The sequence below is a fragment of the Aquarana catesbeiana genome, linkage group LG08, assembly GCF_042186555.1.
Source record: "Aquarana catesbeiana isolate 2022-GZ linkage group LG08, ASM4218655v1, whole genome shotgun sequence".
NCBI classification, from domain to species: Eukaryota; Metazoa; Chordata; class Amphibia; order Anura; family Ranidae; genus Aquarana; species Aquarana catesbeiana.
This window is the reverse complement of record NC_133331.1, coordinates 16719733-16863911: the sequence shown is the minus strand read 5'-3', so window position 1 is coordinate 16863911 and position 144179 is coordinate 16719733. Positions and strand designations below refer to the sequence as shown.

The following is a 144179-nucleotide window of genomic DNA, read 5'->3' as shown; positions in this document are numbered from 1 at the left end:
GGTAGTGTCATGGCGTGGGAATGTATGGCTGCCAATGGAACTGGTTCTCTTGTATTTATTGATGATGTGACTGCTGACAAAAGCAGCAGGATGAATTCTGAAGTGTTTCGGACAATATTATCTGCTCATATTCAGCAAAATGCTTCAGAACTCATTGGAAGGCGCTTCACAGTGCAGATGGACAATGACCCGAAGCATACTGCGAAAGTAACCAAAGAGTTTTTTAAGGGAAAGTAGTGGAATGTTATGCAATGGCCAAGTCAATCACCTGACCTGAATCTGATTGAGCATGCATTTCACTTGCTGAAGACAAAACTGGGAAAATGCCCCAAGAACAAGCAGGAACTGAAGACAGTTGCAGTAGAGGCCTGGCAGAGCATCACCAGGGATGAAACCCAGCGTCTGGTGATGTCTATGCGTTCCAGACTTCAGGCTGTGATTGACTACAAAGGATTTGCAACCAAGTATTAAAAAGTGAAAGTTTGATGGATAATTATTAATCTGTCCCATTACTTTTGGTCTCTTAAAAAGTGGGAGGCACATATATAAACTGTTGTAATTCCTAAACCGTTCACCTGATTTGGATGTAAATACCCTCAAATTAAAGCTGAAAGTCTGCAGTTAAAGAACATCTTCTTTGTTTCATCTCAAATCCATTGTGGTGGTGTATAGAGCCAAAAGGATTAGAATTGTGTCCATGTCCCAATATTTATGGACCTGACTGTATATACAGACCTCCAAGAGCTCAGGATATAGTATACAGACCTTTGAGGCTCAGGATATAGTATACAGAGCACAGGTGATGGGGACATTTCTATTCAGGTACAGCATTCAGCGTCTCTCATTATTATCGGTCATTTCATGTTGTGATGATCTGTTGGTGGATCCCATGAATTCTCTGTGACCCATCTCTAGACATGGTGAAGACAGACGCAATGTTAATGCACCTATTAGACGTCCCCGGAGGATTCTACAAACCTGCCGAGTGATATGTGAAAGTTCCTGATGTCCAACTTTCTTTTAAGTGAATTTCCTTTATTATGATGAACTTTGTTAATTTTTAGTATCAGGAAATTAGTACTTAAAATTGATTTACAATTTCCAGTGTATTCCTCCAATGGTACCACTAATAAAAATAATAATAATTAATAATAATAGGAATAAGAATGATGATAATATTAATAACAATAATATTCGTAGTTGTGCACCCCAAAGCTCAAACACACATGCAAGTATGTATGTACTGTATGTCGATATACAGTGTGTACATACAGTGCCTTGAAAAAGTATTCATACCCCTTGACATTTTTCACATTTTGTCATGTTACAACCAAAAACGTAAATGTATTTTATTGGGATTTTATCTGATAGACCAACACAAAGTGACACATAATTGTGAGGTGGAAAGAAAATGATAAATGGTTTTAAAATTTTTTACAAATAAATATGTGAAAAGTGTGGGGGAGTACATTTGTATGGCGCCCCCCGGAGTCAATACTTTGTAGAACCGCCTTTCTCTGCAATTACAGCTGCAAGTCTTTTTGGGGATGTCTCTACCAGCTTTGCACATCTAGAGAGGGACATTTTTGCCCATTCTTCTTTGCAAAATATCTCAAGTTCTATCAGATTGGATGGAGAGCGTCTGTGAACAGCAATTTTCAAGTCTTGCCACAGATTCTCAATGTGATTTAGGTCTGGGCTGTGACTGGGCCATTCTAACACATGAATATGCTTTGATCTAAACCATTCCATTGTAGCTCTGGCTGTATGTTTCGGGTCGTTGTCCTGCTGGAAGGTGAACCTCCGCCCCAGTCTCAAGTCTTTTACGGGTTTTCTTCTAAGATTGTCCTGTATTTGGCTCCATCCATCTTCCCATCAACTCTGACCAGCTTTCCTGTCCCTGCTAAAGAAATCCATCCTCACAACATGATGCTGCCACCACCATGTTTCACGGTGGGGATGGTGTGTTCAGGGTGATGTGCAGTGTTAGTTTTCCACCACAAATAGTGTTTTGCTTTTAGGCCAAAAAGTTAAATTTTGGTTTCATTTGAGCAGAGCACCGTCTTCCACATGTTTGCTGTGTCCCCCACATGGCTTCTTACAAACTGCAAATGGAACAACAATGTCTTTCTTCTTGTCACTCTTCCATAAAGGGCAGATTTGTGGAGAACACGACTAATAGTTGTCCTGTGGACAGATTCTCCCACCTGAGCTGTGGATCTCTGCAGCTCCTCCAGAGTTACCATGGACCTCTTGGCTCTTCTCTGATGAATGTTCTCCTTGTCCGGCCGGTCAGTTTAGGTGGACGGCCATGTCTTGGTAGGTTTGTAGTTGTGCCATACTCTTTCCATTTTCGGATGATGGATTGAACAGAGCTCTGTGAGATGTTCAAAGCTTGGGATATTTTTTTTATAACCTAACCCTGCTTTAAACTTCTCCACAACTTTATCCCTGACCTGTCTGGTGCATTCCTTGGCCTTCATGATGCTGTTTGTTCACTAAGGTTCTCTAACAAACCTCTAAGGGCTTCACAGAACAGCTGTATTTCTACTGAGATTAAATTACACACAGATGTGTGTGATGTCATATTGCAATTAGAGGCGTCATGTACCGATGAGCTGCATCCCCCTTCTGTTCAATTCTCATTCAGGGCAGTGAAATGGACCATTAAGCGGTTGTTTTACTGATGCATTGTTAAGCACTTAAGCCTCGTACACACGATCGGATTGTTGGCCAACAAAACTGTGGACTTTTGTCAGAAGAGCGTTGGCCCAAACTTGTTTTGCATACACACGGCACACAACTGTTGGCCAACAATCACGAACGTAGTAACGTACTACATGGTTTTTCAGCTCTTTAGCGCCACCCTTTGGGCTCCTTCTGCTACTTTCGTGTTAGAAGAAGTTTGGTGAGTGTTGATTCGCGCTTTTCTTTTTGCGCTTTTCATTTAGCGCTTTTCAGTTCGTTTCTGAACGGTCATTTGCCAACCAGACATGTTGCAGAGTCGGAGGAGATAACGTCTTATTTATTATTGGCCTTGGAGTTATTGCTTTGACATTATTTTTTGGTTGAATAATAATGATTTGATTTGTTATATTTTCTATATTTTTGGATGCATAGAATGCACTTTTTCTATTGGCAGATAGCATGTCTAATTTTATTTGTTTTCTTTTTTTAATGCACAATAAAAATAATTGTGGAGAATAATACTTGGCTATGTGTTTTACTTCAAATGACAGTTTGGGAGTCGGCAGTTACATTTAAAAAAATACAATGTAACATTAACAAGGGAAACCAACATAGTTGTATCTTTGATCTTAAAAACTACGGGATAATGGTGATGTGGTAACTTGCCCAAAAAAAAAGAAAAAAAAAAACATAATAATATTATTCTTGATATCACTAGAAAAAAAAAAGCCTTTGAAAATGTGTTTGCCATAACTCCATCAGTATCACCAGCAAAGCAGCTTCATTATTATCCCATTAAAGAAGAAGAGAATTGTGCGCTGCATTTGGAGATTTCATGATTTTCCGCGTCACGAATGTTAATTCTCCATTACGAACGCGAGTTTACAAGACCGACCGCTTCCAGCTCGTCCTTGCTTCCGAGCATGCGTGTTTGTACTTTGGACTTTTGTCCGACGGACTTGTGTACACACGCTCGGAAAATCCGACAACAGACATTTGTCCACAGAAAATTTTAAAACCTGCCATCCAACATTTGTCCGCGGAAAATCCGACAACAACTGTCCAATGGAGCATACACACGGTCGGATTTACCGCCAACAGCCTGTCATCGCACATTTCCCGTCGGAAAATCCGATCGTGTGTACGGGGCTTAACTCTGTTCTTTGTATGTGTTTGTGATCAAAAATTGTAATAAAAAGATTAAAAAAAAAAAAAAAAATGTGTACTGTTTCCAAAAAAACTGCGTTTGAAAAACCGCTGCACAAATACCGTGTGATATAAAAAATTGTAACGATCGCCATTTTATTCCCTATGGTCCCTGCTGGAGAATATATATTGGTTTGGGGTTATAAGTAATTTTCTAGCAAAAAATACTGACAAAACAAAGGTACCAGAAAAGACCCGATCTTCAAGTGGATAAAATGATACTAAAGTCTTTTTTATAGCTGAAATAAAAAAAGGATGTTCTACTTACCTTCTCTGGGGAATGATATTACACAAAGCGGCCCCTTCCCCCTCTTCTGGATCAACGATCGCCATTTTATTCCCTAGTGTCGCTGTTAAAAAAAAAATGTATAATGTTTGGCAGTTATAAGTCTTTTTCTGCTAAAATACTGATTTAACCATTTAATTTTTTGCGCTACGGCTAATTTAACTGACATTAGCGCGGTCGTGCGACGCTGTACCCAAATAAAATTGACTTTAAAAAGTCCTTTTTTTTCCCCCCACAAAAAGAGCTTTTTTTTGGTGGTATTTGATCACCTCTGTGGTTTTTATTTTTTGCGCTATAAACAAAAAACGAGCAACAATTTTGAAAAAAAAAAAAACAATATTTTTTACTTTATGCTATAAAACATACCTGCATTTTTCTTAAAAAAATCTAATTTATTCATTAATTTAGGCAAGTATGTATTCTGATACATGTTTTTGGTAAAAAAAAAAAAATCTCAATAAGTGTATATTGATTGGGATATATTTATGGAATTTTAATTTTTTTTTTGTTTTGTTTACTAGTGGTGGTGGCAATCAGTGATTTTTAGCGGATATATCGGACACTTTTTGGGGATCAGTGACACTAATACAGTGATCATTGCTAAAAAATATGCACTGTCACTGTACTAATGACACTGTCTGGGAAGGGGTTAACCTCAGGGGCGATCAAAGGGTTAAGTGTGTCCCTAGGAGATGCTTTCTAACTGTGTGGGTGTGTGTGTGCGTGGGTGGGGGGGTGCTTTGACTAGGGGGAAACCAGAGATCTGTGTTTCTGCTTAACAGAAACACATGATCTCCATCTTCCCCTCTGGCGGAACGTTGGTCTGCCTTGTTTACATAGGCAGACCGCTGTTCTGCTTCTTCTCAGAACTATCGGTGGGTCCTGGTGGACAGCATGTCTGTCGGACCCGCTGATTGGCTCCCGCTGTATCCAATCACGGCGTCCCAGACCCCGTGCATGAAATCACGTATATATCTGCGTGGGGCGGTCCTTAAAGCGGAGTTCCACCCACATTTTTCACTCCTCACCATGCAGCACTAATGTGCATCCTTAACATGAATTGGCAATTTATTTATTTTTTCTATTCACTTACCTGATTTATGCCTATATCTAATTTCACTTCCTCCTTTAGGGGCCGCGGCGCCGTACCTCATTTCCAGTTTTGCATTGGCTCCTGGGAGATCTCGTTTAGCTTGGCATTGCACTGCTCCCAGAACGTTTAACATTGGTGTCTGTGGAAATTCTTGGTCAGCTAGGTATTTCACGGCTTCAGTAACATTTAACATTGGCGTCTATGGAAAATCTTGGTCAGCTTGGCATGGCACTGCTCCCGTAACGTTTAACGTTGGCGTCTATGGAAAATCTTAGTCAGCTTGGCATGGCACGGCTTCAGTAACATTTAACATTGGTGTCTATGGAAATTCTTGGTCAACTTGGCATGGCACGGCTCCAGTAACATTTAACATTGGCGTCTATGGAAATTCTTGGTCAGCTTGGCATAGCACTGCTCCCGTAACATTTAACATTGGCCTCTATGGAAAATCTTGGTCAGCTTGGCATGGCTGTGCCATGTCAAGCTGACCAAGATCGCACCGCACTGCACATGCTCGAGATCGGTAGGTGCATGTTGGGTAGCCAGCATGCACGGAATCCACGAAGAAGGACACTGAGGCTTCAGATGCCCACACTGAAGATGGGCGAGCTGTGCAGGAACGTCACAAATAGGGATGAGCCGAACACCCCCCGGTTCGGTTCGCACCAGAACCTGCGAACGGACCGAAAGTTCGCACGAACGTTAGAACCCCATTGACGTCTATGGGACTCGAACGTTCGAAATCAAAAGTGCTCATTTTAAAGGCTAATTTGCATGGTATTGTCCTAAAAAGGGTTTGGGGACCCGGGTCCTACCCCAGGGGACATGTATCAATGCAAAAAAAACTTTTAAAAACGGCAGTTTTTTCGGGTGCAGTGATTTTAATGATGCTTAAAGTAAAAAAAAAAAAAAAGTGAAATATTCCTTTAAATATCGTACCTGGGGGGTGTCTATAGTATGCCTGTAAAGTGACGCGTGTTTCCCATGTTTAGAACAGTCCCTGCACCAAATGTCATTTTTAAAGGAAAAAATCTCATTTAAAACTGCTTGCGGGTTTAATGTAATGTCGGGTCCTGGCAATATGGATGAAAATCAGTGAGACAAACGGTACCCCCCAGTCCATTACCAGGCCCTTTGGGTCTTGTATGGATATTAAGGGGAACCCCGCACCCAAATTAAAATAAGGAAAGGTGTGGGGCCACCAGGCCCTATATACTCTGAACAGCAGTATACAGGCGGTGCAAACAAGACAGGGACTGTAGGTTTGTTGTTAAGTAGAATCTGTTTGTCATTTTGAACGGGTACATTTTTAACGTGTTTAGCTCCAGCCAAAATATCTTTTTTAAGCTTTTTGGAAAACATAGGGAAGGGTTATCACCCCTGTGACATTTGTTTTGCTGTCTTTCCTCCTCTTCAGAAGATTTCACCTCACTTTTTGTCCCAATGACAAATGTTTTTTGAGAATTTGGGGTTTTTTGTGGAACAAGGATTGGAAAGCATCAGTGGAAAGGAGAAATGTTTTTCCCATATTAACTCTTACAGGAGAGAATTTCCCTTCCTAGGGGTAGATTTCATCTCACCTCCTGTTGTCTCCTTCCGTTTGCAAGTAGGAGTCATTTGTAAGATGTTTGAAAGTAGGGGCCTGCCCTATATACTCAGCAGAAATTTGGGCCTTAGGTGTTGTTGTGGTCACAACAACGTAAGCCCTCACAGGGCCCTGCTGTGAAATATTAGATCAAGAATTGTAATTACATGCCCCTGTTGAACAGGGGCAGAAAAATTGGGCCTGTGGTGGTGGTGGTGCTGGTGCCACAACACTGCAACCCCTCACAGACACTTTAGTTGGAACGCAGGAACGAGCCCTGCTGCAAAGTATTGCATCAAAAATTGTAATTACACGCCCCTGTTAAACAGGGGCAGAAAAATTGGGCCTTAGGCACTGGTGCTGGTGCCACAACACTGCAACCCCTCACAGACACTCTAGTTGGAACGCAGGAACGAGCCCTGCTGCAAAGTATTGCATCAAAAATTGTAATTACACGCCCCTGTCAAACAGGGGCAGAAAAATTGTGCCTTAGGCACTGGTGGTGGCGCCCAGAACCAAAAATGTTCTTACAAGCTATCAGCGTGATGATTGAGGAGGAAGAGGATAATTACTCAGGGATAGTCACTCAGCATCAGCATAGGCAGTCTTTGAAGGGATCTGAGATTTCAAAAAAAATTATTCGGTTACATCAGCATCAGGTGCTTGGTAGCTGGTGGTGATCCAAGACTGATTCATTTTTATGAAGGTCAGTCGATCGACCGAGTCGGTGGACAGACGCACCCTGTGATCGGTTACCACGCCTCCAGCAGCACTGAATGTGCGTTCCGAAAGAACGCTGGATGCAGGACAGGCCAGTAGCTCAATTGCATACTGTGCAAGCTCTGGCCAGTGATCCATCCTCAAGACCCAGTAACCCAGAGGATTTTCGGTGGGAAAGGTGTCCAAGTCTGATCTTGCCCCTAGGTATTCCTGCACCATGTAAAACAGACGCTGGCGATGGTTGCTGGAACCGATCATACCTTGGGGCTGCGGACCAAAAAATTGTCTGAACGCATCGGTCAGACGGCCACCTTCTCCACCGCTCCTTCTTTGACTGACCGAAGCCTCAGCAACACGTTGTCCAGAAACAGGAGTTTGTAACCTCCCAGTCTCTGGGAACGCGTTGCACAGACCTTTCTGCAAGGCCTCCCGAAGATGTTTCATCCTCTGCTCCCTCTGCGATGGCAAGATAAGGTCCGCAACCTTACCCTTGTAACGTGGATCAAGGAGGGTTGCCAGCCAGTATTGGTCCTTCTCCTTGATACCACGAATACGAGGATCCTTACGCAGGCTTTGCAGGATCAGGGAGGCCATGCAGCGTAGGTTTGCTGAGGCATTCGGTCCGGAGTCCTCTGGGTCACTAAGGACGACATGGTCCGCAGCCACCTCCTCCCAGCAACGTACAAGTCCATGTGTTTCTTGGGACTGATCCCTTAAAGACTGCTGCTGATGCTGAGTGCCAGGCTCCACCTCCATACTGACACAATCTTCCTCCTCCTCCTCCTCCTCCTCCTCGTCCTCTTCCTGTGTGATCGGCGGGCACGCAGGAACACTGTCTGGATAAAGGGGGCCTTGAGAGCTAAGGAAGTCCTCCTCTTCCTGCCTCTGTTCTGCCTCAAGTGCCCTGTCCATTATTCCACGCAGCCTGTGCTCCAACAGGTGGACAAGGGGGACAGTGTCACTGATGCATGCACTGTCACTGCTCACCATCCTCGTGGCCTCCTCAAATGGTGACAGGACAGTGCATGCATCCCTGATCATGGCCCACTGGCGTGGGGAAAAAAAACCAAGCTCCCCTGACCCTGTCCTGGTGCCATAGTCGCACAGGTACTCATTGATGGCCCTCTGCTGCGTGTGCAGCCGCTGCAGCATGGCTAACGTTGAGTTCCACCTGGTGGGCATGTCACAGATTAGGCGGTTCTTGGGCAGGTTAAACTCCTTTTGGAGGTCCGTCAGCCGAGCACTGGCATTGTATGACCGGCGGAAATGCACACAGACTTTCCTGGCCTGCCTCAGGACATCCTGTAAGCCCGGGTACCTGCCCAAGAACCGCTGCACCACCAAGTTAAGGACGTGAGCCAAACAGGGCACATGGGTCATTTGTCCCTGTCGGAGGGCAGAGAGGAGGTTGGTGCCATTGTCGCAAACCACCATTCCTGCCTTAAGTTGGCGTGGCGTCAACCACCTCTGAACCTGCCCCTGCAGAGCTGACAGAACCTCTGCCCCAGTGTGGCTCCTGTCCCCCAAGCACACCAGCTCAAGCACCGCATGGCATCTTTTGGCCTGCGTACTTGTGTAGCCCCTTGAACGGCTACGGAGAACCGCTGGTTCCAAGGACAAAGCACAGGAAGAGGCCATGGAGGAAGAAGAAGAGGAGGGGGTGGAGGAGAGAGGTGTGTCACAATCATTAGCATTTTGGAGGCGTGGTGGCGAAACAACCTCCAACACTACTGCACCTTGTCCTGCATCCTTCCCAGCTGCCAGCAGAGTCACCCAATGCGCCGTAAAACTTAGGTAACGTCCCTGTCCATGCCTGCTGGACCATGAGTCAGCGGTAATATGCACCTTACTGCTGACCGCCCTGTCCAGCAAGGCATGGACATTGCCTTCCACATGCCGGTAGAGAGCCGGAATCGCCTTCCGTGAGAAAAAGTGGCGTTTGGGTACCTGCCACTGAGGAACCGCACATTCCACAAACTCACGGAAGGGGGCAGAGTCTACCAACTGAAAAGGCAGCAGTTGAAGTGCTAGCAATTTTTCCAAGCTAGCATTCAACCGCTGGGCATGTGGATGGCTGGGAGCAAACTTCTTTCGGCGGTGCAGCAGCTGGGGCAGGGAAATTTGCCTGGTACAATCTGACGTCGGTGTACCAAAAGCAGATTGCCCACAAGTACTTGGCTGTGACACACCTAATTCTACACCTTCATTCCTCTCAGTGCAGGTCTCAGAGAGGACTGAAGGTATAGTGGGTTGGAAATCTCAGCTGATGAGGAGCAAGGAGAGGTCCTCTTTGTTCTTTGGTGTGGGTCTTTTAGATACGCTTGCCAACGAACTGCATGGCAGGTCAACATATGTCTGGTCAAGCATGTGGTACCCAAGCGGGAGATGTTTTGGCCACGCGAGATACGCTTGAGACATATGTTGCAAATAGCAGCGGTGCGATCTGATGCACTCGTCTCAAAAAAGGCCCACACCAAAGAACTTTTTGAATAACGCGCAGAGACTGCAGCGCCCTGCACATGTGGAGCTTTGGGGTGTGATGCAGTCAATGTGCTGCCCTTATGATGTGCCACCTCCTCCTCCTCCTCCTCTCTCCTATCAGGCACCCACGTTGAGTCAGTGACCTCATCATCCCCTCCCTCCTCATCACTGGAGCAAACCTGGCAGTATGCTGCAGCAGCGGGAGCATGACTGCCAGATTGCTGTCCTTCTTGGGCACCCCCTCTGTCCGTGCTCATGTTACTGCCTTCATCGAGCTCAGTATCATCATCAGAGCCTTCCAAACGCTGGGCATCCTCCTGGAGCATGTACCCAACACTGTGGTCAAACAGTTCGAGGGACTCCTCAGGAGGACATGGTGGGGCTAGGGAAGGAGTCACTGATGACATTGAGCCGAGGGAAGAGGCCGCTGCTTTGCCAGACAAAGTACCCTGGGCATGGGTGAGAGAGGATGAGGAGGATGAGGACGGCTTGGTCATCCACTCGACCAAGTCTTCCACATGTTGCGGCTCAACACAGCCAGCTGCTGAAAAAAAGCCCAAGCGTGTCCCACGGCCACGTGCTGATGAGGATGCACCGTCTCCACGACCAGCACTAGACACAGAGCCTGCTTGCCCTCTCTTATTGGCTTGTGACTGTCTGCCTCTCCTTCTTGGCCTTCCAGACATACTAATGGCCTGTAGCTGCACTAAGCTGGGATATGTATATATATATATATATATATATATATATATATATATATATATGTACTGATACTGCAGCTAGCAAAATCAACTGCCTGCCTGTAGTATGAGAACACCACCAACCTTCTACAGGTAGCTTTAGCTGAACACTGTGAGGTGGACGCACCGCACTAACTTGTAGGTTTAGCTGAACACTGTGAGGTGGACGCACCCCACTAACTTATAGGTTTAGCTGAACACTGTGAGCAGGATGCACCCCACTAACTTGTAGGTTTAGCTGAACACTGTGAGGTGAACGCACCACACTAACTTGTAGGTTTAGCTGAACACTGTGAGCAGGATGCACCCCACTAACTTGTAGGTTTAGCTGAACACTGTGAGGTGGACGCACCCCACTAACTTGTAGGTTTAGCTTAACACTGTGAGCAGGATGCACCCCACTAACTTGTAGGTTTAGCTGAACACTGTGAGGTGAACGCACCACACTAACTTGCCTGCCTGTCAGTAAGAAGATAACAGGAACGGATCTAGCTGAACACTGTGAGCAGGACGCACTGCACTAACTTGTAGGTTTAGCTGAACACTGTGAGCAGGACGCACCCCACTAACTTGTAGGTTTAGCTGAACACTGTGAGCAGGACGCACCCCACTAACTTGTAGGTTTAGCTGAACACTGTGAGCAGGACGCACTGCACTAACTGTAAATAGTCTAGCTGCCTGACTGTGGTACTAATAGGATCAAAAGAACACCAGTAATTTTCTTCAGGTAGCTGTATATACTGTAACAAGACAAGCCTGCCTGTCAGTAAGAAGATAACAGGAACGGATCTAGCTGAACACTGTGAGCAGGACGCACTGTACTAACTGTAAATAGTCTAGCTGCCTGACTGTGGTACTAATAGGATCAAAAGAACACCAGTAATTTTCTTCAGGTAGCTGTATATACTGTAACAAGACAAGCCTGCCTGTCAGTAAGAAGATAACAGGAACGGATCTAGCTGAACACTGTGAGCAGGACGCACTGCACTAACTGTAAATAGTCTAGCTGCCTGACTGTGGTACTAATAGGATCAAAGGAACACCAGTAATTTTCTTCAGGTAGCTGTAAATACTGTAACAAGACAAGCCTGCCTGTCAGTAGGAAGATAACAGGAACGGATCTAGCTAAATTGAATACAGTGTATATATATATATGCAACACCTGGGATGCATATATATACACAATACACTGTAAGTGCAGCTAACTGACTGACTGTTCTGCCTAATCTATCTAACTCAAATCAAATGTCACTGTCTGTCTCTCTCTCTCCCTCTCAATGAACGCTGGAACACACACTACACAGGGCCGCCGTGCAGGCGGCCTTATATAGTGTGAGGTGTGTACTAAATCCCCTGAGCCATAATTGGCCAAAGCCTCCTTGGCTTTGGCCAATTACGGCTCTCTCTACTGACGACGCTGTGATTGGTCAAGCATGCGGGTCATAGTGCATGCTTGGCCAATCATCAGCCAGCAATGCACTGCGATGCCGCAGTGAATTATGGGCCGTGACGCGCCACACGAATTTGGCGCGAACGGCCCATAACGTTCGCAATTCGACGAACGATCGAACAGCCGATGTTCGAGTCGAACATGGGTTCGACTCGAACACGAAGCTCATCCCTAGTCACAAAGTAAAAAAACAATTCTGCACAAATAGAAAACGGGGCGTCGTTTATAGTAGACCTCTGTTACATTGCACGAGGCATGAGTATTCTAGGGGTATTTTTATCTTAAAAGTCATATTTCGGCCAGAACTCCGCTTTAAGAGGTTAAACTTAAATAAAGTAAAGTGAAAGTAAATTAAAAGTGTAACAAAAGGCTTAGTACAGTGGAACCTTTTCCATTCTAAACCTCGCAAATTATGAATTTACGGATTTACGAATGACGAATTTCTGATTTTCGAATTTTCAAATTCCAAATTTTCAAAGATTCGTAAATCGAAAATTCAAAATCCGTAATTTAAGAATTTTCAGATTTTCTTAATTCACGAATTTCTGGATTTTGGATTTACGGATTTCGGATTTACGAATTTACGATTTACTGACTTTCAATTTTCAAATTTAAGAAATTACAAATTTACGAATATCGATAATAACGAATGACCCGAAAAACGAAAGAAAAAAAATATTTGTCAGAAAATTCGGAAATTCGTATATTCCAAAATCCGAAATCCGGAAATTCGTAGATTCAAAAATCTGGAAATTCGAAATCCGGAAATTCTGAGATTCAAAAAAATAACTAACTAACTATTAAATTATAGGTATTGGAATTTCCTTTCAAATTTGGCTGTTAGTGAAAGTAGCGAATACGAATTGATCTGAAGTTACGAATTATCTGAAATAATGAATGTTCTTATCTAAACAAATGGAACGGAACTTATTAATTATTAATACCAATAAAAAGTTTTTATGGCTCTTCTATGCAGCAGCTGAAAGCTGTGGGAAGGAGAGGAGAAGAAGATTGGTTTTCAGCACCTGCATGTAGAGCCATACAGGGGATTAGTTCTTATAACTGCACCCCCCCCCCCCCCAAAACCTAATGTGACAGGGACGCCACACGGGTTCCCTGGACCATAGGCGGAGTTGCCATTGTGACCAATGCAACCCCGAAGCTCCGAAGCTCCGCCAGTGCTAATGCACACAGGATGATTAGGAGGGTCCAGGCACACCCCATGCACATGATATGATAACAATAATAATGATAATAATAATTAGTTAGTAATAGTAATATAGTAATATGCAATGCAGAGTCTTCAAGTCTCTCGGGGCCTCATTCACCACCTCAATGGGATATGATGAATCCAGAGGTCAGACCTTCATTGCTCGTTGAGAAGAACCGGAGTCGTGGAGCGTAGTGGAGGACGGCAGATGGAGCGGAGGACTCCACAGGCAAGGAAGACACTGGGGGGGGGGGGGGAGTTGGGTTTGGGGGGTGTACAGTTGGGTTGATGAGCTTGTCTGTCAGTTCCTGTATTCTCCCGCAGGTCATGTGGTCAGCGATCTTCTCTCCTGAAAACTGTAAAGTAAAATCCAAGAAGTTTAATTTTCTACACACACAACATATACAGTATATATATACTCACCGGCCACTTTATTAGGTCCCCCTTGCTAGTCCCGGGTTGGACCTCCTTTTGCCTTCATTCTTCGTGCCACAAATTCAACAAGGTGTTGGAAACGTTCCTCAGAGATTTTGCTCCATAGTGACAAGATAACATCACGCAGATGAGATGTGGTGAGTGTGGAGGCCATTGGAGGACAGGGACCTCATTGTCCAGTGGTGAGATGATTGGAGCTTTGTGACATGGAGCATTATCCTGCTGGAAGGAGCCATCAGAAGATGGGGACACTGTAGTCATAAAGGGATGGACATGGTCAGCAACAATACTCAGGTAGGCCGTGGTGTTTAAACCATGATCAATTGGTACTAAGGGGCCCAAAGTGTGCCAAGAAAATCTCCCCCCCACCATTACACCCCCACCACCAGCCTGAACCGGTGATACAAGGCAGGATGGATCCATGCGCCAAATTCTGACCCCACCATCTGAATGTGGCAGCTGAAATCCAGACTCATCAGACCAGGCAACGTTTTTCTAATCTTTTATTGTCCAATTTTGGTGATGCTGTGCGAATTGTAGCCTCAGTTTCCTATTCTTAGCTGACAGGAGTGGCACCCGGTGTGGTCTTCTGCTGTAGCCCATCTGCTTCAAGGTTGGGTGTGTTGTGCGTTCAGAGATGGTATTCTGCATACCTTGGATGTAACGAGAGGTTATTTGAGTCACTGTTGTCTTTCTACCATCTAGGACCATTCTAACCATTTTCTTCTGACATCAACAAGGCATTTTCTTCCACACGACTGCCGCTCACTGGATATTTTTTCTCTTTTCCCACCATTCTCTGTAAACTCAAGAGATGGTTGTGTGTGAAAATCCCAGTAGATCAGCAGAAATAATACTCAGACCAGTCCGTCTGGCACCAACAACCACACCACGTTCAAAGTCACTTAAATCCCCTTTCTTCCCCATTCTGATGTTCGGTTTGAACCTCAGAAAGTCGTCTTCACCACGTCTAGATGCCTAAATGCATTGAGCTGCTGCCATGTGATTGGCTGATTAGCAACTTGTGTTACCAAGCAATTGAACAGGTGTACCTAGAAAAAGTGGCTGGTGAGTGTATATCATTTTACACTTGAAAAAAAGGAGAATAGCTATATTTGGGGTACCTCATCCATAAATATCATAAACAAAATAGAAAAAAACTAGTGGACTTTACTAGTACCAGAAAGAGATGATCAGATTTGTTATAAAAAGGTAAGTATTTATTACAAAACATAGTTAAAACACATTATATATAGAGGGAGGAAAATGGGATTTTTAAGGTGCAAATTAATTCGAAAACTAGTAACAACTAAATTATATAAGAAAATTTTTTTATTTTAGAAAATAATAAAGAATTATTAAAAACACAGTAATTGGCAAGTACAAATCAACACGATTTTATGGATAAAGCATAGAAGAATAGAATTCCCTACATGTATCACCCATATATCGGGCTTCTTCAGGGATCTATCAAGGGATGTGGTGCTATTATTAAGGGCTCTTTCACATGGGGCGGATCAGTGATGATCCGACCCATGAACACCCGCTTGCTCAGCGGTGATCGCTGAGCAGGAAAATGACAGGTCCGTCCCTGCACAGTGTGCAGGGACGGACCTGTCAGAGCGCCGCTCTCCCCTATGGGGGATCGGGTAATGACGGACTGTAGTGTCCGTCGTCACCTGATCCGATCGGAAAACGGATGGAAAAGTAGGGTTTTCCTCCGTTACACTTTTCGGATCGGAGCGGGTCGGATGTCAGCGGACATGTCACCGCTGACATCCGACGCTCCATAGGGATACAAGTATGTCCGCTTTTCATCCGAAAACGGAAGGATGAAAAACGGACATACGGATCCCCCATGTGAAAGAGCCCTAAGTTAATTTGTCCGTGATCAAATAACTTCTTTCTATAGTTAAAACACAGTTTATAAGAAACATGAAAAAGGGTGCTCCTTGGATGATCCAAGCCATACAAATCAGACTACATTAGTAGGTCTTTGCTATGTGCTCCAGGAGGTCGACGCGTTTCGCATCTAACTGCTTCCTCAGGACCTCATTGTCTTGATAGCAAAGGATTTTGGCCTATCCAAAAGCAAAGAGAGCACAATGATCAATATTTAATACATGGCAAGAAGTTATCACTCATGCAAAAACATACTGTGTATATAATATTTTACACTGTCCAATTAGGATTGGGATAGGATAGGATATGATTTACTCAGCGATGCAGCAAACTGTAAGAAATGTTGAAGGACTTTGCACAAATATTCCATAGCAGAATACAAAAAAAAAAAAAAAAAAAACTAAACTCAGGTCAGTTGAAAACAAACAGATAACCTCTTGCCTTGAAAGTGGTATTCAGATAATAAAAGGGCTCTCCAACTCTTGTTCCAGTCCTGACTCACACAGAAATGCCGCGCTTTGCTGCCCTCATAAGACTGGACAACAGAGGGCGCACCAGCCTAGTGCATTATCCTTGGACAAGCTTTATTGATAAAATCAGAAACCAACATGTGTACAAGCTCGTCAGAACAATTCCAGGTACAGACCAGTGAAGTTCCATTGTATCCTTACAACACATCACATTACACAGAGGACTGGTGCCGGTCTGGAAGGTGAATGCGTTTCGAAGGACTTGCCCTCTTCCTCAGAGCCAAGAGACCAGTGGCTTAAAGCTGCACTAAAATAACCAAAATCACATAAACAGGTACACAACTGAAGCCCCTCCCACTCAAAATGTGGGCAGGGACCATTGTGATCATTGGCATGTTGAGCTCAAAAACATTGGACCATACACAACTTCGACAATATAGATATAAATGAATCAAATAAAATCATAATTGTGTCAGGAGAGGCTGTGCCCAGTATTCTTCAAAAACTCCCATATCATATATATCACCAAACAACGTTTATAACAAATATACTCTATTTGAACAAGTGCGATCGTGTATTATATGCCCATATTGTATCCATATACATACAAGGGATGACAAGGGATGGAGCTGAACCCACCATGCTGGAAGAGAGGCACCTTAACAAGGGGACCCCCTATGTCTTCCCCAAACAGGCAACAATTCTACCGTCTTAGTGTTCTGTCAGCACTCAGCCCTTTCTCCCAGCAGGAGAGAGAGAGGAAGAGAAAGGAGAGGAAGAAGAGAGGAGGGAGAAGGAAGGGTAGAGAGACAGAGAGAGGAAGGAGAGAAGAGAGAGTGAGAGGGAGAGGAGAGGAGAGGGAAGAGAGAGAGGATAGAGAGAGAGAGAGAGAGAGAGAGAGAAGAGGGGGAAGAAGAGGAAAAAGAAGAGAGAGAGTTGGGGGAGAGAGAGAGAGGAAGGAGAGAGAGAAGAGGGGGAAGAAGAGGAAAAAGAAGAGAGAGAGTTGGGGGAGAGAGAGAGAGGAAGGAGAGAGAGAAGAGGGGGAAGAAGAGGAAATAGAAGAGAGAGAGTGGGGGAGAGAGAGAGAGAGGAAGGAGAGAAGAGAGAGAGAGAGAGGAAGGAGAGACAAGAGAGGGAGAGAGAGGGAGAGGAGAGGGAAGAGAGAGAGGATAGAGAGAGAGAGAGAGAGAGAGAGAGAGAAGAGGGGGAAGAAGAGGAAAAAGAAGAGAGAGAGTTGGGGGAGAGAGAGAGAGGAAGGAGAGAGAGAAGAGGGGGAAGAAGAGGAAAGAGAAGAGAGAGAGTGGGGGAGAGAGAGAGGAAGGAGAGAAGAGAGAGAGAGAGAGGAAGGAGAGACAAGAGAGGGAGAGAGAGGGAGAGGAGAGGGAAGAGAGAGAGGATAGAGAGAGAGAGAGAGAGAGAGAGAGAGAGAGAGAGAAGAGGGGGAAGAAGAGGAAAAAGAAGAGAGAGAGTTGGGGGAGAGAGAGAGAGGAAGGAGAGAGAGAAGAGGGGGAAGAAGAGGAAATAGAAGAGAGAGAGTGGGGGAGAGAGAGAGAGAGGAAGGAGAGAAAGAAGAGGGGAAAGAGAGAGAGGAAGAAGAGAGGAGAGAGAGGGAAGGGGGAAAGAGGAGAGAGAGGGAAAAGAGGAAAGAGAAGAGAGGAGGGAGAAGGAAGGATAGAGAGACAGAGAGAGGAAGGAGAGAAGAGAGAGAGAGAGGAAGGAGAGACAAGAGAGAGATAGAGGAAGGAGAGACAAGAGAGAGAGAGAGGAAGGAGAGAAGAGAGAGAGAGGAGAGGAAAGAGAGAGAGGAGAGAGAGAGAGAAGGAAAGAGAGAAGAGGGGAAGAAGAGGAAAGAGAAGAGGGAGCGGGGGAGAGAGAGAGAAAGAGGAAGGAGAGAAAGAAGAGGGGAAGAGAGAGAGGAAGAAGAGAGGAGAGAGAGGGAAGGGGGAGAGAGGAGAGAGAGGGAAAAGAGGAAAGAGAAGAGAGACAGAGAAGGGGGGGGGAGTGAGAGAGGAGAAGAAGAAGAGAGAGAGGAAGGAGAAGAAAAAGAGAGGAGAGAGAGATGGAGGGGGGGGGGAGAGAGAGAGAGAGAAGGGGGGAAAAAAAGAGGAGAGAGAGAGGGAAAAGAGGAAAGAGAAGAGAGAGAGGGAAGGGGGAGAGAGAGAGGAAGAAAAGAGGAGAGGGGGGGAGGGGAGAGAGAGCTCTGCTCAGCAATTGGCTCACATACATACCAGACCTGGACTGGAGACTTTATCCCTCCTAAAACTCTACAGAGTCTCTGGACTCCAGGACCCAGGACTGAGCTTATTAATCTGCTTTTAAAGTCCAAGTGTTTTTACTTGAATACATTCTCTGCATTAAGGTAAAAAAATAACACCCCACCACCTACCTACCCCCACTCCACACAAAACAAAATCCACAATATATACCTCCATTTTTTGTAAGATATAAAAGATGATGTTACACCAAGTAAACAGATACCTAACATGTCACGATTTACAATTGCACACGCTCGGCAGATAAAAATCTCCATAGGCAACTCTTTACATTTTTTTTACAAGTTACCTGTTTAGAGTTACAGAGGAGATCTAGCACTAGAATTATTGCTCTCGCTCCAACGTTCATGACGATACCTCACATGTGTGGTGAACACTGTTTAGATTTGCATATGCAACTTACGTATGTATTTGTTTCTGTGCGCGAGCACAGAGAGATGGGGGTGCTTGAATATTTTTTTTCTTATTTATTTTATTGTTTATTTTTACATGGTCCCTTTAATTTTTTATTTATTTTTTTGATCACTTTTATTCCTATTACAAGGAAAGTAAACATCTCTTGTAATAGAAATAAGGATGACAGGTCCTCTTTATGGAGAGATCTGGAATCAAAAAGACCCCAAATCTCTCCTTTAGCTTTAAAAGCAAAAGATAAAAATATATATATATATCTTTTGCTTTAAAAAAAAAAAACAAGTTTACTTCCGCCCTAGACAGGAAGTGACATCATGACTTTGCTCCGGTCCTCCAAGGCCGTAGAGGCGATCAGAGATGATGTGGTCTCTGTTCAGCTCTGTGACTAGCCGGCCGCACCGCCGATACTTGGACACACCAGGAAGAACAGTAAACCTGAGAAAGACCGGCGAGCGGTGAGAGAGGGTGGGGACGCCCCCTCCCACTGCTTCTGACAGCAATCCAGGGGCTAATTAGCTGCTCTGATCGCTTTCATGAGAAAGTCAGCTGCCGGCTGAGAAAAACGATAATGGCTGGTAGCTTCACCCATAACCGGTGCATAACCCCGGTACACCACTCACGTATTGCGGCCAGAAAGTGGTTATGAACCTCAAAAAACAAAGTTTATTTTCTCCACATCAGACAGACTGACTCCAGAGACCCTCACCATGTCTATGGGAGAAACCTCAGTGACAGGTATGCCCCGCCCACCATCCCCCCAGCAAATGCTTCACTCTATACACACTCTGTATGCAGGGTGAATGTGGAATGGATGTGGGGTTAATGTCTGATGAATGTGGGCTGAATGTGGGCTGAATGTGGGCTGAATGTGGGATGAATGTGGGATGAATGTGGGGAGAATGTGGGATAATTGTGGAATGAATGTGGAATGAATGTGGGATGAATGTTGGGGGAAAGTGGGATGAATCCGGGGTAAATGTGGGATGAACATGGGGTGAATGTGGAATGAATGTGGGGTGAATGTGGAATAAATGTGGGGTGAATGTGGGGCGAATGGATGAACGTGGAGGGAATGTGGGGTGAATGTGCGGCTAATATGGGATGAATCTGGGATGAATGTGGAATAAATGTGGGATGAATGTGGGGTGAATCTGGGATAAATGTAGGATGAACGTAGAATGAATGTGGGGTGAATGTGGGGGGAATGCGGATGAACGTGGAGGGAATGTGGGATGAACGCGAGGTGAAAGTGGGATGAATGTAGGGTGAATGCGGGATGAATGTGGGATAAACGCAGGGTGAATGTGGGATAAATGTGGGGTGAATGTTGAATGAACGTGGAGGGAATGTGGGATGAATGTGAGGCTAATGTGGGATGAATCTGGGGCGAATGTGGGATGAATCTGGGGTGAACGTGGAATAAATGTGGGATGAATGTGGAATGAATGTAGGGGGAATGCGGGGTGAGCATGGAATTAATGTAGGATGCATGTGGAATAAATGCGGGGTTAACGTGGAATGAATGTAGGGTGAATGCGGGGTGAACATGTTATGAATCTGGGGCTATGTGGGATGAATGTAGGGTGAATCTGGGGAAAATGTGGGATGAACGTGGCGTGAATGTGGAATAAATGTGGGTTGAATGTGGGATAAATGTAGGATGCACGTGGAATGAATGTAGGGTGAATGTGGGATGAATGCAGGCTGAATGTGGGGGGGAATGTGGGATGAATGTGGGATGAACGTGGAATGATAGTGGGGGAATGTGGGGTGAATGTGTGATGAATGTGGGGCAAATGAGGCGGGAATGCGGGATGAATGTGGGATTAATGCGGGGTGAATGTGGGATGAATGTTGGGGGTATGTGGGATGAATGTGGAATAAATGTAGGATGAATGTGGGATAAATGTGGGATGAATGTGGGGTTAATGTGGGATGAATCTGGGGCGAATGTGAAATAAATGTGGGATGAATGTGAAATGAATCTGGGGGAATGCGGGGTGAACATGGAATTAATGTAGGGTGTGGGATGAATATGGGGGTAATGTGGGATGAATGTGGGGTGAATGCGGGGCAAATGTGGGATGAAGGTGTGAATGTGGAATAAATGTGGGGTGAATGCAGGATGCACGTGGTATGAATGCGGGGTGAACGTGGAATGAATGTAGGGTGAATGTGGGGTGAACGTGAGATGAATCTGGGGCTATGTGGGATGAATGTAGGGTGAATCTGGGGCAAATGTGGGATGAACGTGGCGTAAATGTGGGTTGAATGTGGGATGAATGTAGGATGCATGTGGAATGAATGTAGGGTGAATGTGGGATGAATGCGGGCTGAATGTGGGGGGAATGTGGGATGAATGTGGAGCTAATGTGGGATGAATCTGGGGCGAATGTGAAATAAATGTGGGATGAATGTGAAATGAATGTGGTTGAATGTGGGGTGAACATGGAATTAATGTAGGGTGAATGTGGGATGAATAAGGGGGTAATGTGGGATGAATGTGGTGTGAATGTGGAATAAATGTGGGGTGAATGCAGGATGCACGTGGAATGAATGCGGGGTGAATGTGGAATGAATGTAGGGTGAATGTGGGGTGAACGTGGGATGAATCTGGGGCTATGTGGGATGAATGTAGGGTGAATCTGGGGCAAATGTGGGATGAACGTGGCGTGAATGTGGAATAAATGTGGGTTGAATGTGGGATGAATGTAGGATGCATGTGGAATGAATGTAGGGTGAATGTGGGATGAATGCGGGCTGAATGTGGGGGGAATGCGGGCTGAATGTGGAATAAATGTAGGGTGAATGTGGGATAAATGTGGAATAAATGTAGGGTGAATGTGGGATGAATGTGGGGGAATGTTGGATGAATGTGGTGGGAATGTGAGATGAATGTAGGATGAACATGGAATTATAGTGGGGGAATGCAGGGTGAATGTGTGATGAATGTGGGGCAAATGAAGGGGGAATGTGGGATGAATGTGGGATTAATGCGGGGTGAATGTGGGATGAATGTTGGGGGTATGTGGGATGAATGTGGGATAAACGTAGGGTGAATGTGGGATAGATGTGGGATGAATGTGGGGTGAATGTGGGATGAACATGGAGGGAATAGTGGGTGAATGTGCGGCTAATGTGGGATGAATCTGGGGCGAATGTAGGATGCATGTGGGATGAATCTGGGGCGAATGTGAGATGAATGTGGGGTGAATGTGAAATAAATGTGGGATGAATGTGGGATAAATGTAGGATGAACGTAGAATGAATGTGAGGGGAATGCGGGATGAATACAGGGGAATGTGGGATGAATGCAGGGTGAATGTGGGATGAATGCGGGGTGAACGTGGGATGAATGTGCGGCTAATGTGGGATGAATGTAGGGTGAATCTGGGGCAAATGTGGGATGAGCGTGGCGTGAATGTGGGATGAATGCCAGCTGAATGTGGGATGAACATGGAATAAATGTAGGGTGAATGTGGGATGAACGTGGGGGGAATGTTGGATGAATACGGGGTGAATGTGAGATGAATGTGGAATGAATGTGCAATGAATGTTGGGGGGTATGTGGGATGAATGTTGGATAAATGTGCGGCTAATGTGCGATGCATCTGGGGCGAATGTGGGATGAACGTGGGGTGAATGTGGAAAAAATGTGGAATGAATGTGTGGTGAATGTGGGTTAAATGTAGGATGAACGTGGAATGAATGTCGGGGGAATGCGGGGTGAACGTGGAATAAATGTAAGGTGAATGTGGGATGAATACGGGGGGGAATGTAGGATGAATGCAGGGTGAATGCAGGGTAAATGTAGGATGAATGTGGGAGGAACATGGAATAAATGTGGGATGAATGTGGGATAAATGTAGGATGAACGTGGAATGAATGTGGGGGGAATGCGGGGTCAATGTGGGATGAATGTAGGGTGAATGTGGGATGAATGCAGGGTGAATGTGGGGGTAATGTGGGATGAATGTGGGGTGAATGCGGGGCAAATGTGGGATGAAGGTGTGAATGTGGAATAAATGTGGGGTGAATGCAGGATGCACGTGGTATGAATGCGGGGTGAACGTGGAATGAATGTAGGGTGAATGTGGGGTGAACGTGAGATGAATCTGGGGCTATGTGGGATGAATGTAGGGTGAATCTGGGGCAAATGTGGGATGAACGTGGCGTAAATGTGGGTTGAATGTGGGATGAATGTAGGATGCATGTGGAATGAATGTAGGGTGAATGTGGGATGAATGCGGGCTGAATGTGGGGGGAATGTGGGATGAATGTGGAGCTAATGTGGGATGAATCTGGGGCGAATGTGAAATAAATGTGGGATGAATGTGAAATGAATGTGGTTGAATGTGGGGTGAACATGGAATTAATGTAGGGTGAATGTGGGATGAATAAGGGGGTAATGTGGGATGAATGTGGTGTGAATGTGGAATAAATGTGGGGTGAATGCAGGATGCACGTGGAATGAATGCGGGGTGAATGTGGAATGAATGTAGGGTGAATGTGGGGTGAACGTGGGATGAATCTGGGGCTATGTGGGATGAATGTAGGGTGAATCTGGGGCAAATGTGGGATGAACGTGGCGTGAATGTGGAATAAATGTGGGTTGAATGTGGGATGAATGTAGGATGCATGTGGAATGAATGTAGGGTGAATGTGGGATGAATGCGGGCTGAATGTGGGGGAATGTGGGATGAATGCGGGCTGAATGTGGAATAAATGTAGGGTGAATGTGGGATAAATGTGGAATAAATGTAGGGTGAATGTGGGATGAATGTGGGGGAATGTTGGATGAATGTGGTGGGAATGTGAGATGAATGTAGGATGAACATGGAATTATAGTGGGGGAATGCAGGGTGAATGTGTGATGAATGTGGGGCAAATGAAGGGGGAATGTGGGATGAATGTGGGATTAATGCGGGGTGAATGTGGGATGAATGTTGGGGGTATGTGGGATGAATGTGGGATAAACGTAGGGTGAATGTGGGATAGATGTGGGATGAATGTGGGGTGAATGTGGGATGAACATGGAGGGAATAGTGGGTGAATGTGCGGCTAATGTGGGATGAATCTGGGGCGAATGTAGGATGCATGTGGGATGAATCTGGGGCGAATGTGAGATGAATGTGGGGTGAATGTGAAATAAATGTGGGATGAATGTGGGATAAATGTAGGATGAACGTAGAATGAATGTGAGGGGAATGCGGGATGAATACAGGGGAATGTGGGATGAATGCAGGGTGAATGTGGGATGAATGCGGGGTGAACGTGGGATGAATGTGCGGCTAATGTGGGATGAATGTAGGGTGAATCTGGGGCAAATGTGGGATGAGCGTGGCGTGAATGTGGGATGAATGCCAGCTGAATGTGGGATGAACATGGAATAAATGTAGGGTGAATGTGGGATGAACGTGGGGGGAATGTTGGATGAATACGGGGTGAATGTGAGATGAATGTGGAATGAATGTGCAATGAATGTTGGGGGGTATGTGGGATGAATGTTGGATAAATGTGCGGCTAATGTGCGATGCATCTGGGGCGAATGTGGGATGAACGTGGGGTGAATGTGGAAAAAATGTGGAATGAATGTGTGGTGAATGTGGGTTAAATGTAGGATGAACGTGGAATGAATGTCGGGGGAATGCGGGGTGAACGTGGAATAAATGTAAGGTGAATGTGGGATGAATACGGGGGGGAATGTAGGATGAATGCAGGGTGAATGCAGGGTAAATGTAGGATGAATGTGGGAGGAACATGGAATAAATGTGGGATGAATGTGGGATAAATGTAGGATGAACGTGGAATGAATGTGGGGGGAATGCGGGGTCAATGTGGGATGAATGTAGGGTGAATGTGGGATGAATGCAGGGTGAATGTGGGGGGAATGTGGGATGAATGCAGGGTAAATGTGTGTCTAATGTGGGATGAATCTGGAGTGAATGTGGGATGCATGTGGGGTGAATGTGGGATGAACATGGCGTGAATGTAGGATGAACGTAGAATGAATGTGGGGGTGAGCGTGGAATGAATGTGGGATGAATATGGGCTGAATGTGGGGGGAATGTGGGGTGAATGCAGGGTGAATGCAGGGGGAATGTGGGATGAATGTGGGGGGAATGTGGGACAAATGCTGGCTGAATGTGGGGGGAATGTGGGGTGAATGCGGAATAAATATAGGATGAATGTGGGGCAAATGTGGGATGAACGTGGGGTGAATGTGAAATAAATGTGGGATGAATGTGGGATAAATGTAGGATGAACGTGGAATGAATGTGGGGGGAATGCGGGGTGAACGTGGGATGAATGTAGGGTGAATGTGGGATGAATGCAGGGTGAATGTGGGGGGAATGTGGGATGAATGCAGGGTGAATGTGTGTCTAATGTGGGATAAATCTGGAGTGAATGTGGGATGCATGTGGGGTGAATGTGGGATGAACATGGCGTGAATGTGGGATGAATACGGGCTGAATGTGGGGGGGAATGTGGGGAGAATGCTGGCTGAATGTGGGGGGAATGTGGGGTGAATGCGGAATAAATATAGGATGAATGTGAGGCGAATGTGGGATGAACATGGGGTGAATGTGGAATAAATGTGGGATGAATGTGGAGTTAATGTAGAATAAACGTGGAATGAATGTGGGGGGAATGTGGTATGAATGCGGGGGGAATGTGGGATGAATGTGGAATACATGTAGGGTGAATGTGGAATGAACGTGGGGGGAATGTGGTATGAATGTGGGGTAAATGTGGGGGAAATGTGGGGCGAGTGTGGGATGAATGTGGAATAAAGTGTGGGGATTGCGGGGTGAATGTGGGATGAATGCAAGGGAATGCTGGTGGAATGTGGGATGAACGTGGGGTGAATGTGGAATAAATGTGGGATGAATGTGGGGTGAATGTAGAATGAACGTGGAATGAATGTGGGGGGAATGTGGTATGAATGTGGGGGGAATGTGGGATGAATGTGGAATACATGTAGGGTGAATGTGGGATGAACGTGGGGGGAATGTGGGATGAATGCGGGGTAAATGTGGGGGAAATGTGGGGCGAGTGTGGGATGAATGTGGAATAAATGTGTGGGGAATGCGGGGTGAATGTGGGATGAATGCAGGGGAATGCTGGCGGAATGTGGGATGAACGTGGGATAAATGTGGGGGCAATGTGGAATAAATGCGGGGTGAATGTGGGGAGAATGTGGGATGAATGTGGGGGGAATGTGGGATGAATGTGGAATAAATGTAGGGTGAATGTAGGATGAACATGGGATGAATGTGGGGGGAATGTGGGATGAATGTGGGGTGAAACCATTTTCAGTCATTACTCCTATGACTAGTTCTGGTCCTCCATGTGCTGGTGGAGTGAAGTCAGAATCTGGGGGACGCTCTCCATAAATGGAGGACCCCGGAGGGACCATGGAGGGATCTATAGACCATAAGAAGGAAGAGCAATCCAAAAAGTCTGAGCCAATCCGGTGAGAGTTTTATTTCAGGACACAAAATTGAAAAATTGACATGTTTCGGTGGCTCAGGACCCTTCATCAGAGACCCCAAAATAATCCAACCCATCGATAGGCTGCATTGTGTAGAACCGGCTATTTCCTGACTTTAGCGCCACCTCAGGCCGAGAGCCGTCCATACAGACTGAAGGTGACAGCACGAGACAGACTAATGGAAAAACCTGACAGGGGGACTGACCTTTCATCCGCCATCCAAGGCTAAAACATTCCATCTGGCTGAAGGTAAAACTTCCCTGATGAGTCAATCCCGGAGCTCAGAATACATCCTGATGAATGGCACAATGACAGCTGGGTGAATGCCACATGGCAGTCCTGGTGCTTGTGAAGTTCCTTGTGGTGTTCACAAATGTCTGACACAGATCAGGCTCATCGTGGTATTCAGTGTATTCTTTCCCATCATCCCCCTGGTCTGGGATCTCTCCACAGGCCTCATCACATTTATTTTTTGGGATTCGGGATCTCTGTTTTTCTTACCAGGTTCAGATGTGGACATTTATATAACAAACCCCCCCCCCCTCCCCCATCACCAAGACACAAACTTCCCGGAATGTATCAGATGTTGTCTCTCACACGCAGGCCGCATTCATCGCACTCAGCGCAGAAAGAGTTAGAAAGTCGATTTTCTTGTTCTCAGTTATGAGCAAAGCGTTCGATTTCTGTGCAGAACATTACACTCGCTCTACGCCTCATTGAGACCATGTTACTGCTAAACCATCTGTGTCATTGTTTACCAGGAATGCCAAGAATCTCCGAACTTCACTGAATTCTACTGCAGAATCATCCGCATTCTATATACAGAGAATAAAATACTACAATGTATATAATGAGAGCACCGAACAGGAGAAGAGCGACCCCCGGTGGTGGAGAGCAGTCACAACATTCACATTCTATATACAGAGAATAAAATACTACAATGTATATAATAAGAGGACCGAACAGGAGAAGAGCGACCCCCGGTGGTGGAGAGCAGTCACAACATTCACATTCTATATACAGAGAATAAAAAATTACAATGTATATAATGTGAGCACCGAACAGGAGAAGAGCGACCCCCGGTGGTGGAGAGCAGTCACAACATCCACATTCTATATACAGAGAATAAAATACTACAATGTATATAATAAGAGAACCGAACAGGAGAAGAGCGACCTCCGGTGGTGGAGAGCAGTCACAACATCTACATTCTATATACAGATAATAAAATACTACAATGTATATAATGAGAGCACCGAACAGGAGAAGAGTGACCCCCGGTGGTGGAGATTCTATATACAAATCATATACATGGAGAATAAAATGCTACAATGAAAAGAATGTGGGAACGCCAAACAGGACCAGAGCAGCCCCTGGTGGTGGGGAGTGGTCATAACATCCACATTCTATATATACAACAGGGCTCAACATTTCAAGTCCTGAGCTACTAGCCAGGCCTCAAGGGTTATTTGCCACCAGTTGCCCCACCCAACTCCTACTCTACCCCACCCCTAATTCTGCCCCTAAACACGCCATCCTAAATTATCTCATGAAACAACACTTTTTGCAGAATTAAGTTATAAAAATAAATATTAACAACAACTTTATCAGTGCCTATCAGTGCAGCCTACCTGTATCTATCAATGCCACTTCACCTGTGTCCATCACTGCCACCTACCTCTGCCCAACAATGCCGCTGACCTGTGCCCAACAATGCCACCTACCTGTGCCCAACAATGCTGCCTACCTGTGCCCAACAATGCCACCTACCTGTGCCCAACAATGCCGCCTCACCTGTGTCCATCAATGCAGCCTACCTGTGCCCAACAATGCCGCCTCACCTGTGTCCAACAATGCCGCCTCACCTGTGTCCAACAATGCCGCCTCACCTGTGTCCATCAATGCAGCCTACCTGTGCCCAACAATGCCGCCTCACCTGTGTCCAACAATGCCGCCTCACCTGTGTCCATCAATGCAGCCTAGCTGTGCCCAACAATGCAGCCTCATCTGTGCCCAACAATGCCGCCTCATCTGTGCCCAACAACGCCGCCTACCTGTGCCCAACAATTCAGCCTACCTGTGCCCAGCAATGCCGTCTCACCTGTGCCCATTAATGCAGCCTCACCTGTGTCCATCATTCAGCCTCATCTTATTTGCATTTTTATTTTATATTTTATTATTATTTTTATTTGTTTCATTTATTTTATTTTTGTTTATTTTTATTTTTGCATTTTTTCATTTTTGACTTTTATCTTTATTTTCATTTTTATTATTTTTATTTTTTTTTTATTTTTGTTTCTGACATTATTTTTATTTCTATTTCCATTTTTATTTTTATTTTCATTTTAATTTTTATTCATTTTTCCATATATTTTTCATTTTTTCTCATATATTTTTTAAGTATTGATGTTCAGCTATATGTGCATAAAAACTGTGAAAAGTAAAATTCATTCTCGGTGAAGTTTTCATATATATATATATATTTTTTAAATTGATTGTTGTTTTAAAGTATTGAATCAAAATGTTTTGGGAATCCAAAGTGCGTAAAGAATGAATTTAAATAGATAGTAAGGGGAACGACAATTTATGGCTCCTAAAATATACATATAATGGCGTGGGTCGGGATTGCCAGTAAGCAAAATGGTGGATACTATGTTTCCAGTTAGTCAACAATGAGAGTAATGGGATGAGGCGGATCCGTTTCTATTACATGATTGGGTCGGCCAAATAATTAACACTAAGGGCATAAATACCATTTTAAAGATGACGCACCCAGCTTCCCGATGACGCATGTGTGTATGCGAAACGCGTAGAGGCTACTGGGTGATTACGGACATCACTTCCTGTCACTAACCCAAACCAAAATGAGGCTTGGAGCGCACTCCGGGAACGAGGAACGAAGCGGCGCAATAGAACCCCATAACAGAACGCTGGATAGACTTAGTGCTGGTCTAAGGCACTATAAAATGTGAGTGAGCCTTCTTTATATGTTTTTACTGGCTACAAATAAATCTCTTTTATAAACATACTGTGCAATGACAAATATTTAATTCTTATGAGATACCAATATTGAAGAATTAAGGAACATCTGGCTAACTAACTGGAGGAACGCCAAGATGGTGGAGTGGTTATCCCTATATGAACCAAAGGCAAAACTTTTTCTAGGCTCTGGTGAGTGACCATTTTAGAAGGTGGTGGTGGCACAAGAAGTGGTGAAAAGTCCTGGTTATTCGGCACAGATGAGAATTGAAGCACATGAGCACTTTGAACATATTATATGCTAAATGGCAATGGACATTGGGGATTAATACTATATGTCTATGGTTTAAAGTTGTTATTCTTTTTTGACTGCACTTTATAATAACTGGCACTTTCACTGTCACGTTGCACTTTAAAGAGTTAGGTTGGCACATAAAATATAAACGTATAAACACCGTATTAGTGGTAATAGTATATAAGCATTTGTTAGGATTAGTGCAGTTACATCATTTGAATACACCCCTCCTTATACAAGGTATAGGATATTTTGACTGCAGCAGATCAACTTTGTAAATATATTTTTTTCATCTTTTTATTTATATCATATTGTTTGCGCCGGTGACACTATTTCACATCATGTGACCCTCAGTTGACATTATGTGGCCTTCAGTAGACATTATGTGGCCCTCAGTAGACATTATACGGCCCTTATTTGCATTATGTGACCCTCAGTAGACATTATGTGGCCTTCAGTAGACATTATGTGGCCCTCAGTAGATATTACGTGGCCCTCAGTAGACATTATGTGGCCCTCAGTAGACATTATATGGCCCTTAGTTGCATTATGTGACCCTCAGTTGACATTATGTGGCCTTCAGTAGACATTATGTGGCCCTCAATAGATATTATGTGGCCCTCAGTAGACATTATGTGGCCCTCGGTAGACATTATGTGGGCCTCAGTAGACATTATGTGGCCCTCAGGAGACATTATGTGGCCCTCAGGAGACATTATGTGGCCTCAGGAGACATTATGTGGCCCTCAGTAAACATTATGTGGCCCTCAGTAGACATTATGTGGCCCTCAGTAGACATTATGTGGCCCTCAGGAGACATTATGTGGCCCTCGGTAGACATTATGTGGCCCTCGGTAGACATTATGTGGCCTTCGGTAGACATTATGTGGCCCTCGGTAGACATTATGTGGCCCTCAGGAGACATTATGTGGCCCTCAGTAGACATTATGTGGCCCTCGGTAGACATTATGTGGCCCTCGGTAGATAATATGTGGCCCTCGATAGACATTATGTGGTCCTCAGTAGACATTATGTGGCCCTCAGGAGACATTATGTGACCCTCAGGAGACATTATATGGCCCTCAGTAGACATTATGTGGCCCTCAGTAGATATTAAGGGGCCCCCAGTAGACATTATGGGGCCCTCAGTAGACATCTTATGGCACTTAGTAGACATTATGGGACCCCATTCAGTTTTGCACAACTCCTGTATTGGGGGGGGGTCACCTCACTTCTATAGTACGCCCCCCGATGGAGGATTGTGGGTTATGTAGAAATCTATATAAAAAAGACACAACACACAGATACAAAGAGACGGTTTTTATTAAAGAAGGAAAACTATTCCATTTCCAGATACAGTCGACTCCCGACGTTAATGGAGATCCTTCAGATCCTTCATCGCCACTAAAGCTGCGTTCCGTCCTGACGCCCCCATGACTCCGCCCCCTAAAGAAAAAAAAAAACATAGTTCAATGTCTTTATAAAGAAGCACTCCGCAGTCAGGGAGATCGGATGGAGAAATGTTTGATTGGTTATTCTGTATTTTATTTTCTCCTTTTCTTAAGCTTGTTGATCTGTAGAGGGGGTGGATCTCTAGATATGGATGGTGATCATGTGATGGCGCATCCTGCGTTACAAACGTCGGGGTCCGGGTCCCTCTAACCATCAAAGTTCCTTCCTCTTAATTGTTTTTTATTTAATGTTAAACTTGATTTCATTGTGTATGGGATAGGGGAGGGTTAGCAGCTCTGTCATGTTTTTATTGATGTCTGATTTGGGGGATTTCCCGCACTTCTGTCACTATGATGTCTATGTGTTCCTACCCCAGTGATAAATGCCCCTCCCCCTTTCAGAGATTGTACGGTCAGATTGCAATGTGTATGGTGACCCTATAGGGGGCGTTATTACCCCTGATGGAAAGCAACATGATCTAACTGCTTCAATACCGGACACTTTCACTCCCTTCCTGCCCAGGTCAATTCTCCGCTTTCAGAGCTGTCACACTTTGAATGACAATTGCGCGGTCATGCAACACTGTACCCAAATTACATTTTTATCATTATTTTCACACAGATAGAGCTTTATTTTGATGGTATTTAATCACTACTGAGTTTTTTATTTTTTGCTAAATAAATAAAAAAGGGACCAAAAAGTTGAGGGAAAAATACGTTTTTCTTAATTTCCGTTACAAAATTTTGCAAATAAATCGTCTTTCTTCATAAATTTAGGCCAAATTGTATTCTGCTCCATTTCGTTGGTGAAAATAACCCAAATCAGTGATTATTATTCAGTCTGTAGGAACTTTATAGAGTTCATAAACTATGGGATATATACAGTATCTCACAAAAGTGAGTACACCCCTCACATTTTGTAAATCTTTTCTTCTATCTTTTCATGTGACAACACTGAAGAAATGACACTTGTCTACAATGTAAAGTAGTGAGTGTACAGCTTGTATAACAGTGTAAATTTGCTGTCCCCTCAAAATAACTCAACACACAGCCATTAATGTCTAAACCGCTGGCAACAAATGTGAGTACACCCCTAAGTGAAAATGTCCAAATTGGGCCCAATTAGCCATTTTCCCTCCCCGGTGTCATGTGACTCGTTACGTTTGGTGTTATCACTCTCACTCTCTCATACTGGTCACTGGAAGTTCAACATGGCACCTCATGGCAAATAACACTCTGAGGATCTGAAAAAAAGAATTGTTGCTCTACATAAAGATGGACTAGGCTATAAGAAGATTGCCAACACCCTAAAACTGAGCTGCAGCACGGTGGCCAAGACCATACAGCGGTTTAACAGGACAGGTTCCACAGTGATCACATGGTACTGGCAGCAGGCCGGTACAGTGATCTGTCATCGACCGTGTCTGGTGGAAATAACAGGTGACAGATCGCGCTGGAGCATGACCCATGGGGCGTGTCTGAGGCGCGATCCTGGAAGGACGTGATATGATGTCCTCCCAGAACAACAGTGCTCCCACCCAGCCGTCATTTTACAATCCCCCCTGGGTGGGAAGGTGTTAATATCAGACATTTATGGAATTTTACTGCCTGGTTATGGAAGAGCCATCTACCCTGCTGGAGATTATCTTGAAATGCCAAGGAAATCAGATTACACAGCAGGGTGCGGGTAACAATAGAATGCATACCAAAATCCTGCCCCAGGAAGAGAAGTCACCAGGGCTTTTTTTTCAGCAGGAAAACTGGGGAACACAGGAATGTGGCAAGGGTTGCTGTAGGGTCTCTTGATGCTGGCTGCCAGGGGATCTATAGTTGCTGGAGGGGGGTAAGTATTGCTGGGGGTGGGTCTTATGTTGCTGGAGGGTCAATCTTTGCTGGGAGGGATCTACTGTTGAGGGAAGGGTATATGGCTGCTGGAGGGTCTGTTGATGCTGGCTGTAGGGAGTCCATTATTGCTGGGGAGGATCTATTGTTGCCATCTACAATATAGTTTACTGGTTTTCTTGTTAAAATTAACAAATTCTATACACATTACTTAGCACCACAAAGTGGTACTTGGTTCTGTATTCTCTAAAGGGGACGGTACTGGGAGGTGGGTTTGGGGTGGAACCAAGGGATGGATGCTTGGAGGTGGGTAGGGGGGCGGAGACAAGGGATGACTTGGAAGGGGGGGAGTTCCTGCACCTATTCTCTTAGAAATAAAGCCCTGGAAGTCACGCATACTCCCTGGCAGTGGGGCAGATAAGAAAGTCTCACCGAAGACCTCCTGGCCTGCAATGAGATCAAAGGAGCCAGATGTGGCCTAGAATAAGGGGCGGACTGACAACTCATGGGGCCCCCGGGCAATAGGAGATTATGGGGCCCCCGGGCAATAGGAAATTATGGGGCCCCCGGGCAATAGGAGAAGATTATGGGGCCCCTGGGCAATAGGGGAAGATTATGGGGCCCCCAGGCAATAGGAGATTATGGGGCCGCAGGCAATAGATTATGGGGCCACACAGTATACACACACAGACAAACAATATACACACACACAGTATACACACACAGAATACACATACACACACTGAAAAGGTACTGGAGAGGCGGGGCAGCTATAATCTTGGGACTTTTAAAAAAACACAGATTTTTACATACTGTCCCTGGTTTTATTGAGGCTGGCAACCCTGATGGGGCACCTTAGTGGCATGGGGACCACGGGCAGTGCCCGAGTGCCCGAATGATCAGTCCGCCCCTGCCTAGAATGCTGACCTGGGTCAAGGCATTCGCTCGCAGTGTACCACTGCCACCTAGTGGAGGACAGCAACCTACTTCCTATAGCAGTGATGGCGAACCTTGGCACCCCAGATGTTTTGGAACTACATTTCCCATGATGCTCAACTACACTGCAGAGTGCATGAGCATCATGGTAAATGTAGTTCCAAAACATCTGGGGTGCCAAGGTTTGCCATCACTGCCCTATAGGATGTTTGGGGGTGATGCCATACTTCCTGGTGATTAGGAAGGACAGCCCCTTATAGCTTATGGGTTTGTCGCTTATTGGACAGAGAGCCCAGCTAGGATTCAAAACACTGAGAACGTACTTATGTAATGTATCATCTCTGCTTTTTTATTGCTATATTCTCTGTAATATTCTTTTAGATTTCTATGTTAGTGTTCCACTTTCTTTGTAAATAAATAAGACCTTTGCTTCTTTGAGCATTGTGTTTATTTTATAGCTAATATTGTTATCATATCATCACTATTAATATTATCATAGCTTTGATAGACTAGCTAATTATAGGAGCAGACAAGATAATACGTATTTATAATTTAAGTAGGGGGGAAGCCAAGACCGCCCCCCAAGTTATTTAAACCCCTGCACAGAACGCCTCCCTCCCGTTCCACCCTAAATCCATGTTTCCCTCTTCCCCTAATATCTCCGTTCCAATTATCACCGCTTTTAGAGAACACAGAACCAAGTATCTTTTTTTTCCCTGCTAAGTAATTTGTATGACATTTGTTATTTATAACAAGAAAAAACAGTAAAATAGATACTTCCAGCAATAACAGACCGACCACCAACACTAGATCCCCCAGAAACAATAGATGTCCCCACCAAAGCAATAGATCCACTACAACAACAATAGATCCCCTCCAGCAAAAATATATCTCCTAGCAGCCAACATCAATATAACCTTCAGCAGCCAGCAACAATAGACTCTTTACTCAACAGTAAATCCCCCAGCAACAATAGACACCTCTCTTAACAGTAGATCCCCAGAGCAACAGTAGATTCCGTAGAAAAAATGATCCGCACTCCGGTTGTTGCTCTTAAAATTTCTTCATTTTATTGAATAGCCACAGTGAACGAACGCAGATTAAGTTAGTTGAAGCGTTTCAGCCTATAAGGCCTTAGTCACTGGTGGTTATGACTAAGGCCTTATAGGCTGAAACGCGTCAACTGACTAAATCCGCTTTTGTTCACTGTGGCTATTCAATAAAATGAAGAAATTTTAAGATCATTTTTTCTACATTACTCTACTGTAGAATATCTGTGGTGTGTGGGTAGTAGCACTGACTTTTCTGTTTATACGTTCAACAATAGATTCCCCCATCAGCAACAACAAACCCTCTCAACTATAGACCCCCTTCCAGCAACAATAGATTCCCCCAGCAGCTTGAATCAGACGCAGATTAAGTCAGTTGACGCGTTTCAGCCTATAAGGCCTTAGTCACAGGTGGTTATGACTAAGCCCTTACAGGCTGAAACTCGTCAACTGACTTAATCAGCGTTTGTTCACTGTGGCTATTCAATAAAATGAAGACATTTTAAGAGCAACAACCAGAGTGTAGATAATTTTTTCTACATTACTCTATTCAGCCAGCGACTGTGGATCGAGCACCTGGGAGCTTTGCGATCTATGTGGTGTATGAGTAGTAGCACTGACTTTTCTGTTTATACGTTCAACAATAGATTCCCCCATCAGCAACAACAAACCCTCTCAACTGTAGACCCCCTTCCAGCAACAATAGATTCCCCCAGCATCTTGAATCAATAGATCCTCCAGCAGATCCCAGAACCCGGTTCCATTACATACATTTAATGCTAGTGGTGCCAGAACTGCGTTCCCGCTTGAAAAAAAAAAAAGCCCTGCCCATAGGGGAGATTTCCCATCGTCATCCAAGTGTATCCGCTCCAATCAGCATTCTTGCTTGCTATGAACACAGATTTCTCTTCTTCAGAAGGAAAGTTACACAAGAGGAAGAAGTCATCAGACCGGTTGTGTGTAGGGAGCAAGAAAAGTGACATTCAGAAGTTATAGAAAAATGAAATAATACTGCGCAAAAACATATACCAGTTATGATAGCTGCTACACTAAATGTGACAAATATCGATACAAAGGGTGAGAAAAAAAATGTAGCGCTTAGCAAAAAATGTGTACAAATAATAAGTGCATTACAGTGAAAGTAATACGTATAAAGTCCAACATATATAAAGATAGCACTGTGAGTCTCTAACCCCAAATCCTGACCAGGAAATGGGAAAAACAAACTAATAAAAAGTCCTCAGACAATGAAGAGAGAATCTTCTTTGACGTGCAGGAAATAATGTGAAACACCCACACTGGTGAATCCAGGAAAGTGAAACAAATGGGTACTCTTACCAGAGCAGGTGGACCCGGATGTCAGCGACACTGAATGGTAAAAAGCTTGAGAATCGAATCCGTGGCACTCTCAGATGGAAGTAGAGGTCCAGGGTCTTCTAAAGGTGGCTCCAAAGGATCTCAGTGAACCCGATCTGACCAGGAAACAAACATCTCAAAAGGAACCTCAGCAACAACTCTCATCAAAAACAACAATGTATAAAAAAGAAGAGAGGAAGGGGCTCCAATAGTGCAGATCAAAAAGGTAGGTTTATTAAAACCACAATGACAAATGAATAAAATGTGATCAAAATGAATAAGAAGCAATGTGGGGAGCAGTAAACCTACCTTTTTGATCCGCACTATTGGAGCCCCTTCCTCTCTTCTTTTTTGTACATCGTTGTTTTTGATGAGAGTTGTTGCTGAGGTTCCTTTCGAGATGCTTGTTTCCTGGTCGGGTTCACTGAGATCCTTTGGAGCCACCTTCAGAAGACCCTGGACCTCTACTTCCATCTGAGAGTGCCAAAGATTCGATTCTCAAGCTCTTTACGATTCGGTGTCGCTGACATCCGGGTCCACCTGCTCTGGTAAGAGTACCCATTTGTTTAATTTTCCTGGATTCACCAATGTGGGTGTTTCACATTACTTCCTGCACGTCAAAGAAGATTCTCTCTTCATTGAGGACTTTTTATCTGTTTGTTTTTCCCATTTCCTGGTCAGGATTTGGGGTTAGAGACTCACAGTGCTATCTTTATAGAAGTTATAGAAGCCAAATAAAGAAATGTACACAGTGTGCCCCGAGTGATGCTTCAGAGGCTTTAGCTTGTTCTACATGTAGAGTTCTCCTTTAAAGCCTCACTCTTATGGGAAGAATTGAGATAAGCTTTCTTATTTCTAGGTGCGCACAGCCAGCTGTAACCTGGCTTGCAGATTGCTCTTCAGAGGGGGATGTATGTGTAAACCTCTGATTCTCTGAGATAGAAAGCTCTAACGAGCAGGGCCCTCTGATTCCCACTGTATTCAATTGTATTATAATTGCACTGTCTGCCTTCATGTTGTAAAGCGCTGCGTAAACTGTTGGCGCTATATGAATGCTGTATAATAATAATAAACAAGCCATTGCATACAATGGGATTCTACATGTGGAGTGTAGTCAGGTGAAGGGAGACTCACTACCAATCACTGGAGCATCAATGGGAGCTTACTGGAGAATTCCCAGCCTTGACTATGGTGACATCTAGTGGACAATTAAAGAAACTACACCAAGCACATTCATACCCGCCTGCAGTGCCTGATTAGAACTCCTGATCTGTATACAGTGGAACCTTGGTTTATGAGTAACGCGGTTAACAAGCTTTTTGATATTTGAGCAACTTTTTTTTTTTTTTATTCTGACTCGGTTTGTGAGTGTTGTCTCGCAAGACAAGCAGAGTTCAAGCTAATGGGCGGTGCAGTACTGCATTTGGCCAGAGGTGCGGGGGCGCCGGGGACACTCGGAACGGTTCGGAGCCGTTCGGACATACTCAGAAATACTCCGTTCCCGAGCCTTTCCGAGGTCAGGCGAGCTGTCCCCGAGTATTTCCGAGGCTCTCCAGCGCCCCTCCTCACCTCTGGCCACATGCGGTATAGCATGTAATGAGCACAGCAGGGGTACAGCCCCAGGAAGTCAGCACAGGGATGGTGGGAGCCCCTCATAATGAGCACAGCACAGGGATGGTGGGAGCCCCTCATAATGAACACAGCACAGGGATGGTGGGAGCCCCTCATAATGAGCACAGCACAGGGATAGGGGAGCCCCTCATAATGAGCACAGCACAGGGATGGGGGGAGCCCCTCATAATGAACACAGCACAGGGATGGTGGGAGCCCCTCATAATGAGCACAGCACAGGGATGGTGGGAGCCCCTCATAATGAGCACAGCACAGGGATGGGGGGAGCCCCTCATAATGAGCACAGCACAGGGATGGGGGAGCCCCTCATAATGAGCACAGCACAGGGATGGTGGGAGCCCCTCATAATGAGCACAGCACAGGGATGGGGGAGCCCCTCATAATAAGCACAGCACAGGGATGGGGGGAGCCCCTCATAATGAACACAGCACAGGGATGGGGGGAGCCCCTCATAATGAGCACAGCACAGGGATGGGGGGAGCCCCTCATAATGAGCACAGCACAGGGATGGGGGAGCCCCTCATAATGAGCACAGCACAGGGATGGTGGGAGCCCCTCATAATGAGCACAGCACAGGGATGGTGGGAGCCCCTCATAATGAGCACAGCAGGGGTACAAACACAGGAATTCAAGACAGCACAGGGATGGTGGGAGCCCCTCATAATGAAATTGGCCCTAGTATATGTATGAATGTGAGTTAGGGACCTTAGATTGTAAGCTCCTTGAGGGTAGGGACTGATGTGAATGTACAATGTATATGTAAAGCACTACGTAAATTGACGGCGCTATATAAGTACCTGAAATAAATAAATAACACCAGCTCAGGACAGCTGAACACCTATCCTGGTTATGGTCCATATAATATAAAGGGAATACACAGCAAGGAGCTCATCATATTTGTATAGATTAGATCCCCCCTCCCTCTGTGATCAATCACCGGTACTGTCCATAATACTTCCATAGAGTCCCAAACTCTGAACTCTGCAGGGACTGTTGTTTGGTTTGATCTTACACATACGGCAGGCTAAACTGGTCCAGTCTGGTTTGGCCCTTTTACAACCCTAACACTGCACTGTACTCAGGTCCATCTTTAATATTGATTGAACCCTGGGCAAACATTTCCTTGCGCCCTTCCGAATCCACTTATCAGCTATTTGCGGGCAGTGCAGGCACAAGGGTGACAATGATGACTGGGCCCGAGGGGGCAGCTGCCCCCTTTTGCCCTGTGTTAAAGACGGCTCCGACTGTACTGTTCTCCATTCCTATAGGTGCAGCTCAGGTCATCCATCATATCTCACCTGGATGAGCTCCGCTGCCGCACAGGTACAGCCCTTGTATAGGAGATCTGTAATCGGAGAACCCGGGCCCCGGGCGTGCAAAATATAACTGATCCAGGGACATACTTCCATGGAAAATATTCTGTGAAGAAAACAAAGGAGAGAGAAGGGATCAGAGCCAAGCTGGATTCTCCATTCAGGAGGAAATCAGTCTCATAATACGCATTTATACATGTTCAGACAGACCTATATGATGTGAACAGGGCCCTAAAGGAACAACCACCAGCCATTGATCCTGCCAGAAATTCTTAACTTAAACAATGTTATCGGCCTCTCAGCTATCTTCTTTGAGATACAAAACAGCTCCCCCTATGTAATAAGATAAGAAGGGAGGGGGGAGGGGCAGTGTTTGAAGTCCAAATCAGAAGAGCAGCCTTGAGTGACAACGTTGCTCCTCCAGAGATACAGCGAGTGAGCGTTGTCACTTGAGGACAGGAAGTGTGTTACTGGCAGGATCACCGGGCCAAAAATTTTAGGGGAAAAAAGCCTGAAAAGTAAACTAATGGAGGCGCCTCATCTACAGACGGGTCAGCGGCAATATATGACATCTGTGTTCTTTTGTTTTGCTACTAGGAAATGATTGCAGTGATGACACAAGTATAAAACACGGACGGAGCAATCATATTCTACATACTCCTCCAGGGAGGCCGAATATCCTCTCCAGGTCGGGCGGTGTCAGGACATCTCTGCCAATCACAGACGACTTGAACCCCGGAGCGTATTTCTCTATCCAGCCGAACACTGAAAAGAATGGAAGGAAATAATATGGATGCCGGTTGTTGTCGGTTTTGAGGGTTTCAGGAAAATTGTTGTACGGCTCTACAACATCTAGGTAAAAAAATGTAGCGCTAACCTATAAACACAAATATGTGAATATGAGTGAAAAAAGATGATACAAATTAATCAAAAAAAAATGCAAATGTATAAATAACTTGTGAAATATCCATTAAGAAAAAATGGTGTATGATAAGGTGGAACAACCCAAAAACTCAAACCGCTGAAAAACGACAAAATCTACAACATCTACAACCTCGCCCGCCGTTATTAGCCGGAGCCCGGCGGTCCAGAGCGCCCATCTTCTACAATAAAGTGTTATTCATCCGATATATAAAATCACAATTATCCACTTGCGGACCAGCTCACATACATTGACCTCTGCCAAGTGGCTCGTTTCACGTGAATCGTCGTACCTGTATGTCGGCTTCTTTAACCGCTTCAGCTCCGGAAGATTTTACCCCCCCCTTTCCTGACCAGACCACTTTTTGCGATTCGGCACTGCGTCGCTTTAACTGACAATTGCGCGGTCGTGCGACGTTGCACCCAAACAAAATTTCCTACAAATAGAGCTTTCTTGTGGTGGTATTTGATCGCCTCTGCGGTTTTTAATTTTTGCGCTGCAAACAAAAAAAGAGCGACAATTTTGAAAAAAAAAAGCAATATTTTTTACTTTTTGCGATAATAAATATCCTCCAAAAATATATAAAAAAACAATTTTTTTCCTCAGTTTAGGCCGATATTTATTCTTCTACATATTTTTGGTAAAAAAAAAATCGCAATAAACGTATATTGATTGGTTTGCGCAAAAGTCATATCGTCTACAAAATAGGGGATAGTTTTATGGCATAATTATTATTATTTTTTTTTTTTTATTAGTGATGGCGGCAATCTGCGATTTTAATTGCAAAAGTAAAAAATACAGTTTTTTTTTTTGAAAATTGATTCTTTTTTATGTTTCTAGCGCAAAAAAAATAAAAAGGGAAAGCCGAGGTGATCAAATACCGCTAAAAGAAAAATCTATTTGTGGGGAAAAAAAAGGACGTCAGTTTTTTTGGCGGTATTTGATCACCTCTGCGTTTTTTTTGGCCTGGTCATTAAGGAGGGGGGGGGGGGAATCTTCCGGTCTGTAAGTGGTTATACATCAAACACAGTGAGGGAGGAGCGGGAATCCTCAGTATTTGTTCTTCTAATAAAATCTGTCCAAATTCGGAATTATTCACATTTGGGTTAACCATCGGTGTGCCGGAACCTCAGTTCTCTCTGGTATAAGGCAATCCTAATTGTACACCCATTGGGTGCTGCGCACTGGATTTCTGTCCTACTGAAGGGATACATTTGTAAAGGTTGCACCCTTATACTGGCCATACATGTATAGATTTTTGGACAGAATAGTCATACGCAAATTCTTTGTATATTTGATAAATGGACCAATGTTGTTCGAGAATTTCACTTGTTTTTAACATTCAATTTTAAAATGAATGCAATTTCTAAACGAAAACCACATACACTGTCCTCAAATTAGTTTGTTTAATTGTTTCAATATCGGACACTTCCCCCCCCTCGCCCCTTCCTGCCCAGGCCAATTTTTAGCTTTTAGCGCTGTCACACTTTGAATGACAATTGCACGGTCATACAACACTGTACCCAAATTACATTTTTAGAATTTTTTTTTTTTGAGACAGATAGAGCTTTCTTTTGGTGGCATTTAATCACCACTGATTTTTTGTTTTTTTGCTAAATAAACAAAAAAAAAAAAAAAGACCAAAAATTAGTTTTTTTCTTTGTTTCTGTTTTTTGCAAATAAATAATCTTTCTTCATGAATTTAGTTCAAAATGTATTCTGCTACATTTCTTTGCTGAAAAAAACCCCAAATCTGTGTATAATATTTAGTCTTTAGGAAAGTTAAAGAGTCCACAATCTATGGTATATATCTGAAAATTGACCGATCCTGATGTACTGACGACCGATCTCAGATCTATCTTGAGACCCGAAAACTCCAGAACAGTACAAATATCCCCCAAATGGCCCCTTTTTGGAAAGTAGACAGTCCAAGGTATTTAGTAAGAGGCATGGTGAGTTTTTTAAAGTAATTTTTTGTCATAATTTTTTGGAAAATGAAGAAATAAAGAAAAAAAAAATGCAAAATTTTTTTGTTTGTTAACCTACTGTCACCAGTGCAGTACAGCGTCATCATATAACTGTTGCGGCGGTGATCAGGGATACTGAGTGGTGATTAGGCATGTGCGATTAGTTTCGTACGAATCAAAAATTCGTACAAATTTCCGTAAATTCGTACATTCGGGAGGATCCGAAATACAAATTGCTATGCTTCTGAATTTTGTACGAAATATACGAAATTTCGTTTTTTACGAATTTCGAATCCAAATTATTAACGAACATTAGTAATTGTTACGAAAAGTTAATGAACCTAAAAGTTAAAAACCCAGGAAGTCAGCACAGGGATGGTGGGAGCCCCTCATAATGATAAATTCATCATAACGAACATTCGTAATTTTTACGGAAAGTTAACGAACCTAACGAAAATTCGTATTTCGTACGAATTTAAATTGAATTTCGGACACAAATTACGAAATACGAATTGATTCTAATATGAAACGGAATGGAACGAAACAATTTTATTGACGGCGCTCAGTGGTGACAGTATGAAAAAAAAAAACTGTGATCAGAGCAATATAATGTTACCATAGTAACATTGTACTACCATGGGGAAGTGGTCAGGATTTTTTTTTTTTTTACACAATATGATTAGACCAGCGAATCTCATTGCTATAAGCAACATTTTACTGAATGAAATCGATTCATTCAGTTTTTTCTGTAGTGATTGGCCACAGCTAATCACATGGAAGAGGGCTGTGGTTGGCCCTGCCTGTACCATGTGATCACATTGACCAATCACAGCTAATCACATGGAACAGGGCTGTGGTTGGCCCTGCCCGTACCATGTGATCACATTGACCAATCACAGCTAATCACATGGAACAGGGCTGTGGTTGGCCCTGCCTGTACCATGTGATCACATTGACCAATCACAGCTATTAACACAATGGTAACAATGAATGGCCTGAATCAAGGCCATTCATTGTTTATAAGTGTCGTGTGATCTGCTGTGATTGGTCACAGCAATCACTGTGATCACGGACGGATCGCGCCCGCAGTGTGGCCACACGTGTCTCTTGTTCCAGGAGGATGTCAGATGATTGTCCACCCAGAACTATGAAAGTCCTACTCAACCGTCAAATTGCTATAGGCCGGGCAGGAGCTGGATAAGAAAAGTCTTCTATTCTGTTCCTCTGAATTTTTCTCTCACTTTGGTCAAAAACGAACATCAATTTGACACCGCTAATGCTTAGAAAATCGAACGAACGGTGGTAAAACAGAAATTTTTCAAAGAAAATCTATACGTGTAAGGTCGGCATAAGGTTGGTGGTTCCTTCAAGCTAATCTTGGTCTCACTCAGGAGGTGATTTCATTATTCTTCTAAGTCAAGTAAAGATTTAGAAAATAAATGTTTTATCTCAAAACTTTTACAGAAGGAAAGGAGACATCAGTGGCATGTGGAGGAAAGAACCCTTCACCATCAGTGAAGGAAGGAGGTCTTTATGGTTAGAGTGGTTTAGCAGTGGAATGTCCTACCATGGGAAAGTAATGATAAGGACTGGATAGTAGCATTCTTATGTATAACTTCTAAACCATGATATGGTAATGGCTTTGATTTGACTGTCTTTATGGTTCATGAAGAATATTGATCTCATTGAATGAGCGAATATTGTCATTACTTGGAGCGAAATTGGTCTTCATCTGGACCAAAACCGCTAGAGCCAGCAATGGGCTGAACTGGATGTGACAGAAGAATACAATGAAAACCTAATGATTTATAAGATAAGTGATGATACTCAAAAGAAATTCAAATGGAAATATAACACATTAAACATAATTCACCAGCAGAGTCATTACTTACCATTATCTGCATATCTATTCTTTTCTTCTTCGTCCCACTGCCGGCCTCCAGTCAGAGTGTATGGTGTGTATTGGGAGAAGATGGAAATGACGTGACATCCAGGAGGAGCCAGAGTCGGGTCTAGTGATGAGGGGATACATAGCTCCATCATAGGCCTGTGAGAAGCACAAGACTAGAGTCACTTCCATGGCTGGCATGCACACAGCTACTCATACCTAGGGTTGCAACCTCATCCCTTCAAAACCCAAACACATATTAATTACACAGTTTCCGAGGCCAATTTATTGCAGATAAGGCGCTAAGTCACTTTAATTACCACCTTAATCAGCCACAGAACCTGTGTAATTAATATGTGTTCGGGTTTAAAGGGTTAAGTTGATGACCCTACTCATACCGTGTAGTAGATTTACTACCTCCGGCTCTGCTTAAACATTGTTATAATTTGTTCACAATCAGCTCGATATTGCCTTCAATTCACCTTCTCCTATCTGATCCCTCTCCTGGACCTGAGTAATGGGACATTTCTACAATTTACTGAAAGCTATTGTGACATACCTGGTCGGAGGCTGAAGTGACGAGAGCGCTTCCCTTGCGGCTGAGGTCTGAGCACCCCTGGAGGCGATGACGGGGTGGAGTGCAAGGCTCAAACAAGCAGGGGTGTCAATAGACTTGTTTACTTATGGCTGTTGCAAGAAATGTCCAACTGATAGTTCTCAGGCTGACCTACAGGAACGTCAGCAGGAAGATGAGGAGCACCAGTGGTGGAGTAGGTCAGGCTTCAGCAGGGAATGGTGTGATGCCAACCGTAGAGGAAGAGATGATAACAGTGAGGTCAGGAACCCAGAGCCAACCAAGGTTTTACATGGTTAATCAGAAGGATGGAGACAGCAGAATAGTCAGAAGCCAGGCCAGTAAATCAGGAGAATCAGAGTCCTTAAACAAGCTGAGATCACAACCAGAGAAGTCAAGAAGAAGGGAAGTCCAGAGGCAGGCCGGATCGGTAACAAGAAATCAGGATAAAGGCAGGATACATAGAAACAAGGAACACGGGCGAGCTGAAGATCTTCCAGCAGTCTTTTTTGTCTCTGTTCCTTCCTTATATAGGACGTTTGGTACCAGTTCCAGAACTGGATGCACATACACGTGGCGGGACACACACCCATGCAGGATACTGGCGGAAGTGCCAGGCCTGTGTATTGGCATAAGAGCACCTTGGTTCTGGATGGCACCCTGACAGCTATCTTGCAGTCTAAAATTAAACCTGACTCTTCCAAAAAAAGAGTCCTAGATGTTTTTGTCTTATGCCCCGTACACACAGTCGGACTTTGTTCGGACATTCCGACAAAAAAATCCATGGATTTTTTCCGACGGATGTTGGCTCAAACTTGTCTTGCATACACACGGTCACACAAAGTTGTCAGAAAATCCGATCGTTCTAAACGCGGTGACGTAAAACACATACGTGGGGACTATAAACGGGGCAGTGGCCAATAGCTTTCATCTCTTTATTTATTCTGAGCATGCGTGGCACTTTGTGCGTCGGATTTGTGTACACACGATCGGAATTTCCGACAACGGATTTTGTTGTCAGAAAATTTCATAGCCTGCTCTCAAACTTTGTGTGTCGGAAAATCCGATGGAAAATGTGTGATGGAGCCTACACACGGTCGGAATTTCCGACAACAAGGTCCTATCACACATTTTCCTTCAGAAAATCCGACCGTGTGTACGGGGCAATACACTTCATATACAGTGAGTATAAAATTGTCTATGACTATTATGGCAATTTCAGACAAGAACGTTTTATAAAACTTGTACAGCCTTCAACATGCCGGGTTCAACACTCCCACTCATTTCATGCCAACATGGACCCAACACATTTCCCACCAGATCTTGTATGGCGTATGAAAGGTCTGTGTTGGTGGAGGGAAAAAGGAAAAAATCTTACGGGTCACATTTTTTCCACCCAAACACATATCTAAGAAGGTAAATCACTGTTGTGTAGAAGGGGCATCTCTACATTAATGGGGGTGTTCTGCAGCCATTTCCCTTTTAGTGTTTGGAAATCGGCATGAATGGAGGAGGCCAGAACAGGATCAACATCATTGTGATACAACATCAAGGAAACCGTGACAATGAAGATATGTTTCAATGAAATAATGACTCTGGTACAAATCAATCAGTGCTGCTAACCAATGTGCCCTAATCAGGGCCGGGACAAGGGGTGGGCAGAAGGGTCAGCACAGAGTATATTGTAGGAATGGGGGCGCCGCAAGTTCCTTCTACTATAAGGACCCTTTCACACAGGGCACATCCGTTTTGACGCACTCAGCTTGCTCAGCAGGGATCGATCTGTTGATCACCGCTGAGCAGGCAGATGACTGGTCCGTCTCCGCTCACTGTGCTGAGATTGACCTGTCAGAGCCCCGTTCTCCTCTATGAGGAGATCAGATGAAAATGGACTGCCTGGGCATTTTCATCCTATGCACCAGACGAATGGAGAATAGAACCTCCATCCGTCTGGATTTAAAGGATCGGATAGTGATGGATTTCAGCGGACATGTCACTGCTGACATCCGTCGCTCCACAGAGGTGAATGGAGTGTCCAATTAGGTCCCCCTGAAAAAAACAGTTCCCTTTTCCAGCCAAACTCTTCAGTCTAGACCCCATCCATAAAGACCATCTCAATACACATTTCGCCCCTTGGAGCTTAATCATGGTGATTGTGGGATGATCCCCATGTTTAGGTGCCAAGGGGCGGAGCAAACTGAATTGGGGGCGTGGTCAGGCTGGAGTCTGGGCTGAGGCTGCCATTCACCTCACTTCATGCACATGGGTCTGCTTCATGATGTGCGGCTTATGGATCTTTTCCTTTGACATTGCTGCAACTTGGAGCTAGCCCTGCCTGCATTCACAGCGGTCTAGTTGGGCTTTACCTCGCTACCTAAGCGCCACCTTAATTTTGTCTTTTTGGATCTCAATATACAACCCAGTTAAGGCTGCCACCCCTACCGGATTGACCCGTACAGTCCGGAATTTGCAACTTGTGCCCGGGTTTCTTTCTACCTGAAACCCCGACACAACATACCTTGAGTCCTGTTTGGTAAATCTGTCCTGTCACTGTGGATCTCTGCCTCCTCCCCGCCGGGTGCCCCCCTCTCTCTGCCCGAGTGATCTGCTTTGCAGTCATTGGTTGTTAGCAACCAATGACGCTTTTGCCTCTGTGCACACATGGGATCTTCCTAGCCCTAGGTGGGCAGCCGCTCCACCTCCCAGCTCCGCCCCTAACTCCGGCTCCCTCAAAGGGCAGGGGGACGCTGATATAAGGGGTCTTCCCCTAATGGAGGTCTCTAAGGAAGGGGGGACACTGATATAAGGGACTGTGACGCTAACCAACCATTAAATCAGCAGTCAGCATCCCCCATTAGATCAGCATCACCTTATATCAGCAAAACCCCTCCCTTACAGACCTCCACTAAATCAGAGTCCTTTTAAATTAGCACCTCCCCTCTATTAGATCAGTCCCTTTATATCAGCGACCCCCCTTAGAGACCAAGGTAGGTTAGCTTATATAGCTGATTCAGAGGAAAGAGGAGCGTCCTTTGCAGAGTTAGTGATCTGTGAGCACAAGAGGGAAGGGCAGCTCTGATGTGTGAAGGAACACCAGATGTAAGGGGGGACTCTGATGGGGACACTCTGATGTAAGGGGGGGACTCTGATGAGGACACCTGATATAAGGGGGGGGACTCTGATGAGGACACTTGATGTAAGGGGGGGACTCTGATGAGGACACCTGATGTAAGGGGGGGGACTCTGATGAGGACACCTGATGTAAGGGGGGACTCTGATGGGGACATCTGTTTTACGGGGGGCACCCTGATGAGGACATCTGATTTAAGGGGGCACTCTGATGAGGACACCTGATGTAAGGGAGTACTACGACGAGGACACCTGATTTACGGGGGGGGGGCACTCTAATGAGGACACCTGATTTAAGGGGGCACTCTGATGAGGACATCTGATTTAAGGGGGGACTCTGATGAGGACACCTGATTTAAGGGGGCACCCTGATGAGGACATCTGAGACATCTGATTTAAGGGGGGACTCTGATGAGGACATCTGATTTACAGGGGGCACTCTGATGAGGACACCTTATGGAATGTGGTTTTATTTTAAAATATAGATGTGATTGGCCTACTTGTATGTTTTTAAATAGAGAGCAATTCGGACCTTGGTTGGAAGACATTTTTAATGACCAGACCCCCTGTTTTACATCCATGTATACTAAAAAAAAAGTGTTCGGGTTTGGCTTGAAGCAAAGGTGGCAACCCTAACTCCAGTACAGACCCCTCTCCTAGGCTAACCCTTTAGTCCAGACCCCCCTTAACTGCAGATCTCTTCACCAGATGCAACAATAGTTGAGGGTTTGGGAAGTCCTCTCCTCGGCTCTATCACGTGACCTGAGCCAAGGAGGAGCATTGCCTTGGCTCTGAACTGCCACTGACAGACAGGTAGATAGCCATGAAGCTGGCACTACACCACCACCTCTTCCTGTCCTGACAATGGCAGTTCTGTAGTCTGAAAACATTACAGCACTTTTCATTGGTGTAAGTGTTGTCACCCTCCCCACACTACTTGTACATACAGAGTATAAACAAGGAAGACTGAGCACCGATAATGAAATATGATAAAAGACTATGCAACAGAATAGAAATAAGAGATCATATATTAAAATGACCTTTTCGGGGTAACACTGAGAACCCAATCATTAAGCGTAGTTATCATTAACCACAACAACTAACAATAAGAAAAATAAAATACAGAGTCATTGTAGAAGCCAGAGGAGGATAAGGAGCACACAGACTTTCCACTCTCAGGAATATTTTATATTACCCGGTAGACATCTACAATTCGTTTATTTCCGAATTTCCAAATTTTTCCATTTCCGAAATGTCCGAATTTCTGAAATTTCCGAATCTCCGAAATTGCCAAATTTCCGAAATGACCGAATTTCTGAAAATGCAAAAATCTGAAATAACTAACTAACAATATCTATTAAATTATAGGTATTGGATTTTCCTTTCAAATTTGGCTGTTAGTGAACGTAACGAATACGAATTTATCCGAAGTTACGAATTATCTGAAATAACGAATACCGCATCTAAAAGGATGGAACGTAACGATCTAATAATAATAAATAACAATAATAATAATAATAATAATAAAAATAAAAAAACCTTTTTATTATTATTATTTATTATTCATTTGTTCCATTCCATTTGTTTAGATGCGGCATTCGTTATTTTGGATACTTCGTAACTTCAGATAAATTTGTATTCGTTACGTTCACAAACAGCCAAATTTGAAAGGAAATTCCAATACCTATAATTTAATAGTTAGTTATTATTAGTTAGTTATTATTTCGAATTTTACTGATTTTCTTTCTTTTTTTTTTCAGATTTTCGAATTTCCGAATTTTCGAATTTCCGAATTCCGAAAAAAGCAAAAAAAACTAATGAAACGAAAACAAACAAATTTTTTGTCAGTGTACATGTCTTTTACCCGGTACTGATCTCCAGGCTGATTTATCAAAATCGGCAATTTAAAGATGTAACAAACCATAAGGGTGAAGGTTTTAGGAGGACACTTTCCATTCTGAGTTCTATACATGATATCAGTGAGCTTCATCGTTACCTTGTTGATGGTTTTCCCTGACAGGCCTCTTCATGGGCCTCGTCCAGAAGGTTCATACGCTCAGTGTTCAGGAAGATGGAGCATTGGTGGTGGGGCAGTGGTCTACCATCCGCTGTGTTCGGCATAGAGAGGAAGTTTGGTAACCGATCTACAGCCACTGTAGGGGAAGCACAACGTTCACTTCATTATTACGTCATAACAGAGTTCTCGATAGATCAACGGTTATTGTAGATACCTCTTATGAGAAGACTTGTCACAGGCTACTTAGATTTATTGAAAGCTTCCTTGCAGAACTGTGTAGGAGGGGCAGAAAAAAAAACGGGGAGGATTTGGAAGAAAGCATTGCAGATACAGTGACTTGAAAAAGTATTCATACCCCTTGAAATTTTCCACATTTTGTCATGTTACAACCAAAAAGGTTAATGTATTTTATTGGGATTTTATGTGATAGGCCAACACAAAGTGGCACATAACTGTGAAGTGGAAGGAAAATGATAAATGGTTTTCAACTTTTTTTTATGAATAAATATCTGAAAAGTGTGACGTGCATTTGTATTCAGCCCCCTTTACTCTGATACCCCTAAATAAAATCTAGTGGAACCAATTGCCTTCAGAAGTCACCTAATTAGTAAATAGAGTCCACCTGTGTGTAATTTAATCTCAGCATAAATACAGCTGGTCTGTAAAGCCCTCAGAGGTTTGTTAGAGAACCTTAGTGAACAAACAGCATCATGAAGGCCAAGGAACACATCAGACAGGTCAGGGATAAAGTTGGGGAGAAGTATAAAGCAGGGTTAGGTTATAAAAAAATACCCCAAGCTTTGAACATCTCACGGAGCTCTGTTCAATTCATCACCTTGAAAATGGAAAGAGTATGGGACAACTGCAAACCTACCAAGACATGGCCGTCCACCTAAACTGACCGGCCGGGCAAAGAGAGCATTCATCAGAGAAGAGCCAAGAGGCCCATGGTAACTCTGGGGGAGCTGCAGAGATCCACAGCTCAGGTGGGAGAATCTGTCCACAGGACAACTATTAGTCGTGCTCTCCACAAATCTGACCTTTATGGAAGAGTGACAAGAAGAAAGACATTGGTGAAAGAAAGTCATAAGAAGTCCTGTTTGCAGTTTGTGAGAAGCCATGTGGGGGACACAGCAAACATGTGGAAGAAGGTGCTCTGATCAGTTGAGACTAAAATTGAACTTTCTGGCCTAAAAGCAAAACATTATATGTGGCGGGAAACTAACACTTCACATCACCCTGAACACACCATCCCAACTGTGAAACATGGTGGTGACAGCATCATGATGTGGGGATGCTTTTCTTCAGCAGGGACAGGGAAGCTGGTCAGAGTTGATGGGAAGATGGATGGAGCCAAATACAGGGCAATCTTAGAAGAAAACCTGTTATGTCTGCAAAAGACTTGAGACTGGGGTGAAGGTTCACCTTACAGCAGGACAACGACCCTAAACATACAGCCAGAGCTACAATGGAATGGTTTATATCAAAGCATATTCATGTGTTAGAATGGCCCAGTCACAGTCCAGACCTAAATTCATTTGAGAATCTGTGGCAAGACTTGAAAATTGCTGTTCACAGACACTCTCCATCCAATCTGACAGAGCTTGAGATATTTTGCAAAGAAGAATGGGCAAAAATGTCCCTCTCTAGATGTGCAAAGCTAGTAGAGACATCCCCAAAAAGACTTGCAGCTGTAATTGCAGAGAAAGGTGGTCCTACAAAGGATTGACTCAGGGGGGCGCTATACAAATGTACCCCCCACACTTTTCACATATTTATTTGTAAAACATTTTGAAAACCATTTATCATTTTCCTTCCACTACACAATTATGTGCCACTTTGTGTTGGTCTATCACATAAAATCCCAATAAAACACATTTTCGTTTTTGGTTGTAACATGACAAAATGTGGAAAATTTCAAGGGGTGTGAATACTTTTTCAAGGCACTGTACATGTGCACATTATCATGTTATCAGCAATGTAACCTGCCAGTACTTGTAGGAATTGAGGAATTAAATCAGGACCAAGAAGAGCCCAGACAATCAGAGTGAGTCTAGTGCCCAGAAGCTGGAGAACATCGTCCCACCATAAGACATGACAAGTACTAGAGGGTGCACAGTGATTTTAATAACACAGCAGAGTGTCCCTTTAGGTGGTCATAGGGAAACAACATTGTTCTGGTAGGATACTAATGCCGCGTACACATGGTTGGAATTTCAGACAGAAAAAGTCAGATGGGAGCTTTTGATCGGATATTCCGACCGTGTGTATGCCCCATTGGACTTTCTCTGTGGGAATTTCCGACGGACTTAGATATAGAACATGTTCTAAATTTTTCCGTCGGAAATGCCGACGGAGGTTATCCCGTTGGCAAGTCCGACCGTGTGTACGCGGCATAACTGTTTAGAAAGTCAGTGTAGTAGCCAATCACTGCCAAGAAAGTAATGTGTACCAAAAACCCAGGAAAACCAGAGGGGGATACCCATGAAAGAAAATGTGTCAATAGATAAGAGTACCCTATATCCTGAAAGGTAAAAGTTCTTTTTTTATTTACGTAATTTTTAGTTTTGCAGATCTAAAAGGTTCTCAACGCCTTTCTTTGGGTACAAAAATTTTGTATGGAATCTCTCCAGTCAGTCATCGCTTCCCTCCACCTGGGGGACATTCTGGCCTACTTACATGTCCCAGTGTTTCTGGTGTAATGAAGCTTCCTTTGTTTTGCTGTAGGCACGCAACATTACCAATTTGTAGCTCTTCCCTTTGGCTTGTCCACTGCACTTCAGGTCTTCACCAAGGTGATAGTCGATGTTCTCACTCGACTTCACTCTGAACCACCTTCTTCTCAGTTAACTCAAGTTTTCTCCATTAATGTCCAATAGCAGGAACAGAGGGGTGCCAGACTTATGCCCCGTACACACGGTCGGATTTTCCGACAGAAAATGTGTGATAGGACCTTGTTGTCGGAAATTCCGACCGTGTGTAGGCTCCATCACACATTTTCCATCGGATTTTCCGACACACAAAGTTTGAGAGCAGGCTATAACATTTTCCGACAACAAAATCCGTTGTCGGAATTTCCGATCGTGTGTACACAAATCCGACGCACAAAGTGCCACGCATGCTCAGAATAAATAAAGAGATGAAAGCTATTGGCTACTGCCCCGTTTATAGTCCCGACGTACGTGTTTTACGTCACCGCGTTCAGAATGATCGGATTTTCCGACAACTATGTGTGACCGTGTGTATGCAAGACAAGTTTGAGCCAACATCCGTCGGAAAAAATCCTAGGATTTTGTTGTCGGAATGTCCGATCAATGTCCGACCGTGTGTACGGGGCATAAGTGCAGCATAAGAAATCAATGATTTCATTAAAATGACAAATGGCAACTCACGAAACGGTACAAGCATTTGTATATAAAAACTGTTGCGATGCCGTGGCAGCCTCGCGTGGAAGCTGTGTTGCCTGTATTGCAGCAGGAAGCGGCCGAACACCACCGTAACCAGCGTGGAGCCCAAGATGGCGCGTGATGGACGTGCTGACGTGGAGTTGGCGGCGCTATATAAATGCCGGCGATAATTAACCAGTTCCCGCCCATCCTATTGCAATTTGACGTCCTCCCGGAACAAGCCGCGCTGCTGGCGCCATCTGTCAATGACTGTGTCCAGCGGACACAGCCGATGACTGATCAGTGTACCGCTTTCGCTGCCAGTACCATGTGATCACTGTGACCAATCACAGCACAGTTGTAAACAATTAATGCCTTTTTTTCATGACATTTATTGTTACAAGTGTGTAGGTAAAAACCCAGTGGTGATTAAATACCACCAAAAGAAAAAAATGATACAAATATTATATATGTACAGTGTTGCACGACCGCGCAATTGTGTGACAGCGCTGAAAGCTGAAAATTGGCCTGGGCAGGACAGGGGTAAAAGTGCTTGGTATTGAAGTGGTTAAATAAAAGACCCGTATTGGGGAAATCGCACATCAGCCAAACTATTTCCATTATTGTTATGAATGGATTTGCTTACCGGAGTTTACAGCTGCATTATCCCCATGTTGGATGATTAACTAAAATGTAAATATATTTTCTTTCATCAGCTGATTGCTGTAATTGAGCTCAGCAAACCTACCATTTATTTTGGTAACTGGGGATTTGGCGTCAAACTGCGAGATCATTGTTATAAACTCCTCTGACAATTGCTCCTACAAATAAAAAAAAAAAGGACATCGTCTTCCATCCAGGAAATAACAAAATAATAAAAAAAATCACCTGTGCTAACTCGGGATGAATGTGGCTATTGCTGAGTGATTAACTACTTCCCATCCGGGCCGATTCTGACACTTCGCTCCTACATGTGAAAGTCACTGTTAATTTAGACGACTAAAACAACTGAAACATTTTAGTCGACTAAATGAATACTATTTTCGTCGACTAAAATACGACTAAAACAAAAAAAAACAATTGAGATGACTAAAATACGACTAAAACTAAAAGCCATTTTAGTCAAAAGACTATGACTAAAACTAAATTGCAATTACTGAAATGTACTGGAGATTTGAGTCGACTAAATACGACTAAAACAATTGCAGAAGACTAAAACAGGACTAAAACTAAAATGTCCTTTTAGTCCTAAGACTAAAATTAACACCATAGGGAATAAAATGACAGTCATGGCAGCTTTATATGTCACATGGTATGTGCACAGCAATTTTTCAAAACGCTTTTTTTTGGGAAAAAGAACAGTTTTATGAATTAAAAAAAAAAACAAAACACTAAAGTTAGCCCAATTTTTTTAAAAATGTGAAAGATGATGTTACGCCGAGTAAATAGATACCTAACATGTCACGCTTGAAAATGGCGCTCGCTCCCGGAATGGCGTCAAACTTTGGTACTCAAAAATCTCCAAAGGCAACGCTTTCAATTTTTTTACAGGTGACCTGTTTAGAGTTACAGAGGAGGTCTTGGTACAGAATTATTGCTCTCGCTCTAGCGTTCGCGGCGATACCTCACACAAGCGATGTACGTATGTGTTTGCTTCTGCGTTCAAGCTCGCGGGGATGGGGGTGCTTTATATTTTTTTTTTTTTTATTGTTTATTTTATTTTCAGTTTTTGATTTTTACACTTTCCCTTTAAAAAAATATTTTATCACTTTTATTCCTATTACAAGGAATATAAACTTCCTTGTAATAGGAATAGTGTATGACAGGTCCTCTTTATGGAGAGATGTGGGGTCTATAAGACATTAATGAATAATTTATGCAAAAAAAAGCCAAGTATTGAGTGCATACTATACTGTACATGGACAGACTTTTCAGTAGGCCAACATTTCTGTATTACAAATCCTATTTTTTTATTGGTTTTATGTAATATTCTAATTTTCTGACATACTGAATTTTGTTTTTTTCACTAGCTGTGAGCCATAATCATCAAAATTAAAAGAAAGAAATGCTCGATATATATCACTATGTGTGTGTGTAACGTATCTATATAAAAATACGAGTTTCACTTTTTGAATTGAATTACTGAAATAAATTAACTTTTTGATGGTATTCTAATTTTATGAGATGCACCTGTATATTGCACCCACTTGTCAGGAAGCTAATACTCATACAGCTATTGTTTTATGCTCATGTGCCAACACCCAGACAGACTCCGGCCAGTAACCAGCGTGCACTGACATGTTGGCACGTCCGTGCGGATTGGTGCACACGCCCAATCCAAAGAATGGCACCAAGCTGCCTATTTAAAGGAGGCCCTGATGTGTTCTGAATGCTGGTTGTTCTTCAGCTTCCCATTGGTACACTGGAGACAGTACAAGTATATATACAGTATCTCACAAAAGTGAGTACACCCCTCACATTTATGTAAATATTTTCTTCTATCTTTTCATGTGACAACACTGAAGAAATGACACTTTGCTACAATGTAAAGTAGTGAGTGTACAGCTTGTATAACAGTGTAAATTTGTTGTCCCCTCAAAATAACTCAACACACAGCCAGGGGCGGACTGACAACTCATGGGGCCCCCGGGCAATAGGAGATTATGGGGCCCCTGGGCAATTGGAGAAGATTATGGGGCCCCCGGGCAATAGGAGATTATGGGGCCCCCAGGCAATAGGAGATTATTGGACCCCCAGGTTATAGATTATGGGGCCACACAATATACACACACACACACACACACATTACAGTATACACACAGAGACACACAATATACACACACAGTATACACACATAGAATACACATACACGCACTGAAAAGGTACTGGAGAGGCAGGGCAGCTATAATCTTGTGATTTTTAAAAAAACACAGATTTTTACATACTGTCCCTGGTTTTATTAAGGCTGGCAACCTTGATGGGGCCCCTTAGTGGCACGGGGCCCTCGGGCAGTGCCGGAGAGCCAGAATGGTCAGTCCGCCCCTGCACACAGCCATTAATGTCTAAACCACTGGCAACAAAAGTGAGTACACCCCTAAGTGAAAATGTCCAAATTGGGCCCAATTAGCCATTTTCCCTCCCCCGTGTCATGTGACTCGTTAGTATTACAAGGTCTCAGATGGGGAGCGGGTGCTGTAAATTTGGTGTTATCGCTCTCACTCTCTCATACTGGTCACTGGAACTTCAACATGGAACCTCATGGCTAAAGAACTCTCTGAGGATCTGAATAAAAAAAAAAATGTTGCTCTACATAAAGATGGCCCAGGCTGTAAGAAGATTGCCAAGACACTTTTGTGAGATACTGTATATCCATCAACAATATGGTTGTACAGTGAATGATGTACTTTTTATGTGTCTTTGTTATAGACACTATTTTACATGTGTATTGTTTTTCTTTTTTTGTATCAATAAAATGATGCTTTTTAATCAATTAATTTTGGTGGTCTTGTCGCCCCTAAAGTCCCGTTCCTAAATGGGGAATATTCTGTTTTCTTTAACACTATTGGGATGTTGGCGACAAGACACTAGTGGGATGGAGACTTCCTCTTTCTTAAGCTTCCCATGACCTGTGTTCCTGCATTTCTGCTCTTGTTGTCTGATCTCCCATTGCTGACTCGGCTTGCTCCTGACCTTGCTCTGTGGATTCTGGATTTTGACCTTGGCTTGCCTCTTGCTACACTGTCTTCCTGGTACAGAGCCTGGCCTGCTGTTTGACTATGTTTACTCCTGCTCATCGTATATGACTATAGCTTGGCTAATGACTATGTCCTTACTGGCCATCTGTGCTGACCCTGGCTTACCATCTAAACATGTCCTTGATCTTGATGGGTATTTTCACTTGCCTCTGACTGAGTGTCCTCGCAGTCTCTTTACCAAGCTTACAATGTCCAGTTTCTTGGGTGCCATCCTGGGGACCTCCATTCTTGGTCCTCTTTTGGTGTGCCTCCGTCGCTGCTGACTACAGCTCATAGACTACTGCTTCCTGATGACCTGTGCTACTTTGTGCCCTGTCTCCACTCTTGGATTTACTCAGGCAAGAGCCACAAGGGGAAGCCCTCTCACTTCGGCCTCTAACCATGGTACGTGACACCACTCAAAGGGTCCCATGGGCGGTCATTGGTCACAAAACAAGGACAGTCACCTCCAGTGCTTACAGGGGGCCATTGGAAGACCGCAGGGAGAGGAGATAAGTTAACATACCCACTTTCAAGTAGACAGGCATAAATGTAGAAGAGAACGCGGAAAGCATTAAATGCAGGCGCCTTTTTAATCAACAGAAATCATATCTGTATGAAATTGTGACTGGCTGAAGCAATCAGCTAGGGATTGCAACAACAGTGATGAAACTGCTAGCCCTGGGAGGATACACCAGGATTCCTGTAATGGCGCCCACACGTGCCTCCGCATCCGCCAACTACAAAAAATTCCTACCTTTCATGTGAAGTGTGTCTTCAATATTCTTGAGTCTTCCTGTAAAAGTGAAGCTTGTTCCTGTCTTGTGAGCTTTCCTAATGGTAGCTGGGGCTGCCCGTCATTTTAAAGGATGAATAAAACTCTACACTTACCCACCCACCTAATGTTCTGGACTTTCAGAAAAGTAACATCCCCTCATCTACAAACTTATCAGGTTAGAACAGCCATGGCTTGTCCCGATATTTACATCCTTTAGTCAAAATCTCCCTCAGTGGCCATATATGTGCAGTAAGATCTTATAGACCTGAATAGGGTGATCTCCTGAGATTGAAGATGTTTGGGAAACCTTCCTATTAAAGTCTATGGGTAGGGTCACCAGCCAGTGTAACACCTAGACCTTATGCATATTCATACCTATATATTGTTAAACTTGATGTTTGTAAGTCAGAAACACTTTCACTTTTACTCGCTTATGTTGTCGAGAACTGTGTTGTGTCTCTCCACTGCAGTGTATGAATAAAGTACCTACTTATACTTTACAAAGATCTGGCTCTACTATCTCATCTGAATGTCTTGTTTTAGAGACTCCCTAACCTGATTTAACAACATGTACCTATTGGGCATCAGTGGAGCCAAATTTGCCAGGATTGGTTACCGATAGCGTTACATCTGATTATGAGGAGAGGGGGTCGCCTGGCCTTTTAGCTAAGTAGACCTGAGTGTACCTTGCCCCCAAGAGTCTTAAGCTCCGGGGAGGTTCAGGGAGGGGTCTTTCCAATTCGGGGGGGACTATAAGACATAACCTAAGTGCACTTTTTTTGGTTCACGTATGGTGTTTTGTTTTAGCGTACCGCACACAGGCTCGAAAGAAGATTAGAAACTCAAAAAATTCCAAATATACTTCAAAGTACCTACCTGTGGAGTCAGTTTTAAAAATGTGTGATGAGGTGAGGCATTGGACAGGACCAACCTGCTGTGCACTTCTGTTCCATCTTGTAGAACAACACCATAAGCTTTGCCATTGTTATCCACTAAGATCTTCTCTACTACCTTCCAAAGATAGAAAAAGTTTTTAGAGTCAATGAAAAGCCTTCATCTTCTCTTACTTCTACAAGCTGACATGGTTGGAGCTGGCCTTTAATTTAGAACTAATGCCTCCCATTAAAGAAATGTGTGCTGCAGCACTTAATTATAAATGCATCTTCACTTACAGTTTTGCCCCCCCCCCCCCCCCCCCCCCAAATATCTGTTGATCCTGCCAGTGAAGTCCACTTAATGCAGCTTCCTCTGATGGGGTGACAACAATGCTGCACTGCTCTTAAATTCAGGGCAGAGTTATCACCCTCATGTAGGCTGTGCCTGCTTCCACTGTCACTGCTGATTTACAACTGTAGCTTGTCAATCAGCACCTGGCCACACCCAGCCCCACCCACTGTTTTCTCGATTGACATGGCAGTCCTACTAAAACCCAGGGGGAGCGTGTGAGACACAAAGGTGAAAGAAGTTTTTTGTTTACTTTATGAGGTTTTTGCATCATATAGTAAGTCGATTTGGGAGTTATTCAGATCGTCATACAGAAGAATGTATTTTTTATTTTTTTGAAGGATAATGTATTTAGTTGTATGTTAGACTGCCATTGAATTGTTGTGAACAGTGAGGCAGATTTTCGAGTAGAATTATCACTACAAAAAAATGGCAGACTTGGGAAGAGTGTTTGTATCTCTGTGTTTCCATAATGATAAAATGGCTTTATTGATACAGAGAACAGATCAATATCTGTATTTACGTTATCATAAAATGGGCACAAAGGTCTTTTTATAAAATCCCTCTCTTCCTGTGTCGTAGTCTTAAGCTGGCCATAGATAGATCATTCTTTTCTGATCAGCCAATGGATTTTCCCTTTCACACAAGCCAGGTGTATGGAGGAATCCTCAGCATTGTCCCATTTTATTTTAACAGTGGGGACTGCATGTGCTAATCGAAAGAAAGTTTTTCAACAGTCCAACCATTAGATCAACGTCTCTTGAATTAGAATGGCCATAGATGGATTTTGCCAGTCCCTGCTGAACCAGCCCAATTTCGATCCATCTATGGTCAGCTTTAGCAGATTGGATGCACATACCTTTTCTGTGTAAATCTCAGCTCCTGCTTCCGTCGCTGCTTTGGCAATTGCGTTGGACACCATGCCCATTCCTCCTTCTACATAACCCCACGAGCCTTTCCTTCCCTCTATATCTCCCATGACGTGATGTAGTAAAACATAGCTGTCATAGAGGAAGCACAAGCTGCAGAAGTCTTTCCAGAACATTTTTATTCCATCAAACCCTTACCATCGACACCTAAATCATTTTGAAGCTATACAAAATACGAATACAATGGAAAGCACAAGCCCATCTGTACATGACAATCACTATATACAAAGCAGCTTATAGCTCTACACTGAGATTTGTGGTAGGTATCCCCCAAAAATGGCAGAAGACAGTCATTGGTGGGAACTCACTGGAGATGTGTCCAATAAGCAACTGTGCAACAGTTGAGGAAAAATTGTGAAGTGGCAACAAAAAAAACATATGCCTCCTTTTTCAAACATGGAGATCTTAATGCATCCAATCTGGTTTCACATTTCATTTCATACAAACATTGAGGTGTTTGAAGCAGTATTTGGGGTAAACCTCCTTTTTCTAAGGTCCAAGCAGCAGTGATAGACAAGGGATTAGCATAAATGCTAAGAATGACAATCTCTGAGAAAAAAATAATAGGAGAAAGTCAGATAAGAAGATAATAATAAGAGTGAAATATGGAATTGAGGGGGGGGGGCAGGGTAAAAAGTGATAATTTATAGTTCAATGATTGGATTTCCCATCTCTTGAAGGCTACTTTTGTGGCTGACACATTTTTATGGGTTGGGTGGCTGTCCAGTTTGCAGCGTTTGTTGTTGCATGGTTGTGTAACAACCTGATGTTTAGGCAGGGTTGCTATTAAATTTATTTGCCAAGTGATAGTTGCCTTGGCCCATTGTCAGGAGGTCAATTGATTTCACCCTAATTCTGGAATTGCTGCATTTCTCTCTTCTGCCACTAGGTGGCCAGGTACCTGTTGGCATTGGATAAGACAAGGGCATTGCAAGGACAGATTAGGAATGATTGGGGTGTCTCAGGCAGGGATCTTCTTGGGTCCCTTGGCCTGCTGGGAAAGCCTATTTATTTGGGTGGAGTCAGGTGATCGGGGTTCTGTGCCACCTGGACGTCAGTCTGGGTGGACGCGTGTCATTTTGCCCTGGGCTGCTAGGCCGGAAGCCTTAGGCCTATCCCAGGGACATCTGGCTGCTAGGCTGTCTGAGGGCCTATCCAGAAGCAAAAGAGCAGCATAGGGTTGGGACTGTGGCTTCGAGGTCCAACCAGAAGTTATGGTTCCAGAGAACCAGCTGTGTTTGAAGGTAGAGGGGAAGCTGTCGCCACTAAGGGTCCATCCTTGTTACCAGGGGCCACTGTGAGTACCTGAAGCAAGTACCTGAGCAGTATTCTCACCAACCGGGGACGGTGAAGAATTGGGAAACTTCAGCAAGTGCCAAGCCAGGGACCCAGCCAGTGGAGGTGACGCTTGCAGAGCATTATTGTGTGCCAAGCCAGGGACCAAGCAGGCCAGCGAGGTGATGCTTGAGAAGTATCTGTGAGTGCCAAGCTAGGGAACCAGCAGGGAAGCGGGGGTGACGCTTGAGGAAGATACTGAGTGAGAAGATTGGAAGCGCTCAGGAGATCCAGTGACGCGTGGATCTGGTAGTCTAGTGAAAGACTGGGAGCTCAGCTGAGTGAAGTTCCACAAAGGGGAGATTGTAGAAGAAGTGAAGGAGTTCATTGCAACCTTTGTTAGAAACTGTTACAAGATTGTTGCCATAGGAGACAGCAGTCCTACTCGTGCAGATGTGGTGTCTAGCTGGATGCCTTTCCCTGCATGGCTGTCTGCCTATAGAAGTCTCAGAGTCTGCCAATTAACATTTCACCTATTAAAGGGTGTCCTGGCCCCAACCCTCTCTCCCACAGTTCTGTTCAAGAGACAATAAATGTCTTTGCATTCAAGAAGTGTCTGGAGCCCATCAATCTACCTTGCATTACAACCACCATGCTTTGTAACCCAATCTACACAGAAGGATGTCAGCTGTCCCTAACTTTGGAGGTCACCATTAGGCCTCTGGGGGCTCGGGACCTCACTACAGTTGGGTTCCCTTGTTCTTGGTCTGGTTGTAAGGAATGTCCCACAGGTGGGAAGTAATCCTCTTCCTTATGTTCCTTCATGGTGAGTCTATGAAAATTAATTCTTTTCATTTATAGATGGATAGAGTAAGGGAGAGTTATAACTCCTGTCAGATTTCTTTTTTGCCATCTGTGTCCCATTGGGGACTGGGGAGATTTCCCTTCACTTCCTGTCCCATAGCCAAACAGGAAGTGAGAGGAAATCCCTGCAAATTAAGGGAATCTCTTGGGGACCCCCAGGTCATCAGAACTAGTATCCCCATTGGAAGATTTCCCCTCTATTACTTTCCTAAGGACAACCCAAAATATGGGATTTTGTTTTACGTTCACTTTCAGTGATAATGATAAACAGGACAAATATAGAAGGTGAATTTCCCTAATGGGGCACAGACAGCAATAAGAATTGACAGGGAGTCTAATCCCTCGGCACACTAAAAAGCAAACAAGTATTGCCTTTAGTTATACTGACAATTCAGCCTCAAATAAAAGAAAACTAAAAATGGCACCATTCAAGAACACATGTGGACATCCTAGACACCACAGTATCAATCAGGGATGAAAAACTGCAATCCTAATACATGAAACCCATTGACTGATACAACTTTCTCCACAGTTCAAGCTTCCAACCCCAACACAAGTCATCATACGTGGCCAGGCCACAAGATACCACATCAACATCATATGTTCTGACCCAGAAGACATCTAAGATTACTAGTGGAATCCCTCAATAAGAAAGATGACAGCAACAAAAAACATCAATACAACTATAAACATGGCCTTGGGAGCCCAAAGATAAAAATGTTCGACAATACAAAAAGAAAAAAACAAATTATTGTGTACCTGTAGTAATCACATACAATTCAGCACTAGCAGGTATGAGAAAGATAATTAAAAAGCTGCAACTTATCTCAGCAAAGGATGAACCAATGAAAAAAATATATCATTACCAACAATCCCCAATGCTGGCCTACAGACAACCACCCGACCTTAGACATACAGTACATTAATCAGCTGGAAACTTCATTCTGATTACAGGGACACAAACAAGGGAACAAAACCATGCAACAAACTCTGCAAACTGTGCCACACACACAAAAGTAACCTTCAATATTGCAGGATCGGGAATCAGACCATTCTATAGAAGACATGACTGTTTTGGTTCTTAAAGGGAATTAAATAGGTACTCAGGAAAGGAAAACCTTTGAACTACAAATGATAATTCTGTTTGGCCCAAGAGATAATGGACTGAATGTGGGCCTTTGGGCCTGTGGGCCTAATGTCAGTACCACTTGGTCCTTAGAAGAAGGGGGTATACCCTAAAGGTTGTCTGGAAAGTGCAAATAATATAGTATTATGTACAGTGCTCAACTATGGAAACATTAAAGGGGTTGTGAACCCTCATATTTTTTCACCTTAATGCATCCTATGCATTAAAGTGAAAAAACTTCTGGCAGTCACCGGCCCCCCAGTCCCCCCTGTTTTACTTACCCGAACCCCGTAATTTTCATGCCGGAGACGCGCTGTCCCTCTCTGCATGGGGTCCCAGGTCTTGATTGGATAGATTGATAGCAGCGCAGCCATTGGCCCCCGTTGCCGTTAATCAGATCCAATGACGTGGGCACCAGGGGGTGGGGCCGAGTCCGGCATTCGTATCTTTGGACGCAAATGCTGGACTCGGGAGCGCTCTCGCAAGGTAACCCCCTGGCAGGGCGCTTCTCCTAGGGGGTTATCTGAAGTGAGGAGGAGCCGCAAGAGCCGCCGAGGGACCCCAGAAGTCGAGGATCGGGGCCACTAAGTATGTCATGTTTGTTATTTTAAAAGAAAAAAAAAGAGCCTTTAAAATCACTTTAAAGAAAATAAATCTGACTTCTGTGGCCAGTAACATGCACTCCTTTGAATGAATCAGCCACTCGGTGTGTAATATTTTAAAGCCAGACAGATAACCAACAGTCCTTACTGTGGAGATCTACAGATAAGTGACAATCAGCCAATCAGAAAGTGAAGTGTAGATAAACAATAAAACCATACAAATACAGATGACATACCCACTTCCGGGTGTAGATGGTCCGACCATTGCACCAATAACTGCATCTACAGCCAGAGTACCTTTCAAAGGTTCAGACTCAAACCACCGATCCAGGATCTGGAAGACAAGCCACATCATTCTACGTGTTATTTTAGGAAATTGGGTCATCCTGGAATAAGATGATTGGTGGTACATTATCTAGGATAAGCTGCTTCTATTGCGAAATGAAAATGCCTCTTCTTTACTGTTTCCGTAAAAAGCAAACGCTTCCATTTCAGATCTAAATTTCTAAAAATATAGGACAGTGCAGCGCTAACCCCAGTGTACATAATGCATAAATTCACATATATCATGAGAAATAATACATAAAATAGTGAAACAAAATAAAAAAAATGATCAATGTGTAAATCCAGTCCCAAAAGACCAAAATAGCATAAAGCCTGTGCTAAAGTGTTAGACCCTAAAATTAAACAAGGATAAAAGAAAAGTCCTGCAAGATCAAAAACATCGATCCTCAAGAAGACATGGAGTGCTGAGGAATCGTCTTGCAATCACCCAGTTTGTAGACCACATTGACGTATTCACAAGTGAAAAAGTAAAAAGAACATCAGCAGCTTAAAAGATAATACCTTGTTTCCCAAGAAAATAATCCCTACCCCAAAAGTAAGACATAGCCTGATTTTCGGGGAGGGCTGCAATATAAGCCCTACCCTAAAAATAAGCCCTAGTAAAGTCCATGTAAAAATATAAAAATATATAATCGGCTTTTTAAAAATGTTATATAATGTCCACTGTGTCTCCTTTTGTAACTTTCTTGCCGAAAAAATACCTTATTGACAGCACTGCTGGGCGCTCACGTGACCCGCTGGAGATCTTCTCCTCTCCTCCCGGCTGATGTCAGCGGCCCCTCCTTCTGCAGTGCTCAGAGCGAGGCTGATGTCAGTAGGCATCTCGGCCCCTTCCTCGGCAGTACTCGGAGCGGGGAATAAGAGCTCTGGCGGATCATATGACCACCCAGCAGTGCTGTAAATAAGGTATCTTCAGCATTAAAGTTACAAAAGGAGACCAACTGGACATTATATATTATTTTTCCAAAAGGATTACATATTTTTTTTAATTTCTGGGATAAAAAATGTCATAATGATGACTCCTGAGCTGACAGGGGGAAAGGGGGAGAGAAGACAGGAGACATCCCCCGAAAATAAGCCCTAGTGTGTTTTTTTGTAGCAGAAATTAATATAAGACACAGTCTTTTTTTGAGGGAAACGCGGTATACAAGGTGTGTGTAAAAAGTTTGGTGAATGGTCCAACATCTCAATGCGTCATGGGCCAGGTGTGCGTGCATGAACATGGCTATTGAGAGACACATCGAGAAGCGCCACCTAGCGTGGAGTGCACATGACCGTTAGGGCTTGCATGCATCCCACAGCTCACTTTAGTTTGGTTTAGATGTATCTAAACCCAAAAACAAAAATGTCTCATATTGCAGCTTATTGGTCCTTAGATGTGGTGGCTGCATTCGTTTTCACTTTTCAGGCATCAAGAGCATTTTACTCTATAGCAATGGATTAGAAAGTAGAGCAATGTAATGAGGCTTCTATTGCAGTGATGTATGACATAATGTGGTACATAATGAGTACACAATTACATTCACACTGCCTGTGCAAAGATTCAGTGTCTATATCAGTTGGCTCAAAAAACTAAATGTATAAATAAATTACTCATGTGGTTCATAAATATACATATACATACTTTAGTCACAATATTTGTTCCTAATAAGAGGAAAGGCCAACTACAGGTATCAAATTTGTTCACCTGTAAAATCCTTTTCTTGGAGTACACACAGGACACAAGGCATCTCCATATTCATGTCCATTGGGTTATGCTGCCATCTTCAGGTGAATAGACACTGGCCGCAAAAAATAGGCTTCCCCATCCTGGCATAACCCCTCCCAGGTCAGGAACAGACAAGGGGGGAGGGTCGTGTACCCTGTGATGTACACTATGAAAAAAGATTTTACAGGTAAACCAAAAATCTTACTTCCTTAATTGTACATCACAGGGCACAGGGCATCTCGATATTCATGACTATATGGGATGTCCCAAAGCACCAAACATGAGGGGAGGGCAACAAAGCAATAGTGGTGGTGAGAACAAACCCCCTCAAACAGAACAGAGAAAACCCCATTAGAGAGCCACCTGCAAGACCTTCTGCCCAAAACTTGTATTTGAGGTGTGAACATCTACCTGGTGGAACTTAGTATATATATGCACAGAAGACCAGGTAGCAGCCTTACAAACATGAAGAATAAAAGCTTAATGTTGAATCGCCAAGGAAGCACTGACACTCCTGGTTAAATAGGTCTAGACTGGAAAAGGAGGCACCTAACCCTTAAGGTCATCGGCCTGAGAGATGAATTGATGGATCATCCCAGAAATAGTGGATGGAGAAGCAGCTTTGCCCTGTGATGACCCTCAGGCATAGTAAACAGAGTCAGACTACTGAAATGAAGCTGCAGAATTGTCATGTACCTGGTCGGAGGCCGAAGTATTGAGAGGGCTTCCTTTGCGGCTGAATGCATAGCACCCCTGAAGGTGGAGACAGGGAGTGCTGCGCCCAAAGAAGCATGGGTTGCCAGCTGTGAACTTGCCAGAAGATATGAGTAGATGAGGCACCAGAAGGAGACTTGGCCATGGGCAGTGACACTCTAGATGAGCAGGTGAAGTCTTGACCATGCAGAGGTACCAGTAAGACAGAAGTAACTCTAGATGCACAGGAGGATCTTAACAGGTAAGAGATTTAGGAAGGAGAGAGAAAAATGATCCCGCAAACAAGGTCAGTCAAGAACAGGAGCAGAAGCATGGGCAAGATCAAACTGAGGTCATACACAGGTGGCAGGCAATAAGCTAAGTCTGTGAAACAAGCCGGGGTTAGAGCCAGAGGGGAAACCAAGACAGGTCCAAGGGCAAGCCAGGTCAGCAACAGAGAATTCCAGAATACAGCAACACAGAAGCACAGGAACAGGGGAGGACTGACAATCATCCAGCAACTTGTGGACCAGACTGCTGGCTTTAAATAGGTCACTGGGCACCAAGATCTGTCACACTTTGCGCGGATGCACGCGCACGCATATTCACACGGGCATACACTCAAGCACCCGTACACAATGTCTGCGTGCATTTCTGTGCAAATTAGTGTGGCCATGTTGAGTGTTGGCATGATGACACCCTGAAACAGTAACTTTTCCAGTACTGCAAGGATAACTGCTGTTTTTTGAGGCTCCAAAGAGACATGTGAGTGCAAAAAGCTTGGAGGGGAAAAGTGTTGGTGCTCCAGCTTGTAGCCTTTCGACACCACACTGCGGAGCCATTAACCTGTGAAAATGGATAAGTGTCCCCTACGCACAGGAGTGAGAACGTCTCTTCACTGGAAAGAAGACTTCTCTCCAGGCTTGGAGGTCTGTGAGATCCAGTTCTTTTTGCAGAACTTAGTGGAAGGCTTCGGCTTACAGCATGAGTCTTGTGGTTGATGAAAGGACTGCTTCTTGGAAGCTAAAGCTATCAGTATGGCTAGTAGTTATAGGAATTCCCCACCCTGTCTCCCTTGTCTAAGTGCTGAAAAACATGTCCACAATAAGTCCTAATTAGCCAGGGCGTGCCCACCAGGATGCCCAGAAACAGTTCCACAGCCCCGGATGCATAAAATACATTACACCACTCATCTCTAAATGTCCTACACCAGATCCAGCTCAGATCCAGGTTACCAATTGGCACATCTTCAGCAGAAATAATATAAAAAGCTAATAGTATAAAGTTGGCAGTACCGGGGGGGGATGCTGTATTATGCACCTCTCGAGTACAAGCCAGGGCAAGATAAGAATTACGCCCAAGAAAGTTCCATATCCCGGCTGGTGAAGGTACGTCTGCACAACATGTCCGATACAATGTTCCCGCAGACACAACACTGTTCTGGGGACTTCCTGGCTGCATAATCCCGGTGGATACTCCTGGCCAGTCAAAGGGTTTCAGGATCTGGCTCTCCTCCATGCTCTGACCAGGAGAAGCAAAAAAAAATCCCAGTCTCCTCCATGGGCCATAATTAGTGGGTAGAAGGCTAGTCTATGGACTCCTCCAAAAGCTTCTGTCCCGGATGGGTTTGTCACAACTGGGTACTGTACCTCTGGGCCTCAGATCGTATCAAGATAAAGCATTTCCCCCTACCTACTTAAATTCTTTCCCAATTCCACTGATCGGTGTTGGAGATGCCAGGAGGGAGAACGCTACTCCATATATTTTGATCCTGCCCTAAATTCAAATACTTTTGGAAAGAAGTCTGTAGAGTTTGTTAAAAGTTCACTGAATATGAGGTTTCTTACGATCCAGCCTTCTTCTTATTACATATCTCGAGCATTCCAACAAAAATATATAAAAAACCATGCGTCATCTCCTGAATGCAACCAAATCCTGTGCCCCCCATAACTGGAAAAGTACATAATCACTGATTACTGGTCTCTGGCTCCACAAAGTAGAGGAAATAAATACAATGGAGGACTTAATCCTCACAGCACAACACAAACATAAAAAGTATTCTCAAACGTAGAGAATATGTCCATCTGTTCTGAAGATGGGGCAGCTCTTTTCTGAATATAAACCTACTGTAATGCCCCGTACACACGGTTGGATTTTCCTACGGAAAATGTGTGATAGGACCTTGTTGTGGGAAATTCCGACCGTGTGTGGGCTCCATCACACATTTTCCATCGGATTTTCCGACCCACAAAGTTTGAGAGCAGGATATAAAATTTTCCGACAACAAAATCCATTGTCGCAAATTCCGATCGTGTGTACACAAATCCGACGCACAAAGTGCCACGCATGCTCAGAATAAATAAAGGGATGAAAGCTATTGGCCACTGCCCCGTTTATAGTCCCGACGTACGTGTTTTACGTCACCGCGTTTAGAACGATCAGATTTTCCAACAACTTTGTGTGACCGTGTGTATGCAAGACAAGTTTGAGCCAACATCCGTCGGAAAAAATCCTAGGATTTTGTTGTCGGAATGTCCGAACAAAGTCCGACCGTGTGTACGGGGCATTAGGCAACCGCTTGGGCTTCTGATTCATTCGCCCCCCCTTTTTTTTTTTTCCTCCGACTCCTCTCTTTTCTTTTTCTATCTCTCTTTTTTCTTTCCCTCTCTCCTGCTGGTCTGTATTCTTCTTCACGCTAAGTGTAAAAAAAGAGAAATGGATTGGGTAATCCCATATGTTCCCCCAAATGGCCATTACCTGGAGACCATTTGGGTTTGCTTAAGAGTTTGGTACTTCTCTCATCAAAGAGTTTATTTTGCTGATTTATTGACTTTCTAAATGCTCATTTTGCACTCACAGTTGATACATCTATACTATGTGGATTAATGTACCATTATTTTTTGTATTAATGACTTGGTGATATAAAATTGCCTTTTTTTCAGCTTAAATAAAATATTTGAAAAAAAAAAAAAGCACTTCCTCCTCTTCCTAGAGGAGTGCCCGAATGAGCAGAGCACACAAGGCAACATGCAAATGCCCACAGGAAAAAATCTTGAGACTTCACAGGTACATCTATCATGACATCCCTTAAAACTGGGAATGAACTGTGCCAGGGGGGGTTATGCCTGTGCAGGGAAGCCTGACAATTTTTGGCTAGTGCTCATATACCTAGAGGTGGCAATGTAACCCAATAGTCATGAAAATGAAGATGCCTTTTGGCATATGATAGGAAATAGTAGTCGTGTACAGTGCAGTTATGTGGTTGCATTTGCTCCCTGCAATGACCTTCATGTACATTAATAACTCTACGATGACTTCACGCTCAGTGTATTTTTGATCTGAAACAGAATACAACAAGCGTCTCAATCGTTGACCATAGCGGGGATCGGTTTCCTTCCTTTCACACTACAATTAAACAAGTAATCTTCTTACAAACCCCAAGTTTCTTGTTTGCAAACTTTTACAATAAAAAAAAAAGTTGGTTACCTTGGATACCGGACCAGTAAGAACTTCGTAATACTTAGGAAACTGACTCCCCAGTGTAATTCCTGGCATGTGAAGATAGAAGAGGGAGAAGTGTCAAGGTTACCAATAAATTGGTATTCATTTAATATATTATCTCTGAAAATCTTTCTCAGAATATGATAAACAACTACTATTAGCCTAAAAAAACAAAAGGTAGTATACTGTGCCAATCACACCAGGAATTATTTTCTGCATCTTCTGCCAACTATCATCTGAAATAAAATGGAAAGTAAAAACTTACGACATTCCTACGGAAGTATAGAGTAGCAATCACCTGCTTTGATTAAAGGTTGTAGAGATCTAAGTGATTTCACTCTCTCTAGTAGTGACCCCTGAGTTATGGCTGCCATGTCTACTGGAGGAGCATCAAGAAGAGGATCTATTGCTGACACCAAGCGATCCATAAAGTCCAAATATTTTGGGTATGCCTATGGAGAAAGAAAAAAAAAAAGGAAGCAAGCTACCAGTAAGGGCTCATATCAAAATCCTATATTATTGTTAACAACAAATTTTGGTCATTTGTAAACAAGGGTATAATATATATGTTTATATATATATGGCGGAGCTGTGGTTGAGCTTTCTTGGGTTCAAACTTTCAAAAAGGGGAACTTCATGTCCATCAAACATACAGATAATGGTAATACTGAGTTTCTCACTAAAAAGTTTCTCAATAAATGTCAAGTGAAATACGGGGGAAGTCATCAGTAGTCTGCACTTTAACTACCCTTCTACGTTCTGTATTATCTTCAGTTCGGTTGCATCAAATTGATCCAACTAGACTGCAAATGTATAAGCTAGAAGAATCTGATTTCTTCTCCCAAATGTTGTTTTGTTTTCATTTTCCTTGCTGTGATTGGGTATTCTTTGCAATGTAATTGGGACACTATTCCTCCCACTGGCACTAATGATGGGGCACCATTCCTCCCACTGGCACTAATGATGGGGCACTATTCCTCCCACTGACACCAACAATGTGACACTATTTCTCCCATTAACACTGTATGAAGGAACACCATTCCTCCCACTGACACCAATGAAGGAACACCATTCCTCCCACTGACACCAATGATGGAACACCATTCCTCCCACTTACACCAATGATGGGGCACTATTCCTCCCACTTACACCAATGATGGGGCACTATTCCTCCCACTGACACCAATGATGGAACACTATTCCTCCCACTGACACCAACAATGGGACACTTTTTCTCCCATTGACACTAATGATGAAACACCATTCCTTCGACTGACACCAATAATGGGGCACTATTCATCCCAGTAACACCAATGCTGGGGAACTATTCATCCCACTAACACCAATGATGGGGCACTATTCCTCCAACTGACACCAACAATGGGACACTTTTTCTTCCATTGACACCAATGATGGAACACCATTCCTTCCACTGACACCAATGATGAGGCACTATTCCTTCCACTGACACCAATGATGGGGCACTATTTCTCCCACTGATGCCAACGATGGGGCACTATTCCTCCTAATGACACCAACAATGGGACACTATTTCTTCCACTGACACCATTAAAAGTTATTCACCTTAAGGTCATTGAAGAGGATAAGGGGGGACTCTTCATGTCTGGAGGAAAAGATATTCAAGAATTGATTTACAAAAGGCAAAGAGACTGTGCACTTTACAATTGCAGTTGCTCCAAAACTTAGTAAATGAGGGGAAGCTCTGCTGACTTCCATCATCCAATCACGTGCAAGCAAAAATGTAGTTATTTTTTATTTTCCTGGCTTGTGATTGGGTATTCTTTACAAAGTGAAGCTTTACCTCATTTGTTAAGCTCTGGAGCAACTGCACTTGCAGCGTGCACAGTCTATTTGCCTTTAGTAAATCAACCCCTATAATCTCTCTACTGTAAGAGCCCTGAAAACAAGGCACAGACTCCCTCGAGAACCTGGTCTATCCAGCTCACTTTTAAAACCTTCAAGTGGATGTAAACCCAATGTCATCCTTTCTAAACTCCTGCCATAGGGGTTATCTATAAGGATATACATGTCTCCTGCATGTATCTTTACCTGTTAAATGTCTCCCCTCTGTCTGTTATGAGACCCAAAAAACTGCAGATTTTGTGGGCGGGTCTTTTGTCTGGAGCTCGGTGGGTGGAGTCATGATGTCAGTAGACACTCCGCCCATCTCTACACTCCCCTTGTCAATATGCATTTTCTCCTGTGTATTTCTTACACTGAACTTCTGCTATGATCTCTAACATCCAGTGAAAAGACAGGAAAGTAACCACATGACTTCAGCATGCCCAATCATGCTGAGGTGTGGAACAGCCAATCCTTGCAGAGCTGCTGAAGAAAGGAGTGGGGGAGGGAATTAAAAAAATAATGCATGTCTTAGGCTAGTGCACGAGATATGTAAATCACCTGTCACTCACAGCAAGGGGGAGGATTTGACAAAGTTTTTCTCTGTTTGTCAAGATTTATCTCACTGAGCAATAAAAGAGGATTGCTCAGAGATGGATTAACTCTTCGTGGCAAGACTGGGCTCAAATGATAGGAAATCTTATACTCTATATTATGGCATAAAAAAAAAAATTCGGGTTTACATCCACTTTAATGTATTTCTAAATACCATGAATATAATTGGATAATAATATTTATAAGTATTAACACCAGAGATTGTTGATCCAGGAAATATCCTATTGCCTTACAGCAGTGGTCTCCAAACTGCGGCCCACGGGCCAGATGCAGACCGTTGCCCGTGGGGCACTACTTCTCCCACTGATGCCAATGATAGGACACCATTTCTTCCACTGAGACCACCAGTGGGACAATTTAGCTAGGGAATAGTAGATCACAAGCAGTTCATTTCTTTTAGGAGGGATTGCTTATTTTCCCAGCACTGAGACAATGGCAAGCTGCTGAATAGACGAGGCTAGATTGTTCTAGGAAATAGAAAGTAATATATATTATTTTTCTCCCCCTATAACAGTGGGCTATGTTTGTTGTGTTCAAGGCTTGTTAATTGTTTTGTTCACAATTGACACAATACGTGGACTTTTCCCTATACAAGAAGTCCCCCCCATTCAGGCTGGTCAAATCACATGGTTCGTTTGTAAATTCAGCCCAGTTTCAGAGTAATAAGAGGACCTCTACCTAAGCTTCAGGTGTGTGTGCGGATAACAGAAATCCCATTGTCCAGAGAATTTGTTCTGTAAGCAAGTTTGTTGATCTAACACCTCCGGCAGTATCTTTCCCTTGGTCTGGTTAACTGTTAATAGGGCCAGAAGTATTCTAAAACCTGGGGGCTCTGGAATTTCTTTGTCCTTTCTGAAGAGGGTAAGGCCCTTTTCAGCCCATAAGTGCCACCACAAGTCATCTAGGCTGACCAAGGTAACCTTCCATTTACAGACCTTTTGCCCTCCTCCCTCCCCTCCCCTCCCCCTCCATTGCCTTTTTCTTTTTTTACTTTCCCCCTCCTTTCTTTCCCGAACTATCTACTTTTTTTTACTCCTCTTTCTAGAAAACGGAAAATGGGATTGGGCAGCCTCACATCTTATGCCGCGTACACACGGTCGGACTTTTCGTCTACAAAAGTCCAACGGACGCTGACGGACTAAAGCTGGCTGGTAATCCGATCGTGTGTGGGCTTCTCCGGACTTTCAACGGACTTTTTCAGCCTCAAATCCGACGGACTTTAGATTTGAAACATGCTTCAAATCTTTCCGACGGACTCGAGTCCGGTCGAAAAATCCGCTCGTCTGTATGCTAGTCTGACGGACAAAAACCCACGCTAGGGCAGCTATTGGCTACTGGCTATCAACTTCCTTATTTTAGTCCGGTGTACGTCATCACGTAAGAATTCGACGGACTTTTGTGTGATCGTGTGTAGGCAAGTCTGTTCGTTAGAAAGTCCGCCGCAAGTCCGTCGAAAGTCCGTCGAAAGTCTGTTGGACAGGCTGTCGGACTTTTGTAGCTGAAAAGTCCGACCGTGTGTACGCCCCATTACTGATACATTTTTGTTAATGCTATGACAAACAATATAAATATAAATTGAGGAATTTATCTGGGGCTTTCCTTTACGGGACCTACCGGGGATCTCTTTGTCTATTTGTCAGATTAGTTGTACTTTACATCATTGCAGTTTTCACTGTTTTTATATATTGTTGTTGTTATTACTTGGCTTTGGCCTTTCTGGGATCCAATAAAAATGATATTGGGAAAATTTTTTTTTAATAGGGCCCATGTCTCTTAGCGTGGTTAGAAGTCTCCTATTGTCCAAAATTAAAAATGATAAAATATATATATTTTTTTTCCATAAACGTTCTGACAGGAGGAGGTCCATGGCAAGCTGCACAATCACCACATTCTATAGAAATGTAAAGGCTAAAGACTTAGTGAGCCACTAATGGGATAATTAAACCTTTATAGCTTGCTTATGTTGGCACCATCAGCTGTGATGGATACAGATCTGCCATTGTGTAGAAGTGAAAAAACCTCAGCACATTGTTCTGTTATACGAAGCTATTAATTTACAATCCACGGTACACCATAAGGACACACCCCACTTACCTCCTACCCCTCTCACCTAATACGCCACTTACCTCGGAATCTTTCTTAGAAAACTGAGCAATCTGCTGCTGGTTCTTCACCATATCCGCCCATAGAAGAAGAGACCTTGGTGGACGTCCATCCACACTCTCCAACAATGGAGTAAATGAATAAGGATCTCGAAAGTAAATTTTTAACCCATGCCTCTGGAAAAATAAAACAATAATAGAAAGTACATGTTACAAAGTATATACATTAATACATGTTGTTAATATTTTATAAAGTAATGAGATGCATAAACTATGAGATGTAGTCATAACCATGAATATCACAATGCGAGAGAAGGCAAATTTCTGTGTTATTAATGACAAAGTTTAATAATTGCTCATTTTTTATATTGACATATACAGGTATATTGGTATTATAGGTGTATGTTAAACAACATGCAGTGTTTAATTGGGAAACTATGTGATAGATGAGATGTAATGTTGAAAAATATGAAGTTATGCACTTGGGGCCAAGAAAATGCATCCATCATACATACTAGGGGGAGTACAACTTGAGGACTCAATGGTGGAGAAGGACCTGGGTGTTTTGGTAGATCATGAGCTTAATAATAGCATGCAATGCCAAGCTGCGGTGTCCAAAATGAGCAAAATCCTTTCTTGTATCAAGAGAGGTATGGATAGCAGAGAGAGAGAGATATCATCTGTACGAATCATTGGTAAGACCTCATCTGGAATACGCAGTTCAGTTTTGGGCTTCAGAGAAGTGCAGGGAAGGGCAACCAAACTGATAAGAGGCATCAGTAGATTGATTTAAAAAAAAGCCTGGATTATTTCCTAAATCTACATAATATGAATGGGTACTGACATTTATAGGTAAAGTTCATCCAGGGAATATCCAATTGCCTCTTGGGGGATCAGGAAGGATTTTTTTCCCCTGCTGTAGCAAATTGGATCATACTTTATTGGGGTTTTTTGCCTTCCTTTAGATCAGTGGTTCTCAATTCTTGTCCTCAGGACCCACTAATAGGCCAGATTTTAAGTATTACCTTGGGGGAGATACAGACTAGAATACTGCAATCACTGAGCAGCAAATTATATCACCTGCGATGTATTTCAGTTATCTTGCAAACCTGGCCTGTTAGTGGGTCCTGAGGACCGGAGTTGACAACCACTGCTCTAGATCAATTGTGGGTAAAGAATTGTGTATATGGCACTGTATGATTTTTTTTCCCAGCCTATTGGTTGAACTAATTGGAATTGTGTCTTTTTTCAACCAGACTAACTATGTAACCATGTAACATAAAACAACAACCAAACACCATGTGGGGGGGGGGGGTGTGTGACAGAAGGAAAGTCAGCGCATTTAATCATGATCCCTATTGCAACAAGTACAAGAATACAATAACTCTTCATCTCTTCATGTAACAAGAGGAGCATGTAATCAGAGGGGAGTATGTAACCAGAAAGAAGCATGTAACCCGAGAGCATACCTCACAACTTTTTGAGATCGAGGAACGAGGGACACCTATTTGCAAAGGTATGTAGGCATAGGACACACCCCCCGCCACGACCCCTAAAGAAGAACTATACAAAAAAAATATTAGTTGAACCCACAAGTGTTTTTTTTAACCACTACTATTTCTGTATACTGGCTTTTGAAATTTACAAATGCAGATTAAAGGTTAGAAATTAGATTACAAATTAATTAGGTTACTAATTAGATGAAAGGTTTATCACTGGGAAACTCTTTTTGAAAGATAGCCAGTACATTTTATATACAACTTTATTGATCAGACCAAAATGAGGGACAAATGAGGAGGAATGAGGGACAGAGGGACTTTGTTCCAAATCAGGGACAGTCCCTCGAAATCAGGAACAGTCCCTCGAAATCAGGGACAGCTGGGAACTATGTGAGAGAAGCATGCAACCAGAGAGGGAAATTTAACCAAAGAGGAGCATGCAAACAGAAAGGAGCATGTAACCAAAGAGGAGAATGCAGCCAGACAGGAGGATGCAACCAAAGAGAATGCAACCAGAGAGAAGCATACAACCAGACAGGAGCGTGTAACCAAAGGGGAGAATGCCGCCAGAGAGGAGCATGTAACCAGAGAGGAGCATGTAATCAGAGAGGAGTACGTAACCAGAGAGGAGCATGTTACCAGGGGAGAATGCAGCCAGAGAGGAGCATGTAACCAGAGAGGAGCATGTAACCAGAGAGGAGTACGTAACCAGAGAGGAGCATGCATTCAGAGAGAAGTATACAACCAGATATGAGTATGCATTCAGAGAGGATCATGCAACCAGAGCAGAGACGAGCATGCAGCCAGAGAGGAACAGGCAACCAGAGAGGAGTATGCAACCAGAAATGAGCATGTAACCAGAGAGAAGAATGTAAAAAGAGAGGAGTATGCATCCAGAGAGGAGGGTACAACCAGAGAGGAACGTGCAACCAGAGAGGAGTATGGCTCATTAAGGAGTGAGGCCATGATGACAACCCCAGAGCTTGCACCTTCAGAATTAAGTCAGCAATGGCTGGTAGCTCCCATATTTCTGTACAGAGAGACTCCTTACCTTCAGCTCCAGGTCTTTATAAATCTGCGGTCTCAGGAGGCTGAGCAGATATGACGCTCTGGAGAATTTAAAACCTAGAAAAAACAAGACAACAGTCTATAGAGGAGACGTACTGCTGGTCCTGTATTGGTAATTAGAATTAGATTACAGAGTGTCTACATGGTAATCTACCTGGAATGATCTCTTCTGTCACCGCGGCTCCTCCAATCACATGTCTTCTTTCAAGAACCACAACACTCAGTCCAGATTTCTGCAGATAAGCCGCCTATTAAATGCATAAAATAGGATCAGGACACACCGGGGGTCATTTTCTATAGAACCGCGGCGCTAATTAGCACTAACTACCGCAAATTAGCGCTAAAACGGTATTCACTATAGCACTGGTAAAAAAATACTCCTAAAATCGAATTTACTATAGTTCCCTGAAACCAAATAGCGCCCAAACCCTTACTCTGCTAAAACCTGGAGTAGTGCACATGGAAATAATGTTTAGAACATGATATAATTGCCTAAATGGTACTGAAATGTGCAGTATATTATTTAAAGATAATCTGCTTTTAAACTGTGTGAAAAAGTGATTTCTACACTGAAATATCTTTAAAAGTCTGAGAGGAGATAAATTCCCCGTCTAGGTGCCAACACAACTGAGCATGCTCAGACTTGTAAATAGCTCTCATTTTAGCTCCAATGTCTTTTTTACAGGGCAATATAGTAAATACCAGAAGGAGCGCTGTGTTAAAGAGCATTTTTTGAGAGTGAAAATCGGCGCTATTATAGTCCAATGCAAGTTTTAGCCATTGATTCTAATGGAACAATTGTAACTTTCACAAATAAATCCTTTTAATGTTGAGATGAAATGTATCTTTCTCTGAAATAAATTTTCCTTTGCAACATTGTTGCTTCTACTTAAAATATTTTGTTTTTAAGAATGTGGAATGTTTTGATGTTTTGGTAAAATATATTTTTCTCTGTCACTTTCACTTGTTACTCTCCATCTCACTACAATCTTTACCCCAAACTCACACAGGTGTCTTTACAAACCACAAACAATTGCTGATGCTAATTTAAAATGAGTCACAATTTTTTGTGCTTTTTATTATTTCCAAATAATCATAATTAGAGCCCAAAAATGTGATATGTGTACCAACATCAGAAATCAAAATGTAATTCCCAAAAATTTGAGGGTAATATCACTATTCTACACTCACCCACAAAGAACCACCAAATATCACAGAATAAATCAAGAAGAATAACTCTTTAGTAATGTAATTCCATCCCCTGTATGTCCAAAGAAATGCAGTATTTATGTGTAGTTATGTGTATTTATATGTAGGAGGTTTTCACATGTTGGCAGCTCTGTGGCTTAGAGGTTAGAACTTCTGCAGAGCGTCTGGGTTCAAATCCCAAACATGCCACTTCATGTCTAGTTATGTCTAAATGTAGTATTTATGTGTAGGAGGGTTCCACCACCATAGTATATCTTGCCAGATACACTATGTAGCCTTAATGGCAGCCCAGTCTTATTCCATAGGGTTATAAAATTGATTTGGCCCACCCTTTGCAGCTAAGAACAGCTTCTGGGAAGGCTAGGAAGACTGTCCACAAGGTTTAGTGTGTCTATGGGAATGTTTGACCATTCTTCCAGAAGTGCATTTGTGAGGCCAGGCACTGATGTTGGATGGGAAAGCCTGGCTAGCAGTCTCTGCTCTAATTCAGCCTAAATGTGTTCTATCGGGGTGGGGTCAGGACTCTGTGCATGCCAGTCAAGTTCTTCCATCCCAAACTCGCTCATCTATGTCTTTATGGACCTTGCTTTGTGCACTGGTGCACAGTTATGTTGGAACAGGAAGGAGCCGTCCCCAAACTGTTCCCACAAAGTTGATAGGGATGAGGCCCTTGTCCCAATCAACATGGGGACAAGGTGTTTTGGGGGGATCCCAAAGCACCCTCCCCGTGTTGAGGGCCGGTGGCCTGGTATGGTTCAGGAGTGGGGGCTCTAGCTCGTCCCCCTCCTTTCCTGAGCTGCCAGGTTGCGTGCTCAGATAAGGGTCTGGTATGGATTTTGGGGGGGCCCCTACGCCATTTTTTTTTTCAAATTTTGGCATGGAGTTCCCCTTAATATTTATACCAGACTCAAAGGATCAGGTATGGATTGGTGGAAGGAACCTACACTGTTTATTTCTTTGATTTTTATTCTATATTGCCGGGAACTGGCAATTCATTACAGACGCGAGCAATTTTAAATTAACTTTTTTTCCTTTAGAAATGTCATTTTGCTGTGGTACAGTAATAAACATGAGAAAGATGCACTACTTTACAGGCATACTAAGGAAACCCCCCAGGCACGATATTTAACCACTTGGCATCCGCGCTATGGCCGAATGACGGCCACAGCGCGGACCTGATTTCCCGGGAGGCCGTCACATGACGGCCTCCCCTGTGCACGCGCTCCGCGCGTGCCTTGCAGGGTGCTGTGATCACCGAGTCACTGAGACTCGGGTGATCACCGATCTAAGGAAGGGGGCGGTCCCGGCCCCTTACCATGTAATCAGCTGTCAGCCAATGACAGCTGATCACATGATGTAAACAAAAGATCGGTAATCGTTTTTTTTTCTACTCACGCTGACAGCATGAGTAGAAAAAAAAGCCGATCACCGGCTCAGATGTGAGGGACATCGTTCCCGAAGTGGAAGAGGCACGTATGCCTCATCAGTGCCACCTAATAGTGCCACCTAACAGTGCCCACAGTGCCACCTAACAGTGCCCACAGTGCCACCTATCAGTGCCCACAAGTGCCACCTATCAATGCCCACAAGTGCCAGCTATCAATGCCCACCAGTAGTGCCAATCAGTGCCACCCAGAAGTGCTGCCTATCAGTGTAACTGATCAGTGCCCATCACTGCCACCTATCAGTGCCCATCACTGCCGCCTCATCAGCGTACATCAATGAAGGAGAAAAATTACCTGTTTTGAATTTTTTATAACAAAATATAAAAAAATTAAAAATTTTTTTTTTTAAAAATGCAGTTTTTTACATTTTTTTTTAACAAAAAGTAAAAACTGCAGAGGTGATCAAATACCACCAAAAGAAAGCTCTATTTGTGGTGAAAAAATTATAAAAATTTCATATGGGTACAGTGGTGTATGACCGCGCAATTGTCATTCAAAGTACGTCAGCACTGAAAGCTGAAAATTGGTCTGGATAGGAGGGGGGTTTAAGTGCCCTGTAAGCAAGTGGTTAAAGGAATTTTTAATTTTTATTGTTTCACTTTAAGCATTATTAAAATCACTGCTCCTGAAAAAACGTCCGTTTTAAAAACATTGTTTTGCAATTGATCCATGTCCCCCGGGACAGGACCCGGGTCCTCATACACTTTTTATGGCAACAAACTTGCATATAAGCCTTCAGTGAGAACTTTGGATTTTGCAGGTTCGAGCCCCATTGACTTCCACTATTCCCGCATATGTGATCTGACAGGCATGTTCTCCGGCAATATTGCTGCTTTCCATTTGCATTAGCGCCCAGTTTCTGAGAGTTGAAGTCCTAATTGGCCTTAATTTGGGGGGTGTTATTTTCCGAGACTGCAGGATCAATAGTAAACGACCCCCACTCTGCATGTTTATATACATACATAATATGTATATTATTATCAGTCACAAAACTGTATTTTGTTTATATTGTCTAAATATCCAAGATCTTTCAGCTTTTTTCTTTTTTAATCTTTGCAGCACTGGGGGAAAAATGGTGGATGATCAGTGTTTTAGAATAATTTTTGCAAATTTAGCAAATATTTCTCTGAATGTCCTACAGCCAATCCGTCATGTATAAGCAGCTCAACATCTGATTAAGCTAAAATGAACATTTCAAAGCACTTCAGGATTAAAACTTACCGCTACTAGACCATTGTGCCCTGTAATAGAAGAAAAGGGAAAAAATTGAATATGAAAAGAAAAATGACCCTCTCCCCAAATAGTTTGGTGTTTTTATTAAAGCTGCAGTCAGCTGAGAAACCCCCACCCCAAGCACTGCAAGGGTAATTGCTTGTTTTGTCCAGTGGGTAATGAATAAGGTGAAACACTTACATTATTCCTCGCTCTCCCAGCAGCTGGCGCTCTTCTGCGCCCTTTGATGCTCTTGGTATGGGGGTAGGCCCTCGGCACCCTCACTTTCAGTTGAGTGTTGAAATGGATTGTTTTGCAACCCAGTCATAGATCAGGAGAGGAAGCCTGCTAGAGTGATGAATAAGGTAAGTACTGGACTTTATTCCTTACCCATGAGACAAAAAAGAACAATTACCCCGTACAATGGGGGAGGAACCCCAATACAAGGTGGATTTTATTCAGATGACTGGGGTTCAACTTTAAAAGGTTATTCCAGACAACAGATAAAAAGAAGTCAATGGTCACCAAGCCCAAGATATTGTATTTGCAGTAACACTGTGATATTTAACATTTAGGCTAAAATCGTGGCCCCTTAGCAGTGCCTGAACACGAGCTGTGAGGTTACCATGAAATGTTGTGCCATCCTGACCATGGTGCCTACACTAAAATAATAATTATTACCTCTTTTTCAGATATACACTTACATAGACTACCTATTGTAATACAAGTGCCATTTAATGTAATAAAACTGGTCAGCAGTGAGCTAATTACTAACTGGAATGCAAATATAAGAAGAGAATAATTCATAATTAGAGAGATGCAATATTCTTCTTCTTAGTAATTTCCATGTTCCCCCTCCTTCCCCAGGCTCCAGTGTCTGTACAATGACATTCCTGCTGTGATAGCGTTAGTAAGGCAAATATGGGTTCTGTACAGAGAAGATATAGGATCCAAGATCAACCAAACCATAGTTTCCTCTGAAGATCACACTAGGATGCTCCCACCCAGATAGCAAGGATAACTTGCCACAAATTTGTGGCAGTGTTGAATTGTAAGTCTGTTGACTTGCTGCACATTTTCACTGGCAAGTTGTACACTTGCAGAGCATTTTAAAGTGATGTTCCGGCCGAAATTATACTTTTTAAATAAAAATACCCCTATAATACACAAGCTTAATGTATTCTAGTAAAGTTAGTCTGTAAACTAAGGTCTGTTTTGTTAGTTTATAGCAGTAGTTTGTTATTTTATAAACTTACAGCAGGCCGTGGCCATCTTATGTGGGCATCTGAAGCCAGACTGTATTTCTTCCTGGATCTCATCCTTGCAGATCTCGCACATGCTCAGTGCAGCCCTAGCAGTGTAATAGGTTTCAGGTCAGGTTTCCATAGCAACGGCAGTTTCAGAGGAAGTTGCCACCCCTTCCCAAAAGGCATTGCAAACAGGAAATGATGCGATGGGCCACGGCCAGGGAGGAGGAAGTGAAAAATGAATACAGCAGATATACAGTAGGTGCTGAGAAAAAAAATTAAAAAATATCCAATTTGTTTACAGTGCACAGTTTAGTGAGGGATGATGAAGAGTTGTAAAAGTGGGTGGAACTCCACTTTAAGTACAAGTTCTAGGTGACACTTTTCCAATTTGTAGCAAATTTGCGTGGCAAGTCTTTAGCAAGAGCGAAATTGCAGTGGCGAGTCTACAGCATGAAAATTCAGCCACAGTGACCCCCTGTGGTGGGATGACTATTGCACAATATAAATGAACCAGAACTAGGAGAAGACTTGCAGAATGTGTGCAAAGAAAGTTCATCTGGAGTCATGCAATGAGGACTTGCTGCAATTGCGCAACAAATTTGCGAAGCCTGGCAAGTCTAGCAATAGCTTAAGCGAGTCATTTTCAAACATGCAGCTCAACTGCTTGCTATCTGGGCAGCAAGTGTTCTATGATTAATGTCAAATTATATAAAAGACTATTATGCTGCGTACACACGATCGGATTTTCCGACAACGAATGTTCAATGGGAGCGCTTGTTGTCGGAAATTCCGACTGTGTGTAGGCTCCATCGGACATTTTCCATCGGAATTTCCGACAAACAAAATTTGAGATCTGGGTCTCAAATTTTCCGACAACAAAATCCATTGTCGGAAATTCCGATCGTGTGTACACAATTCCGACGCACAAAATTCCATGCATGCTCGGAATCAAGCAGAAGAGCCGCACTGGCTATTGAACTTCATTTTTCTCGGCTCGTCGTACGCGTTGTACGTCACTGTGTTCTTGACGTTTGGAATTTTTGACAAGATTTGTGTGACCATGTGTATGCAAGACAAGTTTGAGCCAACATCCGTTGGAAAAAAAAACACGTATTTTGTTGTCGGAATGTGTGATCGTGTGTACGCGGCATTAGAAGGAACTCTGTTGCATCTTTACATCTCTGCTCCAAGGTCTTCCAGTACTGTCCACCATAGATGACCTGGAGAAGACAACCTCATCATAACCCATATTGTCCGTATAGTAGAAACTAAAGGGCCAGAAACCCTAAACCAGAACATACATTGCAGTCAATGTGGAGTTCTGAAAATTTAATTTCAGTGAAATTTGTAATGTCTTCAGGGTCAATGTACAGCTCTCTCCCTTTCCTGTTGGTATTTTGGCAGCCACTATAGACTTCTTTTAGTAAAGCTGACTATAGGCAAGAGATGGTCTTTCCTTGGAATAACTCTATAGATGACAACCATAAAATGAAGCCTGCTTGCCTTACCTTAAAGGTCAAGGTTCCTGTTAGTAAATGTGTCCTTATTAGGGATGAGCCGAACACCCCCCTGTTCGGTTCGCACCAGAACATGCGAACAGGAAAAAAGTTCGTTCGAACATGCGAACACCGTTAAAGTCTATGGGACACGAACATGAATAATCAAAAGTGCTAATTTTCAAGGCTTATATGCAAGTTATTGTCATAAAAAATGTTTGGGGACCTGGGTCCTGCTCCAGGGGACATGGATCAATGCAAAAAAAAGTTTTAAAAACGGCCGTTTTTTCAGGAGCAGTGATTTTAATAATGCTTAAAGTCAAACAATAAAAGTGTAATATCCCTTTAAATTTCGTACCTGGGGGGTGTCTATAGTATGCCTGTAAAGGGGCGCATGTTTCCTGTGTTTAGAACAGTCTGACAGCAAAATGACATTTTGAAGGAAAAAACTCATTTAAAACTACCCGCGGCTATTGCATTGCCGACAATACACATAGAAGTTCATTGATAAAAACGGCATGGGAATTCCCCAAAGGGGAACCCCGAACCAAAATTTAAAAAAAAAAATGACGTGGGGGTCCCCCTAAATTCCATACCAGGCCCTTCAGGTCTGGTATGGATATTAAGGGGAACCCCGGACAAAATTTTTAAAAAAAAATGACGTGGGGTTCCCCCTAAATTCCATACCAGACCCTTCAGGTCTGGTATGGATTTTAAGGGGAACCCCGCGCCAAAAAAAAAAAAAAAAACGGCGTGGGGTCCCCCCAAAAATCCATACCAGACCCTTATCCGAGCACGCAACCTGGCAGGCCGCAGGAAAAGAGGGGGGGACGAGAGTGCGGCCCCCCCTCCCTCCTGAACCGTACCAGGCCACATGCCCTCAACATTGGGAGGGTGCTTTGGGGTAGCCCCCCAAAACACCTTGTCCCCATGTTGATGAGGACAAGGGCCTCATCCCCACAACCCTGGCCGGTGGTTGTGGGGGTCTGCGGGCGGGGGGCTTATCGGAATCTGGAAGCCCCCTTTAACAAGGTGACCCCCAGATCCCGGCCCCCCCCCTGTGTGAAATGGTAAGGGGGTACATAAGTACCCCTACCATTTCACGAAAAAAGTGTCAAAAATGTTAAAAATGACAAGAGACAGTTTTTGACAATTCCTTTATTTAAATGCTTCTTCTTTCTTCTATCTTGCTTCATCTTCTGGTTCTTCTGGCTCTTTTGGTTCTTCTGGTTCTTCCTCCGGCGTTCTCGTCCAGCATCTCCTCCGCGGCGTCTTCTGTCTTCTTCTCCTCGGGCCGCTCCGCACCCATGGCATGGGGGGGAGGCTCCCGCTCTTCTCTTCTTCTCTTCTTCTCTTCTTCTTTTCTTCTTTTCTTCTCTTCTTCTCTTCTTCATTTTCTTCTCCGGGCCGCTCCGCAATCCATGCTGGCATGGAGGGAGGCTCCCGCTGTGTGACGGCGCTCCTCGTCTGACAGTTCTTAAATAACGGGGGGGCGGGGCCACCCGGTGACCCCGCCCCCCTCTGACGCACGGTGACTTGACGGGACTTCCCTGTGACGTCACGGGGAATGCCACAGGGAAGTCCCGTCAAGTCACCGTGCGTCAGAGGGGGGCGGGGTCACCGGGTGGCCCCGCCCCCCCCCCGTTATTTAAGAACTGTCAGACGAGGAGCGCCGTCACACAGCGGGAGCCTCCCTCCATGCCAGCATGGATTGCGGAGCGGCCCGGAGAAGAAAATGAAGAAGAAGAGAAGAAGAGAAGAAAAGAAGAAAAGAAGAAAAGAAGAAGAGAAGAAGAGAAGAGCGGGAGCCTCCCCCCCATGCCATGGGTGCGGAGCGGCCCGAGGAGAAGAAGACAGAAGACGCCGCGGAGGAGATGCTGGACGAGAACGCCGGAGGAAGAACCAGAAGAACCAGAAGAGCCAGAAGAACCAGAAGATGAAGCAAGATAGAAGAAAGAAGAAGCATTTAAATAAAGGAATTGTCAAAAATTGTCTCTTGTCATTTTTAACATTTTTGACACTTTTTTCGTGAAATACACAGGGGGGGGGCCGGGATCTGGGGGTCACCTTGTTAAAGGGGGCTTCCAGATTCCGATAAGCCCCCCGCCCGCAGACCCCCACAACCACCGGCCAGGGTTGTGGGGATGAGGCCCTTGTCCTCATCAACATGGGGACAAGGTGTTTTGGGGGGCTACCCCAAAGCACCCTCCCAATGTTGAGGGCATGTGGCCTGGTACGGTTCAGGAGGGAGGGGGGGCCGCACTCTCGTCCCCCCCTCTTTTCCTGCGGCCTGCCAGGTTGCGTGCTCGGATAAGGGTCTGGTATGGATTTTTGGGGGGACCCCACGCCGTTTTTTTTTTTTTTTTTTGGCGCGGGGTTCCCCTTAAAATCCATACCAGACCTGAAGGGTCTGGTATGGAATTTAGGGGGAACCCCACGTCATTTTTTTTTTTAAATTTTGGCCGGGGTTCCCCTTAATATCCATACCAGACCTGAAGGGCCTGGTATGGAATTTAGGGGGACCCCCACGTCATTTTTTTTTTAAATTTTGGTTCGGGGTTCCCCTTTGGGGAATTCCCATGCCGTTTTTATCAATGAACTTCTATGTGTATTGTCGGCAATGCAATAGCCGCGGGTAGTTTTAAATGAGTTTTTTCCTTCAAAATGTCATTTTGCTGTCAGACTGTTCTAAACACAGGAAACATGCGCCCCTTTACAGGCACACTATAGACACCCCCCAGGTACGAAATTTAAAGGGATATTACACTTTTATTGATTGACTTAAAGTATTATTAAAATCACTGCTCCTGAAAAAACGGCCGTTTTTAAAACTTTTTTTTGCATTGATCCATGTCCCCTGGGGCAGGACCCAGGTCCCCAAACACTTTTTATGACAATAACTTGCATATTAGCCTTTAAAATTAGCACTTTTGATTTCTCCTATAGACTTTTAAAGGGTGTTCCGCGGCATTCGAATTTGCCGCGAACACCCCAAATTGTTCGCTGTTCGGTGAACTTGCGAACAGCCAATGTTCGAGTCGAACATGAGTTCGACTCGAACTCGAAGCTCATCCCTAGTCCTTATATAAATCCCCCCACCCACCTGAGTGCAGATTGCCCTATTAAATACTTGCTTTTCTCAAAATCCCAGCAATCTTTTCCATGTGGCTCTGTTGGTTCCTTTTCTTGCTGTGGGTGCTATAACCCCATTCATTCCTATGAATGAGTTGTATTCAGCATGTATTTGCAATGCGGCTCTCCTATAGGTATGAATAGGATCTTGGCATGAAGAAAGGCTGTGCGGAGGAAGGCAGGGCCATCTAGTGAAGATCCCTGCCATTGGGAGGAAGGAAAGCATTAAACATAGCATTCTGTACTTAGGGGGGTGGGGGGACTTGTGCTTTAGGGACACTTACTTGGTATTAGAATCTGTTACTGGAGCCCCAGAAATACATATGTAAGTGTGACATACAGAGAAACATGCACAGGCCTAAACAAATTTCCCCAACCCCACATGGCAGTGCATGGACCTAGAAATATGCCACTTGGACAAGAAGCACTGTATTAGGCTGACGACATGTGCCCCATACCTGGATGTACTGGGCTATGTGTTGCCATAGATATTTTAGTGATTGTTTTTATAGTATAAATGTATGGATTAATACAGTGCCGATCCTGACCTCCCTGGGGGCCTAAGCAAAATTCTGCTAAGGGGCTCTCTACCTGACCCGTGATGCCGTGAGCTATGTAAACCATTTGCCATTGCCACACAGTCATACCTGACACTTCAGTGCTCCCAATACAATCCACCTTCCTTCAGGGTCCTCAGAGAGCCCCCCTTACACCAGGGTCCCCAGAAAGCCCCCCCCTTACACCAGGGTCCCCAGAGAGCCCCCCCTTACACCAGGGTCCCAAGAAAGCCTCCCCTTACATTAGTGTCCCCAGAGAGCCTTCCCTCTTACATTAGTGTTCCCAGAGAGCCCCTCCTTATACAGGGTCCCTAGAGAGCCCCTCCTTATACAGGGTCCCCAGAGAGCCCCCCCTCTTACATTAGTGTCCCCATAGGGCCCCCTCTTACATCAGTGTCCCCAGAGGGCTCTCTCTTACATCAGTGTCCCCAGAGGGCCCCGTCCTTACATTAGTGTCCCCAGAGAGCCCCCCCTCTTACATTAGTGTCCCCAGAGGCCCCCCTCTTACATCAGTGTCCCCAGAGGGCCCCATCCTTACATTAGTGTCCCCAGAGGCCCCCCTCTTATATCAGTGTCCCCAAAGGGCCCCTTCCTTACATTAGTGTCCCCAGAAAGCCCCCCCTCTTATATCAGGGTCCCCAAACAGCTGACTCCCCCCATGCAGAGGTTCCCCAGTACCTGGCTGGTGGAGGTGGGAGGAGGTGATCGGCAGCCCTATGGTGTCCACAGGCAGGGGGATCTCCCTGGGGCTTGTAGTTCTATCTCCGAATGTATACAGCGGACAGGGGAGGGGCCTCTGACCCGGGTATCAGCAACAGTGTTCAAGCAGAGTGAAAGTGAAACTGATACCTGCCCTGGTCAGAGGCCCCTCCCTTCTCCTCTCCACTGTATACACTGAAACTCAAGAGAGTACTACAAGCCCCAGGGAGATCCCGCCGCCCACACAGGCACCATAGAACTGCCGATCGCCGCCTTCCACCTCCTCCAACCCCTCCCCACTGCACTCTAAAAGGCCAGCCAGAGGTGCAGGGGGGATGCTGGGTCTTGGGGGCCCCCCACAGCGGAATAAGGGAAGGGCCCAGTCGCAAATGCGACTGCAGCGACCCCTAAAGTTCCACCACTGCATGTTGTTAATATTAATTGATGCTTTATGACACGAGGGAGAGGCGGGGCCTCGAGTAATTTGCGGGGCCCTAAGCAGGTTGCTTAGTGAGCGTATAGGGCGGATCGGCTCTGGATTAATACATTTTAGCTACCATCTAGAATTCAGAAGCTGGACCTCCTCTATTCAAATATTAACTAACCTGATTAACTGGTTCACAAAGGCTAGATAAACAGGTGGTGATGTTGGCAGGAAGTAGGTGAAGGCAGAAAATGAGGTAACGCAGCCATGTGTTGAACATAGGAGAGGAGTCTGGAAGAAGAGGCTCCATAAGAAGAAGAGGACCTGGGTAGAAGGAAGAGGTTCCATAAGAAAAAGAAGACCTGGGTAGAAGGAAGAAAACTCCATAAGAAGACCTGGATAGAAGGAAGAGGCTCCATAAGAAGAAGACCTGGGTAGAAGGAAGAAAGTCCATAAGAAGACCTAGGTAGCAGGAAGAGGCTCCAAAAAATAGGAAGACCTGGGTAGAAGGAAGAAACTCTATAAAAAGACCAGGGTAGAAAGAAGAGGCCCCATAAGAGGAGGAAGACCTGGGTAGAAGGAAGAAACTCCGTAAGAAGACCTAGGTAGAAAGAAGAAACTCCATAAGAAGAAGACCTGGGTAGAAGGAAGAGGCTCTATAAGAAGAAGAAGACCTGGGTAGAAGGAAGTAAACTCCATAAGAAGACCTGGATAGAAGGAAGAGGCTCCATAAGAAGAAGACCTGGGTAGAAGGAAGAAAGTCCATAAGAAGACCTAGGTAGAAGGAAGTAAACTCCATAAGAAGACCTGGATAGAAGGAAGAGGCTCCATAAGAAGAAGACCTGGGTAGAAGGAAGAAACTCCATAAGAAGACCTAGGTAGCAGGAAGAGGCTCCAAAAAATAGGAAGACCTGGGTAGAAGGAAGAAACTCCATAAGAAGACCAGGGTAGAAAGAAGAGGCCCCATAAGAGGAGGAAGACCTGGGTAGAAGGAAGAAACTCCGTAAGAAGACCTGGGTAGAAAGAAGAAACTCCATAAGAAGAAGACCTGGGTAAAAGGAAGAAACTCTATAAGAAGACCTGGGTAGAAGGAAAGCCAGAGGGGACATCATAAGACCAAAGAAGGAAATTCACCTGGAGATGACCCTAAATCACGGTTTCTTGCAATCACTCAAGTCTTGTATGTTAAAGAAACTGTGAACTATAACCCAAGCTAAGTGAATTTTTAGTGTATCTCTATTGCATACAAACCATTGGTAATGTTCTTTTGCTAGGAAGGTTAGATAGTGTGCATGTGTTTTATGCATATTTTTAATAGTCTGTGTATCTTGTATTGTTTTCCTACAATTGTAAGTAGTTTGTATGTACAGCATTCTTGTTCAGTAAAAGAACATTAATGGCCTACAGGGGTTTCTGCTTTCTTGCTTTACAAAGTAACCAAAATGATACAAGCAGAACAGGCTACATACTTGGAAGTAGTGGCCCTGAGGTCTGAAGAGGAGATAGCACGCTATGCAGACTTTGTTTCTATTATACAGGTTTCAAAGAGAATATGAATGATATCATTTTTTCTATATGACATGGTTTTATAATCTGACAATCAACATTATTGAATGGAAAGAAATTATGATTTATTAAACATCAAACATGATACAAATCCAATGCATATATATCGCTTAGAAGACATAATGGGGGAGATTTACTAAAACTGGGGCATTTAAAATCTGACGCAGCTGTGCATGGTAGCCAATCGGCTTCTAACTTCAGCTTGTTGAATTAGGCTTTGACAATAAAACCTGGAAGCTGATTGGTTTCTATGCAGAGCTGCACTAGACTTTGCACGTTCCAGTTTTAGTAAATCTCCCCTAATGTGTCCCACCCTCCTTCTACCCCTCATAATATAGATATGTTTGATATCTAAGCAATGGTTATTTTTTCATACATCCATGTAATTGTTTTTTATGAATGTGATTTTTTTTATCATAACAGGGTTTATAAAATATGAATAGATTTTGGTTCCAGTAGTTAAAAAAAAAAAATACCAGGTTGTGTATTTGCTGTAAACCGTTCCAGTTTTTAATGACTATGTACAATAGTGCTGTATTAAAAGTCTCTGCCTTTCTAGACTTTGCTAAGTTACGTTTACGACAGTCAATTAGCCATTTGTATGAAAATATAAAACACATCTGCGCTTAAAGCGGGGTTCCCATTAAAAAAAAAAAAAAAATTTTAAGTCAGCAGCTACAAATACTGCAGCTGCTGACTTTTAATCGGACACTTACCTGTCCCTGGGTCCAGCGATGCGGGGGGATAGAAGCCCCGCTCGTCCCCCCTCCGCTCGGCGGCACCGGCATTTTAACTGGGGGCGCCCGGCTGTGGCTTCACAGCCGGGCACCCACTGCGCATGCGCGAGCCGCGCCGCGCGCCGTCACTGGCCCTGCAATCATCTGGGACCGGTCACGTGTCCCAGATGATTGACAAGAGGGAGGGTGTAGAGGTGATCTCCCTTCCTGCGCCGAGGGAAGTGACGTTAGGAGCCCAGGCACCGAAGGAGGCAGACTACGAGGGACCCCCTAGCAACAGGCATTTAGAGGTGAGTAAAAAAAAAAATTTCTCCAAATGTTTTTTTTTTAATTTTTTTTAAGCACTTTACTATTTTTTTTTTTTTTGGGGTGGAACTCCACTTTAACCGCCTGCCGACCGCCGGCCGTCAATTGACGGCCAGGCGGCGCAGCTCTCGTTGCGGGTGGGCGTCATATGACGTCCTCGCTTTCCTAGGCCGCCAGGGGGCGCGCGCGCGCCGCCGCCGGCGATCACGCGTGTGTCACTAGGCACCCGGTGCGCGTGCCCGGTGGCCGCGATATCCGCCGGGCACTCGTGATTACCGGTGACACAGCAGGACCGTGGATCTGTGTGTGTAAACACACAGATCCACGGTCCTGTCAGAGGAGAGGAGACCGATGGTATGTTCCCAGTACAGCGGAACACCGATCGGTCTCCTCCCCTAGTGAGTCCCCGCCCCCCTACAGTTAGAATCACTCCCTAGCAACACAGTTAACCCCTCAATCACCACCTAGTGTTAACCCCTTCACTGCCTATCACATTTATACAGTAATCAATGCATTTTTATAGCATGGATCGCTGTATAAATGTGAATGGTCCCAAATATGTGTCAAAAGTGTCCGATGTGTCCGCCGCAATATCGCCGATAGTCACGATAAAAATTGCAGATCGCCGCCATTACTAGTAAAAAAAATTTTTAAAATTAAAATGTTATAAAACTATCCCCTATTTTGTAGACGCTATAACTTTTGCGCAAACCAATCTATATAGGCTTATTGTGATTTTTTTTTTACCAAAAATATGTACAAGAATACATATCGGCCTAAACTGAGAAAAAATTTGTTTTAAAGAAAAAAAAAATGGATATTTATTATCGCAAAAGGTAAAAATGATTGTGTTTTTTTTAAAACTTGTCACTCTTCTTTTGTTTATAGCGCAAAAAATAAAAACCGCAGAGGTGATCAAATACCACCAAAAGAAAGCTCTATTTGTAGGGGAAAAATGATAACAATTTCATTTGAGTACAGTGTTGTATGACTGCGCAATTGTCATTCAAAGTGCGACAGCGCTGAAAGCTGAAAAATGGCTTGGGCAGGAAGGGGGCGAAAATGCCCAGTATTGAGGTGGTTAAAGAGGAGGTCCGGTTAAATAAAATAAAAATGTTAAACGTCAGCAGCTACAAACACCATAGCTGCTGACTTTTAATAAGCACACTTACCTGTTCAGGGTGAAATCGGCCGCCCGAGACCAATTCGTCCATCGGATCGGGTCCTGGCGCCTCCATTAGAAGTAAGGGAAACAGGCAGTGGAGCCTTGCAGCTTCATTGCCCGTTTCCTACTGCGCATGTGCGAGTCGTGTGGCGCTTTGTGAATGGGACGCGATGTGTTCTGGGACACACACAGTTCCCAGAACACACCGCGCCACCTTCCCCAGAAGACAACGCGAGGAGGAGAAAACTGAAGATCACCGTGGTGTAGGAAGTGGCAGATTAGGACAATCTGCCTAGCAACAGCCACTTCTGGTAAGTAAAATTTTTTTTTTTTTCTATTTTTTTTTTTCACATTTTTAGGAGCATTTTAATGCAATTTTTTTTTTAGGGTGGACCTCCGCTTTAAGTGTAAAAAAAACCCTTGAAGTGGACCTTCAGTCATTTTTTCATCTTTCCAATTATTAAATCTTCTGCCCTTGTTGTTTTAACTTTGGATAGTAAAACATTTTTTTTCTGCCAGTAAATACATTATAGAGCCCACTTCCTGTTTCTTGTCTGGTCATTATCCTAGGCTTATGACATCATGCGCAGCTCTCTCTCACTCTCATACTCGTGAGAGTTTACCAGGAAGGGAGGGGGGGTGAGTCATAAGAGGGCCAATGAGAGCTGCAGAGCTGGAGGTGTGCCTCTGTGTGTCTGTGTAAATAAAGGAAGTGAACTGGCAGCAGCTTCAGCTGCCCACAGTTAAAATGGCTGCAGCCAGACTCAGTGGAGGGAGATTTCTGCAGCATATTTGGCAAGTACAGAATCCCAGTGTATATAAAATAATACGCAAAGTTGTTAGAGGGAAGCTTCAGAATGGCAAAGATGTTTTTATTACAAATTATGTGAGCAGACTGCAGTTCCTCTTTAAGTTGCCTATATCATTGTTAATATGGATACAGTCCTAAATAAACAAAATCAGATAAAGCCAATGCTTTAATCAATGCATACTTACCTAGAGCCCTGATGCAGCAAACTTGGCTGCTTTGTACGATGTATGTGCTGTTGTTCCCCATTCATTCCTATGGGAAAGCCTTATTTATGGCAGGGGCGTATCTACCTCAAGGCAAACAAGGTGTACAGTACGGCTACAGTGTGGGCATCCAGTTCTGGGAGGGCGTCTATTGACATCCTCCCAGAACCGCGCCCCCCTGCGTGCCCGCTGTGGCGCACACCCAGCGTGCTCTTTGATCGCTGTGTCCTTCGGTAAGTAAAGTAAAGAGCCAAATCACAGCGGCTCTTTACCATGTGATCAGCTGTGTCCAATCACAGCTGATCACAATGTAAATACACTTGCCGGTTATCAGCATTCTTTTCCTCGCGCTGTCACATAACCGGCCAATGTGCAAGGGGACATCTACACTGATAATCAGGGCACTGATCATCAGTGTCCTGATGATCAGTGCAGCCCCAACAGTGCCCAGCAGTGCTGCCTATCAGTGCCCATCAGTGCTCCCAATCAGTGCCCATCAGTGCTGCCAATCAGTGCCTCCTCAACAGTCCCACCTATCAGTGCTACATATCAGTGAGCGCCTATCAGTGCCACCTCTCAGTGCCCAGCAGTGCTGCCTATCAGTGCCCATCAGTGCCGCATATCAGTGCAGCTTCATTAATGTCTCCTCCTCAGTGCCCACCAGTGCCGCCTCATCCTGTGCCCGCTGACCCTGTCCTATGTCCCGCTGACCCCCTCCTCTGCCCCATTGAGTACACATGTTGCACTTGGAGGAATCATGTCTCAGGGTCTTAAGAAGAAGCTGCAGCTGTTCACTGTGAATGGCTACAGCTTCCTCATCAGACCCTGAGACAAAAACGGTATACCGCGGCTGGGGTGGGACAAATTTAGATGGGGGCGGGCACCCGATTTTAGTCTTGCCTAGAGCAGCGCAAAACCAAAATACGCCACGGATTCTTGGTGGCTCCAAGTGGTCACTCAGAGTATGGCTTTCCCTTAGGAATGGAAGGGCTGCGGCATGCAAGTGCAGCATGAAGTGAACTTTTTTGGAGGAAAAGTTGTGCAGCTCCGAGTAGAACATAAGAATTGTTGTCCTTTAAACCAGATAAATCTGCAGCCCAGTGCTTTGAAAAAGTATTCGTACGAAATTTTCAATATTTTGTCATGTTACAACCAAAAACGTAAATGTATTTTATTGGGATTTTGTGCGATAGACCAACGCAAAGTGGCACATAATTGTGAAGTCGAAGGAAAATGATAAATGTTTTTCAAAACCTTTTACAAATAAATATGTGAAAAGTCTGGTGTACATTTGTATGGCGCCCCCCGGAGTCAATACTTTGTAGAACCGCCTTTCACTGCAATTACAGCTGCAAGTCTTTTTAGGGATGTCTCTACCAGCTTTGCACATTTAAAGAATAGATTTTTTGCCCATTCTTCTTTGCAAAATATCTCAAGCTCTGTCAGATTGGATGGAGAGCGTCTGTGAACAGCAATTTTCAAGTCTTGCCACAGATTTTCAATTGGATTTAGGTCTGGACTGTGACTGGGCCATTCTAACACATGAATATGCTTTGATTGAAACCATTCCATTATAGCTCTGGCTGTGTGTTTAGGGTCATTGTTCTGCTGGAAGGTGAACCTCCGCCCCAGTCTCAAGTCTTTTGCAAACTCTAATGCCGCGTACACACGATCGGACATTGATCGGACATTCCGACAACAAAATCCATGGGATTTTTTCCGACGGATGTTGGCTCAAACTTGTCTTGCATACACACGGTCACACAATGTTGTCGGAAATTCCGAACGTCAAGAACGCGGTGAGGTACGACGAGCCGAGAAAATTGAAGTTCAATAGCCAGTGCGGCTCTTCTGCTTGATTCCGAGCATGCATAGAACTTTGTGCTTCGGAATTGTGTACACACAATCGGAATTTCCAACAACAGATTTTGTTGTCGTAAAATTTGAGATCCAGATCTCAAATTTTGTGTCGGAAATTTCAATGGAAAATGTCCAATGGAGCCTACACACGGTCAGAATATCCGACAAATAGCTCCCATCGAACATTTTCCTTCGGAAAATCTGAGCGTGTGTACGCGGCATAACAGGTTTTCTTCTAAGATTGTCCTGTATTTGGCTTCATCCATCTTCCCATCAACTCTGACCAGCTTCTCTGTCCCTGCTGAACAAAAGCATCTCCACAACATCATGCTGCCACCACCATGTTTGGGGATGGTGTTTTCAGGGTGATGTGCGTTTTGCATTTAGGCACAAAAGGTTACATTTTGTTCTCATCCGACCAGATCACCTTCTTCCACATGTTTGCTGTGTCCTCCACATGGCTTCTCACAAACTGCAAACTGGACTTCTTATGACTTTCTTCTTGTCACTCTTCCATAAAGGGCAGATTTGTGGAGAACACGACTAATAGTTGTCCTGTGGAGAGATTCTCCCACCTGAGCTGTGGATCTCTGCAGCTCCTCCAGAGTTACCATGGACCTCTTGGCTCTTCTCTGATGAATGCTCTCCTTGCCCGGCTGGTCAGTTTAGGTGGACGGCCATGTCTTGGTAGGTTTGCAGTTGTACCATGCTCTTTCCATTTTCGGATGATGGATTGAACAGAGCTCCGTGAGATGTTCAAAGCTTGGGAGATTTTTTTATAACCTAACCCTGCTTTATACTTCTCCACAACTTTATCCCTGACCTGTCTGGTGTGTTCCTTGGCCTTCATGATGCTGTGTGTTCAGTAAGGTTATCTAACAAATCTCCCAGGGCTTCACAGAACAGCTGTATTTATATGGAGATTAAATCACACACAGGTGGACTATATCTACGAATTGGGTGACTTCTGAAGGCAATTCATAGCTCCCAACTGTCTAGCTCCTGATTTCGAGGGACTGTCCCTGATTTCGAGCAATGTCCCTCTGTCCCTCATTCCTCCTCATTTGTCCCTCATTTTGGTCTGATCTATATAGTTGTATATAAAATGAACTTTTTATCCATTAAAAAGTTCCCTTTCATCTAATTTCTAAATTGCTGCAGTCACAAATGACAAAAGCCAATATAAAGGAATATTAGTGGTAAAAAAAGCACTTGTGGGTTTAACCAATCTTGTTTTTTTTTTACAATTCTCCTGTAAGGGGGTGTGTCCTATGCCTGCATACTTTTGCTGATAGGTGTCCCTCATTCCCATCTCAAAAAGTTGGGAGGTATGGGCAATTGGTTCCACTATTTTATTTTATTTAGGGGTATCAGAGTAAAGGGGGCCACACTTTTGACATATTTATTTGTAAAAAAAATTTGAAAACCATTTATCATTTCCCTTCCACTTCACAATTATGAGCCACTTTGTGTTGGTCTATCACATAAAATCCCAATAAAATACATTTACGTTTTTGGTTGTAACATGACAAAATGTTGAACATTTCAAGGGGTATGAATACTTTTTCAAGGCGCTGTATGTGGCCATTGGAAACAGTGAGGGATCCTGAAGTACATTTTAGCTGCTGTAAAAAGTCTCATGTTGCTGGATAACATCCAACTAGCCCAATCTTTACCACCATCACCATGGCAATGTTTCCTATTCAGTGCAGGAAAAAAAATCCCAAATCAATGCTGGAAGGAAACTCCTGTGATGTTGAGGCCCAAGAAAGGGGATTCGGCCTCCGCAAAAGCGGTTCAATCCCTATTATTTTTTCGTTAGTGATTTATGGAGTGCTCACATCTTGTTCAGCAATGTACAGAGACAGGACAAAACGGGGACTAGAGCAACGTTACAATGCGCACAAATACATGAAATTATTAAAAGAAAAAAACAAATTATAAGGACTATTGCAGATCTCACACTACATCCTCATAGCTTAATCCTAAAAAGACTTTTCAACATACAATCCACACTCCGTGCGACTCGTCAAGCAAATTTGGATACATAAAGTCGCATGACAAAGCAGCCCATTGTTTTCAATGGCACCCGTTGGCACCTATGTGACTTAAAGTTGCAGCGACTTTGAAAAGCTTCCTCCACTACTTTGATGCAACTTTAGCTCCGGAAAGTGTAAAGTCAAATCAAAAGTCGCAGACCAGGGTTGCCAACCTCCTGCAGCATTTTTTTACTGGCAAAACATGGAAAATGTACTGGCGCAGCACATTTTCTACTGGCAACCTGAGAAATGACAGAACTCCTATTAAAAACTAACACAGTGAATATTTGAAGAGTATAAACGTGATATGGAGACACTGACAATACCCATAACAAAGTCATTTGCTTGATTTAGGCTTGATTCACATTTATGCATTTTTAGTGCTTTTTTGCATTTTGCAGATTTACACTACAGTCCGTTTAACATGGTTTCCTATGGAAGACGTTCTGTAGAGCAAATCTGGAAAATGCAAAAAGCACTAAAAATGCCATAGATGTGAATCCAGCCTTATGCCCCGTACACACGGTCGGACATTGATCGGACATTCCGACAACAAAATCCATGGATTTTTTCCGACGGATGTTGGCTCAAACTTGCCTTGCATACACACGGTCACACAAAGTTGTCGGAAAATCCGATCGTTCTGAACGCGGTGACGTAAAACACTTACGTCGGGACTATAGACGGGGCAGTAGCCAATAGCTTTCGTCTCTTAATTTATTCTGAGCATGCCTGGCACTTTGTGCGTCGGATTTCTGTACACGCGATCGGAATTTCCGACAACGGATTTTGTTGTCTGAAAATTTTATAGCCTGCTCTCAAACTTTGTGTGTCGGAAAATCCGATGGAAAATGTGTGATGGAGCCCACACACGGTCGGAATTTCCGACAACAAGCTCCGATCGCATATTTTCCGTCGAAAAATCCTATCGTGTGTACACGGCATTTAGGGGTCAACACAGCATGAAATTATCAGCCCCTGATATTTACTGGCAGTTGTAAAAAAAAAAAATCACAGATTTTTACAAACTGTCAGTAAATTTACTGGCGGTTGGCAACGCAGAGTCGCACTCTAAAGTGGCGCTGGAAATCATGTGACTTTTGAGTCGCACAAGTGTGAACGTAGCCTGAAGGATTCCAGTAGTCCGTGTTGCAAGGAAGACACAGGCAGTTGAACGTTTCCCAGCTCTCTATAGGAGAGGAGATCCAGGAACATTCCACGAACGTTCTTACCTCCTCCGATGATCACAGCGTCATATTTCAGCTTCAGCCGTCCTGTGATTTTGGAGTAAGCTCTTGGGCCGAGGTATCGAGTTTGCTTCATACATTGCATGCCCACACCGGTCATCTTCACACAAGGGAATGTGCAGCTGTTTCCAAATGACTTCCCTTCCGGGAAGTGGACTTTGAGAGTAACCTGAAATGTTCCTGTAGTAGAGTATTTGGCGGAGAGTCTGTACAGTACAGGACATGTAATCATTACATAAGCTGATCTAGAATCAGTAAGCGAAAGTGGAAAGTGAGGTTTGAATATTTCAGGCTCCGCCCACGTTACATTCTTGGAAAAGCTCGCATACGAACAAAGAAAAGCTCAATAGGAGACTCGTAAATCCTGCGATGAAGAGATTTCTACTGCCAAACTGGTAGAGATCCAAGAAAATAGGGAGCAGAGGAAAAGGGTTTTTGTTATCACATTGAATCACATGTCATTCTCAAACATTGACTTTTTTTTTTTTTTGTCATTTAACGTTTTATTAAATTAACCCCTTCGCACCCAAGGGTAAAACAAATCTAAATGCCTAAGCACAATTTTGCAATTTTGACATGTGTTAGTAAAACTGACATCTATCTACTGTCAACTATCATCACAACTACTTTGTGCATCCAGGTGGATTATACCGCGTTTTTTTTCAGGACAAATTAGGCTTTTACTTGGTAGTAAATGGTTATGGATATCTCCTGATTTTTTTTATTATGAAAGGAAAACTGTCCCAAAATAGTAAAAAAAAAAAAAGTTTTTTTTAACCACTTAAGGATCAAGCCTCTTTCTGAGATGTGTTGTTTACAAGTTAAAAACAGTTTTTTTTTTGCTAGAAAATTACTTTTAGAACCCCCAAACATTATACATTTTTTTCTAACAACCTAGAGAATAAAATGGCGGTTGTTGCAATACTTTCTATCACACCGTATTTGTGCAGCGGTCTTACAAGCGCACTTTTTTTTGGAAAAAATACACTTTTTTGAATTAAAAAATAAGGCAACAGTTAAGTTAGCCCAATATATATTGTGAAAGATAATGTTACGCCGATTAAATTGATACCCAACATGTCACGCTTCAAAATTGCGCCCACTCACTGGAATGGCGACAAACTTTTACCCTTAAAAATCTCCATAGGCAACGTTTAAAAAATTCTACAGGTTGCATGTTTTAAGTTACAGAGGAGGTCTAGGGATAGAATTATTGCTCTCACTCTACCGATCGCGGCGATACCTCACATGTGTGGTTTGAACACCGTTTTCATATGCGGGCGCTACTCAAGTGTGCGTTTGCTTCTGCAAGCGAGCTCGGCAGGACGGGGCACGTTTCAATTTTTTTTTTCTTCTTTATTTTACCTTTTATTTTTTATTTTTACGCTGTTTTTAAAAAAAAATAAATAAATTGTGTCACTTTTATTCCTATTGCAAGGAATATAAACATCCCTTGTAATAGAAAAAAAGCATGACAGGATCTCTTAAATATGAGATTTGGGGTCTAAAGGACCACAGACCTCATATTTACACTTAAATGCAATTAAAAAAAAATGAAAAAAATTGTCATTTAAAATTTTTTTTTTTTTAAATGTCCCTTTAAGAGCTATGGGCGGAAGTGAAGTTTTGATGTCGCATCCGCCCTGCATTGTTATGGAGACGGGTGGGGGCCATCTTCCCCTCACTCATCTCCATGCCCAGCAAGGGTGAACATCCGATCGTCTCCGCTGCTGCCGACGTCTCCGGTAAGCGGCGGAGGGCACCGGAGCGAGGCAGGAGGGGGGTCCCTCTCCCGATAAAAGTGATCTCGCAGCAAATCTGCCACAGAGACCACTCTTATCGGAAAGCGGACCGCCGACCGAAGAAGAGGATACCATAACAACGATATCCCCCTTCAAAGTAAGGACGTATATCGGCATGCGGCGGTCCGGAAGTGGTTTAGCATATTTCTTCTTACTACCATAACCTACCACCAAAAGAACAACCCAAAATAAATTCTCTTGCTCCTGACGATCACAACAATACCACATATGTGTATGTCAGTTGTTGTTTGTACCCGTAGTACAGACCAGAAACAATAGTGTGCATTTCTCTTTTTTTTTTTTCTTTTTTGTCCTACCGAAAACACACTGACACTGATGTAAAAAAAATAAAAAATTCTGCCCAAAATATACTGGCTCTGACCTTTGACCCAAACGCTAACCCTAGTACTGACCTACCATAGATCAAACCTTGCTCTAGGTATTTTTTCTTAATTTTTTTATTCTATTTAAAAAAAAAAAAAATTTAATATTTATTTTTTTACAAACACTTTTTTTCCCCGCTCTGCAAGAAAAGAGAAAGATACATTGTATCTTTCCACTCCATTCACAGAAAGAGAAAAACACAGGGGCGGGCTTCATGATGACCGATTACTGTGGTAGCCAATCAGAGACTACCACAGACATCAAGTGACCCGGAATAATCTTGATCCTGATTTCGGGGTCCCGATCATTAGTACCTGGGTCTCTGAGCTGGGGACGCGCTGTGCGGCACGCTCCCACCACAAAGGGAGATACGCAAAAATGCGGTCTCATGGAAAAAAGCCCACTTCCTACTTTATGTTACATCGGCAGGAAGGGGTTAAGCAGAAAAATTATATAATGATATTTTGTTTGTTACAGTTATATGACAAAAACAAAGGAAAAGTCCGTAGTGCTATTTGATGAACACTAAACATTAAACTCTATATCAAAGACACGAGTCATCCCATTTGCTAGTATTACATTGTATCATCAAGTGAAATTAAATACATTAAACTGTTATCACGGGGGGCGTGGCCTGGACATGGCGGTATCAGGACTTGTCTTCTGTGAGCTCCGGGCTTCCCCTGCCTATCCCGACACATTGCCGACATCAAGCATCTGCTACACCGGCATGCTAGTGGCGAGAAAGTACAGGACCAGATCGTCAGCCCGAGCAGCCAGATCCTGCACCTCCCAGGGGGAAATAAAGCATTATTTCTTGCACACACACTGCACCTCCCTTGCCCGCCATGAGCAGTCAGACCATGCCGAATTCGTCTTCCTACCTCCTTCTCCGTCTCTGACCTTTTAGCGGAGACGCCTGCACTTTTCCGTCCAGACTTATCGGAGATGGCCAACTCCTCACTAAAGGAGGATGCAAGACGACTGGATGGGGATATCTGGGCACTACTACAGGCCCTACCCACAAGGCAGGACATTAAGGCCTTGATACTCTGAGTGGAGGAGACACACCACCGGGATATCCAGGCGGTGAGAGCGGACGTCCACTCGCTCGCAGAGAGAGTGGATACAGGGGAGACATCGATATCCTCCCTGGAACATCGTGTAGTGGCCCTGAAACGCTCTCGCATCTCTCAGGCAGACACAGTGGTCAACCTTCAACTCCACCTGGAAGACCTGGAAAACAAAAGCCGCAGAAATAACTTGCGGCTGCGGGGGCTACCAGAGGCTACAGACACTGAGGATTTTTCAGCCACGGTTAGTGCCATCTTTCAAAGAGTCCTCAAATCCCCTCTGCTTACAGTGGAGTTGGATAGAGTTCATAGGGCCCTGGGCCCCAGATCTAACAATCCCGAGAGGCCCCGGTATGTGGTGTGTCACCTCCATCTCTACCCACAGAAAGAACAGATCCTCCGTTCAGCCTGGGAAGCCAGTGAGATAGAGTTTGATGGAGCCCCCATCAAAATTCTCCTAGATCTGTCTAGGGCAACACTTCAGCGCAGGGCCCGCCTGCGCCCTGTTCTTGACCTAATTAGAGACCGGCATTGCACCTACAGATAGGGATACCCGCTGGCGGTCACCCTTCGGAGAGCCTCCACTTCTTTCACCCTACATACACCTGCTGACCTACCGGAACTATTTACCTTCCTTGATGTGGAACCCATCCAGATCCTGAATTGGCTCCAGATTATTTCACGCCCAGTGGGTCGCCCTGGCCTTCCTGGGCCCCAGAGGTACCCCAGCCGAGATCATGGAGGAGATCCCGTGCCCCCTCCGGGGAACACTCTCGGGAGTCCTAGATGGCACCAACTCTACTCCGGCTCCAGTGAGGTACGTGAATACGGAACAAATGGCGGACGTTCCTAGCAGTCCCCGCCAGTCACATACAGCTGGGGTAGCCTGCTCTTTCTCTTACATGCACTTTAGAGGGCCCCCCGTTCTTCCTGAGAACTCTACAGGTGCATACCCTGATACCGATCCCTGGCTGTCCTGTCCTCATTCACTCCTCTGTGTGTTCCTGTTTGCAACATGTGTCCTTGCACCTGTTATGTCCTCTGAGCATTTCAGTCTCCTTGTGCCTTGGTTTCCCTCGTGTTCTTTTGCCAGCTTTCAGACTTCAAGCCCCTCTGTGATCCCCTGTGAATTTCTGTCTGACAATGCATTACACTTACCTGCTGTGTTTTGGCTGAGAAACTCTTTAAGCCCGGGTTCACACCTATGCAAATTAGATGCGGCTTACACCGCATCTAATTCGCAGGACATTTTAAAATACATTCATATGAATGCATCTGGTTCACATATGTGCGTTGCATTCGCACTGCGCATTGCACAAAAAAGTGTGCGTTTTTTGGGCATTGCGTTGCGAACTACAAGCCTATTATCTCTCTATTCGCTAATGCATTGCGTTCTGAACAAGGATTTTCTACTTCTCCTCACTACACCTCCCCCTCTCCCTGCTCACTGATCCTGAGCTAAAACGCAATGATTCCGTTGAACAGGAGATTTTTATCTCCCCAGTGAAACCTGAGCTTCAATTCGCACCGCACATGTGTGAAACTGGGCTTAAGGATTTCCGGAGCTGAAGGCCTATCACCTTATCCGCCATCCCAGGATTCCTTACCAAGCTTTAAATGACCCACCAGACTGAAAAGCTGGGGGTCGTTCTGATCTGGTGAGTGGGGATACATGAGGGGGTGTTGCACACCTGAATTTTTCTGAAGCACCTTATATTTCCTTCACTTTGGATTGGAGCACCTTTATTTGGACTTTATTTTCACTTATTGTATTTTTGGACTTTCTTTTTGGTCAACAAATTTTCACTTATTGTGTTTGCGAGCGCTATAATTATATTTATATGTTTTTCAAGTGATTAGCACTTTGTGTATAGCAGCTGCAATTTTTTGTTGTTTGATACACCATTAGCTCGACCGTATATATTTAATATATATATTTTCCAATATTTAGATTACAATGGAACAGCACGGCGTTGACATACCTAGGCACGCTTATCCCTTCCAACATATCCAGGATATTTGAATTAAACTTTCCCCCACTACTGAAAAAAGTCAGAGCTCTTCTGGACAAATGGACCACCGGAGTCCACTCGTGGTTTGGCCGCTGCAACATTCTCAAAATTAGTATCCTTCCTAAGTTCCTGTATCTCCAACAAGCCCTACCAATCTACATCCCATCTAGCTATTTCAAACAGATCCAAAGGATATTTTTTGCACCCATATGGGCCCATGAACACCCACGATTGAAGCAAAGCCAGCTCACACTACCTAAACATTATGGGGGACTGGCGGTGCCAGACACACGCAAATACTACCAGGCTGTACATCTAAGTAGACTCCTTGATTGGAATAGACATAGCGATTTCAGATTATGGGTTTGCATAGTACACAGACCCCCGCATAGTACACAGACCCCTTTCATTATCAAGTCCCCCCTCCTTCTCTGCACTCCCAGGAGACCCCCAGTCTCCTGGGACGGCATTGCCAGCATGCTCTGGAGTATAGAGGGCATCGCTGCCGGCCCCTTCTCGTGCGCCGCTCCTCCTGCGTCACTCGTTGTGGATCGGAGCTATTGAATACCTCCGGCAGAAATGGAAATAAGAAAGAAAAAAACGCGCTACAGAGCAGAATTAAGGAAAGGACAAATTGATAGCTGCACTTTAAAACACACCAATATCTGTGTACAACATAAAAAGTATAAAATATATAAAAGTGCGAAATTGACACACCTTTCTTTCTGTTAGGGCGTTGATGGAACAAACCTCACAATTTCTGCATTTGAAATAGCCTGTCAAATGCTGAAAAAACATAGGCTTATGCAGTGGAGGGTCACATGCGACAGAAACTACTCGTGAACTGATTGAGGGGGCACCCCTAAAAACCAACTGAGGTCTATCAGGAAGTGACAGTCCGAGTAAGGGGTCATTTTTGATAATGTGCCAATGTTTATTGAGGATCTTCTTTATAGAGAAATGTTGGCAAGAGTATCTTGTGATCAGAGGACAGATTTGCTAATAGCCTAGTAGTACTAGGTCTCCCCTCTAGGTGGCCAGCGGTGGTGGCAACTTTAGAGCAGTGAAGGCCGTGCTTGATTGCTTCCTTTACTCAATGCGTCACCGCGGTAACATCCATTGATTGAAGAGCACTAAGTAGAGGCTTGGCTTCTACATTCTCTGACCGGAGGTGAAGACGAGGCTTGGTGCGCACTTGATACTATATAGGGGACGGCTTAACACGTAGCCCGTGCCCCTTTGAAGATGTCAACTAATGACGAAACATGTAGGGCGTGGCTACGTGTTGTAAGCCGTCACGATTGCCCCATGTTCTGCACGGGTTACTGCCTTTTTTATGCCGGCTTGTTTTTCATTGTTTTATTGCCTTACGGAGCGTGCACTCTCCGCTTTGGCTTTTATTTTTACCAATAAACTTGTAACGTTTTTTACACTATTGGAGCTCCGCTCTTCTGCTTTTTCTTCTACCACACCGGGAGCAAGGGAACCCTCTCTCCCCCCCTCTCCAGGCGTACTACTTGGACTGGCCCAGATCGGAGGCAGCATTCCTGTCAGCTGATACGGAGATCATCTCAACACGGTCCCTGCAGAGGGCAAAGTCTGCTCGCTCGATAGACCCTGCCAGTGAGAGGGTCCAACGCGGAGGGTAAGGGTCCATTTTTATTTTACTTCTACCTGTTGGAGCCACTGCTAGTGAAGTCTGTGTCATCTTGCATATCCCTTCTCCCTGCGGATCCATCTATAGGGATATTGTTTGCTGCAAAGTGGATGAAAGCGTTTTTTCACTGATGAACTCCATATGATTCACTTCATGAACTGGGATTCTTTAGTTTTCGCATTTTCATCCAAATTACATTTTCATTTATTTTTATGTGCACACTTTCACAGGTCCCATTTTGCTTTCACTTTATATTTTGATATTTTTCACGTTTTACCTGTACACATTATTTAACATATTGAGTTATCAGCTTGTTTTCTACACATCCTGTGTTGCATATTTGATTATTTGGATTCATATATGTTTTTCCACATTGTAAGCGCACTTTTTATATATTTTATACTTTTTATTGAATACCTCCATTGGCGCCGTGGACCCGGTCATGTGACTGTTCTCCTCTCTTTCATTGACGGTCACGTGACCACTCTCCTCCTCCAATCAAAAGCTACGCTCGAGGAGGGGGTGGAGCGGGAGGAGGAGAGCGGCCAGAACGAGCGGCGTTGGTGGAGGGATTTGGAGGCGTGGATTCGCATTGATAGTGGCACGGGGGGGAGCGGTGTGTGGGAGGGGGCTGGCAGTGGTGTTTTCTGGAGTTTGGAATGTGCTGGCAGCGCTGTCCCAGGACCAGGAGAGGCGAGCGGCCGGCCTGACACCCTCCCAATGGGTGGCATCCGGGGTGGACCGCCCCATCCCTGCTCCCCCGTTGGTAAAAAAAAAACAGATACTGGCGTATAACACGCAGGCACGGTTTGCCCTCTGTTTTCAGGGTAAAAAAGTGCGTGTTATACGCCGATAAATACGGTATATCAGACAAAGTGCCATCCTACGGGAAAAGTTCCTGGGAAGGGTTGTCACCTTGACAAAATTGCAAAAGCACCCCAATAATATCTAATATTGCCACCCAAAACCAATAAACATCAACTAATTATAGAGCAAGTTATAAAAAAAAAAGGCATCTATTACTCCATGACAGTGACGGCCCGCTCATTAGGGGCGCCGCCCGCCCTAATCCATGTACCCGGCCACTAATCTCCTTGCTGGGCACCGGACGCATGGATTTCAATTAGGTTCTTCTTTTTTTGAAGCACGTGATTAGAGCCTGAGGCTCTATTTGGCTTAGAAAAGGGTGGGCTCGGGGCACAGGGCACTGCGTCCTGAACCCACCAACACCAAATTAGCGAATATTTATCCTGCTTCTCCTCCAGGCACATCAGGAAGCGGGTCCTGCGACTCGATTGGCCGGGAGTCTTAGGACTCCCCGGCCAATCGGGTCACAGGACCCGCTTCCTGTTTGCCCTGGGGAGGAGAAGCAACGACCCTGGCAGCAACAGCCTCCTCCAGGAGCCCTACCCTGGATTCAGCAGTGCACCAACACCACCACCTCATCATCGTCCTCCTCCCCCGCACCTCTACCGCCGCCTTCCCGACCGTTCAATCGAGCGCCAAAATATTGGGCGCCAGCCGCCACTGCTCCATGATCTAAAATTAGGATCAGTTCTGCCCCAAAAAGATGAAAATTATCATCTAGAAAGCAAATAACATCAAAAGAATGATAGCCCTTAGCAAGTCATTGGGGTTGAATTACTAAAGGCAACTAGACTGCGCACTTTGCAGTTACTCTAGAGCTTCGTAGATGAGGTCATCTTCACGTTGCAAAGAATACTCAATCACATGCAAGGAAAATTTAAAAAAAATCCTGCTTGCACATGATTGGATGATGAAAGTCAGCAGAGCTTCTGCTCATTTTCTAAGCTCTGGGGCATGGTTACATAGTAAGTGAGGTTGAAAAAGGACACAAGTCCATCAAGTCCAACCTATGTGTGATTATGTGTCAGTATTACATTATATATCCCTGTATGTTGTGGTCATTCAGGTGCTTATCTAATAATTTCTTGTTGAAGCTATCAATGCTCCCGGCTGAGACCACCGCTTGTGGAAGGGAATTCCACATCCTTGCCACTCTTACAGTAAAGAACCCTCTACGTAGTTTAAGGTTAAACCTCTTTTCTTCTAATTTTAATGAGTGGCCACGAGTCTTATTAAACTCTCTTCTGCGGAAACATTTTCTCCCTATTGTGGGGTCACCAGTACGGTATTTGTATATTGAAATCATATCCCCTCTCAAGCGTCTCTTCTCCAGAGAGAATAAGTTCAGTGCTCGCAACCTTTCCTCATAACTAAGATCCTCCAGACCCTTTATTAGCTTTGTTGCCCTTCTTTGTACTCGCTCCATTTCCAGTACGTCCCTCCTGAGGACTGGTGCCCAGAACTGGACAGCATACTCTATGCGCGGCCGGACCAGAGTCTTGTAGAGCGGGAGAATTATCGTTTTATCTCTGGAGTTGATCCCCTTTTAATGCCAATATTCTGTTTGCTTTGTTAGCAGCAGCTTGGCATTGCATGCCATTGCTGAGCCGATCATCTACTAGGACCCCCAGGTCCTTTTCCATCCTAGATTCCCCCAGAGGTTCTCCCCCCAGTCTATAGATTGCATTCATATTTTTGCCACCCAAATGCAATATTTTACATTTTTCTACACTGGACCTCATTTGCCATGTAGTTGCCCACCCCATTAATTTGTTCAGATCTTCCTGCGAAGTTTCCACATCCTGCGGAGAAGTTATTTCCCTGCTTAGCAACTGCGCAAAAGTCTATTTGCCATTAGTAAATCAACCTTATTGCATCACAAACAAAACTCCCCCCCCCATGTTATTCTCAACCTAGGTTCCTCCAGGGGTCTTTAGGAGTTCCTTAACCACTTCAATAAGGGGCACCTTTCACCCCCTTCCTGCCCAGACCAATTTTCAGTTTTCAGTGCTGTCACAACGGTCATACAACACTGTAACCATATGAACTTTTTATCATTTTTTTCACACAAATAGAGATTTCTTTTGGTGGTATTTATCACCACTGATTTATTTTTATTTTTTTGGCTAAATAAATGAAAAAAAGACCTGAAAATTTTGAAAAAAAAAATTGTTTTTCCTCATTTCTGTAAAAAAATGTTGCAAATAAATAATCTTTCTTCATAAATTTAGGACAAAATGTGTTCTGCTACATGTCTTTGGTGAAAATAACCCAAATCATTGTATAATATTTAGCCTGTAGGAAAGTTATAGAGTCCACAAACTATGGGATATATATCTGAAAATTGATCATTCCTTATGTACTGACGGCTCATTTCTTGGGGTACAAAAATGTCAGGACAGTCCAAATACCCCCCCCAACTGACCCCTTTTTGGAAAGTAGACAGTCAAAGGTACTTAGTAAGAGGCATGGCGAGTTTTTGTAAATTGTCATTTTTTGTTACAATTTTTTCGAAAATTAAGATATCTTTTTTAAAAAATTTTTTTCACAATTTTTTTTTTTTTTTTTTAACATACTGTCACCAGTGCATCATATGACTGTTGTGGCGATGACTGACTGGTAACACAGTATGTAAAAAACAAAAAACTATTTTTTTTTTATTACCTTTTTTTACGATTTTTTTCTTTTTAAGTATGTTAAAAAAAAAAAGAAAGAAAATGTAATAATTTTTTTTATTACTTTGTTTTACGATTTTTTTTAAAGTATATTAAAAAAAAAAAAAAGAAAGAAAATGTAATAATTTTTTTTATTACATTTTTTTACGATTTTTTATTTTTTTTTTTAACATACTGGGACCAGAGCAATACAGTGTTTTTATAGTAATGCCACGTACCCACGATCGGACTTCTCGTCGGAAAAAGATATGACGGCTTTTCCGACGGGATTCCGCTCAAGCTTGCCTTGCATACACACGGTCACACAAAAGTTTGCTGAACTTTCGACCGCCAAGAACGCGGTGACGTACAACACTACGACGCTAGCCGAGAAAATGAAGTTTAATGCTTCCCAGCATGCGTCGAATTGTTTCCGAGCATGCGTAGGAATTTTGCGCGTCGGGAATTGCCACAGACGATCGCATTTTCTGAACTTTTTACGACCGAAAAATTAAGAACCTGCTCTCAATCTTTTGCTGGCTGGAATTCGGCCAGCAAAAGTCCGATGGAGCATTACACACGGTCGCATTTTCCAACGAAAATCTCTCATCGGTCTTTTGCGGGACTAGAATTCCGATCGTGCGTACGCGGCATAACACTGTACTACTCTGGGGAAGTGATCAGGATTTTTTTTTTTACACATTATGATTGCTTGTACCAATGAATTTATTTGGTATAAGCAGCCATTTTTATTGAATAAATCTGATTCATTTAGTGTGTATTGTGATTAGCTGTGATTGGCCCTGTGAATATCATGTGAACACTGTAACCAATCACAGCAAGCGATGTAAATGTATATAATGATTGGCATGAAAGGAAGCCATCCATTGTTTACAATTGTCATGTGCGCTGCTGTGATTGGTCACAGCGATCACATGGTACTGGCAGTGGGACGGTACAGTGATCTGTCATCAGCTGTGTCTGGTGGATAGAGCAAGTGCAGAACCTGAATTTTTTTTGTGTCTTTTTCTTGACATTGAATATTTTTATGTATCCTTCCAGTTCTCTGTGTGATTTGTTCTACTTATTGATCGGAATTACTATTAGATTGTAAGCTCCCGGGAGCAGGGCCCTCCTAACCCTCTTCTATTGTTCCTGTATTGTCTCCCTTTATATTGTAAAGCACTGTGCATACTGTTGGCGCTATATCATAGCTCCCAACTGTGCCTGATTTCGAGGGACTGTCCCTGATTTGGAGCAATGTCCCTCTGTCCCTCTTTTCCTCCTCATTTGTCCCTCATTTTGGTCTGATCTTTATAGATGTATATAAAATGCACTTTTTATCTTTCAAAATGTATTTTCCAGTGCTAAACCTTTCATCCGATTTCTAAATTGCTGCATTTGTACATTTTAAAAGCCAATATAAAGGAATAGTAGTGGTAAAAAAAAGTCCTTGTGGATTTAATTAACCTTTTTTTTGGTTAATTCTCCTTTAAGGGGGTGTGTCAGGGGGCGTGTCCTATGCCTACATATGTTTGTAAGTAGGTGTCCCTCATTCCCATCTCAAAATGTTGGTAGGTATGGCTCTATACATCCTGTATATTAACCAGTTACCAACCGGCCCATAGCCGAATGACAGCTGCAGGGCGGTTGGATAACTCTGGGTGGACGTACTATGACGTCCTCCCAGAATTTCCCTCTCGCGCGCCCCCTGGGGCGCGCACCTGAACACATCCATGACCGCCGGGTCCAGGGGACCCGGCGCATCACGGATCCCGGTAAATGGCCGCTGATCGCGGCCGTTTACCATGTGATCGAGCCGTCAAATGACGGCGCGATCACATGTAAACAGACCGGCGTCATCTGATGATGCCAGTTCCTCTCCTCCCCTCCTGTGTACCGATCGGTACACAGTGAGCGGGGAGGGGGATGGATGGATGTCTGCAGCGCTGTGGGCTGGATGTGTAGTGCCCACAGCGCTGCACAGAGACATCCATCCATGCTCAGCCATCCCTCACTACTAATGCTGTGCAATACTCTGCAATACCCCCACAATACTCTGCAATGCTGTGCAATACTCTGCAATACCCCCACAATACTCTGCAATGCTGTGCAATACTCTGCAATACCCCCACAATACTCTGCAATACCCCCACAATACTCTGCAATACCCCCACAATAGTCTGCAATGCTGTGCAATACTCTGCAATGCCCCCACAATACTCTGCAATGCCCCCACAATACTCTGCAATGCCCCCACAATACTCTGCAATGCTGTGCAATACTCTGCAATGCTGTGCAATACTCTGCAATACCCCCACAATACTCTGCAATACCCCCACAATAGTCTGCAATGCTGTGCAATACTCTGCAATGCCCCCACAATACTCTGCAATGCCCCCACAATACTCTGCAATGCCCCCACAATACTCTGCAATGCTGTGCAATACTCTGCAATGCCCCCACAATACACTGCAATGCTGTGCAATACTCTGCCATGCCCCCGCCATACTCTGCCATGCCCCCGCCATACTCTGCCATGCCCCCGCCATACCCCGCCATACTCCGCAATACCCCGCCATACTCCGCCATACCCCGCCATACCCCGCCATACTCCGCCATACCCCGCCATACTCCGCCATACTCCGCAATACCCCGCCATACTCCGCAATACCCCGCCATACCCCGCCATACTCCGCAATACCCCGCCATACCGAGCCATGCTCAGCTGTACTCGCCCTCTGTATGTGGCCAGGCTGTGGAAGTCTCACACATGGGGTATCGCCGTACTCAGGAGGAGCAGGAGAATCTATTTTGGGGTGTCATTTTTGGTATGTACATGTTATGTGGTAGAAATATTGTATAAATGGACAACTTTGTGTTAAAAAAAAAAAAAAGCGTTTTAACCACTTCCCGCCCGCCGGCCGTCATACAACGTCCTTGACTTTGTGCGGAGATATCTGAATGATGGTTGCAGCTACAGGCATCATTCGGATATCAGCTTTTTCAGCCGGCGATTCCCTACACCATGAGAATGATCATAGCAGCTGTTCCACTGCTTGATCGTTCTTACGGGAGGCGAGAGGGGACGTCCCCCCTTCCCGCCGCCTTGCGGTGCTTCTACCGACTCACCGCTACGATCGAAGCCAGGATCTTTTTTTTTTTTTTTTTTTTTTTAATTTCAGGCTTCCCAGCCTAGAGGTGAGATGTGGGGTCTTATTGACCCCATATCTCACTGTAAAGAGGACCTGTCATGCCATATTCCTATTACAAGGATGTTTATATTCCTTGTAATAGGAATAAAAGTGGTCAAAATTTTTTTTTTTTTTGGAAAAAAGCATCAAACTAAAATAAATAAAGTAAAATGAACAATAACAAAAAAAAAAAATTTTTAAAGCGCCCCTGTCCCTGTGTGCTCGCATGCAGAAGCGAACGCATACATAAGTCCCGCCCACATATGAAAACGGTGTTCAAACCACACATGTGAGGTATCGCTGCGATCGGTAGAGCGAGAGCAATAATTTTGGCCCTAGACCTCCTCTGTAACTCAAAACATGTAACCAGTAAAAAATTTTAAAGCGTCGCCTATGGGAATTTTTGAGTAGCAAAGTTTGGCGCCATTCCACAAGCGTGTGCAATTTTGAAGGGTGACATGTTGGGTATCTATTTACTCGGCGTAACTTCATCTTTCACATTATGCAAAAACATTGGGCTAACTTTACTGTTTTGGTTTTTGTAAAGCACAAAACAGTTTTTTTTCCAAAAAAAAGCGTTAAAAAAATTGCTGCGCAAATACCGTGCGAGATAAAAAGTTGCAACGACCGCCATTGTATTCTCTAGGGTCTTTGCTAAAAAAACATATATAATGTTTTGGGGTTCTAAGTAATTTTCTAGCTAATAAATGATGATTTTTACATGTAGGAGAGAAATGTCAGAATTGGCCTGGGTGCTCCAGAACGCCTGAAGGTGCTCCCTGCATGTTGGGCCTCTGTATGTGGCCACGCTGTGTAAAAGTCTCACACATGTGGTATCACCGTACTCGGGAGTAATAGCAGAATGTGTTTTGTGGTGTAATTTGTGGTATGCATATGCGGTCTGTGAGAAATACCCTGCTAATATGACAATTTTGTGGAAAAAAAAAAAAGTAAAAAAAAAACCTTGATTTTGCAAAGAATTGTGGGAAAAAATGACAACTTCAAAAAACTCACCATGCATCTTTCTAAATACCTTGGAATGTCTTCTTTCCAAAAAGGGGTCATTTGGGGGGTATTTGTACTTTTCTGGCATGTTAGGGTCTCAAGAAATTAGATAGGCCGTCAGTACTTCAGGTGTGATCAATTTTCAGATATTCGCACCATAGCTTTTGGACTCTATAACTTTCAAAAAGACCAAATAATATCCACCGATTTGGGTTATTTTTACCAAAGATATGTAGCGGTATAAATTTTGGCCAAAATATATGAAGAAAAATTACTAATTTGCAAAATATTATAACAGAAATGAAGAAAAATTTATTTTTTTACAGATTTTTCAGTCTTTTTTCTTTTACAGCGCAAAAAATAAAGAACCCAGCAGTGATTAAATACCACCAAAAGAAAGCTCTATTTGTGTGAAAAAAAGGGCAAAAATTTCATAAAGATACAGTGTTGCATGACTGAGTAATTGTCATTCAAAATGTGAGAGCACCAAAAGCTGAAAATTGGTCTGGTTAGGAAGGGGGTTTAAGTGCCCAGTTGTCAAGTGGTTAATAATAAAAACTCAGATACAAATCCTGAGAAGGAACGTTCAATAACAGATATTTTCCAGCAGGTGGAGCCAAATGACCGACTGTGAACTGTCATTTCTCCTCCGCACTTCTCATCCACATCTGGAAAGGAAGTTTATGTAGTTTTTATCTTTTTGTTTTACAATTTATTCTCTCTGATTATGGGAGGATGGCAAATCATGCAGAATAAAATGATAATCCTCCTTATAAAATGGAACGAGTCCGGGGAGACCGGCAACACAAATGGTGAAAGATCTGAGGGATAAAACATCTCAGGAGAGACAATATATTAGAGAATTGTGTTGTGTTGAAAACTAAAATAATACAATTTGTACTAAATAATCTCACCCTTGTGTCCCGAGAGTTATTGAAACAAATATATATATATATATATATATATATAAATCAAAACCATCTATATATTCTATATATTACACTCACCGGCCACTTTATTAGGTACACCTTCCTGGTCCCGGGTTGGACCCCCTTTTGCCTTCATTCTTCGTGGCATAGATACAACAAGGTGTTGGAAAGTTGGAAATGTTCCTCAGAGATTTTGGTCCATAGTGACATGATAGCATCACGCAGTTGCTGCAGATTTCACCAGATCTGGTGAGTGTGGAGGCCATTGGAGTACAGTGACCTCATTGTCCAGTGGTGAGATGATTGGAGCTTTGTGACATGGTGCATTATCCTGCTGGAAGGAGCAGGAGTTCTGATGGGGACGCTGTAGTCATAAAGGGATAGACATGGTCAGCAACAGTGGCGTCTCTAGGGGGTGGCTTTTGGGGCTGTAGCCCCGAATCTGGGGCCCATAGTCCCGAGTCTCTGCAGGGGTCCCCAAGGGGAGGGGAGGCTCTCTGGGGACCCTGATGTAAGTGGGGGGCTCTCTCTGGGGACCCTGATGCAAGGGGGAGGCTCTCTCGGGACCCTGATTTTAAGGGGGAGGCTCTCTGGGGACTCTAATGTAAGAGGGGCTCTCTGGGAACCCTGATGCAAGGGGGAGGCGACCGTTATTTTATTCTCTAGGGTGTCTGCTAAAAAATCATATATAATGTTTGGGGGTTCAGAGTAATTTTCTAGCAAAAGAATGATGATTTTTACATGTAAAAACAAGGAAAAGGGGCGCCTCTGAGTATAAATCAATAATCATTTATTACAACAAACAATATCCACTCACATGGAGGACTGTAGTATTGCGTTCCGGTGCATCTCTGAGTAGAGAAAAGGCTGGAGGACCACAAGTCTCAGCAAGTCCGTGCAGTGCTGGTCACACATCAAGTCCTGGCAGGGATGGATGGTGATGGCAGAACACGGTGGGAGTTCCCTCGGGTCTCCAGATAGCACTTCAGAATAGGTAGTAGGTTGAATAACAAAGACCAACGGTCTGTGGGTTCCAGGGAGGGGATGGGGGGACGTCAAAGCCGATCGCCAGGCGCGCTGCCGTCTGAGGCTCGTACGGCTCCGTGGAGAGAGATGGTGACGGCCGTACAGGGAGCCAGAACGAGGCCTGGAAAGCAAGCGCAGCGCGGCGCCGGGCCGTGACGTCACAGCTCTGCGACGCGTTTCCGAGTCTGCGCGCTATAGATGACAGGAATAGCGGCACTCCTTTTTCAAGCATAGGGGGCAGATGTAATGGCAGTCCTTTTGTAGTCTTTGGGAGGGAGGGGGAAGGGGCGGGGCTGAGAATAATAAACAGTATCCGGATACAATGCAGCTTTTTGGCAATACTAGATATAATGCACATGGAAGTGGGGCACAAGTTAATAAAGTTTAAGCATGGAGTATCTGTACATACATATATAGGAGACATATGAGCATAGTTATACATAGAATTGGAAAATGAAAATTAAAAATTAAAATTGGAAATAAAAAATATTTGATTAAAAACCAGTACACATCCACCTGCAGAATAAAATCTGGTGCATATGCAACCAATATGGACCATATATAAGAACATGTAAGTGTATCAATTGAGAATTGGGATGGTACTAAAAATTAATAATAATAATATTAATGATCATGGACCAGTGCAAGATAAAAAATATATATATATATAAAATAAGAAATTTATATATGTAAAATACACAAGAGATGGTGATTATATAAATATAAATATCAGTACACACTGTAAACATAATTAGCGATGTAACACAGTCCGCAAGGGAAAAACCAGGAGAAAGGAGCAAGGGGAGGGGAAAAAAAGGGGGGGGGGAGGGGGGGGGGAAGGAAAAGCAAGAAGGGAAAGGAGGGGGGGGGGGAAGAAAGGAATGGAGAAAAAAGGGTGGGGGGGTAATGGGAAAGAACGAGGGCAGGGGAGGGGGCGGGGGATGGAATATACTTACTCGTGGACCCGCCACCCCCACAATAATAGATATGTTAGTGTGTGTACAACCTGTGGTAAGGATGATAAAAATACAAGCAATGAATATACACATACCATATATAAGCAAATAAAAGCAATATATATCTATAATATGGTGGCAATCTCGATGCCCTCATTCAAGCCCCCAGGCGAGAGGACGTCGAGATTGTAAATCCAGAACGTTTCCCTTGCACAGAGCTTTTTGAAACGTTCGGCGGGAGTATATGACTTGGGGATTTGTTCAATTACCCATACAGTGAGGCCCGTGGTGGATTTATGGTGAAAACTAGCAAAATGTCGTGGGACACTGTGCATGTCTTTGCCACCCTCTATCAGTCTCCGGTGTTGACCGAAACGCTGTCTGAGGGGGCAGATTGTTCTACCGACATAGATCAGTCCACAGGGGCACATGAGGCCGTAGACTACAAAATCAGAAGAACAATTGTAGAATTGGTCTATCTGGTACGTTTTACCTTTGGAAAGGAATGACTTTTGTCCATGTTTAACAAAGGCACAAGTTTTGCATAGGGTTTTTTTGCATCGATACATGCCAACCAAAGGTATAAGTGTGGTGGCATGGTCGTTGGTCACAGTGGTTTTGAGTTTGCTTGGGGCAATTTTACTTTTCAAGTTAGGTGCTTTACGGTAAGTGATTCGTGGTACTGTAGGGAGAAGAGTTTTGAGAAGGGGGTCCTGTAATAGAATCCCCCAATGTTTTTTCATGATGTTTTCCATTTTTTTATATTCGAAGTGAAAGGTCGTGATAAATCTGGTGGAGTGATCTGTTGGGCAAGTATTTGTTTTGGCTGGTTTACCCTTGGAATAGGATGCACAAGCTACATCAACCAATTCTTTAGGGTATTGTTTTTCAGCGAATTTGTTTTTTAATGGAATGCTGGAGGCTGCATAATCACTATCGAGGGTACAGTTCTGTCTGAGACGGCAGAACTGTCCCTTTGGTATATTTTTCGTCCACTTCGGATAGTGGCAGCTGTGAAAATGTAAAAAGGAATTCCCAGCAGTTGGCTTGGTGTAATTTTTAGCAATGATTCTATCGTCCATGTGACCCAATTCCAAATCGAGATATGCTAAATGGGTGGGGTCGGAGGTGTGGGTGAAGGCAAGTCCATAGGGATTATGGTTACAGTGGTCCACAAATGATGTAATCTGATCTGGGGAGCCGTCCCAGATCACGATCAGATCATCTATATAGCGCCCAAAGAAAATGATGTTTGCTGAGTGTGGGTTATTTTGCCATATAAAGTTTTTCTCCCAGTAACCCATAGCCAGGTTGGCATAGGAGGGGGCGAAATTTGCTCCCATGGCGGTCCCCTGTGCTTGCAGGAAGAACTCACCATTAAAATCAAAGTAGTTGTGGGTTAAACAAAAATTGGTAGCCTCCATGATGAAAGCAGCTTGTCTGGGGTTTAAAAGAGGGTCCTGGGCAAGAAAGAATTCCAGAGCTAATAATCCAAATGAGTGGGGGATGGAGGTGTAGAGTGAGGTAACATCCAATGAAAGCCACAAGTAGGTCGATTCCCACTTGTACGGTGCTAGGAGTTCTAGGAGATGTGAACCATCTCTGATATATGACGGTAAATCCTTAACTAGTGGCTGTAAAAATTGATCAATATATTGGCTGAATCCCGTGGTGACACTGTCCATCGCCGCCACGATGGGTCTTCCCGGGGGAGTGGTTGTGTTCTTGTGGATTTTGGGCAAATAGTAGAAATAGGGAACCTGGTAGAAGCTTTTCAGAAAAAAGGAGGCTTCCGTTTTATTGATCACTCCATTATTAAGGGCTGATTGGACCAAATTGCTCGCCTCCAGAGCAAATTCGCTAGTGGGGTCTTTTTTAAGTTTAATGTATGTGGTTTGGTCTGAGAGGAGTCTATGGGCCTCTTTGATGTAGTCTGCTCTGTCCAGTACCACTATACTTCCTCCTTTATCTGCCGTTTTGATGACTACATTAGTGTTTTGAATGAGAGAATCTAATGCTCGAGTTTCGGCGACTGTAAGATTGTGTTTATGAATAGGGATGGTGGAGGATGATTGACAAAGCTTCACAAAGTCAGCGTATACCACTCTGTAGAAGCTTTCTAGGAAAGGGCCTTTCGATTGGGCAGGGAAAAAAACCGACTTCGGTTTAAAAGAGGAGTGAATAATGGGCGGGGAGGTGGCCATGTGTTGTGTGAAGAGATCAAGCAGGTCCTCTTCTTCCCTGATGGAATCTAGGATATCTATGACATCACCGTCATATTCGAAAACATTGGGGGGTGAAGTACATGTGGGTGGGTCTGGATCCTCTTTTACGGGTTTATTTTGTTTTGCATTAAAAAACCTTTTAAGGGTTAGATTACGGATATAGCGGTTGAGATCTTTAAACAAGAGGAAGGGGTTGGGCTTGTTGATGGGAGCGAAATTGAGTCCTCTGCATAGCAGACTGGTGTCTGCAGTGGAGAGTTCTAAGGAAGACAGATTAAAAATCTTCATAGTTTGCGGAATTTGAGTAGGTTGCTTTTTGGACTTGGTTCGTCCTCCTCTACAACCTCTCCGGTGAATTTTCTTTTTCTCCGGTTGGTTGGAGGAGGACAATGAGCTAAAAAAGAAGGGTCAGTGGGTGAGAAGGGACCTGGGGCATGGGGTATGTGTGTAGATGGGATAGGGGAGGAAAGGGGAGGGATGTGGGAAAGGGGAAGTGTGGGGGAGAGCAAGTCTGTGGTGGAATGGCTGGGTGTGTCCCCAAGATTAGGTCTGGACACGTATGTGGTTATAGGAAGATCAGTGGTAATACCTAACTGTACTTCCATATGATCATCATTGGTAGTAGTGGGTACTTTGGAATGACGTGGGTCGGCAGCATTATTCGAGTGAGCTATCCCAGGTATAGCTCCTGGCTGGTTGTCTGACGTCTGACGAAAAGTCGGTGTAGCAATTGTGGCAGCATTGGTGCTTTTTGTAGCATGTGATGGTCTGTTGTAAAATCTGTTGAGATCAATTAATAGATTACTGGTTTTATGTTTATTTTTAGTGGTAATGGGAGTTTTACGTACCGTACGATCATGGGTATTGGGCAACAGATGTACAGAGTTTTTGTAAGGGAAACGAATTCCCATTAGGGGAGGGGGGTGATTGGGAGGTTGGATTGGGGGTGGTGGATGTGGGTGAGAAACATGTGATGATATGTGGGGTGGGGGAGGGGAAGGGAAGCAGGGATGAGAAGGACACGACGATTTAATGTCGTGGGTGGACTGTGGCAATTTTTGTTTCCAATTGAAAACACGATCTAGATTAAAATCGTCAAGATCTCTCTTGAATTTACCTAGTTTGCCTTTTAACATAAAGTCCTCATCGGACTTGGTGTTTTTCTTCAAAATCATGAACCAAGAGAGTGGGATGATGACTTTCTGGTCAATGATGGTCTTAGCTATGGCATTGGCTTCCAACCTGAGTTTTTCAAAAAGATGTAATCTATGTTCAACCAGGATTTCCATCCATTTTGAGGTACAAAATTCGGAAATATTTTCCCATTCTTTTTTACGAGCAGTATCAAGAAAGGGGCAGTCCTTGGTGACTCTAAGACCTCTGGGCGAGATCTTAGTGGAGATATACCTTTCCAGAAAGAATTTATCCCACCATTGTAAGTTAATGTGTTTGATAATTCTTTCTAGATGTTTAAATTTGCCACACAGAGAATATCTAGTAGTGCCGGTTAGCTTAATGTCATTGGAGAACATATGGGAAGGTAGAATGGCATATAGTTCTTCCAATACCTTATACTTATGAGTTTCTATGTCATCTAGGAATTCCATGATAGATGACCAAAGCTAGGTTAAATGAGGGGGGGGGGGGGGTGGGGAGGACGGACGGGGGGAGGAAGGGAGTGGAAAGCACTATGGAGGTTATTGGTATACGTATATGTCTATAGGGACACTACAAACAAATAACAGTGCAGATGCAATAGATTTAAATAAAAAATGATGTACAAGGAACCATTTGTAATGAATTCATAAGGCAAGTAATTACAGACATAGTGATGTTAAATATGAGTATACATGTGCATGCAGCACTAGGAGCTTCTATGTAGAACAAAAAACAAGTAAAAAGGCGCAAAGCAGGTATACCTCACATAACAGATCCTAAATAGTCCAATGGCAGGGTAGGTGACTGTAGGTGTATATAGACATATACACAAGAGGAAGTCTATCAGGGCTGCCACCAAAAAAAGACCAGAAGCAGGGTCCAATAGGCTGAGGAAGATAAAAACAAGGAAAAGGGGCGCCTCTGAGTATAAATCAATAATCATTTATTACAACAAACAATATCCACTCACATGGAGGACTGTAGTATTGCGTTCCGGTGCATCTCTGAGTAGAGAAAAGGCTGGAGGACCACAAGTCTCAGCAAGTCCGTGCAGTGCTGGTCACACATCAAGTCCTGGCAGGGATGGATGGTGATGGCAGAACACCAATTTGCATATTTGTGAACCCAGCCTAAAGGGGTTGTGAAGGCAGAACTTTTTTTTATCTTAATGCATTCTATGCATTCTATGCATTAGCGGACCTCCAGCTGTTGCAAAACTACAAGTCCCATCATGCCTCTGCCTCTGGGTTCCATGCTTGTGGCTGTCTGAGTCTTGCAATGCCTCATGGGACTTGTAGTTCTGAAACAGCTGGAGGTCCGCTAATTGCGTACCTGACAGTTGAGCCCGATAGTGCCTAGGAAGGCCTCCCTTATGTATCTGACTGGCAGCCCCTGGTAGAGCAAACAGGTGGCACTGGAGTGCAGAATGGTATGACTGCCTGGTGGGTCAGCTGTTAGGAAGGCCGCTCCAAGATTCCTGATGCTGCCAGGGATGAGGACCAGCTGGCAGGAGGATCAGAACAGCAGACAGGCCGAAGATTTGAACACCCGATATCCGGACACACCCACACCCAGATGCAGAAACAAGGCAGATAGTGGATCAGTCCAGAGGAGTGTGGATATAGGCAGGTGCAGGCAGACTGGATCTCTGCACAGATAGGGGATGCTGGAGCAGGTGCAAAGGCAAGCAGGTCGGGTCACAGGCCGGGTCGGTAACTGGTGGGCAGCGTGGTATTCAAAGAAGCAGGCTAGATCAAGGTCAGAGGTGAACCGGGGTCAGGTGCAGGCAGAGAGCAAGGGCAAGCTGGGTCATTCATGAAGTTGAAAACAAGAGCAGATTAACAGGAACAGGGGTCACAGGAAGCTGCAGATCAGACAGCACTGGTCCCGTCTGCATCTCCTGTTTAAATAGGCGGTTTGGCGCAGAGAATCACGCATGCACGCACTCACGTGCTCATGTGCACCAGCTCGGGCAGCAGCAATGTGTTTTCCACTGGGCACTTCCTGACACTTCCATAAAGGCCAGTTACCATGGCCCTTTTGGCTGCTCCTCTGATGAATGCTCTCCTTGCCCGGCTGGTCAGTTTAGGTGGACGGTCATGTCTTGGTAGCTTTGCAGTTGTGTCATACTCTTTCCATTTTCGGATGATGGATTAAACAGTGCTCCGTGAGATGTTCAAAGCTTGGAATATTTTTTTATAACCTAACCCTGCTTTACACTTCTCCACAACTTTATCCCTGACCTGTCTGGTGTGTTCCTTGGCCTTCATGATGCTGTTTGTTCACTAAGGTTCTCTAACAAACCTCTGAGGGCTTCACAGAACAGCTGTATTTATACTGAGATTAAATTACATACAGGTGGACTCTATTTACTAATTAGGTGACTTCTGAAGGCAATTGGGTTCACTAGATTTTAGAGTAAAGGGGGCTGAATACAAATGCCCCCCACACTTTTCACATATTTATTTGTAACCAGGACTGGTGTCCCCTTTGGAAGATTTCCCCTCTGTTCCTGTTCACACCACATGCATTTTTATTGCATCAAAAACACATGGAAAGTAGTTTATGTGGCCTAGTTCACACCAATGCGGTCAGTTCCAGAAAATAGTAGAACATGCAGCATTTTTCCTGCACTGGACTGTACTGGAATACGGCAAAACACATCAAAACGCACCGGACCCCAGTGCAGTGAAAAAAAAAACAGGAAAGAAAACATCGAGAATACATCCAGAAACGCATCAAAAATGCACTGGAACTCTTCAAAAAACATAAAAAACGTATTCGGAACGTATCTGGAGTTGCGTTTTTGTGATGTGAACCAGTCCTAAAAGTAAATTTTAGAGCAGGGCTGGACAAAACCCAGGCGCCAGGTTGCAATAGAGACTAAAAATTGCGTCCAGGCACCTGAACTGCCTCCCGCGTGGGTGGATCTGGGTCGGGCTGACCAAAATTGAGGGCGTGGCTTTGCAGCCTGCTGGAGCGGGATACACGCTCCTTTCTGCAAACCAGCGCCCTCCTCTGGTGGGCAGTGCAGTGATGAGCGTGGCTTGTTCTCACTGCCCACCCACCTCAGACTTCATCTTCCCAGTTTGACAGGTGGGGTGGAGGTTGCGGGCTTGATTGGTCGCCCCTTCCTTACCGCCGCTGTGGACGGGGAGTGCCACCTCATCAGCGTTTATCAGTGTCACCTATCAGTGCCCCTCAGTGCAACCTGTTAGTGCCACCTCATCAGCGGTTATCAGTGTCACCTATGAGTGCCTGTCATTGCCACCTAATCAGTGCTTATAGTGCTCCCTATTAGTCCCCATTAGTACCCATCATTGCAGCCTCATCAGTGCTGCCTATTAGTACCACCTCATCAGTGCCCATCAGTGCCACTTTTCAGTGCCCATCAGTGCCACTTGTCAGTGCCACCTCATCAGTGCCATCTCATCAGTGCCCATCAGTGCCACCCCATCAGCAGTTATCAGTGTCACCTATGAGTGCCCATCAGTGCCAATTGTCAGTGCCCATCAGTGTATATATATATATATATATAGCTGTTGAATAGTAAAGGTCTTAAGGGCCGTACACACGATCGGACTTTTTGACAACAAACATGCAAATGAGCTGTTTTGGAGCAACATCTGACCGTGTGTACGCTCCATCGGACAAACTTTTTCAGTTTCCATCGGACTTTTGTTGGCTGTGCGAACTGACAAACTTTCCAGCAACAAAAGTCCGATGGAGCAAAGTCCGATCGTGTGTACACAAAGCCATTGGACTTTTGTACAAACTACAGTACGCAGCCGCGAGAATGTTTCAAGCGCGATCGGATCGCGCTGGTTCTCGACAGCAGAGTACTGTACATCTCGCACTAGCTGCAATAGGAAAAAAACATTTTCCTAGTGCGGCGGGGGCGCGAGAGGCAATTCCCCTCTGGGGAATACCAAGCCCTTCGGTCTGGTATGGATATTAAGAGGAACCCCCTACGCCCAAGGATCCCCCCCAAATCCATACCATACCCTTATCCGAGCACGCAGCCCGGCCGGTCAGGAAAGAGGGTGGGGACGAGCGAGCGCCCCCCCCCCCCTCCTGAGCCGTACCAGGCCGCATGCCCTCAACATGGGGGGGTGCTTTGGGGGAAGGGGGCGCCCTGCGGGCCCCCCACCCCAAAGCACCTTGTGCCCATGTTGATGAGGACAAGGGCCTCTTCCCGACAACCCTGGCCGTTGGTTGTCGGGGTCTGCGGGCGGGGCGCTTATCGGAATCCGGGAGCCCCCTTTAATAAGGGGGCCCCCAGATCCCGGCCCCCCACCCTATGTGAATGAGTATGGGGTACATGGTACCCCTACCCATTCACCTAGGGAAAAAAGTGTCAATAAAAACCACAGTACACAGATTTTTAAAGTAATTTATGAGACAGCTCCGGGGTCCTCTTCCGACGTCGGGGGTCCTCTTTTCACTTCAGGGGTCCTCTTCCGACTTCGGGGGTCTCTCCGGTGTCTTCTCCCGGTGTCCGCATCTTCTGCCGGCTCCACCGCTATCTTCGGGCGCTCTTTTGCCAGCGGTGGTCCGGACTTCTGGATCGTCTTCTTCCCTCTTCTCTTCCAGAGATGTTGACACGACGCTCTCTCCAGCCTGTGCGCTCCGCAACGGACTTATATAGGCGGTGACCCCGCCCCCCTATGACATCACAGTCCCGGGGCATGCTGGGACTGTGAGGTCATAAGGGGGGCGTGGTCATGTCATCCTATGATAAAATTTGGCCTGGAGTTCCCCCTCAAGATTCATACCAAACAGTGCCTGGCATTGGCGGGGATCCAAGTCGGATCCCCGCACCAGTGTCAACCCGGCTCGCAAGGTGTCAATCTCGCCAATAAAAGTGGTGAGATTGACACAATATCAGACAATACACAAGTTGACCAAAGGGTGGTGGTAAAGAGCTGAAAAACCACGTGATATGGTGAAAGTTGGCTGGAAAAGTCCTGTCGTCTGTATGCAAGACAAACTTCTGGCCAGCTCCATTTGTATGTGTATCGTGTGTATGGGGCTTAAGTTTGCACATATAGCTCTCACTCACAGGACACCCAGGGGGTGTAATACAGTTTGGACACCTCACCCTAATCACTTAAACCTAATCTAGACCATTAAATAGAGGAGTAAGCAGGATTACCCTTTTCGGTTTTTAAGATTGCATTTGGCAAACGACTGCCAGAGGGTATAATAATGTTTGTGTTTTTTTGTAATTTTAGACATAAATACTAGAAGAGAATTTATCTGTTTGTTTTTTTAACTATAACGGAACAGGGCCACGCCTACATTCTCCTTCATTATCATCCTATTGCACTCCACCTAGGTGGAGGAGTACTTGTAGAGGCAGCAGTTCCCTTTTATTATATTATATATATTTTTTGTCTTTTTTTCTTTTTTGGTTTTTCCTTGCGTGGGTTTTTTTCATATATTACTATAACAAAGATCAAGGACTTTGGGATTTTGAAGGTGCAAAAGTACAACGACAAAACTAGAAAAAATATACAATTTTATTTGAAAAGCATTAAAACCATTTAAAGCAGAGTCCCCCCCCCCCCCCCCAAAAAAAAAAAATTAATGTGCTTAAAAAAAAATAAAAAAAAAACATTTGTAAAACAAAAGTACAACGACAAAACTAGAAAAATATACAATTTTATTTGAAAAGCATTAAAAACATTTAAAGCAGAGTCCCCCCCCCCCAAAAAAAAAAAAAAAAAATTAATGTGCTTAAAAAAAATAAAAAAAAAACATTTGTAAAACAAAAGTACAACGACAAAACTAGAAAAATATACAATTTTATTTGAAAAGCATTAAAAACATTTAAAGCAGAGTTCCACCCCCCCCCCCCAAAAAAAAAAAAAAAAAAATGAATGTGCTTAAAAAAAAAAAAAAACATTTAGAGAAAAAATTTCTTTTTGCTCACCTCTAAATGCCTGTTGCTAGGGGGTCCCTCGTAGTCTGCCTCCTTCGGCGCCTGGGCTCCTGAAGTCCCTTCCTGCGGCGCAGGAAGGGAGATCGCCTCTCTCCCCTCCCTCTTGTCAATCATCTGGGACACGTGACCGGTCCCAGATGATTGCGGGGCCAGTGACGGTGCGCGGCTGGGGCATGCGCAGTGAGTTCACAGCCGGGCGCCCACAGTTAAAATGCCGGCGCCGCTGAGCAGAGGGGGGGGGGGGGGACGAGCGGGGCTTCGAGATCGAACAGCAAACCCGGGTCAATTTAATTACCTGTATGTTCAATGGGTAGGTCTGAAAGGATTATATAGGCTCCAGAGACATAGGGATGAATCAATTTGGATCAATTGGTTTAACCATAGAGATATATATATATATGGATAGATGTAGAGCTGCACGATTAATTGTTAAGAATCAAAATCGTGATCTTTTTCTCTTCTCGATCTTCAAAGCAGCATGTCATGATTCTTTCTAAGGGCCCTTTCAGACGTGCGAGTCCGTATCCAGCCATCCGCTTGCTCCGCGGGGGGGATCGCTCCGTTGATCCCCGCTGAGCCGACGGATGGAAAATAGGAGATCCATCCGTCTGGATTTTTCAGGAGCGGATTGGATTGGATGTCAGCGGACATGTCACCGCTGACATCCGGCGCTCCATAGAGATGCATGGGGCGACCGTTCAGATCCGCCTGAAAAAACTGACAGGCGGAACAAGTGCAGAGAGTTCTCACAGCTGGGAAAAAAAAATAAAAAATCCAGGCAGCTTGTCAAGTTTAGTGAAATAAGTAGAAACAAAGTATCTTTTCCTTCTTTTGTCAAAGGAAAGAACTCTGGAGTGTAAATGAAGGAAGTTTAACCATTTAAAGACCAAACCTTTTCTGACATTTGTTGATTACAAGTAAAAATCATTATTTTCTGCTAGAAAATTCCTTGAAACACCCAAACATGATATATATATATATATATATTTTTTAGCAGAGACACTAGAGAATAAAATGGCGGTTGTTGCAATATTTTATGTCACACCGTATTTGCACAGCGCCGCAGCGGTCTTTCAAATGCATTTTTTTTTTTTAAAGTACACTTTTAATGAATAATAATAAAAAAAAAAATAAACAGTAAAATTAGCCCAATTTTTTTGTATAATGTGAAAGATGTTACACTGTGAGAATCGTGATCTTTATTCTAAGCAAAAAAATCGTGATTCTCATTTTGGCCAAAATTGTGCAGCTCCAGATAGATGCCAAATGAATGGTCCATCTATGAGGAAGATAATAAATAATCAATATCACTAGGATAAAGATCGAACAATTAACAAAGATATGGCAGAGACACAGTGGCGGTGCGTCCATAAGGGCGCACGGGCGCCGCCACCCCTCTCTCCTGCCACCCCCCTTCATCACCAATAGATGAGTCATGCATTGCATGACTCTATGGCCGCTGCTGCCATCCCCTATTCAGGAGCCCGGCCTCTTTTCGGGCGCGGGGCGCCTGAATTACAGTGGGGGAGGGGGGGGGTGTTTTTTGAAGCATCTGATTAGAGCCATGGGCTCTAATAGGCATCAAAAAAGGTGACCTGCGAGCGCCCAGCTGTGTTAGAAAAGCAAGTGAATATTCGCTTTCCTAACACTAAACTGCCTCTCCGCCAATCAGGTGCTCGGATCTGTTACCCGTCACCTGATTGGCTGAAACGACAGGCGCTGTGATTGGACGCCAGGCGTCCAATCATAGCAGAGGACGGGAAGAGAGGCCAGGAGAAGACATCGAGGAGCTGTCCCACCGAGACAGGTGAGTGCAGACGGCGGGGGGCACAGTGGGCAGCGTTTGATATGGTACAGTGGCTGCATTTTTAATGGGGCACAGCGGACGATTCCATATGGCGAAAGAAAGAAATGTTCTAGGCAGCAGCCCAGGCGCCAGGACAAAACTTCCTTGGGTACGTCCAGCACTGACTTACAGCACCACCGACTCTGGGGGAAGGAGCACAGGGGGCACAGCATTGTCTGTATTGGGGGGAGTAGCAGATTTAGATACACTAACAAATTGAACCCAAGCTCCATCTCACACTTTATAATCAGTCGCAGTTTCCTTTTAGGGATGAAGGTTTCCCTGGATGATTTGCAGCCCAGGACACCACGTGTTCAGCACATTTATCACTGCCTGGAAAGGGGTGTGGCCGCGCAGCGGATAGGACTGCAGGGCGTGTGTGGGCGTGTCAGGTGGGTGAGCGGCGTCATCACGCACCTGGTAGTCAAGAGACACCGGGGCACACGGCGATGACGTCACGGAAACCACTCCCCCGTCTGACACGCCTCTCTAGTAACCCAAAGCCATCGTTCTGGTCCTTCATTTGCATTCTTCCTCCTGATTGGCCCAATGTGACAGCTGGTCCCTTCTCGGAGGGGTGACGCTCTGCGTTGGTGGGCGTTGTCTTGTTCCCGAGCAGTGATTGGCTCTTGGTGTCCCCGCCCCTGGTACTAAGCCGGCGAAGGTGAAGGTTATCTCTCAGTGTCCCCCGATCACTGATCACTATGGCGGCTTCTTCCATCTTCTCCTCCGTCCCTCAGGCACCGCCGGTCGCCGTCTTCAAACTCACCGCCGACTTCCGGGCGGACAGCGACTCCCGCAAGGTCAACCTGGGAGTGGGAGGTGAGTGCGGCCTACCGGGGGGACTACAACTCCCAGCATGAGAGGAGGAGGGGGGACTACAACTCCCAGCATGAGGAGGAGGGGGGGACTACAACTCCCAGCATGAGAGGAGGAGGGGGGGACTACAACTCCCAGCCTGAGGAGGAGGGGGGGACTACAACTCCCAGCCTGAGGAGGAGGGGGGGACTACAACTCCCAGCCTGAGGAGGAGGGGGGGACTACAACTCCCAGCCTGAGGAGGAGGGGGGGACTACAACTCCCAGCCTGAGAGGAGGAGGGGGGGACTACAACTCCCAGCCTGAGGGGGGGGACTACAACTCCCAGCCTGAGAGGAGGAGGGGGGGACTACAACTCCCAGCCTGAGAGGAGGAGGGGGGGACTACAACTCCCAGCCTGAGAGGAGGAGGGGGGGACTACAACTCCCAGCCTGAGAGGAGGAGGGGGGGACTACAACTCCCAGCCTGAGAGGAGGAGGGGGGGACTACAACTCCCAGCCTGAGAGGAGGAGGGGGGGCCTACAACTCCCAGCCTGAGAGGAGGAGGGGGGGCCTACAACTCCCAGCCTGAGAGGAGGAGGGGGGGACTACAACTCCCAGCCTGAGAGGAGGAGGGGGGGACTACAACTCCCAGCCTGAGAGGAGGAGGGGGGGGACTACAACTCCCAGCCTGAGAGGAGGAGGGGGGGACTACAACTCCCAGCCTGAGAGGAGGAGGGGGGGACTACAACTCCCAGCCTGAGAGGAGGAGGGGGGGACTACAACTCCCAGCCTGAGAGGAGGAGGGGGGGACTACAACTCCCAGCCTGAGAGGAGGAGGGGGGGACTACAACTCCCAGCCTGAGAGGAGGAGGGGGGGACTACAACTCCCAGCCTGAGAGGAGGAGGGGGGGACTACAACTCCCAGCCTGAGAGGAGGAGGGGGGGACTACAACTCCCAGCCTGAGAGGAGGAGGGGGGGACTACAACTCCCAGCCTGAGAGGAGGAGGGGGGGACTACAACTCCCAGCCTGAGAGGAGGAGGGGGGGACTACAACTCCCAGCCTGAGAGGAGGAGGGGGGGACTACAACTCCCAGCCTGAGAGGAGGAGGGGGGGACTACAACTCCCAGCCTGAGAGGAGGAGGGGGGGACTACAACTCCCAGCCTGAGAGGAGGAGGGGGGGGACTACAACTCCCAGCCTGAGAGGAGGAGGGGGGGGACTACAACTCCCAGCCTGAGAGGAGGAGGGGGGGGACTACAACTCCCAGCCTGAGAGGAGGAGGGGGGGGGACTACAACTCCCAGCCTGAGAGGAGGAGGGGGGGGGACTACAACTCCCAGCCTGAGAGGAGGAGGGGGGGGGACTACAACTCCCAGCCTGAGAGGAGGAGGGGGGGGGACTACAACTCCCAGCCTGAGAGGAGGAGGGGGGGGGACTACAACTCCCAGCCTGAGAGGAGGAGGGGGGGGGACTACAACTCCCAGCCTGAGAGGAGGAGGGGGGGGACTACAACTCCCAGCCTGAGAGGAGGAGGGGGGGGGACTACAACTCCCAGCCTGAGAGGAGGAGGGGGGGGGACTACAACTCCCAGCCTGAGAGGAGGAGGGGGGGGGACTACAACTCCCAGCCTGAGAGGAGGAGGGGGGGGGACTACAACTCCCAGCCTGAGAGGAGGAGGGGGGGGGACTACAACTCCCAGCCTGAGAGGAGGAGGGGGGGGGACTACAACTCCCAGCCTGAGAGGAGGAGGGGGGGGGACTACAACTCCCAGCCTGAGAGGAGGAGGGGGGGGGACTACAACTCCCAGCCTGAGAGGAGGAGGGGGGGGGACTACAACTCCCAGCCTGAGAGGAGGAGGGGGGGGGACTACAACTCCCAGCCTGAGAGGAGGAGGGGGGGGGACTACAACTCCCAGCCTGAGAGGAGGAGGGGGGGACTACAACTCCCAGCCTGAGAGGAGGAGGGGGGGACTACAACTCCCAGCCTGAGAGGAGGAGGGGGGGACTACAACTCCCAGCCTGAGAGGAGGAGGGGGGGACTACAACTCCCAGCCTGAGAGGAGGAGGGGGGGACTACAACTCCCAGCCTGAGAGGAGGAGGGGGGGACTACAACTCCCAGCCTGAGAGGAGGAGGGGGGGACTACAACTCCCAGCCTGAGAGGAGGAGGGGGGGACTACAACTCCCAGCCTGAGAGGAGGAGGGGGGGACTACAACTCCCAGCCGGAGAGGGGGAGGGGGGGACTACAACTCCGAGCCGGAGAGGGGGGGACTACAACTCCGAGCCGGAGAGGGGGGGACTACAACTCCGAGCCGGAGAGGGGGGGACTACAACTCCGAGCCGGAGAGGGGGGGACTACAACTCCGAGCCTGAGAGGAGGAGGGGGACTACAACTCCGAGCCTGAGAGGGGGGGACTACAACTCCGAGCCTGAGAGGAGGAGGGGGGGGACTACAACTCCGAGCCTGAGAGGGGGGGACTACAACTCCGAGCCTGAGAGGAGGAGGGGGGGGACTACAACTCCGAGCCGGAGAGGGGGGGACTACAACTCCGAGCCTGAGAGGAGGAGGGGGGGGACTACAACTCCGAGCCGGAGAGGAGGAGGAGGAGGAGGGGGGGACTACAACTCCGAGCCGGAGAGGAGGAGGAGGAGGAGGAGGAGGAGGAGGGGGGGACTACAACTCCCAGCCTGAGAGGAGGACTACAACTCCCAGCCTGAGAGGAGGAGGGGGGGACTACAACTCCCAGCCTGAGAGGAGGACTACAACTCCCAGCCTGAGAGGAGGACTACAACTCCCAGCCTGAGAGGAGGAGGGGGGGACTACAACTCCCAGCCTGAGAGGAGGACTACAACTCCCAGCCTGAGAGGGGGGGACTACAACTCCCAGCCTGAGAGGGGGGGACTACAACTCCCAGCCTGAGAGGGGGGGACTACAACTCCCAGCCTGAGAGGGGGGGACTACAACTCCCAGCCTGAGAGGGGGGGACTACAACTCCCAGCCTGAGAGGGGGGGACTACAACTCCCAGCCTGAGAGGGGGGGACTACAACTCCCAGCCTGAGAGGGGGGGACTACAACTCCCAGCCTGAGAGGGGGGGACTACAACTCCGAGCCGGAGAGGGGGGGACTACAACTCCGAGCCGGAGAGGGGGGGACTACAACTCCGAGCCGGAGAGGGGGGGACTACAACTCCGAGCCGGAGAGGGGGGGACTACAACTCCGAGCCGGAGAGGGGGGGACTACAACTCCGAGCCGGAGAGGGGGGGACTACAACTCCGAGCCGGAGAGGGGGGGACTACAACTCCGAGCCGGAGAGGGGGGGACTACAACTCCGAGCCGGAGAGGGGGGGACTACAACTCCGAGCCGGAGAGGGGGGGACTACAACTCCGAGCCGGAGAGGGGGGGACTACAACTCCGAGCCGGAGAGGGGGGGACTACAACTCCGAGCCGGAGAGGGGGGGACTACAACTCCGAGCCGGAGAGGAGGAGGGGGGGGGGGGACTACAACTCCGAGCCTGAGAGGAGGAGGGGGGGGGGGACTACAACTCCGAGCCGGAGAGGAGGAGGAGGAGGAGGGGGGGACTACAACTCCGAGCCGGAGAGGAGGAGGAGGAGGAGGGGGGGACTACAACTCCGAGCCGGAGAGGAGGAGGAGGAGGAGGGGGGGACTACAACTCCCAGCCGGAGAGGAGGAGGAGGAGGAGGGGGGGACTACAACTCCCAGCCGGAGAGGAGGAGGAGGAGGAGGAGGAGGGGGGACTACAACTCCGAGCCGGAGAGGAGGAGGAGGGGGGGGGACTACAACTCCGAGCCGGAGAGGAGGAGGAGGAGGGGGGACTACAACTCCCAGCCGGAGAGGAGGAGGAGGAGGGGGGGACTACAACTCCCAGCCGGAGAGGAGGAGGAGGAGGGGGGGGACTACAACTCCCAGCCGGAGAGGAGGAGGAGGGGGGGACTACAACTCCCAGCCGGAGAGGGGGGACTACAACTCCCAGCCGGAGAGGAGGAGGAGGGGGGGACTACAACTCCCAGCCGGAGAGGAGGAGGAGGGGGGGGACTACAACTCCCAGCCGGAGAGGAGGAGGGGGGGACTAAATGACCTATAAGAATTTTGGTGGGGTGGAATGTTTGGTGCAGATTTCTGTCCTCCAGGCTCAGCGCTGATCACCTGACATTGAATGTCCTCAGACAGAGGAATGTGTGAGCTGAGGAAGCACTTCATCCAGAATATGAGCAACAAAGCCAGACAGGGAGCAGATCCGGTATAGAGGACATCCTCCCTCTGTACACCCCCCTCCTCCCCCCCCCCCCCCCCCCCCCCAGGACAAGAGATCAAAGAGTGACATCTGCTCCACTACAAATATCCGACCCTTCTCTGACCCCACACTGTCCCCTCCACTTGTACTAATCATCTGTGATCTCCATGTGATTGTATAACCTACAGCCCGTCTGTTCACCGCTCACCATCCTCCACTAATAATTATACACTACTGTGCAAATGTTTTCAACAGGTGTGAAGAATTGCTGTAAAGTACGAATCATTTTACAAATATTTTAATCATTTTTATCAATTTACAAAATGCGTAATGAGCGAACAGAAGAAAAATCTAAATCCAATCAATATTTGGTGTGACTACCCTGTGGCATCAAACCAGCATCAGTTCTTGCACAAAGTCAGGGATTTTGTAGAATTGGATTAAGGTGTATGATTTACCAATTATACCAAGCAGGTGCTAATGATCATCAATTTCATATGTAGGTTGCAGCACAGTCATAAATAGAAACAGCTGTGTAGGAAGCTTAAGACTGGGTGAGGAACAGCCAAACTCTGCTACTAAGGGGAGGCTGTGGAAGACCATTTAATGTAAAAGGGTGTACACCATGGCAAGACTGAGCACAGACACAAGGGAGTTATACTGCGTCAGCAAGGTCTCTCCCAGGCAAAGATTTCACAGCAGACTGGGGGTTCAAGATGTGCTGTTCAATCCCTTTTGAAGAAGCACAAAGAAACGCTCAATGTTGAGGTGCGTAGGCGCAGCGGTCGGGGGAAGGTTGAGGTGCGTCGGCGCAGCGGTCTGGGGAAGGTTGAGGTGCGTAGGCGCAGCGGTCGGGGAAAGGTTGAGGAGCATAGGCGCAGCGGTCGGGGGAGGGTTGAGGAGCGTAGGCGCAGTGGTCGGGGGAGGGTTGAGGAGCGTAGGCGCAGTGGTCGGGGGAGGGTTGAGGAGCGTAGGCGCAGTGGTCTGGGGGAGGGTTGAGGAGCGTAGGCGCAGTGGTCTGGGGGAGGGTTGAGGAGCGTAGGCGCAGTGGTCTGGGGGAGGGTTGAGGAGCGTAGGCGCAGTGGTCTGGGGGAGGGTTGAGGAGCGTAGGCGCAGTGGTCTGGGGGAACGTTGAGGAGCGTAGGCGCAGTGGTCTGGGGGAACGTTGAGGAGCGTAGGCGCAGTGGTCTGGGGGAACGTTGAGGAGCGTAGGCGCAGTGGTCTGGGGGAACGTTGAGGAGCGTAGGCGCAGTGGTCTGGGGGAACGTTGAGGAGCGTAGGCGCAGTGGTCTGGCGTTTAATATGAAAGGGTGTACACCATGGCAAGACTGAGCACAAACACAAGGGAGTTATACTGCATCAGCAAGGTCTCTCCCAGGCAAAGATTTCACAGCAGACTGGGGGTTCAAGATGTGCTGTTCAATCCCTTTTGAAGAAGCACAAAGAAACGCTCAATGTTGAGGTGCGTCGGCGCAGCGGTCGGGGGAAGGTTGAGGTGCGTAGGCGCAGCGGTCGGGGAAAGGTTGAGGAGCATAGGCGCAGCGGTCGGGGGAGGGTTGAGGAGCGTAGGCGCAGTGGTCGGGGGAGGGTTGAGGAGCGTAGGCGCAGTGGTCGGGGGAGGGTTGAGGAGCGTAGGCGCAGTGGTCTGGGGGAGGGTTGAGGAGCGTAGGCGCAGTGGTCTGGGGGAACGTTGAGGAGCGTAGGCGCAGTGGTCTGGGGGAACGTTGAGGAGCGTAGGCGCAGTGGTCTGGGGGAACGTTGAGGAGCGTAGGCGCAGTGGTCTGGGGGAACGTTGAGGAGCGTAGGCGCAGTGGTCTGGGGGAACGTTGAGGAGCGTAGGCGCAGTGGTCTGGGGGAACGTTGAGGAGCGTAGGCGCAGTGGTCTGGGGGAACGTTGAGGAGCGTAGGCGCAGTGGTCTGGGGGAACGTTGAGGAGCGTAGGCGCAGTGGTCTGGCGTTTAATATGAAAGGGTGTACACCATGGCAAGACTGAGCACAAACACAAGGGAGTTATACTGCATCAGCAAGGTCTCTCCCAGGCAAAGATTTCACAGCAGACTGGGGGTTCAAGATGTGCTGTTCAATCCCTTTTGAAGAAGCACAAAGAAACGCTCAATGTTGAGGTGCGTAGGCGCAGCGGTCGGGGGAAGGTTGAGGTGCGTAGGCGCAGCGGTCGGGGGAAGGTTGAGGAGCGTAGGCGCAGTGGTCGGGGGAGGGTTGAGGAGCGTAGGCGCAGTGGTCGGGGGAGGGTTGAGGAGCGTAGGCGCAGTGGTCTGGGGGAGGGTTGAGGAGTGTAGGCGCAGTGGTCTGGGGGAACGTTGAGGAGCGTAGGCGCAGTGGTCGGGGGAGGGTTGAGGAGCGTAGGCGCAGTGGTCGGGGGAGGGTTGAGGAGCGTAGGCGCAGTGGTCTGGGGGAGGGTTGAGGAGCGTAGGCGCAGTGGTCTGGGGGAACGTTGAGGAGCGTAGGCGCAGTGGTCTGGGGGAACGTTGAGGAGCGTAGGCGCAGTGGTCTGGGGGAACGTTGAGGAGCGTAGGCGCAGTGGTCTGGGGACACGTTGAGGAGCGGAGGCGCGGTGGTCTGGGGGAACGTTGAGGAGCGTAGGCGCGGTGGTCTGCCAAGGAAACCTAATGCAGAAGATGAAAGGCACATTATGCTTAATTCCCTAACGCATCAGAAGATGTCTAGCATTGCCATCAGCACAGAACTGGTGGGACCCTAGTGCATCCATCTACTGTCTGAAAAAGCTTGGCCAGAAGTGGTCTTCATGGGGGGAAATGCCGGCAAAAAAGCCTCTGATGTGGAAAGGCTAAGTGACTCAACTATGTAGGTAAATATAGGAACTGGGGGACGGAAAAGGGGCAGCAGGTGCTCTGGACTGATGAGTCAAATTGTGAAATATTTGGCTGTAGCAGGGGACAGTTTGTTTGTGAATGGTATGGGGAGCGGTACAATGAGTGTCTGCAGCCAACTGTGAAGCATGGTGGAGGCTTCTTGCAAGTTTGGAGCTGCATTTCTGCAAATGGAGTTGGAGATTTGGTCAGGATCAATGATGTCTTTTAGAGCTGAGAAAGACAGGCAGGTACTTCTCCATAATGTCATACCATCAGGCAGGCGTGTGATTGGCCCTAAATTTTGTTCTGCAGCATAACAACCACCCCAAACATACCGCCTATGTCATTAAGAACTATCTTCAGTCTAAAAAAAAACAAGGAGTCCTGGAAGTGATGGTTTGTCCCTCACAGAGCCCTGATTTCATCTTCATGGAGTCTGTTTGGGATGATATGAGGAGACGGAAGGATTGGAGGCAGCCGACATCCACAGAAGATCTGTGCTTAGTCTTCCAAGATGTACAAGAGTTCCTTCAAAAACCGTGTGAAAGTCTACCTAGAAGAAGGCAAAGGGGGTCACCCCAAATATTGATTGGTTTCTGATTTCTCTATTTGAATCCCATTTTGTTCATTCATAAGAAATAAACTATTATCGATTTCTGAAAGCATTCCTCATTTATAGCATTCGCCAATAAAGATGACTATAAACGGCTCGTCCCCAAATGACCTAAATTGGCAAAAGATTTTAACGCAGTTTGAAATATATCACATTTGTAGATGTGAAAAATATACTTTTTATTCAAAAATATTATAAAATCATCATGTGAATAATAAAAACCTATATAATAGCTCTGACTAAGCCATACATGTAATCTCCCAAATTGGAATAACACATCCATCCAAGAGCATATTATTTATTTATTTCAGGTACTTATATAGCGCCGTCAATTTACGCAGCGCTTTACATATACATTGTACATTCACATCAGTCCCTACCCTCAAGGAGCTTACACTCTAAGGTCCCTAACTCACATTCATACATATACTAAGGACAATTTAGACAGAAGCCAATTAACCTACCAGCATGTCTTTGTAGTGTGGGAGGAAACCGCAGTACCCGGAGGAAACCCGCACAGGGAGAACATGCAAACTCCAGACAGGTAGTGCCATGGTTGGGATTCGAACTGATACTGCTAGGCAAGAGTGCTACCCACTACACCACCGTGCTGCCCTAATATCTTGTCGATCAAAAAAAAAAAATGCATCTTGCAGCCCCAATGCGTCTTAATCATTCCAATCCAAGATCGTTTTCAGGGGGACTTGAGAAGAGGGAGATCTCTGGGTATAGAACGTGCAAATACTTATCATGGGATCTTCTGCACTATAAACAAAAATAGCCATACGTTTTATGTTCTTATACTTGCAAAACTTTCAACTCAGCAACACTTCATCATCAGAGCCAGTGGCGGCTGGTGCTCAAAATTTTTTTTGGGGGGGGCAAACAAACTGAAAAAATTCTGAAAAAAAGACCTATCAAACGCAGCCACTGTGCCCATCAATTGCCGTCACTGTGCCCCATCAAATGCTGCCACTATGCCCGCCGTCTGCACTTGCCCTGTCTCGGTGGGACAGCTCCTCAATGTCTTCTCCCATCCTCTCTTCCCATCCTTTATGATTGGACGCCTGATAGGCAACCAATCGCAGCGCCTGTCATTTCAGCCAATCAGGTGACGGGTAACAAATCCGAGCGCATGATTGGCGGAGATGCGGTTTAGTGTTAGGAATGCAAATATTCATTCGCTTTTCTAACACAGCTGAGAGACTTCAGCATGGCGCTCGCAGGTCACCTTTTTTGACGCCTATTGGAGCCTGAGGCTCTAAGGTGCTTCAAAAACACCCCCCCGCCCCTGTAATTCAGGCGTCCGAAAGGGGCCGGGTGCCTGAATAGGGGGCGGCAATACATAGATTCATGCAATGCATAAATCTATTTTTGATAGAGGGGGCTGTGCCCTTATGGACGCACCGCCACTGATCACAGCCACCTTAACCTACGGAAAAGTTTTACCCCCTCTTCCTGACGGCCATTTTTTTGTGATACGGCACTGCGATACTTTGAATGACAATTGCGTGGTCGTACGACATTGTACCCAAATCATTTTGTATTTTTATTTTTTTTCCCCCAAAAATTGCTTTCTTTTGGTTGTGTGCGCTCTCTGATTTGATTGATCCCATCACTAACATTAGAAAATTAAACCTAATGTTCTCAGAACACCATTTTTTTTTTTTTTTTTTGGAACAGATTGTCTTATGGTATGTGACAGATTGCAGCCTGTGGGGATAATTCCACCGGCTGAACCACCTCCTGACATGGAACGATCAGGTTAGGTGAGCTCTCTATGGTGAAGTGTTTCCTCAGGACACGTTGTGTAATAGAAATCAAGGCTGTGTGATAGGACTTTGTATCTGACGTAGTTTGGAGTTCTGCCAGTAATCCGTTATCTCTGATTGGCTGATATCGGCACAGTCCGGTCAGTGGTGAGGACATTCTGGAGAGCTACACCCAGTAGATGTTTTCTATTTCTAACCTTTTTCTGTCTGATGTTTGTCCAGCGTACCGTACGGATGACTCCCAGCCTTGGGTCCTGCCAGTGGTGAAGAAGGTGGAGCAGAAGATAGCCAGTGACCACTCGCTGAACCACGAGTACCTACCCATCCTCGGACTTCCAGAATTCCGCTCCAGCGCCTCCAGGATCGCTCTGGGAGAGGACAGCCCGGCCTTCAAGGACGAGAGGGTAACTTATTTTTATATTGCTATCCCTCATCCTTCTCCTACAGGTCATTACACTCTAAAACATTGGTAGACACCAGAGGTTGGCCACCCACCAAGTAAACCCGTATAACCTGCAGGGTGATGAAATGATGGGTGTTGTAATTCTCCAATTAATACTACTTGTTCCAACTGCTATAATCCCTGCTATAGACTGAGCAGTGTGTTCTTCAGCCTCAGTGCAAAATGAGCCCCACCATAGGAACAGAACCCTACGGGGATAGTAAGTTGCAGAAAGTACACTCTGATACCACGAGCTTCTTACAGTGCGAAAGAGAGGAGCTGGTGGCCCACCATGAACTCCTCCATCGGTGAACCTTTACTGGGACCTGCACTAGGCAAGGCCTTGTGAAGATCTATTGTTCCAAACAAGCATCAGTTATGAAGGAGTTCATGGTGGGCCACCAAACTCTTTTGCATTTATGGCTAGTTTGGGGTGAGGACCAACCTTTGCCAGGCTTTGCACCCATCCTACTAGGGGGTGATCCAGTGTTTTTTGCTTGCGTCTAGTAAAGGTTCTTTGCAGTATAAGCCAAGAAAGTCATTAAAACTCCGTAGTGTAAAACTCTTTGCAGTATAAGCCAAGAAAGTCATTAAAACATTTGCCGACCGCCTTACTGGAGAAAAGACTTCATTACTTTGACGGTAAATACCGGAGTTATGGCTGCAGCTGGACGCCATAACCCTGGTATTATTTTATTTTATTTTTTTTCCCTTCGGGCGCCCAAATTTCAGATAAAAGTAATCTACACGGCGATCACTTTTAGAAGTGGTGGGAGGGGTGCAAAATCAAGTGTATCCAGGTGCATATAAAAAAAAGTAACGATCTCAAGTGCTCCATCAGATTTAAAAAAAAAAAAAAAAAAAAAAAGGCTACCCTCTTGAATCACGCATAAGTGGCAAGTACATATGAAGCCGAATGTCTCGTCCGTAACCCGTAATGCTAACTGTCACATTTGCTTGTGTTCTCCACCAAACTGTCAAACCATCCAATGGCCGGGGTCATAATTGATCACATGTGCAGCACCATGGCAGTTGGAGATCCATATAGCAGATAAGATGGCAGCTTCCTTGGCTGAAAAGAAGAGGAGGGTTTAGTTTAGCTTTTAAGAGGCTGTCCAGCCTATTCCTAATTGCAGGAATACACGGTTCAAAAACTCGGCCGATCGCCGACCAACCAAACGGCGTTCCTTGGTTGAAATCATCGCCAACATTAACCAATCCAAAAAAAAAAATCTTTAAAAGAGCAATCGATCTCAAACGTAGTGTTGACGTCTCACGTACAAGTGGGGTCGTCGACTAGTTCCGCTCATGCCTGATCATGTTCAAGAGATGTTTTATGGACGACCTTCACGCCAACAAATAGAATATCCTTCGCTCGCAAACGATACAACACAATTTTCTCAAGTCATCTTCCAGGATGGCACACCTGAGAGATGAGAGGCTCCTCCCCACAGGAAACACAATCAATCAACAGCCGTTTTAAGTCCACACCCTTCCCCCTGATCCTCAGTTTTTGATTGTGTTTCTCCCTACACGGCGAAACTGTTTGTTTTTTTCCAAATGACCGAAGCCGGGGGCTGGTGGTCTCCCCCTGGGAGCCGGACCAAATGCCTGGGAAGCCTCTAGGTCTGGCGGGATATATTTATCCTTCCTGGGGGGTTCCCCTATCCTTTCCTCGGGGGGGGCAGCAGAAACTGGGAAAGCCCCCCTGAGAACTGAAGGCCCCTGGGTACAGTGGTGTCCCCAGAACTTCAGGGGCCTTTATCCTGTCTCTCCCCCCTGACCAATCAGGGGCCGTCGTTTCTTTCCAGGGGGATCGTATCCCCTGACTCCTGGGTCCCTGGTAGCTCGCGTGGGCTGCTGGGGAGGGCACCGCCTGAACGACCCGCGTTCTTACCCAGAAGGGAAGGCTGAGAGTCAGCAGGAGCAGGCGCCCACATCCTCCTTTTGAGGAGGCACCAGTTTACTATGGTGAATGTCTGCCTAAACCACCTCAGATGGGAATGAGGAACGTATGGCATTGCCCCCACCCCCCATGTGTATATACTGACTGGACAGTGCAGGACACAGCCTAACCTTGCAGCTCCCTAAAGGGACAGCAGTTGGGGGGGGGGCACTTTGGTGGCTATCCTCCTTGCGTGTGGACCATAAGGATGGAAAAGCAAGCCCGGTGGCTGTGGCAAAAGGGGAAGACGACAACGGTGAGTCAAAAATCCCCAATCCCAGCCAGATGGTTTCTGGGCATTTGAGATAATCTCCCCTGGGGTCTGGATTCAAATAGCCCAGAAGCTTTTGCTAAAGACACCAGCCACAGCTCCCTCCTACATCAGAGATGCTGTATGGTGGACAAGTGGTGCAGAGGAGCGAGTGTGCCTAAACCACCTCAGATGGGAAAGAGGTAGGTAAGGCATTTTTTCCCCTTCCACCTGTATTTACTGAGTGGTGCAGTGCAGGACCTGGGGTCTCCATAACAAAATAGCCCAGAAGCTACTGCTAAAAACCACCAGCCACCGCTTCCTCTTATAGCAGAGACACTGTGGTTATCACAACAGTAGGTTGCCAGCCTCTCCCTACATACCCGGTTGTGGTACATTAGTAGGGGTGAATACAGCAAAGTGGGTGACCTGGTAGAACAAAGAGTTCCTTACTGGCCAGGTATACCACTGAACAAATTATTAATGGTGCAATGGTTGAAGGATTCAGGAGTAAGCTCCCTTGCTCAGCAGGTGCACTAGGTTATCTGGCCCTATTAGCCCAGCTGCTAGGAATCTGCTTAAAGTTGCACCAAGATGCTTAAAAGCTGACCTAACTTTCAACAATGTGGCAGGGACCAAGCTTCTGTGTGGCACAGTAGGGGTTCCCTTGTGACAGATCCTCCTTTTGGGGGTTGCTTGCTATGGGTAACTTTTCATAAGCTCCAACCTCCCACTCCACTCTTACATTGTGGTTATATTTTAATGCAGGGGGTAAGAAAAACCTTTTTGTTGGTTTGGGCTACAGTCCACTCAGTGACAGATCTAAAAGCGATTTACCATAAATCGTTTTTCCTATATCCTTTGATTAAGGCTTTTCTGTGCAAACATATGCAAGAGCTAGATGGCTATATGATTGCTTCTTTAAGGGCTGCAGGTGGCTATTTACCTCCAGGCTAAATTGGTAACCACCCTTTTTAAAGGTCTTATATTGGTCTCTAGGGCTGGGCTCATTGAGACTTTAGTTACTGATCAGCCCCACCCGTGTATGAGCTGGCTAGTGTTTGCTCAATCTACGGAGGTAAGGTAGGACAACAGCTACTATAGTAAGGTGTCCAACCGTTTTAGGATTGGTTCCTTCACTGGTGGTGAAGGATTAGTATCTACAGCCCAGGCTATGCCTATGAAATAATTTGCCCCTGTTTGGTTATTTCATAAAGGGATACACCATGACTCCTTCTTGGCTGCTCACCAGTAGACCTCAGTAGTGAAGGTTTGTCCTTGCTGGGGTGTTTGGTGGCACAACTAAAGTACACACTGAGATTTGTGACATCTCTGCTGAAGCTTGTTGGGTGTCCTTTTATATCCTAAAGGTACTGCTTTGTTTGGCTACAGATCAGAAAATACAACAGGGAAGGTGGTCTGTACTTTCTGGTTTTGTGCCGCACGCCAGAAACGCACATCATTGAGTCTGGTGATGACATTTCTGCTCATAATTGTTATATTGCTGCACATCAGACCTACACAAGATTGGGGTCTGTCTGTGGGGTTTTTGTGTCCTGTATTACTGCCTTATTGGTTGCTTATCAGAAAGGCAGCAGGAAAGATTGATGGCAGGGGTAGTACATATACTGCCTTTGGTAATCGGTACAGCACCACAAGGTGGCGTCATGCTGATTCAGACAGGGCTATTAACGGCAATAGCTGCCGATTTTAGGCATGCGATTTTGACATGTTAAGTCGCATGCCAAATCACTTCAATATGGATGCGCTATCTCTATTCAGAACTGTTATATTATTGCACATCAGAGATATACACGACTGAGGTCTGTCTGTGGGTCCTGTATTACTGCCTTATTGGTTGCTTATCAGAAAGGCATCAGTGAAGATGGATGGTCCTGATTTTGTTGGAAAATACAAAATTGAACCTGTGCCAGGGGTAGTACACATACTGCCATTGGTAATCAGTGCAGCACCACAAAGTGGCCAGTGCTGATTCAGACAGTGCTATTAACGGCAATGGCTGCCAATTTTAGGCATGCGATTTGACATGTTGAGTCACATGCCAAATCACTTCAATATGGATGTGCTATCTCCTATTCAAGATTGTTGTTGCACATCAGACGCATACAAGATTGAAGGTTGTCTGTCCTTTATGTCTTTCATTTACTGCCTTATTGGCTGCATATCAGAAAGGACACAACAGTGAAGGTTGTTTGTCTTTTTCTGATTTGTTTTTGCTGCTCAGCAGGGAGACACATTGAGGGTGATGACATCTCTGCTCAGTATTGGTATATGCTACACATCAGACATACAGAAAGATTGAACATTGTTTGTGTCCTGTATGTCCTATATTGACTGCCTTATCGTCCGTATATCAGAAAGGCACAGCAGTAAGTGGTGTTTCTCATTGATCTTCCTTGCTGTTTCTTAGGTATACACAGTAGGGGGTTGTTGGCTGCACTCCTCCAGGGAGCCACAGCATTGGGGACCCCTTGTTTGTTCGACCCGAAAACTGCTTTTCCTGCGACCTGTGTAATCTTGAGGTCTGTGGTTCCGTAAGCAGGGACTGCTGGAGACGCTGCGACCTGGAGTTGCACAGTCACGAATGATACCCTTTGGAAGCCATAGTATATGACTTCTCATGCGTCTTGCAGTCCCAAGTGGCAGGTTGGGTCGCACGGGTGTGGGAACCCTAAGCTTATCTGTCCCTTCTGGTTCAGGTTTTGCAACGCAGCAGGAATACTCATTGTGGAGTTATTGCCTTATCTTGCAGTAGACCAGAAAGATCGCAGCTGTAAAGGCTGTCTGTTGTTTCTTTGTTTTTATGTTGCTGCACAGCAACTCAACATTGAAGCTTGTTGGTGCTTTCTGTTTCATATTGCCTTACCTTCTGGCACTTCAGAAAAACACAATGCTGTAGGTTGCTTGTGTTCTTTCTCTGTTGGTTCTATGTAACTGCACTACAGAACTGCATAACAGGAAGGATTGTCTTATAACTGTACTTGGTGGTTCGTCATAAATACGCAACATAGAAGTTTGGGTCTTTCTGTCTTCTCTTTATAGCCTTGTTTTGCTGTACATCAGTAAAACACCACTGTAAAAGGGGGTTCCCGTCCTTTCTGTATTTACCAGTTATGACCTAGCTAGCTGCACTTCAGAAATGCGCAGCATTTAAGGTGTGTTTGTGTCTTAATGCTTACATATTGGCCGCACATCAGAAAACCAGACTGTGAGGTTCAGATTTGGGTCTCTTCCCATATTTGATATTTTGGTTTAGCTAGTCACACTCAGATACACAACATTGATGTCTATGCTTGTGTCCTTTCTGTCTAAATCTATTGTGCTATGTCCACAATCTATGATTTTTTTTATTTGTGATATTAATAATACATGTATCACCTTTTTTGTATTTCAGCCTTCTCTTCCGTGAAAGGGCCAGGAGTTCTGGCTGCAAATGTCACATGTCAGAAAGCCTCGACCCCTTACATTCAGGGATGCCAGAGCCATTTCCTAGGGTTGAAGCCCAGTAGAGTTATGGGTCACTGGAGGAAGGCGATAATGAGTCGCCCTGTTTAGTAAGAACTTGGGAAGTTCGGTTCAGAGGAGTTTTATGGCCTGAAGATGAAGTATAAACATGTATACCCGACCAAATAGGTTACAGCTCGGTGCATGGCCTTCATTTTGCCCTTCTAGCAAAACTAGATGTAGCAATATGAGTGTTCTTCTTCTCCTGCTATAGATGATAGTCTCCTGAGTAGGCTCTCAGGCGTAAGTAAAACTATAGATTGGGCATGCCTTAAACCCAGGGATTAAGTTTTTGTTAATTTATTTCCCTTAAGTAGGTTTCCCTTCAGTCTTTGCTGACGTAAAGATAAAAATGAACAAAAAGGGGTTGTCTGTCAGGGGCCCCCCTTTTTTGGCAGTTTTATTTCCCTGGACAGGGTTGTGTTAAGACAGGCCCCCTTATGGATCAATGTAGTGTCCTTGTCTTAAAACACAGGTCTCCGATTTAATCTTTTTAGTGGTTCTAAACAGAACCTATAGGCAGAATAGGCCATTGTTGGTAGATGT

The 144179-nt window shown here is 45.1% G+C and overlaps 2 protein-coding genes across 2 annotated transcripts in view; one reads left to right on the top strand and one right to left on the bottom strand.

The window, feature by feature from the left end:
- Nucleotides 1-31027: 31027 nt before the first annotated feature.
- On the bottom strand, nt 31028-98748 carry LOC141105606 (pyridine nucleotide-disulfide oxidoreductase domain-containing protein 2-like). Its single transcript, XM_073595554.1, has 16 exons — nt 98454-98748; nt 80986-81005; nt 77265-77358; nt 77094-77167; nt 74568-74720; nt 70262-70415; nt 69949-70010; nt 63953-64050; nt 59780-59921; nt 58573-58707; nt 53933-54005; nt 49778-49934; nt 44083-44237; nt 39960-40066; nt 39287-39407; nt 31028-31168 (listed from the first exon to the last, which is right to left on the bottom strand). Exons 1-16 carry the CDS (start codon nt 98698-98700, stop codon nt 31095-31097), a joined length of 1866 nt encoding a protein of 621 aa, XP_073451655.1. The 5' UTR covers nt 98701-98748; the 3' UTR covers nt 31028-31094.
- A 29068-nt stretch (nt 98749-127816) lies between these two features.
- Nucleotides 127817-144179, top strand: part of GOT1 (glutamic-oxaloacetic transaminase 1) — a 43719-nt gene continuing 27356 nt past the window's right edge. The window contains exons 1-2 of the mRNA XM_073595553.1: nt 127817-128022; nt 137694-137875. Coding sequence (XP_073451654.1) covers nt 127905-128022; nt 137694-137875 — 300 coding nt within the window. The 5' untranslated portion in view covers nt 127817-127904. The remainder of the gene's footprint in view (nt 128023-137693; nt 137876-144179) is intronic.

Bases quoted from the DNA above. Each gene is read 5' to 3' on its own strand.
- LOC141105606 (XM_073595554.1), bottom strand. From the start codon at position 98,700: ATGATTACATGTCCTGTACTGTACAGACTCTCCGCCAAATACTCTACT. The intron at 77,359-80,985 runs GTAAGTTTTAAT...TGCATTTAATAG, and splicing joins GGCACAATGGTCTAGTAGCG to GCGGCTTATCTGCAGAAATC. The intron at 70,416-74,567 runs GTAAGTGGCGTA...CTTTCTCCATAG, and splicing joins TTTCTAAGAAAGATTCCGAG to GCATACCCAAAATATTTGGA.